This window comes from Phacochoerus africanus, chromosome 8, assembly GCF_016906955.1.
Source record: "Phacochoerus africanus isolate WHEZ1 chromosome 8, ROS_Pafr_v1, whole genome shotgun sequence".
In the NCBI taxonomy this organism is placed as follows: Eukaryota; Metazoa; Chordata; class Mammalia; order Artiodactyla; family Suidae; genus Phacochoerus; species Phacochoerus africanus.
Genome location: NC_062551.1, coordinates 45393894 through 45531321, shown reverse-complemented (window position 1 = coordinate 45531321; position 137428 = coordinate 45393894). Strand labels below are relative to the sequence as shown.

At 51.4% G+C, this 137428-nt stretch overlaps 9 protein-coding genes across 32 annotated transcripts; 5 read left to right on the top strand and 4 right to left on the bottom strand.

The window, feature by feature from the left end:
- Positions 1–16687: 16687 nt before the first annotated feature.
- TBCB (tubulin folding cofactor B) lies at positions 16688–27050 on the bottom strand. The gene is made up of 6 exons (XM_047790594.1): positions 26848–27050; positions 26338–26481; positions 23076–23172; positions 22307–22498; positions 17099–17171; positions 16688–16956 (listed from the first exon to the last, which is right to left on the bottom strand). The coding sequence occupies exons 1-6, from the start codon at positions 26959–26961 to the stop codon at positions 16842–16844; spliced, it is 735 nt and encodes a 244-aa protein (XP_047646550.1). The 5' UTR covers positions 26962–27050; the 3' UTR covers positions 16688–16841.
- A 183-nt stretch (positions 27051–27233) lies between these two features.
- On the top strand, positions 27234–30029 carry POLR2I (RNA polymerase II subunit I). Its single transcript, XM_047790595.1, has 7 exons — positions 27234–27685; positions 27764–27818; positions 28082–28155; positions 28244–28318; positions 28423–28474; positions 28693–28790; positions 29243–30029. Exons 1-6 carry the CDS (start codon positions 27627–27629, stop codon positions 28753–28755), a joined length of 378 nt encoding a protein of 125 aa, XP_047646551.1. The 5' UTR covers positions 27234–27626; the 3' UTR covers positions 28756–28790; positions 29243–30029.
- On the bottom strand, positions 28696–31396 carry OVOL3 (ovo like zinc finger 3). The gene is made up of 4 exons (XM_047790596.1): positions 30571–31396; positions 30431–30495; positions 29475–29676; positions 28696–29057 (listed from the first exon to the last, which is right to left on the bottom strand). The coding sequence occupies exons 1-4, from the start codon at positions 30662–30664 to the stop codon at positions 28849–28851; spliced, it is 570 nt and encodes a 189-aa protein (XP_047646552.1). The 5' UTR covers positions 30665–31396; the 3' UTR covers positions 28696–28848.
- Positions 31397–35610: 4214 nt separating this feature from the next.
- Positions 35611–89754, bottom strand: WDR62 (WD repeat domain 62). Of its 7 annotated transcripts, none has more exons than XM_047794030.1 (33): positions 89042–89745; positions 84998–85089; positions 83687–83749; positions 78308–78365; positions 77908–78078; positions 76957–77094; positions 76365–76547; positions 73772–73932; positions 71953–72142; positions 61711–61756; positions 60861–60931; positions 58646–58824; positions 55664–55755; positions 53613–53738; positions 50765–50832; positions 50569–50690; positions 49743–49818; positions 48881–48992; positions 48722–48785; positions 48046–48171; positions 46502–46635; positions 44411–44463; positions 41992–42210; positions 39974–40098; positions 39544–39647; positions 39101–39208; positions 38661–38795; positions 38251–38365; positions 37997–38138; positions 37865–37916; positions 36998–37681; positions 36050–36207; positions 35611–35954 (listed from the first exon to the last, which is right to left on the bottom strand). In XM_047794030.1, the coding sequence occupies exons 1-33, from the start codon at positions 89216–89218 to the stop codon at positions 35691–35693; spliced, it is 4608 nt and encodes a 1535-aa protein (XP_047649986.1). In that variant the 5' UTR covers positions 89219–89745; the 3' UTR covers positions 35611–35690. The 7 variants fall into 7 exon arrangements, 6 of the variants coding, with proteins under 6 accessions (XP_047649986.1, XP_047649985.1, XP_047649984.1 ...); XM_047794029.1 differs by lacking the exon at positions 61711–61756 and having other exon boundaries at positions 60861–60998; positions 89042–89469; positions 89557–89745; XM_047794028.1 differs by lacking the exon at positions 61711–61756 and having other exon boundaries at positions 60861–60998.
- Positions 89755–89808: 54 nt separating this feature from the next.
- On the top strand, positions 89809–101530 carry THAP8 (THAP domain containing 8). Of its 4 annotated transcripts, none has more exons than XM_047794039.1 (4): positions 89809–90029; positions 98462–98654; positions 98767–99242; positions 100792–101530. In XM_047794039.1, exons 2-4 carry the CDS (start codon positions 98508–98510, stop codon positions 100859–100861), a joined length of 693 nt encoding a protein of 230 aa, XP_047649995.1. In that variant the 5' UTR covers positions 89809–90029; positions 98462–98507; the 3' UTR covers positions 100862–101530. The 4 variants fall into 4 exon arrangements, with proteins under 4 accessions (XP_047649995.1, XP_047649993.1, XP_047649994.1 ...); XM_047794037.1 differs by having other exon boundaries at positions 89810–90043; XM_047794038.1 differs by having other exon boundaries at positions 89812–90043; positions 98767–99159.
- Positions 101531–101663: 133 nt separating this feature from the next.
- CLIP3 (CAP-Gly domain containing linker protein 3) lies at positions 101664–117586 on the top strand. 2 transcript variants are annotated; one of them, XM_047794035.1, is made up of 14 exons: positions 101664–103094; positions 103450–103629; positions 107800–107939; positions 108024–108117; positions 108319–108480; positions 108841–108959; positions 110142–110378; positions 112849–112984; positions 113134–113262; positions 114269–114412; positions 114480–114603; positions 114800–114864; positions 115445–115517; positions 116048–117586. In XM_047794035.1, the coding sequence occupies exons 1-14, from the start codon at positions 102875–102877 to the stop codon at positions 116100–116102; spliced, it is 1878 nt and encodes a 625-aa protein (XP_047649991.1). In that variant the 5' UTR covers positions 101664–102874; the 3' UTR covers positions 116103–117586. The 2 variants fall into 2 exon arrangements, with proteins under 2 accessions (XP_047649991.1, XP_047649992.1); XM_047794036.1 differs by having other exon boundaries at positions 103406–103629.
- Positions 117587–117988: 402 nt separating this feature from the next.
- On the top strand, positions 117989–123265 carry ALKBH6 (alkB homolog 6). 10 transcript variants are annotated; one of them, XM_047791697.1, is made up of 7 exons: positions 117989–118078; positions 118833–118915; positions 119231–119299; positions 120768–120828; positions 121213–121364; positions 121563–121679; positions 122828–123265. In XM_047791697.1, exons 2-7 carry the CDS (start codon positions 118862–118864, stop codon positions 123089–123091), a joined length of 717 nt encoding a protein of 238 aa, XP_047647653.1. In that variant the 5' UTR covers positions 117989–118078; positions 118833–118861; the 3' UTR covers positions 123092–123265. The 10 variants fall into 10 exon arrangements, with proteins under 10 accessions (XP_047647653.1, XP_047647651.1, XP_047647660.1 ...); XM_047791695.1 differs by having other exon boundaries at positions 121470–121679; XM_047791704.1 differs by lacking the exon at positions 122828–123265 and adding an exon at positions 122568–122722 and having other exon boundaries at positions 121470–121679.
- A 70-nt stretch (positions 123266–123335) lies between these two features.
- On the top strand, positions 123336–127944 carry SYNE4 (spectrin repeat containing nuclear envelope family member 4). 5 transcript variants are annotated; one of them, XM_047791691.1, is made up of 8 exons: positions 123336–123820; positions 124154–124280; positions 124998–125141; positions 125365–125544; positions 125631–125879; positions 126583–126660; positions 127585–127643; positions 127728–127944. In XM_047791691.1, the coding sequence occupies exons 1-8, from the start codon at positions 123693–123695 to the stop codon at positions 127903–127905; spliced, it is 1143 nt and encodes a 380-aa protein (XP_047647647.1). In that variant the 5' UTR covers positions 123336–123692; the 3' UTR covers positions 127906–127944. The 5 variants fall into 5 exon arrangements, with proteins under 5 accessions (XP_047647647.1, XP_047647646.1, XP_047647650.1 ...); XM_047791690.1 differs by having other exon boundaries at positions 125365–125559; XM_047791694.1 differs by having other exon boundaries at positions 125365–125559; positions 125631–125889; positions 126557–126660.
- A 5851-nt stretch (positions 127945–133795) lies between these two features.
- Positions 133796–134925, bottom strand: SDHAF1 (succinate dehydrogenase complex assembly factor 1). Its single transcript, XM_047792763.1, has one exon. It carries the CDS (start codon positions 134800–134802, stop codon positions 134452–134454), a length of 351 nt encoding a protein of 116 aa, XP_047648719.1. The 5' UTR covers positions 134803–134925; the 3' UTR covers positions 133796–134451.
- Between the last annotated feature and the right edge of the window lie 2503 nt (positions 134926–137428).

Genomic DNA, 137428 nt, shown 5'->3' with positions numbered 1-137428 from the left:
TGTACCTGTGGTGTTCCCTCCTCCTGGAGGCCACCTGGGTTCCTTAGGTGGTCATCTCTTGTTCATCCTTAGATAATACTGATAAAAAAATAACTGGGGAGTTCTTTTGTATGCATCAGATTGTCACCACAGCGGCCTGGGTCACTGCTGTGGTGTGGGTCCCATCCCTGACTCTGGAATTTCCACATGCTGCCAGCACAGCCAAAAAACAAAAACAAAACAAAGCAAAAAACTAACTGCCAAGCACCCTACTAAGTACCTTACATATATCGGCTCACATGTCCTCGTACCAGTCCTATGGGACGGATGCTATATGTTATCTCCATTTTACAAATAAGTAAACTGACTCTGGGTAAATTCCCTAGCCTGTACTCTTAAGCACTAACCTAATGCATTCTCTCTTCCGTAATACAATGAATATTAACAAGATCGCAACAGACAGGAGTTCCTGTCATGGCTCAGTGTTTAACGGACCCGACTAGTATCCATGAAGACTCTGGTTCAATCCCTGGTCTTGCTCAGTGGGTTAAGGATCTGGCGTTGCCATGAACTGTGGTGTGGGTCGCAGACACGGCTCTGATCCAGTGTTGCTGTGGCTGTGGGTGTAGGCTGGCAGCGACAGCTCCAATTTGACCCCTAGCCTGAGAACCCCATATGCTGTGAGTGTGGCCCTAAAAAGACCAAAAAAGAAAAAAAAAATCACAACACACAAAACTCCAGTCACAGCAATGCTTCCTGAAGGCTTGCCGGGGCTAATGCACAAGCCTTGTCTGTGAGGCAAGAACTAACAGGAGAGAAAATGGAAGCTCTGAAGGCAGGGTCACTTACCTGAGGTCACAGAAGGTGACAGGACCAGGTCTGAACCTGGACTTGGCTGATGCCAAAACTTCTGGTGATGACTAATCTGGATTCCCTTCTGACCACACCTCTTCCCCCCATCCTGCCCTGCCCACCCCCTCCAGAATGAGTAGCTTCCTTCTCTGCTTTCTCCAGGGCTCACTTGCTGCCAGGCCTTTACGTAGGCTGTGCCTTCTACCTGGAACATTCCTGCCTTTTTTGTCTGGTTTTGTAGCCAGTTGGACTTTAGACGTCAGCTCAGGAGTCACCTCTTCTAGGAAATCCACCTGAACCTGAGACTATGTGAGGCTTGCAGTTACGGGCTTGTAATTTACACTTTCTCATCACACTCACTGCCAACTACAGTCATATAGTCCTCTCCATCTGTCTCCCTGACCTCTTAACCCTGGCCAGATCCAAATATTCACACTTGGTCCCCCTTTCTAGCCTACTCATGCTACAGTGGATCTCCCCCACACATGGCTTCGATTCCTTATTTATTTATTTAGCTTTCTAGGGCCGCACCCACAGCATATGGAGGTTTCCAGGCTAGGGGTCTAATCAGAGCTGTAGCTGCCGGCCTCCACCACAGCAACGCTGGATCCCAGCTATGTCTGTGACCTACACCACAGCTCACAGCAACGCCGGATCCTTAACCCACTGAGTGAGGCCAGGGATCAAACCCGCAACCTCATGGTTCCTAGTCGGATTCACTTGGCTGCGTCACGACGAGAACGCCATTCATTTCCATCTTGAGACTATCAACACCCAAGTTTATATCTTCAGCCCAGATATTTCTATCTCTAGGCTCCTACGTTCTGCAACCTATTCACTAGCCTTAGAGATGTCTCAAACTTAACACATCTGAAGCAGAACTCCTGGAGTTTCCGTTGTGGCTCAGCGGGTTTAAGAATACAACATAGAAATTGACAGAATAGGAGTTCCTGTCGTGGTTCAGTGGTAACAAACCCAACTAGGATCCGTGAAGATGCAGGTTCGATCCCTGGCCTTGCTCAGTGGGCTTAATGATCCAGCATTGCCATAAGCTGTGGTATAGGTCATACACATGACTCAGATCTGGCGTTGCTATGGCTGTGGCGTAGGCTGGCAGCTATAACTCAGATTTGTCTCCTAGCCTGGGAACTTCCATATGCCCCAGGTGTGGCCCTAAAAAGAAAAGAAAAGTGCCAGAGTCAAGATTCAAACCCAGGAAGGCTGAATTTTTAGCTCATGCTCTTAATACTTAAAATTTGCTGCCTCGACAATGTTAATGTTATAATGCCACCAATTAATAAACTTCAAATAGTCGTAACTACCCTAGTTAATGCCTCCCGAGGGTTTGATGGGACCAGGCTGGAGTAACTGCATTACAGGCCTGTCTTGCAAGGCCTCTCACAACCCTCTGAGAAAGGAACTAACATGAAAGGAAGTGGAGGTTCAGTGAGGTGGAGTCCTTTGCCCAAGGGGATGGCAGAGCCAGGTATAAAATCCAGCACGGTTGATGCCAAATAGTTCTGTAATGATTAACCCAGTTTACTGTCCCTTCATTGCCCTCCCTTCACCGATGTATTAGTCAAGGTTTTCTAGAGAAAGAGAACCAACAGGATATATAGAGCGAAAGAGAAAAGGAAATGGCTCATACAATTATGGAGGCTGAGAAGTCACATTATCTGCTCTCTGCAAGCTGGAGGGACAGGAAAACCGGTAGTTTTGTTTGTTTGTTTTGTCTTTTGTCCTTTTAGGGCCAGTGGCATATAGAGGTTCCCAGGCTAGGGGTCTAATCGGACCTACAGCTGCCGGCCTACACCACAGGCACAGGAACACGGGATCCAAGCCGCGTCTGCGACCTATACCACAGCTCACAGCAAAGCTGGATCTTTAACCCATTGAGCGAGGCCAGGGATGGAACCTGCAACCTCATGGTTCCCAGTCGGATTCGTTAACCACTGAGCCACCACGGGAACTCCAGGAAAGCCAGTAGTTTAAGTCCAGGTACAAGTCTGAGTGCAAAAGACTGACGTTCCAGCTCAGTAGTCAGGCAGAAGGTGAATTATTCCTTCTGAAACTGAGCAGGACCCTGGGTGGTCTTCAAGGGGACAGACGTCCCCCCTCCCCCAGGTCCCTTGCCTCTTGTTTGTAGAAAAGCTCTAGCCGGAGTTCCCCTTGTGGCTCAGTGGTTAACAAATCTGACTGGGAACCATGAGGTTGCAGGTTCGATCCCTGGCTTGTTCAGTGGGTTAAAGATCCAGTGTTGCTGTGAGCAGCGTTGCTGTGGCTGTGGTGTAGGCTGGTGGCTACAGCTCCAATTAGACCCCTAGCCTGGGAACCTCCATATGCTGCAGGAGCGGCTCTAGAAAAAGCAAAAAAAGAAAAGAAAAGAAAAGAAAAGCTCTAGCCTCCCAGGCCTTTTTCTAGTTCCAAAGAGCAAAATTAATCAGAGAAGTGAGCAAATGCATAAACAAAGGGAAACAGTCAAGCAAGGTAAAATAATAATAGATTAGCCATAAAACAAAGTCAAGGACCTTTAGCTGCTCCTCAAGGGCTATAGATAACATCTTGAGTCGTATCTTTGAGTTGTTTTCCAGGTACTGAGCACCTTGCCAGGGAGCAGAAGCGACCTGCATGATGACCATGAACGTCAGACTGGCTGGAGACTGAGAACCGATAATGCTGACCCCGTGACCTCATGCGGTTACCTCACCCCCCACCATTCAGAGAACGGTGCACCAGCTGATCACTTACCCCGAAACCCTCTCCCTCACTTTGTGTTTAAAACATTTCTCTGATAGAGTTGGAGTCTTTTGTGCATAACCTGCCCATTCTCCTTGTTTGGCCCTGCAATGAACGCTGTGGCTGTACTTTCACTCACAACTTGGTGTCAATGGTTTGGCTTTGCTATGCTGGGGTAAGCGGATCAAAGTTTGGCTCAGCAACACTTACTCAATGTTTCTGTTCTATTCAGACCCTCAAAGGATTGGATGACGTCGTCTCCCACGTTTCTGACACTGGGGAGAACCATCTGCTTTGCTCGGTCTACCAATTCAGATGCTAATCTCATCCAGGCACACCCAGAAATAAAATCTAGCCAAAACAAGTATCTGGGCACTCTGTATCCTAGTCAAGTGGGCACATAAAATTTACTCAACAGGAGTTCCTGTTGTGGTTCAGTGGTAACGAACCTGACTAGCATCCATGAGGACGCAGGTTCAATCCCTGGCCTTGCTCAGTGGGTTAAGGATCCAGTGTTGCTGTGAGCTGTGGTGCAGATCACAGATATGGCTCAGATGGCATGTGGATGTGGCGTAGGGCAGTAGCTGAAGCTCCGATTCGACCTCCATATACTGTAGGTGTGGCCGTAAAAAAAAAAAAAGAAAGAAAAGTAAAAAAAGATTTGAGATCTACGTGGCTTCCTCTTGAAAATGAGTGGGCTTGTAATCACTTTGATCAATAGACAGCAGCAGAAGTTGTGGAACTCAAGCCATAGCACATTAGCTCAAACACAAAACCTGAAGCTAATGGACAAAACCTGAAGCTGTCGCTGGTGACAGGAACAGCTCTCTTCTCATAAAGCAGTAACCTGCCCTAGAAAGCGCTCCTTTTGTCAGTAAAGGGATGGTTTACTCAAGCAGACCCTTATCAGGAATGAGGAGAGTTTCAGACCCCTGGCTCATCGGTAAAACCACACCACCCTTTCCCCTACTCTTGGCTATAAAAAGAAACAGTCAACTTCATCGGGGTCGGCTCTCCCTGAGCATCAGGAAGCGGTCCTGCTGTGCCAGCAGCATTTCTTATCTCAATAATCTCATCTCTCTTCTCACTCCACTCTGTGTCCGGAAATTCTTCCTCCGACCCACGTTAGGACGCGACAGAAGTGATACTATCTGACTTCCAAGGCTGGGTCAGAAAAGGCCATGCAGGGAGTTCCCATCCTGACTCAGTGGAAACGAATCTGACTAGGATCCATGAGGATGCGGGTTTGATCCCTGGCCTCACTCAGTAGGTCAAGGATCTGGCATTGCCGTGAGCTGTGGTCGCAGATACGGCTCAGATCTGGCACTGCTGTGGCTGTGGGGTAGGCTGGCAGCTATAGCTCCGATTCGACCCCTAGCCTGGGAAACTTCATAAGCTGTGAGTGCAGCCCTAAAAAGCGAAAAAAAAAAAAAAAAGAAAAGAAAAAGAAAAAGGCCATGAAGCTTTTGCCTGGTTCTCCAAGAACATTTTGGAGAAAGCCAGACATCATGCAGAAAGTCCAACTACCCTGGGACAGCCATTATGGAAAGAGCATGTGAGGTGCTGTAGTCCCTGCTGAGCTCCCAGCCAAAAGCCAGGGTCATTGTCAGCCAGGAAGCTGAGTCACTTTGGACATCCAGCCTCAGAAAGCCTTGAGATGATTCCAGCCCCAGCCAACTTCTGACTCAAACACAGGAGAGGTCCTAAGCCAATGTCCCAGGTTCCTGATCTACACAAACAGGAAAACTACAGTGGCTGTTTTAACTTACGGAGGCTTAGGTAAAATTTATTGCAATTATTGGAGTTCCCTGGTGGTGCAGCAGGTTAAGGATCCAGCATTGTCACTGCTGTGCCTCAGGTTCAATCCCTGGCCCAAGAACTGCTGCCTGCTACAGGTGGGGCTAAAATAAAAACTTAGTGCAGTTATAACTGGGACACAAGTACATTAGGTAGACGTTGCTGTTAACAAATTAAAATTTATTTGTTCGTTTGTTTTTTAGGTGGCGCCTGCAGCATCTGGAAGTTCCCAGGCCAGAGGTCAAATCAGAGCTATAGCTGCCGGCCCACACCACAGCAACGCAGGATCTGAGCTTCATTTGTGACATACACCGCAGCTCATGGCAACACGGCTTAAGCCACTGAGCAAGGCCAGGGATTGAAATTGCATTCTCATGGATAGTAGTCAGGTTCTTAACCTGCTAAGTCACAATGGGACCTCCTAAAACCAAAATTTCATAGCTTAAAGCAATATTTATTATCTCACACTTTCTATGGATCAGGAACTCAGGAGTTCCTACTCCTGTCTAGCTCACAGCTCTGGTGGCAGGAAGCCACTCTTGGCAGGCCTTAGCTTCTCATCTATAGGAGTGTTTGAGTTTTGTCACATATGGACAGCAGGCTTTTCTCACAGCCAGTAATCCCAGAGAGAGAGCAGGACAAAGATACAATGCCCTTTTTTTATGGCCACACTCACGACATAGGAAGTTCCTAGGCTAGGGATTAAATCTGAACTGCAGCTGTGACCTACACCACTGCACTCAGCCAGGGATCCAACTTGCACCTCGACAGCAACCCAAGCTGCTGCAGTGGGATTCTTAACCCACTATGCCACAGAGAGAACTCGGATGCAATGCCTTTTATGAGCTGACCTTAGAAGTCCCACATCATTACTTCTGCCATTTCTGTTTGTTAGCAGGAAGGCACTAAGGCTCTTAAAAAAAGAGAGCCATCGGAGTTTCCGTCACGGCTCAGTGGTTAACGAATCCAACTAGGAACCATGAGGTTGCAGGTTCAATCCCTGGCCTTGCTCAGTGGGCTAAGGGTCTGGCGTTGCTGTGAGCTGTGGTGTAGGTCGCAGATGGGGCTTGGATCCCGAGTTGCTATGGTTGTGGCGTAGGTTGTCGGCTAGGGGTCTATACCGATTAGACCCCTAGCCTGGGAACCTCCATATGCCGCTGTGAGACCCTAAAAAAGACAAAAGGACAAAAAAAAAAAAAGAGAGAGAGAGAGGGGCATCAAAGAATTTGTGGACATATTTTATCTATTTATTTATTCTCTCTCTCTCTTTTTTTAAATTTCAGCCGCACCTGCAGCATATGGAAGGTCCCAGGCCAGGGAATGAATCAGAGCTGCAGGCCAACTCCACAGCCACCAGAGCACCAGATCCAAGCTGTATCTGCGACCAACACCACATCTTGTGGCAACACCAGATCCTTAATCCACTGAGTGAGGCCAGGGATGGAACTCATTTCCTCACGGAGACAGTGCTGGGTTCTTAACCCACTGAGCCACATTGGGAACTCCCTATTTATCCCTTTTTAATTTTTTGGGGGGGGGCTTTTGTCTTTTTAGGGCTGCACCTGTGGCATATGAAGGTTCCCAGGCTGAGGGTCAAATCAGAGCTGCAGCTGCCGACCTACGCCACAGCCACAGCAAGCAGATTCTTAACCCATTGAGCAAGACCAGGGATTGAACCCACGTCCTCATGTATACTAGTTGGGTTCACCAACAACTGAGCCACAGTGGGAACTCCTATTTAACCCTTTTTAAAACTGAAATATAGTTGAATGGGACATCTGAGTGGATAACAGGTGCTCCCGTGGCTGGGAAGGTCTGGTCTTAGCAGCTGTGTACTTTGTGGGTGCAGGCACATGGAGGCTGAGCTAGAGTCTGGGCTGCTTCCATAGCTCCCACAACTGTCCAGGTGCATCACTGCTGCGGTCCTGGTACCTGACTTCAGCGGATCTTAGCCAGCGGATCTTCACTGGTGGCTTTGTGAACACAGCACCAGAGGGGGCCCTGGGGCTGACAGCCTGATATCCCATAATGCAGGCAGGGCCGAAAACAGTGCCCACACAATGGGTGACAGGTGACATTACAGACAGCACTCTCTGGTGGCCAGCTCTGGTGGAGGAATACCCAGTGTGTCTCCTCTCCCCAAGAGGGCTCTAACCCCAAGCACCTCATGCCGCAGCTCAGAAACAGATCCAGGGGCTTCTACCCCAACAACTAAGGAGCAGACCCTGCTCCCCAGCAGGGCTAGGAAAAGAGCAAAGAGCAAAGAAGAGGCCCCACTCAACATCCAGTGCAGGCTTTGATCACCACACCAGTCACCACACCAGTCCTCTTATCAAGGGGATAACAGCAGCACACACTGAGGAAAGAGGCACCAGGCACTCACACTAAAAATAGCCCTCACACCAAAAATATTAAATACAAAAAAAAAAAAAAAAATGGAGTTTCTGTCTAGGAACCATGAGGTTGTGGGTTCAATCCCTGGCCTCAGTCAGTGAGTTAAGGATTTGGCATTGCCATGAGCTGTGAGGTAGGTCATAGGCGCGCTCAGAGCCTGCGATGCTGTGGCTGTGGTGTAGGCTGGTCGCTGTGGCTCCAATTTGACCCCTAGCCTGGGAACCTCCATATGCCATGGGTACAGCCCTAAAAAGACAAAAAAAAAAACAAAAAAAAAAACCTCCAAGACCACAGTAGGTGACAGAGACAATGCTGAAGACTCCACACAAAGACACAAAGACTACTAAAACTGCTAAGTGAATTCAGCAAGGTAGCAAGCTATAAAATTAACATACAAAAATTGGTTGCATTTCTTTCTTTACACTAACAATGAGATATCAGAAAGGGAATGTAATAAAAAAAACCCACAAAGCAATACCTTTTTTTTTTTTTTTTGGTCATTGCTTGGGCCGCTTCCGCGGCACATGGAGGTTCCCAGGCTAGAGATCGAATTGGAGCTGTAGCCGCCAGCCTACGCCAGAGCCACAGCAACGCAGGATCCGAACCGCATCTGCAACCTACACCACAGCTCACGGCAACACCAGATCCTTAACCCACTGAGCAAGGGCAGGGACCGAACCCACAACATCATGGTTCCTGGTCGGATTCATTAACCACTGAGCCATGACCAGGAACTCCAAAACAATACCTTTTAAAATCACATCCAAGAATACGCAGGAATAAACCTGACCAAGGAGGTGAAAGACTTCTATTCTGAGAGCAATAAAACATTAATAAAGGAAACTGAAAATGATTCAAAGAAACGGAAAGATATCCCATGAGCCTGAATTGGAAGAATTAATATCGTTAAAATGGCCATCATAGTAGTCAAAGAAATCTACAGATCTGATGCGCTCTCTATCAAATTATCCACGACATTTTTTTTTTGTCTTTTGTCTTTTTGTTGTTGTTGTTGTTGTTATTTCTTGGGCCGCTGCCGCGGCATATGGAGGTTCCCAGGCTAGGGGTTGAATCGGAGCTGTAGCCACCGGCCTACGCCAGAGCCACAGCAACGCAGGATCCGAGCCGTGTCTGCAACCTACACCACAGCTCACGGCAACGCCGGATCGTGAACACACTGAGCAAGGGCAGGGACCGAACCTGCAACCTCATGGTTCCTAGTCGGATTCGTTAACCACTGCACCATGACGGGAACTCCTCCATGACATTTTTTACAGAACTAGAACAAGTAATCCTAAAATTTATCTGGAACTACAAAAAACCCAGAATTGCCAAAGCAATCCTGAAGAAAAAGAACAAAGCAAGAGGAAAAATGGGACTTCAGACAACACTACAAAGTTACCATAATCAGTACAGCATAGTACTGGCACAAAAACATACGGATCAGTGGAACAGAAGCAAGAACCTGGAAATTAACTCACACATCTATAGTCAATTAATCTTTGACAAAAGAGGCAAGAATATACAATGGAAAAAAAGACTCTTCAGGAAGTGGCGCTGGGAAAGTTGGACAGCTGCATGTAAATCAATAAAGTTAGAACACTTCCTCACACCATACACAAAAATAAACTCAAAATGGCTTCAAGACTTAATATAAGACCTGACACCATAAGACTCTTAGAAGTGAACACAGGCAAAGCATTCTCTGATATAAATTGTACCAATGTTTTCTTAGGCCAGTCTTCCAAGGCAATAAAATAAAAGCAAGAATAAACAAATGGGACCTAATCAAACTTGCAAGCTTTTGCACAGCAAAGGAAGCCATAAATAAAAAAAAAGACAACCTTCGGACTGGGAGAAAATATTTTCAGGAGTTCCCGTCGTGGCTCAGTGGTTAACGAATCCGACTAGGAACCCTGAGTTTGCGGGTTTGATCCATGGCCTCGCTCAGTGGGTTTAAGGATCTGGTGTTGCTGTCAGCTGTGGTGTAGGTTGCAGACGTGGCTCGGATCCTGAGTTGCTGTGGCTCTGGCATAGGCTGGCTGCTATAGCTCCCACTAGACCCCTAGCCTGGGAACCTTCATATGCCATGGGTACGGCCTTAGAAAAAGACAAAAAAAAAAAAAATCCAAATGATGCTACTGACAAGGGCTTAATTTCCAAAATATGCAAACAACTTCTACAACTCAACAATAAAAAAACAAATAACTCAATTGAAAAATGGGCAGAAAACCTAAATATACATGTTTCTCAAAGGAAAATATCTTTTTTTTTTTTGGTCTTTTTGCTATTTCTTTGGGCCGCTCCCGAGGCACATGGAGGTTTCCCAGGCTAGGGGTCGAATCGGAGCTGTAGCCACTGGCCTACACCAGAGCCACAGCAACGCAGGATCCAAGCCGCGTCTGCAACCTACACCACAGCTCACGGCAATGCCAGATCCCAATGCAAGGGCAGGAACCAAACCCGCAACCTCATGGTTCCTAGTTGGATTCGTTAACCACTGCACCACGACGGTAACTCCAAAGGAAGACATCTAGAGGGCCAACAGACACATGAAAAGATGCTCAACATCATTAATTATTAGAGAAATGCAAATGAAGACTACTATGAGCTACCACCTCCGGTCAGGATGAACACCATTAAAAAGTCTACAAATAGGAGTTCCCTGGTGGTCTAGTGGTTAGGACTCAATGCCTTCATTGCTGTGATCCAGGTTCAATCCCTGGTCTGGAAACTAAGATCCCACATCAAACTGCTACACACCATGGGAAAAAAAAAAATTCAGAGTTCCCTTGTGGTGCAGTGGGTTAAGGATCCAGCGTGTTCACTGCAATGGGACAGGTCTCCACTGTGGCTCAGGTTTGATCCCTGGCCTTGGATCCAGCCCACTGGGCCCAAGTAGAGAAGTGAGCTTTGTGTTGTCACATATCCCAGTGTGGCAGAAGCCAGCAATCAGTATTGTCACAGGGAATGTTTGGACTTTTCAACAATGGGGATACCTGGAGTTTTCAAACAATAGGGATACCTGGGCATCCTTGAGAACTTCTCAGGGGGTCTTTGAAGTTAAAACCATTTTCCTAATAATACTAAGATTTTCCCCCTTTCCCACTCTTATTCTTTCATGAGTTTAAAGGGTTTTCCTGAAATTATATGCTAATATTCAATAGTTTGCATGCAGAAGCACATACGAGAATCCTTATCCCACTGAGCTATGAGGGAACTCCTCAAAACAGTTACTCTTTGTAAAAAAAAGTTTGTTAATATTGTTAACATGTAATAGTTTATTATTTTTTAAATGAATGTTTAATACTTTCAATTTCCAATGTGGTAAATCTCTACAGCTATAACCCTCATAAACAAAAACTCTTTGAGGTCCTCAATAATTTTTAAGAATGTGAACAGGTCCTGAGTCACAAAAGTTTGAGAGCCTCTGGTCTAAATGTCAGCTATCATTGCAGTACCTGTAAGCTGAGGTGAAGAGTTGCCTCTTGAGTTTAGCAACAAGGAAGGGCTTTAGCAATAAAAAGACGGTTTTGTTTGTGTGGAGTTAGAAGGAGAGGGTTGCAGGGAGGACAGTATAGACAACTCTTTCCTGAAGGGTGGCTGTGGTTTTTATATTGTATGGATCAGGCTGACAACACAATAATCCAACATTGGATCTTAACATCACAAAAAGACAACCAGATGGTACATGCCTCCTGATGGAAAAACCCAACACCACCCATAAAGTACATTTATCCTAAAATTGAACCTGGATCTGATCCAGTTTTTGGATCAACCAGTTTGTAGGATACATAGGGATAGAGAAATATATTAAAGGACAGCAAGGGGTACAACTAGCCAAATCAGATGGTTGGAAATCCTACAGGAAAATGGAGAAGAAAGGGAATTGTTGTAGAATAACAGACGTAGAGCGGTATCAGCCAAACGCTGTGCACGAACCCTATTTGGACTGATTAGAACATGACAACAGTAAAAAAACACGAAACAAACCGAGGACTTCTGAACACTGACCGTATATTAGATGATACTAAAGAATTACTGCAATTTTTGTTAGGTGTGATGAGGACCCCTTATCTTTTATTAGAGATACGTAAAAACAGAACCATTTCTGGATGACATGATACGTTGCCTGAAATATGATTTAAAACAAGGGGAGGGGGGAGAATAGGAGGAGAACCAGAAAAACCGAACATTAGCCACACGTTGAGAATTACTGAAGCTGGTTGATAAGAGGCGAAAAACGGCTATTTTTTTTTTCCCTTTAAAATGGGAGCCTTGACCCAGCTAAGAGTTGACCAGGAGCCCGAGAGAGTGGCCAGTTGAAATGCAGGAAAGCAGGAGGTAGGGAAGATGAGCTACCTGGCCTGTGGAAGGAAGCGAGATCATTGGGTTCTTTTACAGCCAAGTCAGCTCTAGCGCCCCCGACTCCAGGACACTGGTTCTCACTTTCTGATTAAGCCGTGACCCGTTCGCCCGGCCTCCCCGCGCCTGCGCACGCCTGTCCTCTGCGGGGGTAGCCAAACCCCTTGACCTCACAGTTCCCCCAGAGGCAGGCAGTTTAGACTTCCACTTTTATTTAGACTTGACCTAGGTGAGAATGAGGGTGTCGCATAGTTTCCTGGGAAATGTAGTTCGCGGGTCAAGCTGGGCGACTCCGTCCAACTCCAGCGAAACCACGCGTCTCACAAGGCACCGCGCGCGGCGCTCGGAGCGGTGCGCTGCTGCCCCCACGTGGCAGCCTAGTGTCCGGGGTAGTGGGAAGGCGAGGGGTCTGAGGCTGCAGGGACCTCGGAGACTAGTTCTGTCCTAGGAACCCCTTTCCTAGAGGGTGGCCCAGACTTAGGCCAGTAAAGATGGGAGGGGGAGGGGAAAACGGTGAAGACATTGTGGACCGGACCTGCTGTGAGGATTAAATGAAAGCAGCAACTGTTGACTGTACATAGGGTGTTTTTTCTTTGCCGTTTCTTGGGCCGCTCCCGAGGCATATGGAGTTTACCAGGCTAGGGGTCTAATCGGAGCTGTAGCTGCCGGCCTCCGCCAGAGCCACAGCAACGTGGGATCCGAGCCTCGTCTGCAACCTACACCACAGCTCACAGCAACGCCGGATCGGTAACCCACTGAGCAAGGGCAGGGATGGAACCCGCAACTTCCTGGTTCCTAGTCGGATTCGTTAACCACTGCGCCACGACAGGAACTCCTACATAGGGTGTTTTTATACCTACAATTAATACAGTGTTTCTTGTGTGCCTGGCTCTGAATTTAAGTGCTTTACATGTATTAGCTTACTAAATGCTCACAACAGTCATTTGGAGTAGGAACTACTTTTTTTTTCTTTTCTTTTTTTTCTTTTTGTTCTTTTTACAGTCACACCTGCAGCATATGAAATTTCCTGGGCCAGAAGTTAAATTGGAGCTACAGCTGCAGCTGCAGGCCTTCGCCACAGATCTTTAAACTACTGAGTGAGGCCAGGGATCAAACTCATCCTCATGGACATTATGTTGGCTTCTTAACCTGCTGAGCCACAATGGGAACTATAATCCAGGTAACTATTATTGGCCCCAATTAATAGAAATGAAGCTGAAACCCAGAGAGAAGGAATACTTGTTCAGTGCCCCAGCTAGTGAGTGGTAGAGATGGGGTTTGACCTAGGTTGTCTGCCTCCTCCTAAGGTTATACCACCTCTTAACCCATTGCATTATCCCAAGTTTGTAACCAGTACAGGAATGAAATCTAGTGGGCTGTTAGTGTGTTGTATTAGCAATTTAGCCTAGCTCTTGGACAAGGGTTGCATTCAGCCTGAATTTATGTTTAGCACTGGGATCTAGTTTCCGATCAGCATGAATCACCAAAGGGATGACTTCAGGCCTACAAAGCCCTGTCTACTTTTGTTCACTTAACTCCTAGTTACATCTCCTCCATCCCACCCCTTTCCTCACACCAGCACCACCTGGCAGATTGACTGGTCTTGTTCTCCCTTCCCGAACTGCCAGCAACCTTATTCATGATGAAATACCACAGTTAAGGGGCGGGGGGAATGTTTGGTAATCACCTGTTTGTCTGACTTCAACTCCCAAGGCAGTAGTGTGTTCAATTCATGAGTGTGTTCCCAGCATCAAGCTGGACATACAGTGGGGGTGGGGAGGGCTCAAAAAATGTGGCAAAAGAGCACTGGACATTCACTGTCTTCTGTCTGCACTGACCTGAGTGAGGAGTAAGGCGAGGCCGGTGGATGGTACAGGTCAGGCATGGGCAGTGGAGGACTGAGGGTGAGGGTGGGGGAAACAGGATTTAATGGGTCTGGTGGATCCCATAGCCCCTTCCTGCCACCTCCCCTGAGGTTATGGATCTGGCCAGTGCTGGAGCTGCCAAAATCCATGGCCCATTTTCATAGTCGTGGTTGGAAGGGGCTGCTCAACACAGGAGTATGTTCCAAAGCCCACTCTGCAACCAGGGTGGCTGCATGACTGACAGGTTCTCACCAACATGAGCTGAAGTGAAATGCACAGAACAGGTATGTCCCCCCATGGTCTTCTCCCATGTGCCAGCTGGAGGCAGGTAATTCTGAGCACTGGGAAATGATGGAGCCCTCATAGGGAGTCTGGGTGTGTGAATCATGGAGACTGCTGCCAAACGACCAGAATGTCTACACTGGACTGTGGGGGTGAGGAGGGTGGGGGCTATTTATCACAGCAGCTGGTATTACCTTAACACACTGATCACTGCCCTCTTCCTTTCTTAAGCACCAGGTCCTTCTGTAAAGTGAGTCTCCAACCCCTAATTGGGGTTGATAGTCACACAGCAAGTGTAGTTTTCCTAATTAGGAATTACAAGCATGGGGAGTTCCCTTCGTGGCGCAACGGTTAACGAATCCGACTAGGAACCATGAGGCTGCGGGTTTGATCCCTGGCCTCACTCAGTGGATTAAGGATCTGGTGTTGCCCTGAGCTGTGGTGTAGGTCGTAGACATGGCTCGGATCTAGTGTTGCTGTGGCTCTGGCATAGGCTGGTGGCTACAGCTCTGATTAGACCCCTAGCCTGGGAACCTGCATGTGCTGTGGGTGCAGCCCAAGAAGAGACAAAAAAAAAATTACAAGCATGATTCCCACTTCCACTGTCATAAAAAATGTAAATGTTTCCCCATGTTCTGATGGGGACAGCTTTTTCCATGCTGCCAGGTGGAAGGCACACCAGCTGTGTTTAGATCTTTTTTTTTTTTTTTTTTTGGCTTTTGTCCTTTTAGGGCCATACCTGTGGCACATAGAGGTTCCCAGGCTAGGGGTCTAATCGGAGCTGTAGCTGCCAGCCTACACCATGGCCACAGCAACACGGGATCCAAGCCACGTCTGTGACCTACACCACAGCTCACGGCAACGCTGGATCCTTAACCCACTGAGCAAGGCCAGGGATCGAACCGGCAACCTCATGGTTCCTAGTTGGGTTTGTTAACCACTGTTCATGACAGGAACTCCTATTTTTTATCTTTTTAGGGCCACACCTGCAGCATATGGAGGTTTGCAGGCTAGGGGTCGAATCAGAGCTATAGCCGCTGGCCTACACCACAGCCACACTAATGCTGGTTCTGAGCTGCATCTGCGACCTACGCCACAGCTCATGGGACTGCTGGATCCTTAACCCACTGATGGAGGTCAGGGATTGAATCTGCGTCCTCATGGATACTAGTCATATTTGTTTCTGCTGAGCCACAACAGGAACTCCTCCACAAATTTCTGTATCTTTTTTCCCCTATTTTTTGGCTGTCCCACAGCCTACGGAGTTCCCAAGCCAGGGATCAGATCTGAGCTGGAGTTGTAGCAACACCAGATCCTTTAACCCACTTGCTGGGCTGGGGATCAAACCTGTGTCCTAGTTTAGACACTGCGGATCCCACTGCCACAGTGGGAACTCCTGGGCCTGATCTTAAAGTGAGCCTCGGGTCCTCAATGCTGGTCCATTAGCAGAGCTAATTCTGCTGAACTTAAGACTGGTAGGTGCTGGTTGAGACTCTGGGGACACCCATCTAAAAAGCTCCTCACTCTAACAATTGCCTCACATGGAAGTGACCTTAGCCTTGAGGTCCTTTTATAAAGTAACCAGTTGCTTGGAGCTCCTGTTGTGGCTTAGTGGGTTAAGCACCTGACTAGTATCTATGAGGATGCGGGTTCAATCCCTGGCCTTGCTCAGTGGATTAAGGATCCAGTGTTGTTGCCATGAGCTTGGGCATAGGTCGCAGATGCAGCTCATAATGCTGGGAGGGGCCTCGTGCTATTTCTAAGGACCTGAGATTTCTTTCTTCTTTCAAATATTAGGTGAACAGATCCCCACCCAGAGGGACAGTAGTGGAACTACCTGTTGACCCCCAATGTCCCTTTCCCCAGCTTCTGTAGTACAGGAACTTCTGATATTTGTCAAGGAAATGGTGGCCCAGAATAAAAACTACATTTCCCAGCCCCCTCTGCCACTACAAGTGGCCACAAGACGGAATTCTGGCCAATGAAAGAGGAATAAGTTTAGTTATATATACATATTCCTTAAAAACAAAGGGGATCCCCTCTCTCTCTCCCCTCCCCCTGCACCTGGAGCTGATGAGGTGGGTATCATGAGGAAGAGGTGGGACAGGAGAGCAACATGACACATGGGGATGGAGCCCATCCTCTGACATGGAGGGGTCACCCTATCAGCTCTCGGTGATTACATGAGACTTCACATGAGTAAGAAATAAACTTCCATCTTGTTTAAGCCACTATTATTTTGGGCTTCTCTGTCATAAGAGCATAACATTACATGAACTAATAAAGACAAAGAAGACTCTCATGGGCCTCCAACTACCAGCCAAGGGATCAAACCTCCCCAGCCCAGCCTCCTGTTTCACTCCCACCAACCCAGCTGTCCCCAGCCCCTCCTATAATCCAGTCCTCCAAACACTTCCTAGGTTTTCAGCAAATTTAATACACGGGTCTCAAAAGTCAATGGCAAGGGTAAAGCGAAAAACATAAAAACAGGGTCAGAAGAGGGGGCTGTGGGCACACACAGGGAATAGCGAGGCGAGTTAGTTGGAGCAGGGGGATGCCCTTCCTTGGGTGTCACATCTCATCCAAACCGTAGTCCTCCTCGGGAAAGTCCCCCACTGTCACAACCGATGGTTTGACGAAGGCGCCGTACTTGGCCTGGCATTCAAAGTAGCGCTTCCCATTCACACTGCAGGGCATGATGGGGGAGGCAGCGTCACAGGGCGCCTACTCCAGATGCTGGTGTGGGCTGCTCCCCCCAGACTACATGCATGCACTTACACATAAACGCACACATACGCACACGCAGACACCTGAGTGGGCATCTTTACCTGCCATCATTCTTCCCTAGCGGCTCATCGTAGCGGACGCCGATCCAGTAGCCAGGCTTGAAATCTGTGAGTCCTGCCCAAGGGAGAAATCCCAGTGAAACCCTTTTTTTTGGTCTTTTTGTCTTTTACGGCCGCACCTGCAGCATATGGAGGTTCCCAGGCTAGGGGTCCAACGGGAGCTGTAGCCACTGGCCTACGCCACAGCCACAGCAACGCAGGACCTGAGCCTCGACCTACGCCACAGCTCAGGGCAACGCCGGATCCTTAACCCACTGAGCAAGGTCAGGGATCAAACCCGTCTGCACAGATGCTAGTTGGGTTTGCTAACCGCAGAGCCACGATGGGAACTCCTGGTCTCCCTGTTCTTACCCTATTCTCTTTTCACTCCACACTCCCAGCCAAAGGGGGTTGTGTACAAATCAAAGGAAAGAGCACCACGGCCTTGCCCCAAATTTCTCAAAGGCTGCCCATCTTACTCAGCATAAACTCCACACTGCTTACAGCCAAATGATTTCTGACAAGGGCACCAAGACAGTTCAATGAGGAAAGAAGAGTCTTTTCAAAAAACCATGCTGGGACAACTAGATATCCAGATGGAAGGAGATGAAACTGGACTCTTAGCTCACACCATATGGAAAAAATTGCTCAAAACAGGTCAAAGACCTAAATGTAAGATGTAACACTATAAAACTCTTAGAAGAAAATATAGGAACAGTGGTTTCCCGTTGTGGCTCAGTGGTTAATGAATCTGACTAGGAACCATGAGGTTGTGGGTTCGATTCCTGGCCTCGCTCAGTGGGTTAAGGATCCGGCATTGCCCTGAGCTGTGGTGCAGGTTGCAAATGTGGCTTGGATCTGATGTTGTTATGGCTCTGGCGTAGGCTGGCAGCCACAGCTCCGATTCGACCCCTAGCCTGGGAACCTCCATATGCCACAGGAAGTGGCCCTAGAAAAGGCAAAAAGACAAAAAAAAAAACCCAAAAAACAACAACAAAAAGAAAATACAGGAACAAATCTTGGTGACCTTGTATTAGGCATTGATTTCTTCCTTTTTAGGGCCACACCTATGGCATATGTAAGTCAAATTGGAGCTGCAGCAGCCAGCTTATGCCACAGCCACAGCAACGCCAGATCCCAGCTGCATCTGCTACCTATGCTGCAGCTTACAGCAATGCTAGATCCTCAACCACTGGGTGGGGCCAGGGATCAAACCTACGTCCTTATGAATACTAGTTGGGTTCTTTTTTTTTTTTTTGGTCTTTTTGTCTTTTTGCTATTTCTTGGACTGCTCCCGAGGCACATGGAGGTTCCCAGGCTAGGGGTCGAATCGGAGCTGTAGCCACCAGCCTACACCAGAGCCACAGCAACTTGGGATCCGAGCCGCGTCTGCAGCCTACACCACAGCTCACGGCAACGCCGGATCGTTAACCCACTGAGCAAGGGCAGGGATTGAACCTGCAACCTCATGGTTCCTAATCGGATTCGTTAACCACTGCGCCACGACGGGAACTCCACTAGTTGGGTTCTTTACCCACTGAGCCACCACAGGAACTCCTTGGCACTGGTTTCATAGATATAATACCAAGCACAGATGCAAGAAAAGAAAAAAACAGATAAATTGGATTTCAGGAAAATTAAAAATTTTTGTGCTTCAAAGGACACTATCAAGAAAGTAAAAAGATGAAACAATCCACAGAATGGGAGAAAATACTTGCAAATCATGTATTTGATAAAGAAGGTGTATCTAGGAATTTTCGTCATGGAGCAGTAGAAATGAATCTGACTAGGAATCATGTGGTTGCAGGTTCGATCCCTGGCCTCGCTCAGTGGGTTAAAGGATCTGGCGTTGCCATGAGCTGTGGTGTAGGTTGCAGACGCAGCTCAGATCCCACATTGCTGTGGCTGTGAGGTAGGCTGGCAGCTGCAGCTCCAATTGGACCCCTGGCCTGGGAACCTCCATATGCCATGGGTGTGGCCCTAAAAAGCAAAAAAAAAAAGATGTATCTAAAATATAGAAAGAACTCTCACAGCTTGTCATGGGCTGAAGTGCATCCCCCTAAATTCATATGTTGAAGCCCTAACCCCCAGTAGCTCTGAATGTAACTGAATTTGGAGACCGGCCTTTAAAGAGATAAGTTAAAATGAGGCCGTTAGGGTGGGACCTAGGATGACGGTCATTGTCATAAGTGGGAATCTGGACAGAGGCTCCAGGGATGTGCTTGCACACAGAGGAAGGGCCACGTGAGGACACACCGGGTGGCCGTCTGCAAGCCAAGGAGAGAGGCCTCAGAAAAAACAAACCTGCCGAGGCCTTGATCTTGGACTCCCATCCTCCAGAACTATGAGAAATAAATTTCAGCGAGTTCCCATCGTGGCTCAGCGGAAACGAATCTGAATAGGAATCATAAGGATGCAGGTTCGATCCCTGGCCTCACTCAGTGGGTTAAGGATCCGGCGTTGCCATGAGCTGTGGTGTAGGCTGCAGACAGGCTCAGATCATACTTTGCTGTGGCTGTGGTGTAGGCCAGCAGCTGTAGCTCTGATTCGACCCCTAGCCTGGGAACTTTTGTCTGCTGCGGGTGCGGCCCTAAAAAGAAAAAGAAAAAAAAATTTCAGTTGTCTAAGCTACCCCATATGTGGTAATCTGTTAGGGTAGCCCTAATACACAACAACAAAAAGACAAACTACTCAAATGAAAAATGGGCAAAAGGCCTAAAGAGCCCTTTCTCTAAAGAAGATATACAGATGGCCATTAAGCGCCTACAAAGAGGCTCAATATCATTAGCCATCCTAGAAATGCAAAGCCAAACCAGAATGCTCCGCCACTTCACACCCATTAGAATGGCGTTAATCAGGGAGATAGATAATAGTAAGTATTAAGGAGGATGTGGAGAAATTGGAACCGCACACATGGCTGGTGGGAATGTAAAACGGTGCAGCCACTGGTGGAAACAGTGTGGCAATTCCTCAAAAGGCTGGACACAGAGTTCCTGTGTGACTCAGCAATTTCATTCCTAGGTATAGAGAAATGGAAATACAAAATGCTTGTCCACACAAAACCTTACACAAGAGTATACAAAGCAGGAATTCCCGTAGTGGTGCAGCGGAAATGAATCGGACTAGGAACCATGAGGTTGTGGGTTCTATCCCTGGCCTCGCTCAGTGGGTTAAGGATCCAGCATTGCTGTGAGCTGTGGTGTAGGTGGCAGACGCGGCTCGGATCCAGTGTTGCTGTGGCTGTGGCGTAGGCCGGCAGCTACAGCTCTGATTCGACCCCTAGCCTGGGAACTCCATATGCCACGGGAGTGGCCCTAAAAAGACAAAAAAAAAAAAAAAAGATCATACAAAGCAGCAGTATTTGTGATCGCCAAAAAGTAGAAAGGACCCCAAAGTCCTTCAACTGATGGATGAATAAATAAAATGTGGTGTTGCATACAATGCAATACTGTTTAGTGATAAGGAGAAATGAAATATAGCTACATGCTACTACATGGATAGTCCTTGAAATTATGGTTCTAGTGAAAGAAGCCAGTCACGAAAAATCACATATTGTACGACTCCATTTACATGAAACTTCCAGAATAAGCCAGTCTATAAAGACAGAACATATGGAGTTCCTGTTGTGGCTCAGCGGTTAATGAACCCAACCAGCATCCATGAGGATGTGGGTTTGATCCCTGGCCTCACTCAGTGGGTTAAGGATCCGGCATTGCCATGAGCTGTGGTGTAGGTTGAAGAGGCAGCTTGGATCTGGTGTTGCTATGGCTGTGGTGTAGGCTGGTGGCTGCAGCTCCGATTCGACCCCTAGCCTGGGAACCTCCATATGCCACAGGTGCAACCCTAAAAAGACAAAAGACAAAAAAAAATAATAAAAAAATTAAAAAATAAAGACAGAACATCGGTTAGTGGCCAAGTGAGTGGACTGGGGAACTGAGGTCTCAGAAATGGGGATTAGCTGCTAATGGTTACAGGGTTTCTTTATGGGGTGATGAAATGTAAAACTGGCTGTGGTGATGACTGCATAATTCTGTGAACATACTAAATAAAAACTTCTGCGTCAGAGTTCCCTTGTAGTGCAGAGGGTTAAGGATCCAGTGTTGCCACAGCAGCAGCTCGGGCTGCTACTGAGACATAGGTTTGATCCCTGGCCTGGGAACTTCCACATGCTGTGGACATGGCCAAAAACAAAAACAAAAATCAATGAACAGCACTCTTCAAATGGGTGAATTTTATGGTATAAAAATTTTATCTCAATAAAGCTGTTATTAAAAAAACAAACCAAACACTGCTCTCTCCTGCCTCCAAGGCCCAGCACGGTCCAGCCTTGCCCTGACCTGGACCTCACTTCTTAGCTCTCCCCTCATTCACTCCCTGAGAGCCTTGCTGACTTCCTTTCTGTGCCTCAAAGGGGCCAAGCTAGTTTCTGCTTGAAGGATGAGGGTTTCTATGAGAAAATGGCCTTTACACTCACTACTCTCTCTGGCTGGAATGCTCTTCCCCTGGCCTTTTTTTTTTTTTTTGTCTTTTTAGGGCCACCCCTGGGCATATGGAGGTTCCCAGGCTAGGGGTCAAACTGGAGCTGGAGCTGCCGGCCTACACCACGGCCACAGCAACGCCAGATCCAAGCTGCCTCTTTGATCTACACCACAGCTCATGGCAGTGCCAGATCCTTAACCCACTGAGCGGGGTCAGGGACTGAACCCATATCTTCATGGATACTAGTCGGGTTTGTTTCACTGAGTCACAACGGGAACTTGGCCCCCAACCCCACCTTTTAACCTTCACTTACCCTTCAGATAGTCCTTCCCCCAGGAAGCCCTCCTGGTTTACGCTTCAGGTGTGGGGTAGGATGGTCTGGTACTTCCTCTCAGCTCACATGGCCCCGGAAGCTTCCCTCATCCCTGCCCCGATCACCTCAGCCTGTGCTTTCCTCATCGCAGCCCTAACAATACTGCCCGTTTCCCCCATCTTGGCTCTGCCCACCGTGCCCCAGGCTTTCACCTCGGTACTGACCACTCGGCCTCTACTTCCTCCATCCCAGCCTAAGTCACTCAGCCTCTGCTTCCCACTTCTCTGCTGCGCACACACTGGGCTGTCCTGGTCAGTCCCTGGGTCCATCTCCCCTACTGGACTGAGATCTCCTTGAGGGCTGGGTCCCCAGCACGGCTCACCTTCAGGCGGGGCACTAAGCCTCCGTGGGCCACGTACCTACATACATGACAGTGCCCCGGCGAGGGGGCTGCCCAGGCGCCCGCACCTCACAGCGGCTCCCCACGGGGATGGCACTGGCCTGGGCCTCCTCCTCGATGAGGCGCTGGGAGCTCTCAGCCTCTCGCTGCGCCCGCTCCTCTTCATTGTATCGGCCGAGCTTGTTGCGCTTCAGGAAGGAGCGGACTGAGTCTGTGGGTGGAGTGGGGTGGGGAGGGGGGTCAGACATGGTCTCCTGGGTCGGGGGGGCCTCGCCACAATCCAGAATGTAAAGGGAAGATGCGCACCTCCAGTCTTTCAGGTTACTCCTTCCCACGTCCCTTGGTGTCACACTTGCCTCCTGCCAGCCCCTGAAAGCCTTCTCCCCTCCCCCACAACACATTCCCGTCTGTCCCCACACACATATACCGACTGCCTCGCTGTCCAGTCTGCTCCACGTATTCTACCTGGCTCTGCCCCTTACACCACGCTCCCAATGTGACCCTGACCAGCCCCTCATGCCTGACCCCCTCACCCTAGACCTTCCTCTCACACCCCCTCCACTTTGCCATGGCCCTGCCTGCCTGCCCACAGTCCCTCACACCCTACGCTGGTCCACCCCAGAAGGCTCTCCCGTGACCCATCTGTCCCCAACCTCACCCCACTCCCTCATTCCCCCATGCCCACCTGTCCCCACCACCTACTTCCCCTCAATGCCCCCGTCTATCTCATCTGTCCCCACACACCCCCAACTCCCTCTGCCTCCCACTGGCCCCTGGGCACCCCGTACTTTGCCTCTGGTCGTAGGCTTCTTGTGAGATCTTGTACTTCTCCACCTTGGACATGTCCTCGTACTCCCCAAGGCGGGCACCGCTGTGGTCAATGACCTGCCGTGAGGGGAGGGGTCAGTGGGGATCAGGGCCTGGGCAGGGAGGCCTGGGACGCTGAGGGGGTGAGCGTGGCTGCGTCCTGGAGCCTTCCATGGATTCAAGTCTCTCGTGAATCAGAAAAATCACATTCCTCCACCATCACCTTCACCCCCGTCTTCTCCTCTCCCCAGAGCCCAGTGGAAGGGGTGACAGCAGGGGCCTTCGATGGCCGTTTCCCCTTCCACACTCCATCCAAGCCCTGGAGGCTGCATCTGCCTCCAGCAACCCCCATGTACTGGCATCACATCACTGATGGCCCCAGGACACGGAACTGAAGGACAGAGCCCGGGCCTTGCTTATGAGCCTCCTGGGCAGTGCATCTATCCCTTCTGGGCCTCTGGGACCCTCCTAAGCTGACCCCAACTTCTAGATCCTGAAGCATCTCTTCCGGTACTGCCCCCAACATTCATTTACTCTTGGCCTACTGAGCTCCTCCCAGGGGCCCAGCTGCGCCCAGTGCTGGGTACTAGGGACACGGTGCCGGAGTGGATCAAGCCCTTCTGCATGGAGAGCTCATTCTGCTGAGAGGTCGACCAGAAACAAATCTGCAGCGATGTGTGTTAATTGTAATTACTATTATTTTTTTGGGGGGGGCATAGGGAGTTCCTGGGCCAGAGATCAGATCCAACTTACCCCGCAGTTGTAGCAACACCCTATCTTTGACTCACTGAGCTGGGCTGGGGATTAAACCTGCGTCCCAGCTCCAGAGACGCCGCTGATCCCCTTTTGCCACAGTGGGGACTCTAGGGATGTGTACTGAACCCTACAGGATGACAAAGTTCTATGCAGAAAGATACCATGAAGAGGCTTCTGGAAGACGGGGTTGCCTGAGACAAGGCCTGAAGGAACAACAGGCACAAGCTCCCGGATGGAGAAATATCTTTAGCCCCTTTGAGGAATGGCAGGGCCCGCGTGGCAGAAGTGAGCCAGGGGGATGGCAGGGGAGACACAAGAGATCATTGGAGACTTTGGCTTTTTCCCAGAATGAGATGCTCAGCCAGAAGCCTCTGATCTGACTTGGGGGTTCATATGTTCCCTCAGCCAAGTGTAGGAGGGAGATGGAGGGGCACAGGGATGGGAGCAGAGAGACCAGAGATGAAGCTGGAGGCTGGGCCTGTGTGGGGGCGGAGGGGGAGAATAGTGTGGATTCTGCATAGATGTTCTAGGTGGAGCCCTTAGGGTCTGAGGACAGATCAGATTGGGGTGGGAGGGAGAGAGGTCAGGAACACCTGAGGTGTCTGGCATGAGCCACTGGACTAACATGGCAAAACAGAAACGGCCAAGGAGCACTCAGAATTTCTACTCTGTTAGGTATTTTTGTAAGTTTGAAGTTACTGGCATTCGCTATTGTGAGGAATTTGAGGGATATTTATATACAGAACAAATACAAATTCTCCAGAGGATCCACCTCTGAGAAACCCGCCTTGTGTGGCCTCAGAAGTCAGCGAGTGGCATGTCCATAGCTGAAACCATGCGTGTGGAACCCTCCCATTTGAAGATGCCACCGCCCAGCCTGACCCACCAGCACCCCTATGTCAACTGCCCAGGTCAGGCCAGAGGCAGTCATGGGCTCTTCACAATCCTGACCAATTCCTATCATGGTCCACAACCCACTGCCTCAACTGGACTCTAGAGACAACCTCCTCCTTGCTCTCCCCACCCCTCTGTCCTCCACAGTCTGTTCCCTACATGTAGTCAGTGGGAGTCTGTGAACTCTGAGTGAGACCAGGACCCGCCTGGCTCCGAGTCCTCCCTTGGCTCCCACTTCCTTCCACAATAGAGGAGGTCACTCTTCAGCCCCTAGACCCAATGTGCTCCCTCCCACCTCGGAGTGTTTGCACAGGCTGTGCCCTCCTCCTGGAGCATCCTTTCCCTTCCTTCAGTTAACCTTCCTATTCTTCAGGTCTCTGCTCAGGTAGCACTTCCTCCAGGAAGTCCTCCTGGATCTCTGATGGGTCAGGCTCCCCAGTAAGGGTGTCCAAGCTCTGTGATCGCTTCCTTCATGGCCCTCATCTCACTGACTCTTCACATCTGTTCCTGTGACTATTCAGCTAACATCTACCTCACACACTGGAGAGAGCTAAAACAGAGACATTCTCAGACTGGATTTACAGCCCTACCCCTGGTATAACACACATGCTCAGTAAACAGTTATGAATAAATGAAAGAGATAAACGAGAGGGAGGCAGTGTACTCTGGGTACACTGACTTCTGGAGCCAGTCCGACTGAGGTAAAAATTCTACCTAGAGTTTCTCCTCAGGAAAGTAACTTCCATCCTGAAGCTAAGTTTCAGGTTAAGCTAAGCTAAGAATTAATTATACCATTTTCCATGTCTTATTTACTGGATTCAATTCATCATTCAACAATGATTCACTGAGCATCCTTTCTGTACCAGGCACTGTTCCAGGTGCTGGAGGAAAATCCGCAGTATGGCACAGGGTGATTAGTGCAAAGGACAAAAACCAAATAAAGTGGGAAAGGAAAGGGAAGAGGTTTAAATTTTAAACTGAAACAACAAAGCTCTCACACTTGGAAGGTGACATTTAAGTAAAGACTGGAAGGAAGGAGTTAGCCATGTGGGCGCAGAAATAAGAACCGTTCGGGCACAGGGAACAGCACATGCAAAGTGCACCGGGGATGCTTGGATGTCTGAGGAGTTTTTGGGGGGAACACTGAGGACAGAGAGGATGATGTGAGCAGATGCATGCAGAGGTCCTGCTTCCAGCTTCTCCCAACATGTGAGCCTCATCACTCACTCTGACCCCCCTCACACTCTGTTCCCTCTGCCTGGCCTGCCCCTCCCACTCTCCTCTTAGGTTGCCCTTTCCTCATCCTTCAGGTCTCAGCTCAGGCATCCCTCCCTTCAGGAGGCCCCTTCTGATACCCCCAGGTGGAGTCAGGCACCTCTTCTGGCTGCCTCCAGTCCCCTGGGGTTTTCTCAGCCCAGTCCAGACCACTCTTGACTGCCAGTGTCTGGTGATGGGTCTGTCTCTCTCCCTGATGGACTGGGAGCTCCACGCGGTTAGGGCCTATTTTAGTTATCGCATATAGCAAACCACAGCAAGCATCTGTTGAATAAGTAAATGAACAGAAGGGAGGGATCCCAGGTAGGGAGGCCTCACATGGATGCGACAGCCGTCATCAACAGGGTATGAGCCCAGCAGGGCATCCTCCTGATCCAGCTTGACATAGAACTTGTCGTCAGGTCCATACAGTTCCAATTCCATGCAAGAAGCAGGGCTGCCCACAACCAGCTGTAGTTTATCCTGTGGGAGGACAGATGGGGAGGCGGAGAAGAGGTGGAAGGTTGTCAGGGGCCCTGTCCTCTATCCTGAGGCTCTGCCCTTTGTGTCCATAACCAACACTCCTTCCCACCATATAGAAATACTCACATGGTATTATCCCTGGTTACCCCTGGCCCCACCTTCTCAGGCCCTGCTCCTGAAACCTGTGACTTTCCCAGGCCCCGCGACCATCCTCTGAAAACTCAGGTTCCCTATGAACCCGCCCCGCTGAGGTTCATTCCCCAGCCTCTGCAACCTCGGTTTATCTCGGGCTTCCTCCCGGCACTGGGGAAGACCCTCCAGGTCTTCTTGGCCCCGCCCCTCAAAGCCCCGCCCCCAAGGCCACACCTTGAACTCTGCTACAGTGAGGCTGCGACTATACCGCTTCTGGGAGCGGAAGCTGTTGAGAGAGCTGCTGATGAAAACGGTCACCGTGGGCGCCGACAACCCCGTCACCTCCATCTCGCCGCGCCCTGAGGGGGCCCGCAGCCCGTTCAGCCTCCCCACACACGCTCCGCAGTCGCCGCCGCTTCTGGGATATCATTCCCTCCCCCTGCTCTGCGACCTGGCCAATCCACGCTCTCCCGCCAGGAGGGTCGGCCAATCGCCGCATCTCTTCGCCGCCGCCAGGAGGAGGATTCTCCCTAGTCTTGGGCCCAGCCAATCCTGAAAGGCCTTCCACCCGGTACAGTTCTTCCAATAGGGGCACGGGAGACGGCCCGGCGGACGAAGGCCGAAGCCAGGAGGAAGGACTGGCAAGAGCTACTCCAGTCTGCGACGGGTAAACTCGCGCATGTGCATTGGCCTTCGGTCGGCAGAAAGCCATGGCTTCTTTATGCGTAGAGCTTTGGCTTATGTGACGCACTGTATTTCTGGCTCTCGTACCACACTATTCTGTAAACTGGGAAGCGAAGCCCAGATGTTGGAAGCAATTATTCTAGGATATCAAGAGCTTGAAGCAAGTAATTAATCAAACCTCAGGGCAGAGAACCGAGCGTAAAGCCACTGGGAGCCAGTACTCGAGCGCAGCTCCGCCCCTCTTTTGGCGAAGCTACGAGGTCTGACCCTTCCCGCCACCTGTCGCGCAGCGGGGCAAGCGCGGAAGGCTGGGCGGGCAGCGCGCCGCTATGGAACCGGACGGGACCTACGAGCCAGGCTTCGTGGGTATTCGATTCTGCCAGGAATGGTGAGACACGGCCAGCACGTGTTGGAGGGGAGCAAGTAATGGTCCCAAGACTGACCTTTAACCGCCCCCCCCCCACAGCAACAACATGCTTTACCCCAAGGAAGACAAGGAGAACCGCATTCTGCTCTACGCGGTGAGCGCGAGCCTATCCACCCGTTCCTAACGGGGTCCCGCCCTGCTCCCTGTACAGCCCCCCCGTGGGGTCTGGTCTAGTTCCCGAACTACCCCCCGAGTGAACCCGACTCTTGTCCTGCCCATCCCCGAGGTGATCCTCGATTACACCCCATGATCCCAACCTCGAGATTCCATCCCCTCCGAGGAAGACCCTGCCCTCCTTTCCAGTCCCATCGGGGATCTCTCCGTGACCCCCTTCCCGCCACACTCTCCCTCCCGCAGTGCCGGAATTGTGATTACCAGCAGGAGGCTGACAACAGCTGCATCTACGTCAACAAAATCACACACGAAGTGGAGTGAGTGGCAGGACGGGAGCTCGGGGACGGGGTTGTTGGCTCGGGAGGCTTGGTCTAAGCATAGTTATTCTCTTTTCTCTAACATCAGCGAACTAACCCAGATCATCGCTGACGTGTCCCAGGACCCCACGTTGCCGCGGACTGAAGACCACCCATGCCAAAAGTGAGCATGCAGCCGGTATCGGGGAGGGAGGGTGGCTCGTGCTCACTGGGCAAAGGGAAGAGGGAAGGGTATGGCAGGCTCCGAGTGGCAGACTGTCCCCTCAGGTGCGGCCACAAGGAGGCGGTGTTCTTCCAGTCACACAGTGCCCGGGCCGAGGTGAGTGGCGCCAGAACAAGACTTTCAGGGTGACCTGGACCTGGGCCTTCCTGGGGTGGTGACACTAATACTGGGGGGACCCTGCCCTTCCTGGCATCCTGAACTGGACCTTTAGCTGTAGGAAAAGCCCCTGGTCTGTTCTTCTGAAGTGAGGCTCTTCTGGATGGAGTTTCCGTGTTGTGCCCTCCCAGACCCTAACCGTCCATCCTTTCCGCCAGGACGCCATGCGCTTGTACTACGTGTGCACGGCCCCACACTGCGGCCACCGCTGGACCGAGTGAACCACCCTCCCCTCGTGTAATAAATGCTGTGTTCTGTGCGTGCATTTCCTGTGTTTATTTGCCTCTCGTGGGTTGGATGTGGGGTGCGCAGCCTCAAGCCGTGCGATGCAGGGCACGGTGCTGCGCATAGGCCTCGGGCCTCGAGCTGGTGAAGCCGCAGTCCTCGCACACATGCAGCTTCTCACGGCGCTCGCGGTAAGCGTAGCTGGCTGGCTGCCCGTGCACCTTGGCAAGATGCGCTTCCAGGGAGCAGCGCTGGGTAAATGCTTTCCCGCAAGCTCCGCAGCGGAATGGCCGGATCCCTGCGCAGATGGGCAGGAGGGAGAGAGGACAGATAGGGGAAGACCTCGGAACCCTCTGCTTTCTGTAAGCATTCCCGAATTCCTACTTCCAGTTCACCAGCCACCTGCTGCCTCTGCCCAGCGCAAATGTGGGCCAGACACCTGTGTCCCCACCCCCCTCACGGGGTGTTTTCCTTCCTCTGCAGGAGGACGGAGGCTTCCCTTGCACCCTTCAGTCTGCGACCTGAATCCCGTCATCAATACCTGTTTTCACTCCATATCCCTCAGTAGCCCCCACCCCTCCCTTGTGGCTGGGAGCTGAAGTGGACCTGGTGGCTGAGTCCCCACCCAACAAACACAAGCACAGCTGGAAACTCCACATTCCATGCACCTCCCTTCATTTTGTCCCTTTTCTTCCCAAACCCTGCCACGGCTCACCAGTGTGAGTCCTCATGTGGCGCTTGAGGTCGAAGGCGTCGTGAAAGCCCTTGCCACAACAGCGGCACACGTGGCGGCGTGCAGGGCTGTGGCACTTGAGGTGCCGGGTCAGCATTCGCTGCAAAGGGAAGGCCTTGGGGCAGAGTGGGCATCCAAGTGTCCCAGGGCCCCTAGGAGCGGCAGTCAGAGTGCCCTGAGAGGGCTGCGGGAGGGACATGGGAGTTAGGACCCTGGCTCCTGCTCTGGAGCAAATGGAGCAGCTGGAGAACCAAGGAGGTCTGGGAAGGCCAGAGACTGCACTAGTGCGTGCAAATGCCACACCCTCCCTCCAAGGCCTTCCCTGACCACCCCACCCCATCGCCCTCACCTTGCTTTATGTTTCTCCATAGCTCATGCCGCCTTCCACGGTGATATATATTTGCTTCTAATTTTGTTATCTATACCAGAAGCCCCACCAGATTATAAGCTTCAAGAAGGAATGAGTTTTTGTCTTACTCCTCAACACTTACTGCCTAGAACAGCCCTGGCTCCCAATAAAAACTGAAATAATCTCCAGCACGTTCACATTTCCTTCTTCCAGTGCGTACCCCGCTGAGTCTCGCTTCTGAGAGGCCCAACCTCTTCCCCCAACCCCCATCCTGCTCCTGTCACCCTGTCTGATCCTCTGACATAAAGCAAATCACTACCCACATATTGGCTTGAGTCCCGTTCTGTCCCACAGAGCAGAGAATCCCTTGGGGCAGGGGCTGTGGCTGCCTGCCCTGGAAAAATGGTGCTTGGGATGCAGCCTAAAGTGAGCCCACTACTGAGAAAGGCAAGGCATTCCGGCAGAGAGGACAATGCAGGCAGAGGTCCTGAGGCCAGAGGATGGGAGTAAGGGGCGGTTAGATTCTCTTGAGGCTGGAGCAGGCAGGGGTAAAATGGAGCAGGGTCTTGTGGGCCAGCTGCAGACTCACCGCTGCCCAAGAGTCCCCAAGGCCAGAAGACTGGTGTGCCGGTTGCCCTCCCAGGCTGCTGCGGTCTGAGGAGAGAAGCCAGATGGTGAGACTTTGTGTCTCCCTTGCCCCTCACCTCCAGGCCCAGTTGAGGGGCCCACCTGGGACATAGGTGTCTCCCCGGAGCTGGTCAGGCAGGTGGCCCCAGTCGGGTGGCTGTGGACGTCGACTCCTGACCAGGAAGGCACGGGGCATCACCTCTGGGAGTAGCAAGATGGCTCCACACACGGCTGCTTCCTCCACCTGCTGTCAGACCTCAGGCCCAGGATGACTATCCCAGGTGGGGAAGGGAGGGGGAACCACGGAGGAGCCTCATTCTCTCCATGCAAATTCCGTGACAGGCCCAGGGAGCAGACTTAGCTGGCTCCTGTTACCTCTACCTTGGGCCCTGCCATTCCCCCCACTTCTCTGCCAGGATCCCAGGGACATTCTCCAACCTCTAGGGAAGATAAATGCGAGGGGCCCCCGGGAGGTCAAGCAAGGGCAAGACTGGAGCCTAGATGGCTCTTGGGGGTGGGGAGAGGGGAAACAGAGACCCCAGTGGGGCTGAGTGTCTTTCTTCCCCCAGTACCAGCAGGGCCAAGGACCTAAGGGTCTGTTTGCCAAGCAAATCAGTCACCACCGGACATTCAGCAGCCTGCTTGGTTATTCAAATTGCAGCAGCTGTCTGAGGGAGCAGGGGAGGGGTGACTGTGATTGCTTGCTCCAGAGGGTCCAATTGGTAAGATCAAAGTGAGGGTCCAGGCTGTGCATCTTCATGTAGGAAGCTCCAGCTCTCTGATCCTGAGAGACCCAGAGCTGACATTCAGCCAAGAGCACTGTTTAAGTGTTGGGGGCCTTAAAATACTGATTTGTTGAAGTACCCTTGTGGTGCGGCGGGTTAATGATTTGGTGTCACTGCAGTGGCTCAGGTCACTGCTGTGGCATGGGTTTGATCCCTGGCCTGCGAACTTTCACATGCTGTGGGTGCGGCACCCTCCCCAGAAAAAAACAAAAACGAAAACAAACCTAACAAAATACCCTGGTTTGTGAATCAAGTTAGTAACTGCCTGGGTTAGCAGTCCTCCACTCTCCCACAGCCCAAGAACTAAAAGGGGTCCCCTGACAGCCAGGACGCTTACCCAGCACTCTGGCCAGGCTGCAGTCTAGATTGGTCATTGGCCGTTTAGCCAGGGGTTCAGGATTCTCAATATTCCCCACGCAGTTACTTTCTCTCATTGACTCGCCCAACAGTTCTGAGCTCCAACCATTTGACCATTCAGCTCAGCACTGAAAAGGAAGATATAATTCAGTGCATGGGGTAGACACACCACAACAGCCCGAATGACTGGGGCTATGACAGGAAGCACAAGCAGAGTAACTCAGGCTTCAGTGGGAAAAAGCCAGGGGGCTCAGGGTACCCAGAAGCTCCTGATTCAGTCTAAGGGTTCATGGATGACTTCTTAGGTGTGATCCCTGAAGGAAGAGGTTCCTGGTAAACAGAGGAAGTCTATACAAAGGCTGGGTGGTGAAAGATGCGGTATTTATTCATTTCTTCACATTTCCTGAAAGTCAGTCTTGCTAATGCCGTTTGGGTGGCAAGGCGGGCAGCACTGAGAGTCTGCTGGCCCAGGGCTTTGTCACTTTCTCTCTGCAGGACCTGGGGCAGCAAGTCATGTCTTCTTGAGCCTGTTTCTTTATCTGGAAACTGGACTAATGAGTCTTCCTACTACTGGTTTGTGCTGAAAATCCAAGTAGATCTCAGGGGGAGAATGCTAGAAAGTCCTGAAGGCTGGGGTGGCTAGGCAAGCACCTGAGTTTCAATCAGCCCATGTGAAGCGTCTCATCTCCCAGTTATCGGACTGGTGTGCCTGGCCCAGGTCTGGCGGCCCAGTCTCCAGGACCTGTCTGATGTGGCGTGCAAGGGCCAGGTGCACTGAAGGAGCCACTTTCTCTCAGGTGCCCAGTTCTCCATGCCCAACACTGTGTCTCTTGGGACAACTGGTTTCCTCCTGAGTTGTTGCTGAACACCCATCGGGGAAGACCTCTGGGGCTAGGTATCTCTACTTGCTCCCCAGGTCCCCTTTCTATCCTATCCCTGGGAGGCTGACCTGGATGGGCACCATCATCTGGCACCCGTGCCCTCTGGCTTCCAATAGGGTTAGGGTAATGGGGAGCCCCATGAAAGATGGGGGAGGGGTTCTTCCAACTCCCTCCCTGTGGGGTTTCTGGGAACACAGCTCCGTCGGGGCAGCCTGTGCAGGATGAGCTCTTCTGGGTTCCACTTTGCTCCCTGTGCCCTGTGGCCGGAGGGAGGTGGCACCAGTCCAGGGTACTGTACTGGCCTGAGGTTTCCCTACTCCTTGCCCATTCCTTTGCAACTGATCCCTTTGCTAAACTCTTTGAAATATGGCACACAAACATGCTGCCTCTTCCTGCTAAGCCACTGGCTAATACACATCTATCAGTGGTTTCTTAACCAGTTCATTTGTCCAAGGGAAGTCTGGTTCTTCCAGGGCTGAGGAGATTGGGGCTAGAAGATGGAGAGTGACAGACACACTGGATCCTGTACCAGCCCATCCTTCTTTTGTGCTGAGAACCCAATTTTGTTCTAACAGCAACTTACCCAGGACAAGAGAGATGGCTGGTCCAACTGAATTAAGGCCATCTCCTTTTGTTTGCCTGACACTGCTCTGAAAGGGGAGGCACTAGAAAGGCTTTGCACTTTTTCTGCACTATGCTGGTAGCCACCTACTTTGTGCCTTTGCTCCTGTTTTGGTGAGGGGCGTACTGTTGGGAGCTACGGCAGCCACGTTGCCATTGTGAGGGCCTAAGCTGGAGAGTGAGACTCAGAGGGTAAAACAGAACAATAGAATCACGAATAAATGTCCCTGGTAATTCCCATCATGGCTCAGTGGTTAAGGAATACGACTGGGAACCATGAGGTTTCAGGTTCGATCCCTGGCCTTGCTCAGTGGGTTAAGGACCTGGCGTTGCCATGAGCTGTGGTGTAGGTCACAGACACAGCTGGGATCACGAGTTGCTGTGGCTGTGGTGGAGGCCAGCAGCTGTAGCTCCTATTAGATCCCTAGCCTGGGAACCTCCATATGCCACAGGAGTGGCCTCAGAAAAGGCAAAAAGACAAAAAAAAAAAAAAAAGAAAAAGACAAAAAAAAAAATAAATGTCCCTGTAGCTTGGGGCCCCTTAAGTCAGGCATTTGCTGCCTGGAGTTGAAGACTTAACTGTGATACAGGGTGGGACAAGGGATAAATCCATGAGGGAACAGGCTCAAGGTGGTACTCTGGACGTCCTGGGGCCTGACACCAAACCCCACCTCAGCCTTAGGCACCCATGGCTGAGCTAGGCAGGGGCAGGGTGAGGGGATCTCCAGTTCACAGGGGTGGCCCGTGGGCCCTGGGCAAGGAGCCTCCTGGCAGAAGTGGCACCTATGAGTCCTGGACCGCCTGGGCTCCCTGAGGCAGAGGAGGGGACCTTGGGAAATAAACAATCCCAGGCATCTTCCCAAACACCATGATCAGGGGTTTTACTTAGGGGGAAAATTTGTATTGTGAATGTGTCTTGGATTTAAACGTGATGAAGCAGGTGTTTTTTATCACGGCTCAGTGGAAACAAATCTGACTAGAACTCATAAGGACGAAGGTTGGATCCTTGGCCTCACTCAGTGGGTCAGTGTTGCTGTGAGCTGTGGTGTAGGTCGCAGATGTGGTTCGGATCTGGCATCGCTGTGGCTGTGGTGTAGGCTGGTGGCTACTGCTCCGATTCGACCCCTAGCCTGGGAACCTCCATATGCCGCAGATGCGGCCCTAAAAAGACGAAAATAAAATAGATGAAGCCACAAGGCCTTGCTCAGTGGGACCCCTTCTTCCTCCCCTCTCCCTAAGCTCGCTCCATTTCAGCCTCCTAGTTTCATTGCTGCTCCTCGCGTGTCTGTCTGAGTTTGCCATGGGGCCTCCACACTGGTTATTCTTTCCGCCGGATACTTTCTACAAGGCCTGTGCCCTCCATCAAGCCTCAGCTCCAATGTCACCTCACAAAGGCCTTCTCTGACCTTCGACCAGCACAGGCAATTCCCTCCTAATACCTACACTTAGTTACTTTAATTCCTGTCATGTTTCCTTCTCTAGAAGACAAATGCCACGAGGCCAGCTGCTTTGCTTGTCCTGTTCCTCATCCCACCCTTCATGTGTGACCGTGACAGGCACCTGGGGGCTGGCAGGTCTTTCAGCACCTGCGCGATTGGTTCAGTGTTTACAGGGGCAACAGAGGACCATGTCCTCATGCTGAAGGGTCTGGCTCTACCACCAGGCAAGCCTGGCTTTGAGGCTCAGCTCTGTGGGACCCTATGTTTCTGGTGGGCCATGATCACCAACAGAGCAGGGAGACACTCCCAGGCAAGCAGGGGTTCAGGCCAGGCAGACCAGTGGTACGACTGTGCTTGAGGAGAGGGCCCTGCTCCTGCTGGCTTCCTTTTTACAGGCTTGGGACAGTGAAGACTTTCGTGGTCACAAGAGGGGCCTTCTTAGCAGACATGCCACGTGGCTAGATGCCTGCTGCCTGGGGAAGCTGGTACCGGTGCTGGGAGCTCACGGGATGCTGAAGCTGGTCACAGTCCTCTGGCTGGGGAAGGAATCACGGGTCTCAGCTGTTGGGTGGCCTGGGCATGCTGCCTGCATGGTCCAGTGGGTAAGCCTGTTTGTCCTTCCTCAATTTCCCCTGCTGCAAATGGCAACAGAAGTCTGGAGCTTGTAGGACCCAGCATGCGCCGGGCCCAGGGACCGTGAGCCAGTGCTGTGGCCATGGGTGGCCAGGGTCTGGCACGTGGTGATTACAGTGGCTCCAGTGGATTCTTGGGCATCAGTAGAGGGCAAGGAAGAAGGCTGGCCCCTCCCTAGGGTGCAGGCAGGCACCGGGGCGAGAACCACATGTGATTTCACAACAGCTCAGTGGGCTGGGGACAGGCGACATGGGAGCCAGGCGCTGGGTCATTGTTACTGCCGTTCCCAAGGTCCTGTGTTCCCCATAACAGAGTCCTGGGACAGCGCCTGGCCCTGGGGCACCTGGGAGTTCCCCCTCTACCTTCTTTCCCTGCAGCCACCTGCAGGGGCTTTGTGGATGCGCCAGGACAGGCACCAGGAACCACTCCCCCAAGCTGTCAGTTTATTTGCTTAAAATACCTATTTCTTCTGAAGCACAGGGCTGGGGTGGAGGGGCTGCCAACCCTCAGTCCCGCTTTGCCTTCCTCCGCACAGCCTGCACCAGCAGCTCTGAGTAGTGTTCCAGCAGGGCATGCAAATCTGGGCTGGCCAAGGGGCACAAAGTAGGTGGGGAAGGGGGACCTGGGCTGGGCAGGGCCTGGGCTGGGGCCCCTTCAGTCCCCACCAGCCAGTCGTTGGCCTCTAGTTGGCTGTGGATCCAAAGGAAAGTGGAGGCCAGCTCAGTCTGTGCCTGCTGCTGCTCGGCGCTCACCTCGTCCCTGGAGACCATCTGCAAGGGGGGCCCAGCTTGTTAGGTGCCACCCAGGTCAGGCAAGGCCAGGGAGCCCCTGCAGCCCTTTCCCCTGATCCTGAGGCTTGGCTTACCATGTGGTACAGGTCTAAGGCCTCTTGGAAGGCAGTCTGCAGCCTGTGCACAATGCTCCCCACATTGCTTAGCTCAAGGGGACCTGGGGGCGGGACCCTGGCTGGCACCCTGGGTTGCCCGCAGTGTCCAGGGCAGCGATGGACCGGACTGAGAGCATCTGTGGGTGGAGGGGAGAAAATGAGAAAGATGCCTCTAAAGAGGCCAAGGTCCCAACTGTTGTCTCTCTGCCTGGAACACTCAGTCCCCAAGGCTCCCCTCTTACCCCTCCTGCAGGTCTCTGCTCAAATGCCACCTTCTCCCTGAAGCTTTTCTCATCATCTTGTTTAAAACTGACCACTTCACACACCTGTCTCTCCCTAAACACTTTCTTTCTCTTATTTCTCTCCTTAGCACACATCATATCATAATATAGTTAACGCTTTCCGTACAGATTTAGTCTGGGTATCTCCCCCAGGTGAGACGTCAATCCTCTGTATTTTCTTTTTTCTCTTTTTTTTTTATGGTCGCACCTGTGGCATATGGAAGTTCCCAGGCTAGGGGTCTAATCGGTGCTACAGCTGCCAGCCTACGCCACAGCCACAGCAATGCCAGATCTGAGCCGCATCTGCGACCTATGCCACAGCTCATGCCAATGGCAGATCCTTGACCCACTGAGCGGGGCCAGGGATCGAACCTGCATCCTCATGGATACTAGTTGGGTTCATTTCCACCAAGCCACAGGAAGAACTCCCAACCTCTGTACTCTTGTTTACCACCAAGTTCCATGTCCCCAGGGCCTAGAACAAAGCCCAACACTTATGAGGTGCTCACCAAATATTTATAGAAATGAATGAATGAATGAACAGCACAGTGCCTGTGGTCAGGTCAAGGGCCTGCCTTTGAGGCTAAGCAGCTGTTACATGGGATGAGCTTAAGGGACAATCCCCTGTGCCAAGGGTGGTACTCACCAGGAGCAGACTCCAGGAGGGAGGTGATGTTGCCAGGGACCCCGGGCCTGGCCTCTGGAAGCGGGGGGCTGTTGGGGTGGGCAGGGATATTGAGGGGTTCAGGGGCCAGAAACCTTGGGAGAAAGGTGGAGTTATGGAGACTTGAGGCGCTCACATTCACAGGGCTGGGGGCCGAGAAGCTGGCCGTTGTGACCATGACATTGGGCTGGATGGCCACAGGTTCCTGGGACCAGACACACATGGCAGAAGGTTCTAGCTGGGGTGGGGGCAGTAAGAGCCTGTCACAGATACTCGAGAGGGTGAGTTTCAGGCTGGCACGGGCCTCATGGTTGCCCCGGGAGGGCAGGGCAGGTTCTTGGCCCTCACTGTCAGAGCTGGGTGTCACTGTGGTGGTGATGGCTCGGAGCTCCTGGCCCAGGGAGGACAGCTCCCCCAAGGACGAGGGCCTGCAGGGAGGCCTGGCCAGCTCAGCCAGGACAGGGCCTTTACTGTCCTCAAGGGAAATGCTGTGTGACATCTTGGCCCGGGAACCGGCAGTGGCCTCCACATAGGAGGAGGTAGCAGGGGTGTGGACACCCTGAGCCAGGCCTGGAGTGGGTAGGGCTGTGGGCGTCGGAGGCGTCTTATCTGTGGGTGGCACCGAGGAGGAGGAGACACAGGGCGCCAGGCCTGTGAGGCAGGGGGCTGTGAAGGAAGCAGACGGCTTACTCTCACGCCCAGCTGCAGAGCTGATGGACAGGGCCCCCCACCCAGGATGGCTGAAGAGTCTGAGTGGACTCTGTCCATCCCCACCATGGCTCAGCTGGGCACCCAACACCCTGTGCTGAGAAACCCAGGGCTGTTCATCTGGGGAGGCGGACAACTCACTCAGTGGGGACCAGGCTTCGAGGGGCTCCTCAGCCTTGCCCGCAGAGAGGACCTGTAAGTACAGCCTTGAGGTGAGGACCAGGCCTCCAGGCTGCCAGCCCTACGTCACAGGGAGGCGGCCTCAGCACTCACATTGGTCCTGCCTGGGGAGGTATAGCCGGTTCCCGCTCTCAGGGGCTCTGCTCTGGGCTGGCTGCCCACAAGGTCCGTGAGTTTGACCTCTGGGGACTTCACGGGGTGTCGGGGCAGCCGGGTAGGGAAGGTGTGGGTGAACCTGCAGGTAGGAAAATGGGTGGTTGCCCTGGGGGTGCCTGTGGGGACCCGGCCCTGCATGTGGGGAGATGCAAAGCTGGAGGGTGGGGGGGCTCCAGTTCACCAGCTCCCACCTGGAGGGCTTCTGGAAGCGTGAGAGGAACTGTGCTGAGATGCTCAGCCGGGGATTGAAGAAGTCATCCTTGGCCTCAGAGGCCTTCAGGTCTCTCAGGGATCCGTGGAAGAGCTCTAGGGCAAGACGCCGAGGGAATCCTCAGAATCCCACCACCATCCAGCCCTGGGCCCAGAAAGACCCACAGACCAGCAGACAGATCCTCAGAAACCACCATCAACAGGCAATACACACACCTCAGATGCAAATGGAACAGACAGAGGAAACCAGGCAGCTCAGTCTCTAGGTAAACCTTACGCCCTCCCACCACCCTGGCCAGCCCCGCCAGGGAGAGCCCTACCCCAAGACACCCCCGCTGGGCCCAGCCCCGGATGGCCCACCCAGGCAGGGTCGGAGCGGGGCAGGGCCTACCCTCAGCGGGGGCATCAGTAAGCGTCTCGAAGTGGTGGCGGAGGAACTTCTCCTGCTCAGGGGTCTGGGGCAGGGAGCCGTTGGAGAGGCCTGGCACCTCGGGCCGGGCCAATTCTTCCGTGGCACCTGGGCATCCTGGGGCGAGGTGGGGGTGGGGGGGTGGGCAGGGGCGTGCCGTCAACACCATGAGTCATGGCAAACGCTCTGACAAAGCCACCAGGCCGCTTCGCAATGGAGACAGCGGCCTCGCCCATCACACACCCTACTGCCACCCGGCAGAGAAGGACGGCCAATGGCTCTGTCTTGGAAGGGAGGAAGTTGGGGCTCAGGGCCCAGGGGCAGGGCTGACCTGAGTCTGCCGGTGGTTACAAACCATGACCGGCCGGCCCCCAGCCAGGCCCATGTCCTCACTCTCTTCCCCGCGTCTGGCTCCCGCTTACCTGGTGCCGGGGGCACCGCCACGTCAAACGGAAGGTCTGGGTCTGGCCGTGGAGGGGAGTGGACGGCGGTGAAGCTGCACTCTAAGTCGGCCTCTGACTCCCCTGAGTCTGCAGGAGGTGGGGTGGGGCTGGTCAGGAACCCAAAGCGGGGCGCCGATTGGCTGGAGCAGGTACGGGCCTCCAGTTCTGAGGGCTTCAGTCCCCTCATCTGGAGAAGGGAGTGATAATACCTGCCCCCCTATTTTTATGGCCCAGCAAGGCTACACTTCCAGGAAGGTGTAGAGCTGGCTCCCACTGGTGGCCAGTTGGGCTCCAAAAGCCTTGGGTGACAGCAGGGACCATGTCTGTCTCTGTGACAGACTCTGAGCTTCAGGAAGACTGAGTCATGGTCACCATCAGTGCTCAGAAAGGGGCCATAGGGTCTCTGCCGGGCATTCACTCACCCTCAGGGGGGTTCAGGTCCTTGGAGCTGATGGAAGGAACCCGGAGGTAGAAGTCATCTTGCTGGTCCCCAGGCGCCCCCTCTCCCTCCTCAGCGCAGGGCTTGCTGCAGTGCCAGTGGGGGAGGTGGTGAGGAAAGGATAACATACTAGTTAGTAAACTGCTGCCTCCGCCCAGAACCCCTAGGCAGCTGCACCTGCTCCTACCCGAAATACGGCCTCGCCTCCTCCTGCCTTCTCCAAAGGCTCCCTCCCTCTCCTCCTGGAACCAGGTTAACAGGCTGCAGCAGAGGCCATCCTGGCCTCACCCCTCCGCCTCCCTGCCAGGGGCTCACTGGGAGAGCAGAGAGCAGTTCTTCTAGGGTGGGCCCACCCTACTGGCTGAAGCTTCCTCTCTCCAACAAGGGCTCCCCTCAATGCAAAGGACACCCACCTGTCTGTCCTTGTGATTGTCACCTCTGACTCCAGGGAGCAGAGGAGCTCACTGACCTCAGAAGACTCCCTCTGTGGGGGCGTTAAGGAAGGATGCCCACAGCCATCCTCTTGGGGACTCTCTGACTGTGGGTGAAGAGGGCACAGTCATCAGAGGCGGCTGTGACAACCAGCGAGAAGCTGCTAGGTGTTCCACCAACACCAACAGCGACAGTGGCTTGGACCCCGGCCATCACGAGCTCACTCTGTGCTGCCCCCACATTATCATCGGCCCATTTGCAGATAAGAAACAGGTACGGCTCCAACCCTTAAGTGTATTCACATGAAGTTCAAGAACAGGCAAACCAACCCATGGTGAGAGAGCTGAGAGTGTGGTCTGCCTCATTGGGGTTACTGACTGGAAGGGGTATAGGGGGGTCTTCGGAGAAGTAGAAAAGGCTTCATGCTTTGACTTGGGTGGTGTACACAGGTAACGATTCATCAAACTGTATACTTATGATTTGTGTGTACCTAACGAACCGTATGTATATGATGCCACATAAGAAAACCTATATAATAAGGAGTTCCCGTCGTGGCGCAGTGGTTAATGAATCCGACTAGGAACCATGAGGCTGCGGGTTCGGTCCCTGCCCTTGCTCAGTGGGTTAACGATCCGGCATTGCCGTGAGCTGTGGTGTAGGTTGCAGACTCGGCTCGGATCCCGCGTTGCTGTGGCTCTGGCGTAGGCCAGTGGCTACAGCTCCGATTCGACCCCTAGCCTGGGAACCTCCATATGCCGCAGGAGCGGCCCAAAGAAATAGCAAAAAGACCAAAAAAAAAAAGAAAAGAAAAGAAAACCTATATAAGAAAAGAATAGAATAAGAGCCAAACTCGTGTCAGCACCTCTAAAGGGCCCAGACCCTGTCTTTAGCACTGGATTCCTGTAAAAGCCCTCTGAGAGTTTTTTTAAATGACTGCTTTTTGTTTTGGTTTGTTTGGGGTTTTTGACCACACTGTGGTCAGGAATCAAAGTCACACCACTGCAGCAACCCGAGCCTCTGCAGTGACAACACTGGACCCTTAACCCTCTGTGCCCCAAAGGAACTCCCATGACCCTTTTTATTTTATTATTATTTGTCTTCTGTCTTTTTAGGGCCGCATATGGAGGTTCCTAAGCTAGGGATTGAATTGGAGCTACAGCTGTTGGCCTATACCACAGCCACAGCAACGCAGGATCCAAGCCACGTCTGCGACCTACACCACAGCTCGTGACAATGCCGGACCCATAACCCACTGAGCAAGGCCAGGGATCAAACCCGCAACCTCACGGTTCCTAGTCAGCTTAATTTCTGCTGTGCCATGAGGGGAACTCCCCCCATGACTCCCTTTTATTTTCTGGCTGCACCTGCGGCATATGGAAGTTCCTGGGCCAGGGACTGAATCCGAGCCACAGTGGTGACCAATGACATAGCTGTAGCAATGCTGTATGCTTAACCCACTGCACTGAGCTGGGGATAGAATCCTCAACTCTGCAATGACCCAAGTGACGGCAGTCGGATTCTTAACCCATTGTGCTACAGCAGAAACTCCCCAATAGCCATTTTTTGAAATGATCTGTATTTGAAATCTGAAATTTTTCTGGGTCATTTTTTTTTTTCCCAAATGATCATATTTTTGAAAACAAAAGCCCGTAACGGCATGCCTTGCTGCAAGTTACAGAGCCAGGAAGGGGTAAGGACCAGGGCTCCACCTGCTCAAATGCCCCCGACTCAGGCCTAGACCTGCACCACCCCCACCCCCACCAGCCCAAGCTCTTAATTCCCAAGTGACCGCCTCCCTGATTCCTGGTCTCTGGGAAGTTTCACTGTATATCAGTCCAGGGGCTCACTCTCCTGCCCTCCACCATCTCACGTAACCTCTCTCACCCCTGGAGGGGGGCAGTCAGCCTTATTTTCAAAACGAGAGAGCCAAGACCCCAGGTCCTGGGCAGGCAGTCGTGGTGCAGGGGCTGCAGGCTGGGCTGGGGCAGGCAGTCTGTACCTGGCTCAGCAGGCCCGCCAGTTTCTGCGACTCCACCGCATCCAGAATGGAATCCTCCAGGCTCTCGGGCTTCATGGGGGTAAAGTAGCAATCCAGGTCCCGGGCGTCCAGGATGGTCTTGAGAGGCTCCTGGTCAGCCCGCTCCGCCCAGCGGCCGTGTGGCTGGTAGCTGCGCTTGGCATGGAAGGCTGAGCCGTCTGCCACATCGTCGTCTCCGAGCTGCGGGGGACAGGGGACAGTCAGGCAGCTAGCAGAGCGCTCACCAACTCCAATGGGGCCTAGGGACACTGCATGGACCCTCATCCAGCCTCTTGGCTTTAGATGCCTCTCAGAAACAACTTCCAGATACAAGGATCGACCTCCAGGCTGCACTTTGCCCTTAAACTCCAGAAGTGCACACACAACTGCTCTACATAGCCCCGTGGATGCTGAGGGACCTTTCAGAGGGAACAAGCTGAAGACAACGATTGCCCTTTCCTGCAAACCTACTCCTCCCAAAGCCTTCCCTGACCTAGTGAGTCTTTCCGGCTGCTCCAGTCCCAAACTTGAGGCCCTCTGTCATTCCTTATCCTGTCCCCCATGCTCCACACTGTATTTTTTCTGCTCTGCCATCCAAACACTTGCAAGATATGACTCCTCCCCTCCCATGGCCCCCACCACTGCCTCTTACCAAGACTTGTTTGAGAAACAGCAGAGGTTGGGTGCTTGAGAACTCAGGCTCTGGAGCCAGCCTTCTAGCTAATTCCTAGCTCTGTGACCTTGGATGAGGTACTTAACCTCTCTGGGCCTCAGTTCCCTATCTGTGAATAAGAGCGGATATGAAAAGGCCATGTATGGATGAGGATTAAATAATATATATAAAGGACTCAATAGAGCCAGAGTAAGCCACAGTGTAAGCCAACACTTAAGTGTCTGTGAGCATTTGTTGGATATAATTCCAAATGTAGTATGCACTGATAAGAAGTTTGGGGGCCCAAGAGAGTACAGCCAGATGCCCTGACCTGGCCTGCAGGGCAGGGGATGATGGCAGGGAGGGCTTCCCTGAGGAGCTGACATTTAGGCTTTGATTTGAGGGCTGACATTGTTCCTGAAATGAACCCTTCAACCTGGGGTTTAGGAACCTGCTGCCAACCTCCAACCCACCAGCTCCTAGCCTGCCCCTCCCTCAAGTCAGCGACCACTCATTCAGCCCTAACTTAATCCTAGTCCCTCACTTCCCCTCACACCCAACAGTTTGGCTCCACCTTCCAAAGCCATCTAGAATCCAACCACTTCTCTCCCCTTATCCAGCCTCCAACCTCTCTTTCCTGGATTGTCACAGCAGTCCCCTCCCTGGTTCCCCTCTTGCCCTCAGGGTCGGTTTCCCACAGGTGGCCACACCTGAGTTAGAACGTGGCCTTGCTCAGCTCAGAGCCCTCCTTCCCGTCCACCTGCTCAGCGCCACAGGGGGAAGCTAGGTGGAGAAGGACCCGAGAGTGTCGAGGGAACGCATCAAGCCCACACGGTCCCTCACGGCCAGCCCGCTGCCTCTCGGAACCCTTCCCCTGCTCCTCTGCCCTCATTCGCCCGAACCCAGGCACCTGGGCCTCCCCGCACTTCCTTGAACTTGCTAAGCACCATCCATCCTGTCCCCCAGCCTGCGCCCCTGCAGACTGGTCTTCTTTCCCAGGATCTGCATTTCTCACTTGCTTCAGTCCGGCTCGAATATGATCTTCCCAGTGAAGCCTTTTCTTTTTACCCTAAAACGGTCACTCTCCCTTCCCTAGCACTTGTTTTCCTTCTCAGCTTTCTTTTTTCCATAGCACTGATTATCGGTTTCCAAAATACTTAATACTCTGCAATTTACCCAATTTACCCCCCCCCTTTTTTTTTAAGGGCCACACCTGCAGGATACGGAGGTTCCCAGGCTAGGGGTCGAATGGGAGCTGTAGCTGCCAGCCTACGCCACAGCCACAGCAACGCCAGATCTGAGCCGCATCTGTGACCTACACCACAGCTCACAGCAATGCCGGATCCCTAACTCACTGAGTGAGGCCAGGGATGGAACCCATGTCCTCATGGATACTAATCAGGTTCGTTACCGCTGAACCACAAAGGGAACTTCTACAATTTACCTGTTTGATGTGGATATTGTCCATCTCCCACACCAGAAAAAGAGCCTGGGAAGGCAGAGATTTCCTCTGCCTTGCTGACTGCAGTGTCTAAGAGCCAGAGCAAAGCCAGTATGGGGCTAATGCTCAGTACATATGTGTTGCATGAATGAAGGACTGTCTGTGCTGAGATTGGAAGGATGATAGGGGTTCTCCAGGGAAAGGAAAGATGCAGACGGGGAAAAGGGCTCCCAAAAGAACAAGGAGCACAGGGGAGGGCACCCCTCCTTTGCCAGCCCCTAGGAGTCCCACTCTCTGGGCAGACTCACCAGCCGCTTTGCCCAGAGTGGCAGCTTGCCGTTGGTCAACAGGCACCGAGGATCTGGAGAGATGCATAAAATCCATGAAAAGAGAATAAACAACCCAAAAGACAATGGGCAACATAAACAGGCAGTCCTCCAAAGAGACAATACAGGAAACAACAAACATCCAAAGCCAGTTAAGCTCACGAATTGTCAAGGAAACACAACTGTAAGCAATAGAATATGCTTTACCCACAAGACTGACCAAAAGTAAAATGCTTCAAACTATGGGATGTTTGAAATGGCAAAGTGTGTGGGGGGGGACAGAGGGCTTAACACTGACTGCTAGATAGGGAGTAACTGGATTTGGAAGGCCCCCAGGGTCTCTTTTAAAATAGAAAGTGTCCTGGCTGACCCCAGGACCAGTACAGCCCATCTTCATGTGCCTCTGTCCTGGAGAAACACCCCACACATGGCCAAGGAGGAGGCTTCATTCACCACGTTGTCACGGTAGGAAACACCCAAATGCCCACCCGGAGTACAAAACACCCTACTCCACTGCTGGTTAAAAGAGGGAGGCCTCTGCTTTGTTTCCACCATCCAACAGGTCAAAAAGATAGTTCTGAGAGGAAAAAGATACCGAAAGATATGCAGTACAATACAGTTTGTGGACATAAATAATTCCTATGGATATGCAATACGTATATTCATGTTCAGGAAAAAGCCTATTAGAATTCACACCAAACTCATACAAGTGGCCCCCTTGGTGAGGATGTTTAGACACGAGGGTGGTGACAAAGCAAATGGGCTTACTCTGTTCCCAGTCTCACACTGCTGTTACCAATCAGCCATCCCGTCGGCCCCCGTCTGTTCCCTCCTTGTGGGTGAGTCCACCACCCTCACTGAGAGCACCCAGTGCCAGTCACTGCTTCCAGCCTCCCTCACAACTGAGTAATCAGGGCCAATGGGACCTGCGAGAAGCCTGCAGGGGCTTCTAGGGAAGAGTCTCCTCTCTAAAGGAGATTCCAGGAGGGAGTGCCTCTGATGCCTGCAACTTCTTGCACCCATGATGCAACCAGCCTTCTTGCACCCCATGAGGGCCTAAGCCAAGGCGATACGCAGAGGGGCAGAAATGTATTATTGAGGGCCTGACCTCTCATAAAGCCGCTGAGCTAGGACTCTTCCTTCTGCCTGAACAAGAGAACCTGTTCTGTCTTCTGATTAACATCACCCTGTTTTTGGAGTTCCTGTCATGGCGCAGTGGTTAACGAATCCCACCAGGAACCAAGAGGTTGCAGGTTCAATCCCTGGCCTTGCTCAGTGGGTTAAGGATCCAGCGTTGCTGTGAGCTGTGGTGTAGGTCGCAGATGTGGCTCGGATCCCAGGTTGCTATGGCTCTGGTGTAGGCTGGCGCCTACAGCTCCGATTCGACCCCTAGCCTGGGAACCTCCATATGCCGCAGGAAGTGGCCCTAGAAAAGGCAAAAAGACAAAAAAAAAAAAACAGAATAAAACAAAACAAAAAAAAACATCATCCTGTTTTCCCCCTGGGACAGCTCCTTACATCCACCCCAGGCCTTTGGTCAGGTGGTTCAAGTGGAGCTGACTAAAGCCTCTGCCCTTAGGGAAGACCCTATGACTCAGGCCTGGCCCATCAGTGCCTGGCTCAGAAATGGGCACGTGACTCATAGCAGGAATGTGAGTCATGAACGTAGGACTTTGCTTGAGCTATTGGGAAAGAGGTGCTCTCCTCTCTACAGAGAGTTAAAACCTTGAGCTACTGGGGGATACTCTGCCCTTGTACAGGGAGAGTCTGCCTGAGAGCAAAGTCAACATAGAGAAAAGCAGAGCCAGAGGTGGAAAAATATCTATTTCTCAACATCACCTGACTACCTGGATCCAGCTATGCCTGAACCAATACTTCCAAATTTTCATTTACAAGAACCAATAAATTCTCTTTCCAGCTTAAGTCCATGAGAGTCTAGTTGCTATCACACTGAGAGTCCTGACTGATGGGAGTATCGAGCTTCAAGATGTGTCAGGCTTCAAAACAAATCGCAGGCCAAAACCCAGCAATGATCCCTCCACTGAGAGTTCAAAATAGGGCCCCTTTCCCAACCTGAATCCAAGCTCTCTTTGGATGGTGTCTTCAGCAACTCTTCAGGTTCACACTCTTCCTCCAGCTCATCCTCTGTCTGTTCTCCAGGGCTTAGAGAGCAGATCTCGCTGGGCATGGATGTGCACGTTTCTTGCCTGAAGCCAGCAATGAGGACAACAGGGAGGGAAATATAGGTAAATGGGGTGGGAGAGGGGACCTGCCTTGAGCTGGGCCCCGAGCTACGGTCCATATGAATATACTCTTAGCTTTTGATCAAGATGGTACTGGGAGGGCTCCCCTGCCACCCCCGCCCCCGCTAGAAACATACTGCAAAATAAAATGAGATGTAACAAAGCCTGGGCCAAAAAAATAAGACAAACTCTTCAAGGGTCACAGCAATGGAATGGAAAGCAACGCAGACAGCGGGCCATGAGTCCTGAGTTGCTGGGTTCTGCTGTGGAGAGCAGGGTTAGCAATGAGATTTCAGCTCTAAGAGCCAAAGAACTGCTCACTCCCTTGGTGCCTTGATCTGCATTCCCTCCGAGACTACAGACCAGGAGGCCCATGTCAGGCCTGGTCTCCTCAGGGAGGCAACGGCAAAGCCTCAGGACAGAAAGGAGTTCCCTTGCGGACTAAGGATCCGGTGTTGCAGCAGCTCAGGTGACTGCTGTGGCGTGGGTTCCATCTCTGGCCGGGGAACTTTCTCATGCTGCAGCCCACCCCCCTCCGCCCCGCCAAAAAAAGAGAGAGAGAAAGAGAGGCAAGCACGGCTCTAGAGGCAGGAGAGAGGAAAATTCAAAACCTCCCACTCAAACTGAGACCTCCAAACCCAAATCAGAACAGGAATTCACTCCAAATAATATTGGTCTTGAAACATAAAGACTTAAGAAATACTGGAGTTCCCGTTGTGGCGCAGTGGAAACAAATCTGACAGGAACCATAAGGTTTCGGGTTCGATCCCCGGCCTTGCTCAATGGGTTAAGGATCCAGCGTTGCTGAGAGCTGTGGTGTAGGTCACAGATGCGGCTTGGATCCCATGTTGCTGTGGCTGTGGCGTAGGCTGGCGGCTATGGCTCAGGCTGGCGGCTATGGCTCGGATTGGACCCCTAGGCTGGGAATCTCCATATGCTGCGGGTGTGGCCCTAGTGAGACAAAAAGACAAAAAAAAAAAAAGTTCAAGAAACTCAAAGACATAACTGAAGAAATAACTTTCAAGATTAAGAAGACATCCTGGCTCCACTGGACCCTTTCTTGACCTCTTCCCTCCCCACCTGGGCTAAGGTGGGGGTCTCCTCTGGTCCCCACAGACCCTGGGGCTTCCCCACCAGAGTGCTCTGGGGATCTCCAAGCACTTTTGCTTTCCCACTTCAAACCCTTCTCATATGTAATACTGTAACTCTGTATTCAAATTCCATCTCCCCATTAGGCCTCGCATGCACAAAGGGCCCAGCTCAGGGCTGTCTGAGCCACAGCTGTGTCCTGCCTCACTCCTCATGGGGTCCAAGGCAGGAAGACATTCCTCCGGTGAATGGACCCACAGGGGATGGACAGGTGGCTGCCAGGACCTGGGGTCGCTGCTCCACTTCCCGTCCTTCGTGTTCTGCTGCGGCTGCTCCCGTTGGTCGATCTCCAGTAAGTGCTGCTTCATGCAGTTGGTGATCTCCGGGCCCAGGTGCCAGATGAACACGCAGCTGCAGAGGCCAAGGAGAGACGTGGAAGAGGGAGGAACAGGAAATGTGAAACCATCTGACCCTGAGGCCACCTGGGTCACCACAGCCAGGACCCTATTCCTCAGTCCCTGCCCCCCATCAGCATAGTGCAGGGGCTCGGGTCCAAGTCAGGTCTCCACCTGAAGACCCAAGGAAGGGGCTGTGACGAAGGACCGTAGTAAATCAAAGAGTGACAACAAAAGGAACTTCCTCGTGCTAAAAAGGGTACCAACCATGTGCTAAGGAACTTATATATGTCATCTCGTTTGACTCTCACCATACAATTTTCGAGGCAGAGGGGAGTGGCCTCTCTTACAGAGGCTCAGAGAGGGGAAATTATCTGCTCAGGGTCACAAGTAAGTGGCAGATCTGGGATCTCAACTCAGGGCTGGTGCACTGTCCAGGGAGTAGGCTGGAACGCTCAGAGGGCCCTCTGCACAGGCAGGCTCTGGGCAAGGTGGCCCGGGTCTGAGCCCTTGATAGGGAGGGCCCACCACTCCCAGGAGGAGGCCAGAGGCCAGGCCTTTCCCACCTGTCTCCAGAAACTGTGATCAAGTGACGACAATCGTAGGTGAACTTCATGCCCGTGATGATTTCTGCAAGCAGAGCAGAGAGGCTGCGCTGGCCCTCTGAGCCAGAAGGCTGTGTGGCGACAAGTGGGGAGGTGTCCCAAGCAGGGAGGCACACCCACCTGAATGGCCAAACATCTTGGCAACGCACTCGCCTGAGTAAAAGTCAATCACGGAGATGCTTTTGTCAGAGCAGCTTGTGGCCAGGAAGGTGCCTGAAGGGTCCACATGGACCTGCCAAGAAGAGGATCCATGTGACCCCTGGGTGGTCTCCTCCTTCCCAGGGGCCTGGGAAGCAACATTAGGGCCCCACTCACTGGCCCTCTCTGCTGGGCACCTGGTACATGGACTCGTCCCAGGTAACCTTCACCACACACACCTCCCCCTCCACAGGCGAAACGACCAGCCACGGCAATGGTACTAATGGCAGCCAGGCCCCGTGCTGAGCACTGTACGTGTGTGAACCTATTTCCTCCACAGAACTCTCTGATAGAGGTTTCTTTGCATTTTACAGACGATGAAACAGGTTGAGAATAGATGATATTTGCCCAAGGTCACAGGCAGCCTGAGGCAGAGCTGTTAAGAGGGTCTGACCCTGAAGCCTAAACTCTCCTCGTCCAGAGGCCCCCAAGAAGGCTCCCACCTCGTCCTGGATTACACACGCAGGGAGCAAGGCTGGAGAGGGACCCCAGGCCTCTCGGATTCTTCCCACACCCCGCTCTACTGACACTCAAGATGGAAACCACTTAAATGGCTCCGCTTGGGGCAGGGTTCAGTAAATAAAGGTAGAGCAATCAGGGCCAGCTCCCCGCATCCTTGGTCAGCCCGGCCTGAGTGGATACTGGCCAGGGTGTGATCCACGGATCAGGTGCCAAGGAGGACACAAGTCTTAGGCGGCCTAGCAGGGGAGAAGACGGGGGGGAGGGGGGGGCCCTTGTGTGTGGCTGTGTGTGCGGCTTTCACCCGGGAGCCCCAGTTCCTCACCTTCAACAGGGACCCTTCGTCTCCCTGGGAGCCCTTGTAACACTTCTTCTGCTTCCCGTTCACGGTGTTGTAGACTCTAGGAAGGTGGGGGGCATAAGTGACTAACCTGGCCCTGCCCACTCACCCTCTCCTGTCCTCTGGATCCAGCCTTACCTGCTCCCTCCTTTCCCCTGGAAGTCCCCATTCCTCCTATCCCCCATCTAATGTCTGGGCTGAAACCCCATGCCAGGGAATGTGACCTCATCCCAGGCTGGGTCACAGAGGCTATGTACTGGGTGTCCCTTGAGTTCATGTCTGTCTCCCCGCCCATAGCAAGCTGAGGGCCTGGCATCCAGTTCGAATGAGCAAATGAAGGCGGTGGAGAAGCTCTCTGCACATGCTCATTCCTCCCCATCCTCCCGGGCTAAGCTCAGCTATCCCTTCCAACAGGCCCTTCCCACAAGCTCCTGTCGTCCCAGCTCTGGTCACTCTGTGCTGTCACAGTCTGGGGAGGTTCTCTCTCTTCCACTCCACATGACTTTCCCACTGTCCCTTCTAGACAGCTGCTCAGGGAACAAGGGTGAGTGAATGAGTCTACGAGCCACATCAGCACCTCTCAGTCACCCCACACAGGCTCCTGAGAGCCAGGGGAACCCTCTGCTGACCTGGGTGAGCCCAGCTCCTAAGAAACACCCACACGGTCCCTCCACCCCACCCTGCTTCAGGGACCAGATAAGCAGGAGGAAAGCAAGCAGCCCATGAGAAGACAGGCCCAACTAGGCCCCTACAGGCCCCGCTCAGAAACCAGCCCAGGCCAAGCCAACTCAGAAGCCAGGACTGCCCTCACCTGACGTTGCGGTCCTGGCAGGCCACGGCCACGTACTTCTGGGTAATGTCAATGTCCATGTCATACAGGGTGGTCTTCTCTGCCACGTGGTGGGTACGGACGAAGTGCAGTCCATCCGAGGCCTGGCAGGGCAGGCAGGGCCTTCAGAGGACACCCCTGACAAGCCCCCTACCCCAAGGAGGCCACCCCATGCTACCTGCTGGGCACTGCGGAAGTAGATGCTCTTGTCGGCGCCACAGCTGATCATCTGGATGTCTCTGCTGCCTGGAGGAAGGAGCAGTGTACTAGGCAGGGCTGGGCCACCGCTGGGCTGCAGATCCTAGCTAGGGAACCTACTGCAAGGGAACTCTGCTGGGGGTCAGAGGGGGCTTCGTGGAAGAGGTGAGGTGAGGTGGGTGCAGGGGTTCGTGGAAGAGGTGCGGTGAGTGGTAGAGCCGTGTGTGTAGGGGGGGACACAGGGAGCAGTGGGCTGCAGGCCTCTGCAGAGCAAGAGCAGGTAGGGAAGCAGAGGCCAGGACGCAGCAGGGGCACTATGTTTCATGTGGGATTTGGAGAGGTGACTCGGGTTGCAGCATGGAGGTGGGACTGAACAGAAGAGAGGAGACAGGCAGACCTCTGGGAGGCTCACACTATCAAGAACAATCAGAATATCCACACATTCCTCGGGCCAGGGCCTGCACCGCCTGCGCCTCCCCTTCCTGTCATCAGCCACTGCGTCGCACAAATGGGAACCCAGGGGCTCAGAGTCACACAGTCCTTGTCCCAGGGTGCAGCGTCAGGACCGGGCCAGGGCTGAACCCAGGCAAACTCTGGTTAAACACTGCTCTGTAGCCAGGCTTCCTCTCTGAGCCTCAGCTTCCAGGCTGTTTAACGAGCCTCCTTCACCGTGGAGTGGTGTCAAGCTCTAGGGACAATGGTTGCCACCTGGTAAGCACTACTGGCATGGCGTTGCTTTTATCCTTCTTTCTTTATAAAATAACAATAATCACAGCACAAATACCTCAGAGAGTTGTAGTGAGAATGAAAAGACAGAACACACTGCTCCTTCATGACAGGACTTTTGAGAGCGTCTGGGCCTGACATGCAAGTTAAGGTGTTGCTCAGGCAGGAGTCAGCAGATCACGGAAGGGGGTGTGTGTTGGGGGCTGGAGGGAGGGGGACTGGGACCCAGGAGGGACCCAGAGAGGGCCTGCAAGTCACTGGTAATGTTTTGCTTCTTTACCCAGGGTGGTGAGTCCAAGTATTTAGCAATACTTGGACCAGGACCAATCAGAACAGCTGCTGGCTGTAAACAATGCGTGTCTGGTCTGGTTCAAACCTACCGGCTATGACCCTTGATGTGGACACTCACTGAAGGAGTCTGTGAACTAGTAACATGTTTTCTGTTCACTTTTTTGGATGTGTATTTCACTGACTCATTTTTTTAGCTAGGTAGCTCCAGACAGTTTCTGACTGGCTGGAGCCCAGTTTCTATGAACTATCAACGTTTTGAGGACAAGGCCCAGGCGGGCCAGCCCAGTCAGAGCAGGGTTCACAAGAGTTTGGTTTAGGATGCGCCTCCTCAGCCTGGCTGGGACTTTACCGGAGGCCCACACCTTCTGAAGGTGGCCTCAAGGACTGACTCTTGGGCCACCCTCTTGGGCAGTCATCATCTCTCCAGGATCTAGACCATTCTTTAAAGGTGAGGTCACTGCTGGCCAAACTTCCAGGTTTACTGAACAATTCTAACTACCCTGTGGAAAGAATGGTCTTTTAAGGATGTCTGAGAAGTCTGAGCAGATCAGCTTTTGTTAGATCCTCACTAAGACATTGCAAATATTGTTGACCCGTTTTTGCCCAGCTCCTGACCTCCTTTGTTAGACAGAGGCAGGGCAGGAAGCGAGAAAACCAAGGGACATTAGTACATTCTTAGCCACAAGATTATGTGAAGGAAACTCTTCATGGTTGAGAACTTGGAGTACACAGATGTATTCTCTCCATGAATGGAATCTTTTTTTTTTTTTTTTTTGGTTTTTAAGGCCGCACTTGCAGCACATGGAGGTTCCCAGGCTAGGGGTCTAATCGAAGCTACAGCTGCCAGCCTACACCACAGCCACAGCCACACCAGATCCAAGCAGCGTCATCGACCCACACCACAGCTCATGGCAACACTGGATCCTTAACCCACTGAGCGAGGCCAAGGGTCAAACCTGCAACCTCATGGTTCCTAGTCAGATTCGTTTCTGCTGCGCCTCGACGGGAACTCCGGATTCTTCTTGAATACAGTTTTGAATATGTTCCTAGGTTCTAATCAGTTAAACCCCCATGAGGCCTACACGCTCTTCTCTTGGAATTCCTCATGGCCAGGGATCTCCACACTCAATCTTTCCAGTCTTGGAGGGATCCCTTCAATTGCTGGGTTGAGCACAGGCTTTGAAGGACAGCCTTATACAAAATACCAGGCCTGTACCTACTGGCTGTGTCCCTGGCTGTAAAGGGGATAAGGAGGTGGGTAACTGCTGGGATGGGCAAAGACCATCACCCAGCACAGAATTTGCCTCCAGCCATGGCTGCTGTCACCCATTTTTCTACCAAAGTCACCAGCACCCATCCCACCCTGGATTGGCACCCTGATTGCCTTCTGGGGACCAGTTCTCATCTAATGCCAGTCCTCCTGGATGCAGATGGAGGCAGGTGGGGGCTGGGGGCACATGAATCAGACCTGGCCCAAGAGAACACCCCTAAGCTCTGGCACCGATAACTATTCTGGAAAGGACAGGCGCCTCAAGCCAGCACAAGGGAAGCTGGCTCCCAATTTCTGCCAAAACTGACAGCACAAGGGAAAATCTCTTTCCAGTGACATAGCGACCACCAGGATCCTGTCCACCAGAGAAAGGACAGATGACAGAGGGAGAGTCCTAATAATTAAGAAAAAGAAAAAATCAACCTTTGGATCCAGTTGTGCTTGAATCCAGAGCTTGTTTAAGCTAAAGGGGGCTTTGTTGCTATGTGCAGCCAAAGGAGCCCATCTAATGAGGTGCATGACGCAGGAGGAAGGGGCTCACCAGTAAACTTGACGGCCGTGATGGAGGAGGAGTGGTCATCCAGGGTCTGCTCCAGGCTGTAGTTCTTCTCCACGTTCAGCACATGGATCAGTCGGTCTCGACTGGCCGAGGCCAGCAAGGTCAGCCCTGTGGGTGGAGAGTGTGGCGCTGGACTCCTCGGAGGCTGCTTGATGCCTCAGCCTCCCAAGGAACAGCGTGACCGAGCTCTCCTGGCCTTGAAGAAGGGGTCTTTGGTTTCATAACTGCTGCCCACTGGCTCCAAACCCAGGGAGGGGTCACTACCACACCCTGGGCAGTCCTTCCTCAGCACTCCAAACTTGCGCATTTGACATCTTTCGCCACTGGTTCCTGCAGGATGAATCTTGATCGATACCCGGAGGTTCCTCCGCTTGTGACCACACCAGACATTCCAGCAGAGCCCAGCACCCCTTCCTACAAGTCCAGCTACTTGGTCTGCCAAACGAAGCCGTGACAACTTCTCAGCCTCCCCCAACACCGCCCCCTCACAGTCTGAGATCTGGCTACAGAAGCCTCATCAAGAACCCAGTGGCCACTGGCTGCTACTGGACCTTCATGCTGGTCCCGCAGACAGTGCCTCCCCTGGGCACCTGCTATATCTGAGGCCTAACACATGGACTGAGGAGCGCTCCACAGAGGAGTCCTGAATGAAAAGAAATTTAAAAGTAAATTTTGTGGGGCAGAGGATGTGTGCAGGGGAAGGAAGGAGGAGACAAGAGCCTGCGAAAGATCGTTAACCCAGCACGACATAACTCCACCTACGTCATATTCCTGCAGGAAATCTGGCAACAGAATCAAATCACGAGGAAAATAAGACAAACCGAAATGGAAGACAATTCTATTAAATGACTGGTCTATATTCTGCAGAAAGCCAATTCATAAAGACAAATTAAATAAGGCTGTGGAAATAGTCCAGAACAAAGGTGGCAACAGAGCCAGGACAACTAAAGTGTGAACCTGGACTGGAAAACCAAAGCTGCTCAAAGGAAACATTGGGACAACTGGCAAAATGTGAATGAGACCCACAGGACAGAGGACAGCACAGTATCTAAAGGCAATGTCCACATTTGATAAGTGCACCGTGGTCATGCAAATGCGTGTCCTCCTTGCTAGGAAATGTTCACAGAAGCACTGAAGGGGGAAAGGGTGGCACGCTTGCAACTTACTCTCGAATAGTTTAGCAAAAGAAAAACAAAATGTGGAGTTCCCATCATGGCGCAGCAGAAATGAATCCGACTAGGAACCATGAGGTTGTGGGTTCAATCCCTGGCCTCGCTCAGTGGGTTAAGGATCCGGCATTGCCGTGAACTGTGGTGTAGGTTGCAGATGCGGCTCGGATCTGGCATTGCTGTGGCTGTGGTGTAGGCCGGAGGCTACAGCTCCAATTAGACTTCTAGCCTGGGAACCTCCATATGCCACTGAGGGTGCGGCCTTAAAAAGAGAAAAGACAGGAAAAAAAAAAAGAAAAACAAAATGAACATATGTGCTATTGTTGTACTGTGTGTGTGTGTGTGTGTGTGTGTGTGTACATACACACATGCAGAAACAGAGAAATGGACAGAGGGCAAGCAGATAAAATCATATATACAGTCACAAGCTCAGACAGGATTTCGAAAAACAAACAAACAAACAAACAAACAAAAAAAACTTGGGGAATCTGGGTGAGGAGGATACGGCTATTTATCATAATATTCTACAATTTTTCTGCAGGCACCAAACTTTTTCAGAATAATATGCTTGATTGTTGATCTATTTTCTCTAGCAGACATGAGCTCATTCATACACTGACTCATCCAATGCTCACCTCTTTAGCCTGAGCACTGCTCAGGGTTCTAGGGACCAGGATAAGCAAGTTGAGTCCTGCCTGCTAATGTCTTGCTTTCTGAAGTCCCAGCTACCCTGTTCCCAGGGTCCAGCCCTGGGAGCCCTTATTAAACAGAGGACTCCCAGCTGTCATTCACAGATACCAACTACCCTTCTCTGTGGCTCTGCCAGGCAGGCCGCTCCCAGCTCCAACCCTGCCATGGACTCACCTGTCTCAGGCTTGGAGTACTCCAGGCACAGCACCTCAGCATCATGGGCCTCCACCCTGACCAGCTCGTCCATGAAGTGCAGCTCGTGGATCCTGGGAGACACATACTGCCTGCTGTACCCCGAAGGAAGCCGCCACCCCTCAATTCCAGGTGCTCTGCCACTACTAGAAAAGGTCAGAGCAGCCAGAAAGGCGACATGGAGACTAGCCTACCCTGCCCAGCTTGTCTAGAGATGCCCAACCATCCTCCTTCTCTTTCTACCCGCCATCTCAAGGAAGCAGCACCAAGCCTGGGGGCACCTCAGTGGGCATCTGCCCCTGTGGTTCCACAGGTGAGATCTAGGATGATCCTCTGGGGGAATGAGGCTTAGGGAAGGGCTCTATCAGAAGTGATTCCTGGGGGTCAGGAAGGAGTCAGAGGTTATATTCCAGGATAGGATCTATGGAAGGGAACATTTGATTCCAATTTCTTCTTCTTCTTTTTTTAATCAATATATATCGCTTTCTTTCTTTTTCTTTTTCTTTTTTAGGGTTGCACCTGTGGCATATGGAGGTTCCCAGACTAGGTGTGGAATCAAAGAGCTGTAGCAACACAAGATCCAAGCTGCATCTGCGACCTACGCTGAAGCTTACAGCAATGCCAGATCCTTAACCCACTGAGCAAGGCCAGAGACTGAACCCACATCCTCATGGATACTAGTTGGGTTATTAACCCTCTGAGCCACCATGGGAACTCTTCTTTTTAACCTTTTTTTTGGCCACATGCCCATGGCATACGTAAATTCTTGGGTCAGGGATCGAACCTGCACCATAGTAGTGATCTGAGCCATAGCAGTGACAACATCAGATCCTTAACCTGCTAGGCCACCAGGGAACTCCAAATTTCTCATCATCATCATCATCATCATCATTTTTTTGGCAGTACCCACAGCATATGAGAGTTTCCAGACCAAGGATCAAATCTGAGCTGCAGTTGTGACCTATGCCACAGTGTCACGGCTGCAGCAACACTGGATCCTTAACTCACTGTGCCTAGCTGGAAATTGAACCCATAGTGCCATAAAGACAATGTTGGATTCCTAATCTGCTGCACCACAGTGGGAACTCCCAAATTTCTCATTCTTTTTTTTTCTTTTTCTTTTTAGGGCCGGATATGGAAAAAGTTCCCAGGCTAGGGGTTGAATTGGAGCTGCAGCTGCCAGCCACAGCCACAGCTACAGCAATGCAGGATCTGAGCCGCATCTGCAACCTACACCACAACTCATGGCAACACCGGATCCTTAACCCACTGATCAAGGCCAGGGATCAAACCCACATCCTCATGGATACTAGTCAGATTTGTTTCTGCTGCACCACAACAGGAACTTCCCCAATTTCTCTTTCCTTTCCTTTTTCCTTCCCTTCCCTTCCCCTTTGCCTTCCTTCCTTCCTTCCTTCGCTAGGGGTCGAATCGGAGCTGCAGCCGCTGGCCTACACCAGATCCTTAACCCACTGAACAAGGGCAAGGACCAAACCCGCAACCTCATGGTTCCTAGTCGGATTCGTTAACCACTGCGCCATCACGGGAACTCCCCAATTTCTCATTCTTAAAGCATCTCATATTCAGACTTTCCTCACATTCTTTTTTCTCCCCCATTTTTGGCGGCCTCTTGGCATATGACGTTCCCAGGCCAGGGATCAGATCCAGTCTCAACCTAAACTGGCAGCAATGCCAGATCTTTAACTCACTGTACCAGCAGAGGGATCGAATCCACCTCCCAGCATTCCTAAGACGCTCTTGAACATGTTGTGCCACAGTGGGAACTCCTTTCCTCACATTCTTGCCAAACAACATCAGAATACAGGTCATCCAAGGTTGAAATAAGAAACAGTAGTTCCTGTCATGGTGCACCGGAAATGAATCCAACTAGCAACCATGAGGTTGCAGGTCTGATCCCTGGCCTCACTCAGTGGGTTAAGGATCTATTGTTGCCGTGAGCTGTGGTGTAGGTTGCATGTGCGGCTCAGATCCTGCCTTGCTGTGGCTGTGGTGTAGGCCAGTAACTATAGCTCCGATTAGACCCCTGGCCTGGGAACCTCCATATGCTGCGGGTGAGGCTCTAAAAAGCAAACAAAACAAAACAAAAAAACCAGTCATCCCAGCTCCTCCACTCTCCACCTGTGTGATCCTGGTCCAGCCACTCGGCCTCTCTCGCCTTAGCTAACCCATCTGAGAGTGGCACTAACAATAGCACTTACATCAGAGAGTCAGTGACGGGATGAAATCAGTCCAGATACGCGGTACTGGAGGAGCCCACTGTGCCCATGAGAGCTCTCATTACCGTTTTCCTCATTCAGAGGCAAGTGCTGTCAAGGGGAGCAGCCCCCTGACACGGGTGGTTTGCCTTATGCAGGGATTGACATCAAAACAGCTGCCACCATTTAACATACCACAAGTCGTCACAGAAAAAATCTGCACTCTGTCCCTCTTGGACGAGGCTGTATGACCACTTGGAGCCTGTCTTGCTGGTGCTGCGTGGTGCCCCTTTATGAGGCACACACTCTCCTGTGCCCCGGAACCCAGGCGGTCACGCAAGTCATTTGTCCCCTTACACCCGATCCCTGTGATAGGGCTCATGTTCCGTCAGCACTTATTGGGCCTGTCATATCTTGAAACCCTCCGCAGTGTGGTAAACGGCCTGAGCTCTCAAATGTCCCATCCTCTTGGCCCCTCTCCCCGGGCCACCAGGAACCCTGAGCTCCAGCTGGCATCTTCTCTGATGGTTCAGCAGTGCTCCTACTATGTGGCTGAGAAGGTGTCACCCTGCCCTAGAGTCATGCTGGAAGCTTATGTTCCCAGGGGTTGCTGCCTACCAGACAGCTACTCACCCCCTCAATCCCAATGGGGAGCTGGAGGTGCCAAGGCCAGAATTCCTCCCCACTGTTCCTAGAACCCAAGCCCAAGCTGGGAGGTGTTCACTACACACCACCAGGGCCCACTTGCCTCAGATTTCCACTTCGGTCTCCTGAAGCCAAGTGCTGGCCATCAGGACTGACCTGCATGACTCGCACCCCAGCTTTCATGTCCACAGCCATCCCATTCTCACTCCCTCGGTCTGGAAAGTGTGACATGTCCTGCAGGTGCTGGATGTCACTCTCCACGTACACGACCTTCAGCAGGGTCTGCAGGAAGGAAAGGGTGAGGTCAGTGCTATGAAAGCCCCGAAGCACCTCTGCAATTCTGTCTCCTGAGAGCCAGTCTCCTATTCTTCAACTGGAGTAACAAAATGCCAATTCTGACCTAGAAGCTTCACCATTCAGAATAAAAAACTGTTTCCCAGCCTCCCTTCCATCTGGATAAAGCTGTGAATAAATTCTGGTCAATGAAATGTAAAGCAAGTAAAAATTTTTCTGCTTCCCTCCCACTGCCCTGCTGCCTGGAACTTGGATGTGATGACCAGAACTCCAGCAGCCATCCTGGAGCATAAGGACAAGGGCCATTTCTTCAAAATGGCAGAGTTGAGGGCTGGATTCCTCGAAGGGCTTCCTACAGCCACCAAAACAGCCTGGACCGGTTACCTCTAGACTATTTTTGTTTGTTTGTTTGTTTTTAGGGCTACACCCAAGGCATATGGAAGTTCTTAGGCTAGGGGTCAAATCAGAGCTACAGCTGCCAGCCTACGCCAGAGCCACAGCAACGAGGGATCCAAGCCGTGTCTGTGACCTACACCACAGCTCACGGCAACGCCAGATTCTTAACCCACTGAGCAAGGCCAGGGATGGAACCCATGTCCTCATGGATACTAGTCGGATTCATTTCTGCTGCACCACAGGTGGAACTCCACCTCTAGACTATTTTTATGATTAGGAAAAATCCACCTTTTACCTCTTGCTCTGGGTTTTTCTATCATATGCAGACCAACAGAACATGTACATCACAGGTGCAAAAGAGAAGATGGCAGCACAGGCTGGTGAGGGGAGCAGTAAAGAAGAACTTCTACACACACCGTGTGCCCTAGGGGTCTTTTTCATTCCAGCTACACTGACCTCTTTGAGGTTTTCCAACACACCAAGCTCTTTTCAACCTCAAGGCCTTTGTCCCTTGGTGTAAAACACTCTCCCCTCCCCTCTTCACTCCTCCCAGCCTCCATATCTCAGTTCAGTTATCTCTCCCTCCAGGAGGCTGCCCCTAACGCCACAGATGAAAGCAGATGGCTGTTAACATATCCTAGTCACACCTTACAACCTCTCTCATGGTGTTTATTATGCTTGTGATTATAGCATAGTTTGTGCAATTATTGGCTCACTGCCTGTCTCCCCAGACTAGACTGTAGATGCCACAGGAGCAGGGAAGGATCTGTCTTAGTCACTGATGTGTCCCCAGCCAAGCAGCACAGCACCTAGCACTGACCTTACCGAGGATCTGCAGAACAATGAAGGCATGATTCAGATCTCGGCTGCTCAGAGAAGCTCCCTCACTGACCTAGCAATGCCAACCATTCCTTCTGCAAAGGTTTTCCCAGCAGCCTTTCATCACGGCTCTCTTTAGGCCCCTGTCAGCACCCTACCCCAGACCTCACTGTGTGGCAGCTAGTTTGGCCCATCAGGTGCTCTCCCAGGGAGTTCTAACCAAGACAGGGGGAGCAATTTCATCTTTGTTAAGTATGTGCAGTTGCCTGGCATGGCTGTGTCCACACACAGCTGGAGAGCAGGAGCTGACTGGTAAAGAAAAGCAGAGAGGGAAGACAATGGCGCCTGGAAAGAAAGAGGGAGAGAGGAGTTCCCGTCGTGGCTCAGTGGTTAACGAATCCAACTAGGAACCATGAGGTTGCGGGGGTTCGATCCCTGCCCTTGCTCAGTGGGTTAACGATCCGGCGTTGCCGTGAGCTGTGGTGTAGGTTGCAGATGCGGCTCAGATCCCGCATTGCTGTGGCTCTGGAGTAGGCCGGTGGCTACAGCTCCGATTCGACCCCTAGCCTGGGAACCTCCATATGCCGCGGGAGCCACTCAAGCAAACGCAAAAAGACAGGGGGGGAAAAAAAAAAAAGAAAGAGGGAGAGAGAAAGAGAGGAGACAGAGAGTGACTTGCCTTCATTCCTGATTCCTGCCCCTAGTGAAGCCTAACACCAGGCTTCCCTAAAGCCCCCACCTGTCCGAGTACCCCAGCTTCAAGGAGGCCTTTGTCCTCCTAAAGCATGGTTCACCATGGAGTCACTCACGTCACTGAAGATGTTCTTCTGCCAGTGAGAGTCGGGGTTGCTGTCCAGGTTCCAGAAGCGGATGGTATTGTCTGAGGAACAAGTCAGAAAAGATCCTGATGGCAGACAAGCTCTCTGATCTTCAAACTCAGGATATACCTACGGTCCCCAGAGAACAAGGCAAAGGGCGATTCAACATAATCACTTCAACGATGGCACTACGATATACTATTGCATTTTGGTGAAAAAAAGTATAAACTGCCTTAGTATAATGCCTTACAAGAAAAAAAATGACACGAAATAATATATTACCCAGGCCTCATCTTCAGCCCAGGCTATAAAACATCCCCACAAAACAATTCCTAAGGAAAACGGGCAGCTCAGTCAAAAATCACCATGCACAAAAGGAAGCAAGGTACCATGAGCAAGCAGCAGCAGAAACAACAGAGTCTAGCTTCAAATACTGGAATTATCCGACAGAATATAAAATAACTATGTTTAATATATTTGAAGAAATAACAGCACTTTGAGCCAATCAGAAACTATAAAAGAATAACCAAGCAGAACTGGAAAAGAACAAAATTGAACTACTTCTAGAAATGAAAAATAAAGCGTATTAAAAACAAAAGATTTGACACAGCTGAAAATTAAGTGAACTGCAAGACAGAACTAAAGACATCATTCAGAATGCAGCTCAGAGAGACAGAGAGAACGTATAAAGCAGGTATTCACTAGGAAGCACTAATGGCCAAATTTAGTAGCAGTTGAACTTGGGGATGGGAGTTATCAAGCCATGGCGGAGGACATGGGCTTGGCAGAAAGGCCTGAAGGGGCTGGAGCAGTCAAGGCCCTGTGAACTCTCAAAACTAACCTGCCGGACTTCCTGCAGAACAAAGGCTCATAGTAAGGAGAAACTCCTGGGAATGGAAACAAAGCTGATCAGGATAGAGACAAGAGACAGAAAGGAAAGAGGAGGTACAGATAAAATTGGACGTAACACAAAAATAGGAATATAACAAGGAAGTTTCAGAAAGCAAGCTGCCTTTTTTTTTTTTTGGTCACACCTGGGCATATGCAGGTTCCTGGGCCAGGGATAGAATCTGAACCACAGCTGCGACCTGTGCCACAGCTGTGGCAACACCAGATCCTTAACCCACTGTGCTGAGCCAGGGATCAAACCTGTGCCTCTGCATTGACCTGAGCAGCTGCAGTTGGGTCCTTAACCCACTGTGCCACAGCAGGAACTCCTGCCATTTTTTTGGGGGGATGTCTATTTAGGGCCATAGCCCTGGCATATGTAGGCTACGAGTCTAATCAGAGCTGTAGCCATTGGCCTACACCACAGTCACAGCAACACCAGATTCGAGCCGTGTCTATGACCTATACCACAGCTCACAGCAATGCCGGATCCTTAACCCACTGAGCCAGGACAGGGATCAAACCTGCATCCTCATGGATACTAGTCAGATTCATTTCCACTAAGCCACAATGAGCGCTCCTGCCATATTTTTTAAATAAACAAACAAAAAATCATAGAAGACAGAGTTCTTTCTTGGGAAGTTAGCTGCCCTGAACCACACCAACTTCTAAAAATTCAGAAAAACCAGTAACACAAAAAATGAACAACAAAAAAGCGATCAAGGCCAAGCCCCAGAGTTACTCATTAAAATAAAAGAAAAAAAAAAAAAAACGGAAAAGAAAAAAAGCACACTGGAACACATCAAAATTATAATTTCTATTTTAAAATCAGCTAAAAGACATTAACAAAGTGATTTAAGACATGAAAAGCAACTTAAATCATAATTAGAAAAACCCAAGAGTTCCTCTGTGGCTCAGCAGGTTAAAGACCTGGTGTCGTCACTACTGTGGCTCAGATTGTTACTGTGGCACCAGTTTGATCCCTGGCCTAGGAACTTCCATATGTTGCAAGTGTGGCCAAAAAGAAAAAAAAATTAGGAAAACCCAGAGATTAGATGACAGAATTCAAAGTTAAAAATAAATGAAGAAATCATTCAGAAATAAAGGCCAAATTAAGAACCCAAGACTAAATAAACACAAAAGATAAGGCATTAATGCATAAAACTGGGGGGGAAGGGCACACCTGGAGCAGGCAGAAGTTTCTGGGTCAGGAATCAACTTGAGCCACAGCAGTGACAATGCCATATCCTTAATCACTAGGCCACCAAGGAACTTCTTAAGGAGGAAATTATTAAAAATCAAAAAGAAATGATGAAAGAGCTAATAGGATTGGAGGAAAAGTGGCAAATATTGAAGCTAGGCAGAGAAGTTCCAAGTTTCTATACAGATGATAGAAATCCCTGAAGAAAAGCAAATCAAGGGAACAGGAAAAAAAAATACTAAAATCTGTAATTCAAGAATATATATACTATAGGAGTTCCCGTTGTGGCTCAGTGGTTAACGAATCCGACTAGGAACCATGAGGTTGCGGACTCGATCCTTGGCCTTGCTCAGTGGGTTGAGGATCTGGCGTTGCTGTGAGCTGTGGTGTAGGTTGAAGAAAAGGCTCAGATCCCACGTTGCTGTGGCTCTGGCATAGGCCGGTGGCTACAGCTCCGATTCGACTCCTAGCCTGGGACCCTCCATATGCTGTGGGAGCGGCCCAAGAAATGGCAAAAAGACAAAAAAAAAAAAAGAAAGAAAGAAAGAAAAGAAAAGAAAAGAATATATATACTATAAATGGAGTTCCTGTCATGGCTCAGTGGTAATGAACCTGACTGGTATCCATGAGGATGTGGGTTCGATCCCTGGCCTTGTTCAGGGAGTTAAGGATCTGGCGTTGCCGTGAGCTGTGGTGGAGGTTGCAGATGTGGCTCGGATCTCACATTGCTGTAGCTGTGGTGTAGGCCAGCAGCTAAAGCTCCGATTTGACCCCTAGTTTGGGAACTTCCATATGCCACAGGTACAGCCCTAAAAAGAAAAAAAAAAAAAAAGAATATATATACTATACAAACCAATATGAAGACAAAATTTCAGCAACATTACTAAGCTTAAAAAGAAAAAAGTCAGAGTTCCCATCGTGGCTCAGTGGAAACAAATCTGACTAGCATCCTTGAGGATGTGGGTTTTCCATCCCTGGCCTCGCTCAGTGGGTCAAGGATCCAGCATTGCTGTGGCTGTGGCTGTGGCTGGCGGCTACAGCTCTGATTCTACTCCTAGCTGGGAACTTCCATATGCTGCAAGTGAGGCCCTAAGAAGACAAAAAAAAAAAAAAAAAATGTCCTTTGGGCTTCTAGGCAAAAACTGCAAGTCACTTAAAAGGAAAAGAAAGATACCAGACATTTCAATAACCATTAAGAAAAAGGAGTAACATATTTAATATAGACAAGGAAAGAAAATGTGAGCTAAGCACTTTCTATCCAGCAAAAGTTGACTTTCAAATAAAAAGGGTACTTAACAACATTCAACCCAGGAAATACCGTTCTCAGTTATCAACAGGACAGTACTGTGATCAACATGCAAAAACTCAGGAAATAATGATCCCATGACCTATTCTTGAAAAATTTCCTAAAGAGTAAGCATTAGATAACAACTAGAGGAGTGCCCATTGTGGCTCAGTGAGTTGAGAACCCAAAACAGTATCCAGGAGGATGCAGTTCAATCCCTGGCCTCCCTCAGTGGGTTAGGATCTGGCATTGCTATGGCTGTGGTGTAGGTTGCAGGTGCAGCTCTGATTCCAACCCCTAGTCCAGGAACTGCCATATGCCACAGGTGCAGCCGTGAAAAGAAAAAAAAAGATAAGAACTAGAGAGATGCCAACATGAGGATTAAATATATAGTTACTTGTAAAATTAAGAATAAAAACAAAGGAAAGTCAAGTCACATCAATGAAAATAAAACAGCATAGGGAACTCCAAAAAGCTGTCTATGCAAAGTTTTTTTTTAGGGCCATACCCATGGCACATGGAAGTTCCCAGGCTAAGGTCTAATTGGAGCTACAGCCGCCAGCCTATGCCTCAGCCACAGCAACGTGAGCTCTGAGCCATGTCTGTAACCTACACACAGCTCACAGCAACGCCAGATCTTTAACCCACTGAGCGAGGCCAGGGATCAAACCCTCGTCCTCATGGATATTAGTTGGGTCCAATACTGCTGAGTCAGGATGGGAACTCCATGTCAATGAAAACAGGCTGGCATAAACTATCAAAATCAACTTTTTCAGAACTCTGGAATCTCACTTACATCAAACAAAGGAGGGCTTAATGAAGAAAAAAGTTGCTGAGTTTTGACAACCAAGGACACGGCTATCAAATCACTAGCTGACTTGTGATGGAACATGATGGAGGATAACATGAGAAAAAGAATACACACACACACATATCTATAACTGGGTCATTTTGCTGTACAGCAAACATTGACGGAATATTGTAAATCAACTATAATAAAAATTTTTTAAAAATTACTAGCTGAACACTAAGATAATGGAATAGAGACTTCTGTGACCATACATGAAAAAGAATACAATCTTCAAAAGCACAGTTCCGAAAAGTCATTAAACAATTACAACACACAACAACAAACCTTGGGGAGAAGTAGAATTTGATTTCCAGAGTTACACATTTTTTAAAAAAAATGTTATTTATTTACTCATGTATTTTTTCCAAATGCACCCAAGGTTGAATCTGAGCCAGAGCTGGGACCTACACCACCAGCTGCAGCATGCCAGTTCCTTAACCCACTGCACTGGGCTGGGGAGCAAACCTGCACCTTTGCAGTTACCTGAGCCACTGCAGTAATATCCTTAAACCTACAGCACAAGAGCAGAAACTACTAAATCAACTGTTTTTTTTTTTCTTCCTCCCAGGTCTTTTTGTCTTTTTAGGGCTGTACCTGTGGCATATGGAGGTTCCCAGGCTAGGGGTCGAATCGGAGCTGTAGCCGCTGGCCTACGCCACAGCCACAGCAATGCCAGATCTGAGCCGCATTTATGACCTACACCACAGCTCATGGCAACGCTGGATCCTTAACCCAATGAGCAAGGCCAGGGATCGAACCCGCAACCTCATGGTTCCTAGTTGGATTTGTTTCTGCTGCGCCACAATGGGAACTCCAAAATCAACTGTTTTAAATATGATAAAAAAGATCAAAGAAATTGTGGACAAAGAACTAAAGGAAACCAAGAGAATAATGTCTCACCAAATAGGGACTATAAATAAAGAGACAAATTATAAAATGGAACCAAAAAGAAACCTGGAGCTGAAGAGTAGAATAACTAAAATAAAACATTCATTAGCGTTCAAAAGCAAATTTGACAGGCAAAAGAAAAGAATCAGTGAAGCTGAAAATAGGTCAACTGAAATTACTTAGTCTAAGGATCCAAAAGAAAAAAAGTATAAAGGAAAATGAATACAGCCCAAGGGACCTATGGAATAGCCTAGAGAATACCAACATAGACATTATAGAAGTACTAGAAAGAAAGGACAGAGGGAAAAGAGCAGAAAAATATTTGAAAAAATAACAGCCAAAAACTTCTCAAATTTGATAAAAGACATAAATCAACACATTTAAAAAACTTAAAAAATTTTGAGTAGGATAAACAAACTAAAAGAGATGTACACTGGGAGTTACCATCGTGGCTCAGTAGTTAACAAACCCAACTAGCATCCATGAGGATGTGGGTTCGATCCCTGGCCTTGCTCATTGGGTTAAGGACCCTGCATTGCCGTGGCTGTGGTGTAGGCCCGCAGCTGCAGCTCCAATTCGACCCCTAGTCTGGGAACTTCTATATGATGTGGGTGTGGCCCCAAAAAGACAGAAAAAAAGAAAGAAAAGAGATCCACATCAAGACACACTGCAAATCACTGAAAGCCAAAGCCAAAAGAGTACCTTAAAAGCAACAAGAGACAAGCAATTTATGTCATACAAAGGATCCACAATAAAGTTAACAGTTGATTTCTCATCAGAAATCATGGAAACCCAGAAGGCAGGAGGACAACACATTTAAGTACGATAAAGAAAAAAAGAATTTTATATCAAGCAAAAGAATCCTTCAAAATGGAAAAATTGGGTGTTCTCTTGTGGTGCAGCAGGTTAAGGATCTGATGTTGTCACTACAGCAGCTTGTGTTGAGGCTATGGCATGGGTTCAATCCCTGGCCTAGAACGGGCACAGTCATAGAAAAAAAAACAGAAAACTTGGAAGAACTCACATGTAACAAAAGTTGAGGGAATTTGTGCCCAGTAGACCTGCCCTATGAGAAATGCTAAGAGAGTCCTTTCGGGTTAAGTCAGTCAAAGGACATTAGACACTAACCTATATATGAAGAAATAATGAACACTGGTAAAGGTAGCTATATAAATAAATAAAAAAGCCAGTATTATCATATTTTGGGTTTGTAACTCCTTTTTCTTTTCCTATATGGTTTAAAAGACAAAGGCAAAGACAATAATTAAACATCAGTGTTAATGAGAATACAGTGTATAAAGATATAATTTGTGACAATAACAACATGGGGGGGGGACAGAACTATATAAGGGGCAGAATGTTTATATACTATTGAAGCTAAGTTGGTATTACTTCAAACTAATTTGTTAAAAATTTAGATGAGGAGTTCCCTAGTGGCCTAGTGGTTAAGAAGTTGGCATCACTGCCGTGGCTTGGATTCAATGCCTGGCCCAGAAATTCCTGCACACTGCGGGCACAGCCAAAAAAAAAAAAAAAAAAGTCACCTGTAATCCTCCAGTAAGAAAATAACTTTAAAATATACAGAAGAGGAAATGAGAAGGAAATCAAAATGAGACATTACCAAAAAAAAAAAAAAAATCAATTACATGGAGTTCCTGACATGGTGCAGTGGGTTAAGAATCTGACTGTAGCGGCTGGGGCTCCTGTGGAGGTGCAGGTTGGAAGCCCAGTGCAGTGGGTTAATGGATCTGGTGTTCAACACCTGGCCCAGGAACTTCCATACGCTGCAGGTCTGGCCATAAAGAACATAATAAAATAAAGAAGATCTCAAATCAATTAACTTCTCACCTGAAGGAACTAGAAAACAAAGAGCAAACTAAACCAAAAGCTAGCAGAAGGAAGGAAATAATAAAAAGTATAACAGAGATAAACAGTCTTTTCTGAAGAAATGGAAAAGTTGATCCTAAAATTTATAAAGAATTGAAAGGGATCCCCATATAGCCAAATCAAATTACTACGAAGCTAGAGTAATTGAAACAATGTGGTACTGGCGTAAAGATAGACATGTATGAATAAAATAAAACTGTAATTAAACCCATACACCCATGGTCAGTTGATTTTCAACAAGGATGCCAAGATCACCCAATGGGGTAATAGTCTGCTCAACCAGTGCTGCTGGAACCATCTATCCATGAGCAAAACAATGAAGTTAGACCCTTACTTTCACACCATATACAAAAATTAGAGGATAAATACCTAAGTGGAAAAGCTAAAATTATAAAACTTTTAGAAGAAAACATAAGGGTAAGTCTTTGTGACCATGAACGTGGTGATTTGGGGGGGGGGGGTGTTTTGATTGCACCAGTGGCATGTGGATGTTTCCAGGCCAGGGATCGAAGCCACACCACAGCAGTGACCCAAGCCGCTGCAGTGACAACACCAGACTTAACAAGCTGTGCCACAAGGGAACTCCTGGAAATGGTTTTTTAGGTATGACACCAAAGGCACAAGGAACAAAGCAAAAAACAGAGAAATTAGACTTCATTACATTAAAAACCTGTGTTCCTCAAAGGTCACCATCAAGAAAGACATAAAGAACAGGAGAAAATATTTACAAACCATATATTTACAAAAAATATTTACAAACCATATCAAACTAGTATTCAGAACATAAAAGAACTCTTACAACTCAAAAGCAAAAAGACAAATAACTAAGAAATGGGCAAGGAGGTGTTCCCCTCGTAGCTCAGCAGAAACGAATCTGACTAGTATCCATGCAGACACAGGTTGGATCCCTGGCCTTGATCAATGGGTTAAGGATCCAGCGTTGCTGTGAGCTGTGGTGTAGATTGCAGAAGCGGCTCAGATCTGACATGCTGTGGCTGTGGCGTAGGCCAGTGGCTACAGCTCCAATTCGACCCCTAGCCTGGGAACCTCCATATGCTGTGGGTGCAGCCCTGAAAAACAAACAAACAAACAAAAGAAATGGCAAAAGTTTTACACAGACATTTCTCCAAAGAGGATACAAATGACCAACAAGCACATGAAAAGAGGCTCAAAATCATTCATCAATAGGGAAATACAAGTCAAAATCGCAATATCGTACCGTCCTGCAAATACTAAGATAGCTATAACTTTTAAAAAAACCAAAGAGAAAAATAACCAGTGTTGTCAAGGATGCAGAGAAACTGGAATTTTCATACATTGCTGATGGGAACGTAAAATGGGGCAGCTACCACGGAAAAGCCTGGTAGTGGTTTCTCGAAAAGTTAAACATAGAATTACCACATGACCCAGTAATTCCACTCCTGGGTATACATCCAAAAGAAATGAAAACAGATGTTCAAACAAAGCTTGTACATGAATGTTCACAACAGCACTATTCACAATAGTCACAAGTTTATTTTGGCTATTATGAATAGGAAATAAACCAAAAGGAAATAATTGAAATGTCCATCAACTGATGAATCATAACAAAATGTATTATCCATACAATGGAATAGTATCATTCAAACTTAAAAAAGAGCAAAGTACTCAAACATGCTACAACAGAGATGCATCTTGAAAACACGTTAAATGAAGGAAGCCTGACACAGGATCCACAAGTCTGTGATTCCATCTATACGAAATATTCCAAACAGGCAAACCCATAGCAACAGAAAAGATATTAGCTGTTGCTATGGGTTGGGGACAGCTAATGGGGACAGTGGGAATGGAGAGTGACTGCTTAAAAGGTACAGAATTTCCTTTTGGGGTGATGAAAAAATTCTAGAACCAGATAGTGATGGTTGCACCAACACTGTGAATGTACTAAAGGACACTGAATTGTACATTTAAAATGACATAAATGATAAATTTTATGTGTATTTTACCATAATATGTATGTACACTTATACGCCCCTCAAATAAATGGGGTCAAAAAGGAGAGAATATAGTATATAATGGCTATATGATCAGATCATATACAGTAGAATTATTTTAAAAATTGGGGAAAAATGGAGAACACATATGGACAAAAGTTGCTTTAACTGTTTTCAGAATTGAATTATTCTTGGACTGCTGTATTATAACATCAGAACAAGGAAATGATTAACTGGGGATATTCTAATTCCATCATCCCCTTTGTCTTTGAGAACTAGGATTCTGGAAGGCCTAATCCAATAGCTATGAGATCCCCAGCACCCAGACTGTGATTTTGAAATAAAAATTCAAACTGAAAAAACAAAACAAAACAAAAAACCAGGACCTCTTGAAGAAATGGCTGATTCCAGGTCTGGGCCAGGAAATGTACAAGATGAGGCCAGAACACCTCATCATCCCAGAGAGCAAGGCAGCCGTCAAAGACCACTGGGGTCATGTCCAAAGGACCCAGGAGCCAACCTGAAGAGGCTTCCACTGGTTCAAGATGGGACAATTTGAGCTCCAATAATGTTCATAATTGCAATGGATTAAGATATAGCCAATATATTAAATATATGAATTTATAATGATAATAAATAAAAACAACTAGTTACCTTTAGAGGACAGGGAACCAATTCATTATCTTGAAAACTGGTAATTAAAGGGAAAGAATCAAGCACTTATCCTGCCTTTCCTATAGGAAGTGTACCACTGGGTGACCAAATGGTAGATGAGGGGAAGTTTCTCTTCATATAAGAAGTCCAACTAATAAAAAGAAATGATAGAATTAGAATATCACCATATTGCAACCCCTGATGAATAAACGGATCTAGGCACTGAGTGTCAACAGCTGCTAACAATATCAATAAACTACATTTCTTTTGTGTGGTTTCCTAAATCTTCATTTTATTTTTTAAAAATAGGAAGGCTAGAGAAAGACAGGACATTGGAGTAACAGAAAAAGACAACATGGGGAAGAGGCAATTCTTAAATCCACATTGGCCGAGAACTTTCCAGAACTGATAAAAAGATCTATCCACAGATCCTTTTGTTGAGAATACATATATATACATATAAATAACAGGCAGATGCCAAGAAAATGAACTGGAAAAAAAAAAAACGCACATAATAAACTGGTAACAAAAGTGAGGGTGAAAGAGAGAAGATTAGGTGGGGGAGGTGATCAAAACAGACTAGACTTATCTAATATTTCACCTTTTTTTCAGGGAGAATATGTTTATGTATAATTTTTTAAAGTTAAAAAACAGTCTTGTTAAGTGAGAAAAGTGCCGGCAACAGAAATGGCAGATCCACAAAGGCAGATGTATTCAAGCAAAGGGCAGACTAATGCCAATTCAAAAGGATACAGTTATTTCTCATAATCCTGAACTGGGCCACTGAAAACAGCTTCTCTAGGACAAACATTCCAAGTGACAAGAAATTTTCAGAAAATTTTTTTTCTGTAAAGTAGAATACCAATACAATTCTCCCTCTACCAGTTGCCTTATCTGCAAGAAGTACTTAGAACCGCTTTAGAGAATGAAAAATCCCCACAGATTCATTCTCAGAAAATAAAGACTTTTTCAACACTTAAAATGAACTACACAAATGACCTTGACAGAAAGCTCCCTGAAGTCCACGTGTTCCTGCTGTGGGACCTTTGCTCTTGCTGTACCCCCTGTTGGGGACATGCCCCACTCCCCGCTTTCTGCAGGTCTCCACTGCAATGTCATGTCCTCAGAGAGGCTTTCTGTGGCCACTCTCCCTTCTGGAATATCCCCCTTGACCCCTTTCCCCCAGGTGGCTTTGGGTTTCTTCACAGTTATTGCACTTGGCATGTTCTATACTGACATGCTTACAGATCTACTCTGCCACCCAGTTACACGCTCCAGGAGTGCAGGACCTGTGTCAGCTTCCTGCCCAGCTGCATCCCCAGTACCTAGAACAGACCCTGGCACATAGTAAGGGGCCATGAGTATCTTTGGCAGGTATGGCTGAATGGGTTCCCTAAACTCTGCAGAAGATTCCAGATGAAGCTGAGCCAGGGTGGGGGAGGGAGGAAGGGGCTCACCTCCACGTTCCAGACGTAGGAGCTGTGGAAGAGCTCCGACCACATCTTGCCTATTTTGTTGATGTCTTTGACATCCCAGATGTAGATGCTGTGGTCCTTATACACGCAGGAGAGCCACTGGTGGTTGGGGTCGAAGGTCAGAGCCACTGTATCCGGGTAGACAGCTTCCGCCTTCCTACGGAAGAGGAAGCTAACAGGGCCGCATGAGTCATCAATCACCATCGATGCTACTGTGAGGAGTGACAGCTGCCTCTGGTGACACTTGAGCTGCCTCCTGTCTGGAAATGCCATTTCTTATATTTGTGGTGACACATCTCTCCTGCTCCAACTCCACTTCTCCCTCCTCTATCTTCTTCCTCTGCTTTGCTTTGCTTCTAAAACAGAGATTATAAACCAGAAGCCTCTGTCTGGCTTCCAAGAGGGTCTGAATTTTTGACTCCTGTTAACATTTCTTTCCCTTCACTTCACCTGGCCCAAGTGCCATCCTCTCTCTCTGAGTATAAAAGGATGATGGGCATGAAGCTCAGGCCTTCCCTCTTGGCCTCACCAACACATGATCAAAATTCCCTGTGCATGGAGTTCCCGTCGTGGCTCAGTGGTTAATGAACCTAACTAGCATTCATGAGGATGCGGGTTTGATCCCTGGTCTCACTCAGTGGGTTAAGGATCTGGTGTTGCTGTGAAGTGTGGTGCAGGTCACAGATGCGGCTTAGAGCCTGGGTTGCCGTGGCTGTGGCGTAGGCTGGCGGCTACAGATCTGATTGGACCCTTAGCCTGGGAACCTCCATATGCTGCAGGTGCAGCCCTAAAAAGACAAAAAAAAAAAAAAAAAATTCCCTGTGCAAGGGGCTGGGGAGCCTTCCCCTAGCTTGAGGTCTTCCTACCAAGGCTATGGTTTACTGAGCACTTACTGTGTGCCAGGCTGAGAGCTTTAGCCCCACGGAATTCCCATGAGAGGTGGTACTACACTGTACAGATGGGGAAAGTGAAGCACTGGTTGATACACTGCGCTACCTGAGGCCACATGGCACACAGCAGAAGGTGGCAGAGCTGGGCACCCTGGCCACTCCCACACATCACCGTCTGTGGGCTGCTTACCCACCTTCTCTTCCCTTTGTGATATCCAGTCACCCCTTCCATGCCCTCTCTTAGAAAAGGCACACCCAGGAGGTAGTGTCCAGCAGTCTATGAAGAGGCAGCCCCAGGCACCCTGTACCCCCAGGTTAGGTAGCCCCCTGCCCTAGAACAGACTTAGAACAAAGGGGGAGGTCCACCAGAGCTCAGCCCTTCCACTGGCTCTCATGCCACCAGAGGCATCTACTACACAAGGCCTGACCGTGTAACACCGGTGCCTGAAGCCCTAGAGGCTGCCTACTGACCTCAGCCTCCTGCTTGTCTCCTTCCATCCTCCACAGCACACTGGGCTCCAGCCACTCAGCCCCTCGCTGTTCCCATGACACGCTGAGCCCAGTGTGCTGTCCCCCTAAAGCCTTTACGCCAGTTGTCAGGACCCAGCCGGCTTCTTCTGGCCAGAGAGGGCCCCATGGCCACCCAGTCAACATAGCCCCATCCCTCAGATGCTCTCCTTCTTGAGTCCCTGCTTTATTTCAGCAAAGCATCTATGACTGTCCGAAATGCTATTGTTTAGCATTAAGCACCCTCATTAGATTTCACTTGAAGAGATTCTGCTGCCTCGTTAAGAGCCTGTATCCTGCTTCCAGCTCCAGGCTAGCCAATCGGTCAGTGGTCCTGGAAGCCTGGATGGATGCCACGGATGGCTCTCTGGGTAGACCCCTCTCCCTCCCCCACTGGGTAGTACCTGGGCTCCAGCCCCTGGGCCACATCCACCCCGAGGTAGTGTGGCTTGGGCAGATTGGCGAGGTAGTGCAGGCTGTGGGCTTGGAAGATGCGGACTATCCCATCTGTGCAGCCACAGAAAATGAGCTCCTGGCTGACACAGAGGCAGGAAGACAAGGAGACCTGTGGGCACAAAGGGGACCCAAGTGGATTTGGTGCTTTGTGTGGCCTGGTTCAGGGACAGGGGGGCGGGCAGAACAGCCTTGGGCCTCCAGAGAAGCCTTATAGTTTTGGGGTCTAAAAAGCCCATTTTTTGCAAATTTTAAGATTTTGGGTGGGTGGGGTCTTTTTGTTTGTTTGTTTCTTTGTCTTTTTAGGGCTGCATCCATGGCTTATGGAGGTTCCCAGGCTAGGGGTCTAATCGGAGCTTCAGCTACAGGGCTTACACCACAGCCAAAGTCACAGCCACGCCAGATCCAAGCTGCGTCTGCGACCTGCACCACCACTTGCGGCAGTGCCGGATCTCAAACTCAATGAGTGAGGCCAGGGATCAAACCTGTGTCCTCATAGAAACTAGTCCGATTCGTTTTGGTTGAGACACCATGGGAACTCCGCAAACTTTACGATTTTTGAAATCAGGATGTAGTGCACAGTCACTAGTGAATGGAAGGTGGCAGCAAGATAGAGCTGTCAATACTACAGAGGAATTCAGCTGTGTGTGGAAAATATCATCTCAGTTGACTATGACTACAAAGAGGTCACTTGCAGTAATACTGCTGAATTTTAGGCTTAAATTATATCCCCTATTGCTTATAAATAACTTCATAGAGATTATACTTCAAAGCAGTATAATAAATAAGGGAGTTCTCTTGTGGTGTAGTGGGTTAAGGGTTGGGCATTGTCACTGCAGCAGCTCAGGTTGCTGCTGTGGCATGGGTTTGATCCTTGGCCTGGGAACTTGAACATGCTGGGGGGGGGGGGCAGGAAAAAACAGAAAGGCAATATAGAAAAGTTATTATACATAGAAAGAACTATCTATCCTACCAGGGCATGCAGCTAGAAGGAGCAGAGTGCCAGACATCTAGATACAACTTAGAGGAGTTTTTCCAAAAATAAAGGGACTTAGTTTACATCATTTAAGACAACAGCTCAGGGGCTAAACATCTATCTATCCAAAATTTCTCACTTGCTTAGAAGTTGCATGAGTTCTGAAGTTTCTGTGGCCCACTGGGTTAAGAATCCAGCACTGCAACAGCTGTGGCACAGGTCTCAACTGCAGCATAGGTTCAATCCCCGGCCTGGGAACTTCCACATGCCTTGAGTGCAGCCAAAAAAGGCTGCACGAGAGGATTCAAATGAGAAAAAGAAATGATGTTCAACCAATTAGGAAAGACAGATAAAACCCAGAATTCTTCCCCACACCTGATGCCATGCCATTAACCCCAAAGCTGAGCTCTGGAGGGGCATGACAAAAGCAGATATAGAACAAGGGGGTAAACTGTGAAGTTCCTGCTAGGAGTCAGACAGGCATCCAGTCCTGGGTTGGGAGACAGCCTGGACTCAAACCTTGCAGATCCTGGAGTTCCCGCCATGGTTCAGTGGTTAACGAACCCGACTAGTATCCATGAGGACATGGGTTTGATCCCTGGCCTTGTTCAGTGGGTAAAGGATCCAGCATTGCCATGACCTCTGGTGTAGGATGCAGACTGCTCAGATCCCATGTTGCTGTGAGCTGTGGTGTAGGCCAGCAGCTATAGCTCTGATTCAACCCCTAGACTAGGAACCTCCATATACTGTGGTGCAGCCCTAAAAAGATAAAAGTTAAAAAAAAAAAAAAAACCGGAGTTCCCGTCGTGGCGCAGTGGTTAACGAATCCGACTAGGAACCATGAGGTTTCGGGTTCGATCCCTGGCCTTGCTCAGTGGGTTAACGATCTGGCGTTGCCGTGAGCTGTGGTGTAGGTCACAGACATGGCTCGGATCCTGTATTGCTGTGGCTCTGGCATAGGCCAGTGGCTGCAGCTCCGATTGGACCCCTGGCCTGGGAACCTCCATATGCCACTGGAGTGCCCAAGAAATGGCAAAAAGACAAAAAACAAAAACAAAAAAAACCCCACAAATCTTCAGATCCTGAAGAAAAGTAGCTCTACAGTTTATTGACTTATCTTTTAGTTTAAAAGCCTTATGTATTTTGTATAGTATTTGACTATAAAAATAATATAAAAATTATTAAATCAATGATACCTTAGATTGGAAAAAAAAAAAAAAGTGGTCCTCCCACCAGCCAAGAGTGTCCAGTGAAGAAAAGAAATGTGAACTGGATCAAACAGTGACAGGAAAGCACTTGTTACCGTGATGTGGTACCAGGCACTGTGCTAAGTGCCATATGTGTATTATCTCAAGTGACTGCCATCAACTCTGTGAGGTGGGCGGCATTGTTCCGTCTTACAGATGGGAAAACTAAGGCTCAGAGAGGGAAAGTCACACGAGCAGAGCAAGAAGCCAGACCCATGCAGGTCACTGCATGGTGACCAACTGCCATGCAGGGCACTGCTGAGTGTCCCTGGAGTCACACGTCATGGCAAGTGCTGATGGCAGAGAGGGAGGCTGTGGTACCTTCAGGTTGATCCACTTCTCCAGCACCCTCTTCTCGTTGAACTGGCAGAGGAGGCCCGAGTAGGACACACAGAAGGTACTGCCTGCCATTTGGCCCCGGCCACACGCCACACCACAGAAGACGTTGTCATGCAGCTCACCCAGGATGCCTGAGCGCCCCACGAGGGGCACCGTGCCCATCACCTGGGGGCAAAGCAGGGCCCAGTGAGACACCATCCCATGGCCTAGCCCCCAGCAAGGTCCTAACGGGCTTCTCACGACCAGTGGATATAACACAGCCCAAGAGAAGGCTAAGGAACTCCTCCCAATGGAGGAGGGAAAGACAAACAGAACACACACTTCTGGACAGAGGCTGGAGGCAGCAGGCCAGGAACAGGGTCTGATGCCAGGGACCGGCAGGGGAGAAGAGGGTGCCCAGCAGGGCCTGCCAGTCAGCCAGCACCTGGAGAGCAGGCCCAGAAGAAGGCAGACCCCTGAAAAGCCACCCAGCCTCTGAGACCAATGCCCCCGAATCTCAGGCACAAATGGGAGCCCCTACAGCTCCTGACAGGTCTCCCTGGGCCCAGCTGAGATGGCGGGGACAGAAACTCACCTTAGCTTCGGTGGATACTTCCAAGAACCAGAACCTCACATGCCGGTTCCCGACAGTGACAAAATAGCTGCTGTCCTCTGAGAAGGAGAGCGCGATGACCCTGCAGGATACCTTGTTGGATGCCACCACGATGTCTTTCTGGAAGGATCAGTGCAGAGGAGTTCGCATCAGACGGTTTGAGCTTTGCCCTCAGCTGTGCGTCTCCCCGCGCCCCCCTGCTCGAGTCTGCTTTCCTCGGGCCTCCTCTGTGGGGAACCCTACATGAGGCCCACTTATCAGTCCCAACACGGAGGAGACTGCGGCTTGGAAAGGTTCCCACATGACAGTAAGTTCCAGAGCTCTCCTCAAGAGTCCACACAGAGTGTTGAGGACAGCCACAGCTGGGAAGTAAGGACAACACAACCCACGCCGCCAGTGACCTGGACACTGCCAAGCCCTTCACAGGAGAAGGCTGGGAATCCCTGCTACAGTCCTACCAGGGAGGTGCTTCACCCCGACCCTATCATGTTCAGAGGGGATAGTCACACGCTCAAGGTGACAGAGCAGGTTAAGAACAGAGCCAGGACGTGGTACCCACTTCTGCCATCTCCATGTCTTCCAAAGCCTTCCAGCATATCAATTCTGAGTTCTCACCCCTCAGTGAAGCAGAGACTATGATACCCTTTTCACAGAGGAGGAATCAGACTCAGAGAGATTAGGTCACTTGCTCAAGGTCACAGCTGGTCAATATAAAAAGAATTACACATTCTACCAGTTGAGAGCTTGTCAGCTCAGTCAGTGGCCTACAGTAAGTGCCTAGAATAGGGATCGGCATGTAGCAGGTGCTCAATAAATACCTGGTAGCTAAACGGGCCTTTTACCAGGTTGTCTCAGCGTGCTCTCTCTGTGCCCGAGGCGCAGGTGCTCGGCGGCTAGCTGCCCACCCCTCCCCCGCCCCCGGCCAGCTCTTACCTTCCAGTCCCAGACGTTGAGCACCATGTCGTGCTGGTAGCCCATGGACACAATGTGCTTCATGTTGGGGGAGAAGGCCACGCAGGCCACGCCGTACTTGTGGCCCAGCATCTCCGCCACCTGATTCTTCTCTTCGACGTCCCAGATGCGCACAGCCGGCCTGTGCCCATTCTGGGGAAGATGGGGCCATTTATTGCGGCTGGGTTCTGCACCAGGCAGGCCTTGAGGGGCTATCAGGGCTGAAGCTGGCAGTGCCCCAGGGTGTGCCCAAAAGCCACCTCCCCCATCTTTTCCAGCCAAGGAAGGACCTATTCCAGGGACTCCTCAGGCCTGCTGGGGGCAGAAGGAATGCCCCCGCCCCAAGTCCCTTCCCACCCACTCAATCTTGATGGTGACTCACCTCCCCCGTCACTATGTACTTCCCATCAGGGGAGAAGGCCAGAGCACTCAGAGACTTCCTGGGGACAAGCAAAGGGGGTGGCCACTGGATCCACCGACGGCGGGCAGCCAGACGCCAGCCTGGCAGTGCTCATAGCACTCCGCCCACTCCTCGCTCCCAAGCCTGGAACTGGCCAGGGGAGGTGAGCGCCAGTAGCTCCCACAGAGCCAATGCTTTGGGGAGAAGGGGGCAGTGGCACAGGGAAATGGGGTTTTGTAAAGACACAGGCTCCTTCTCCCTAAAACCCCAAACCCTGATGGGGTAGATGCTGTATGGAGACCCCCCTCCCCCTCCCTCAGCAGGGCTGGGCTCCCTAAGATCGCACCCACCACCCTGTAACCTTGAGACAGTCAGATGCAGGAAATGGTGCCGACCTGGCCTAACCATGGAGGTGGTGCTGATGTGAGGACCTCACGGCTAAACACTGAAGGTGTCGTGGCAAACCCTGAACCTCAGCACGTTTCTCTCCCAGCCAGCGCGCACCGGCCCGGAATGACCCGGCTTGTTTGCATGTCTTGTGGCAGTGAGGGCACTGTTCCCACACTATGCTGTTTTTGTTTTTTCTCTCCCCTCTCTCTTCTAGTCTTGCTTTTAACTCTGTCCCTTCACCGTCTAGTCATTTTCCCCCTCATATGAGTAACTGGTGTGCAGATAACAAAGTAAATGCCCTGAAGTGAGTCACTGACAATCTCACAGAACATTTAACACCATCAACTTAACCCTCTATCACTCCTTAAAGTAGCAGTCAAGGAAAAGGAGCCAACGTACAGCACAGGGAACTGTACTCAATTATCCTGTAAAAACCTCTAACAGAAAAGAATCTGAAAAAGATTGATGTGTATGTTCTATAGATCTCTATCTCCACACAGCTCTATCTTCATATGTCCATATCTGAATCACTCTGCCGTACACCTGAAACTAACACAACATTGTAAATCTACTATACTTCAATTTAAAAAAAAGAAAAAAGAGGAGTTCCCTAGTGGTCTAGTGGTTATGACTTGGTGCTTTCACTGCTGTGGCCCAGGTTCAATCCCTGGTCTGGGAACTAAGATCTCACATCGAGCTGCTATACTGTGCGGCCGGGGTAAAGAAAGAAAGAAAGAAAAAGAAGAAAGTAGCAGACAAGGTGTGCTGCCTATCCAATATGCACTCGTCCTCCCTCCTCACCAACAGAAGCCCAGTTTTAACTGGGGTGGCAATGTCCCCAGGTGGAGTACATTTCCTCGCCTCCTCCGCAGCTGCAGAGGCTCAGTTGCAGGATGTAGTCTGGCCAGTCGAGAGGTAGGCTGAAGTGCTGTGTAGGACTCCCAGGAAAGCGTCCCAAAGGGAAATCTCTGCCCTCCTCCCCACTCGCTCCCCTCTGAAACAAGGACATGACAACCAGAATTCCATCCTGGGCCATGAAGGGACCTTAAGAACAGAAGCCTCCCAATAAGCAAGGTGAACAGAAAGATAGAAGGAGTGGAGTTCCTGGCGTGGTGCAGTGGTTAACGAATCCAACTAGGAACCATGAGGTTGCGGGTTCGGTCCCTGCCCTTGCTCAGTGGGTTGACGATCCGGCGTTGCCGTGAGCTGTGGTGTAGGTTGCAGACGCGGCTCGGATCCCGTGTTGCTGTTGCTGTGGCTCTGACGTAGGCCGGTGGCTACAGCTCCGATTCGACCCCTAGCCTGGGAACCTCCATATGCCGCGGGAGCGGCCCAATAGCAACAACAACAACAACAACAACAACAAAAGACAAAAAAATAAAAAAATAAAAAAATAAAAAATAAAAAGAAGGAGTGAGGTGCCTGATGCTGGCAGACACCAGCCCCTAAGTGCCTGCTTCCAGACTTCACGCCCAGGAAGAGCAGGCCTTTGTGTTTGAAGCCATGCCTGTTGGGAGATGTCTGTGGTGTGCGGCTGCTCCTAGCCCGACTACTGCATGCCTGACCCTCTGCCAAATCCACCTGAGCATCACCACACAGGTCACTGAGCATGCCCTGTGAAGTCAGGACCCTCATTAGCCAGTTCTGAGATAAGGAGACTCAACACAAGGACATCCTGCCAAGATTACTCAACCAGACAGGGCACATGAGAATTCCCTGGGGAGGATTTGAAAAATGTCAAAGCTATCGTGTTAAGACTAGTGAATGAAACTTTGGTAAGAAAGAGGATAATATCTGCCTCGTTTCAGAGAAGCTCCTCACCAGAGACTCACTAATCCCAAAGGGGAAAGAGCAGCTTGGGGTGGAGAAGCCTGGCTGACACCACCCTCATGAGGGGCTCAAGGTGGTCATCGCCAGTCATGGACAAGACCAACATCACACACCTCCTGACCGAACGCACTGCGCAGGATCAGAAATTCCTCCCGCAGTGTTCGTGCAGAACCTGAGTCTCACCACGAGGACAGAGCAAACAAACCCCAAAACTGAGATGTTCTACAAAACCCCCGGCCTGCAGTCCTCAAGGGTGTTAAAGTCATGAAAGTCAAGAAAAGATGGAGCCGGAGTTCCCACTGTGGCTCAGTAGGTTAGGAATTCAACTAGGGAGTTCCCATGGTGGTGCAGAGGAAATGAATCTGACTAGGAACCATGAGATAGCTGGTTCGATCCCTGGCCTTGCTCAGTGGGTGGAGGATCTGGCGTTGCCATGAGCTATGGTGTAGGTCGCAGGCGCAGCTCAGATCCCTCGTTGCTGTGGCTGTGGCGTAGGCCAGCAGTTGTAGCTCCGATTCAACCCTTAGCCTGGGAAATTTTAGATGCCATGGGTGCGGCCCTAAAAAAGAAAATATGGGAGTTCCCTTTGTGGGGCAGTGGTTAACGAATCCAACTAGGAACCATGAGGTTGCAGGTTCGATCCCTGGCCTTGCTCAGTGGGTTAAGGATTCGGCATTGCCGTGAGCTGTGGCGTAGGTTGCAGACGTGGCTCGGATCCCTCATTGCTGTGGTTCTGGCATAGGCCGGTGGCTACAGCTCCAATTAGACCTAGTCTGGGAACCTCTATATGCCGCAGGAATGGCCCTAGAAAAGGCAAAAAGAAAAAAAGAAAAAAGAAAAAAGAAAAGATGGAGGAGGGGAGTTCCCTGGTGATGTAGTGGTTAGGACTCAGCGCTTTCACCACTTTGGCCTGGGTTCAATCCCTTGTCTGGGAACTAAGTGCATCAAGGCACTGCAGGCCACAGCCAAATATAAATTAATTAATTAAATGAAATAAAAAGATGAAGGAAACTGCTTTAGACTGAAGGATACTGAAGAGACAACTCACAGCAATGCATGATTCCGGGCAGAATCTTTTTTACTGTAAAGGACATTCTTGGAACAAATGGTAAAGCCTGAATGAGGAGTAAATGGTGGTGATGTGCCAATTTTAATTTCCTGATTTTGCTAATGCATTTTGGCTTTGAAAGATTTTGGGGGGGGGGGCAGTAAATTCACACTCAAGTATTTAGAGGTTCAGGAGCATCAGGTTTCAACTACCCTCACAGTTCAGAAAAAAATGACTACATCCATAGACAGAGAATGATAAAGCAAATGTGCTAAAATGTTAGCATTTGGGAAATATAGGTGAAAGGTGTGGTGGTGCTCTCAGTACTATTCTTACAGGTCTGAAATTACTTCAACATAAGTTTAAAAATTGCCCATGGTGATTAGGCCTTACTCCAGACTAAGTGATTCAGCTTCCTCTGGGAGTGAGGCCCAGGGATCAGGTGACTCTGAAATGCAGCCAGAATGAAAACCTCCACTCTAGCCACACCACCTCCTGAGACAGAGCCACCAGTGATCGAGAGCGGATACTTCTCTCTCTCTCTGCTATCTGCTTCAGATCAAGGCCACCTACCCCACTGCCTACAGGAATCGGAGGCAACAGGGCGGATTACAGAAGGGTTGAAGGGGGGCTCTGATAAATGCTACTAAGCTCCAGACCATCCCTGCAATGGGGGAATGGGGGCTCTAGAGACCTGAATCTCTCATCTGGATTTTTGTGGAGAAAACTCTTAAATGTTGTCCGCTAAGTTTGATACTTAAGAATTCTGTCAGCCAAGTCTGGGGCCTCTCATTTGTGATTACTGCCAAGAAGTGTTTCATCTGAGACACAGAGTGAATAAATGCTTAAGCCAGAATTGGAACCCACCTCTCCCCTCGCCATAAGTGACAGAACCCACAGTCAGAGCCAAGGGTCCCAGAAGCTCCTTCCAAGAGGGAATCTGTATCTGCCAAACCATACCTAGGGACCTTGCTTTAGGAACCGTAAGGGAAAAAGAAAATCCACATCTTCTCTGTCTAGCTAGAGTGCAGATGGAGAGCCAGGCTGAAGGAGCTAAGCTTGAGCTATCTGTGCAGTATTTGTGGAATAAAAAGTTGTAGTGGGCCGCCTCCCAAGGTCACAACCCAGTTGGGACCAAAGACCCAGGAGGACACAGTGATCAGTCAGCCCAAGGAAGACCCTGGGCACCAACTTGGGTCTGCTCAGGTCCAGGGGCCTTCCCCAATGAACTGGCAGCAGGAGGGATCTTTCTAAAACCCCAAACACTTTCATTCAGCAAACAGTAAGTGCCATCAACATGCTAGACACTGATCTAAGGTACAGGGACACACACAGAAATTAACTACGAGACATTCCCTGCCCTCAGAGAGCTCACACTGTGGAAAGAGACAGTAAATATCATCACTGAAGAAATTATTAGACAGCATATCAAAAAGGATCACATTTTGCGGGGGCGGGGGGGGGGAATAAAGCAGGAAAGGGAGACACAGCGCTGGAGGGCTAGGCTGGGTGAGGCACGGTCTTAGCCTATGAACGCCCTCTAGTGGCTCGTCTTTGCAATCAGCATGGCAGCCAACCTGGCCCCAAGGCCCGGGACCATGGCTTCTGCTGGTTCCAGCCTCACTCCCCTTCGCCCACAGAACCCTGACTGCTCCACAAACAACCTGAGATTCTTAAGCACTGCAGGGCCTTTGCTCTTATTCTTCCTTCTGCCTGGAAAGCTCTCCCCACACCTTCACATGGTCACCCCTTGACTTTCTTCAGCTCTCAGCCTTAGGGAGGCTCTGAGATGGCTTCCCCTTCACTCTCCACCTGTGAACTTGCCCTAACACATGCCCATCATTTCCTCCACAGCGACAGTCCTGGTCGGCTAGTAATCTGCCACCTAGCTTAGTCTGTCTCCCGGCAAGAGCAGACTCACTGCTGTGTTCCCATCACCCAGAAGAGTACCTAGCACTATGGACCTTGTCACTGAACCACTGGGTGAGTGGGTGGGGTGGAGTCACTCACAAGCGCTTCCAGGCAATGTGGGGAAGGAAGGATGTGCCAGGACCCTGGTCACACCCCTACAGCATGCCCAGGCCCCAGCTTACCTGGCAGTATTCAAAATGTGCTGCTGCTTGTTCTCCTTAGGGTTCAAAATCACCACCACACAACTGGGGAGAAAAAGAAAAATATGCTCAAAATGAGGAGAGTATTGGGTCCAGGAATGATTCTATTCTCAACACAAGAGCCCGCATATAAACAAGGCTCTTTCCAAACAGATACTTCTCTCTTTGGTCTCCTCCTCCTCCTCCAGGCATCTATGCTGAGAACTCTAGGGTGCTTAACATCACGATTAATATATCCTTAAACAGAAGCCAACACTTCCTCTGTCAGGCTCTGGGCTAATAAAGATATACTGTGTACAATTTCTTAAAATCCTCACAAATGCCAGGTGAAGTCAGGAATCTTAGTCCCATTTCACAGATGATGAAACTGAAGCCCAGGAGTTCCCATCGTGGCACAGTGGTTACCAAATCTGACTAGGAACCATGAGGTTGCAGGTTCGATCCCTGGCTTTGCTTGGTGGGTTAAGGATCCAGCGTTGCCGTGAGCTGTGGTGAAGGTCACAGACGTGGTCGGATCCCGAGTTGCTGTGGCTCTGGTGAAGACCAGTGGCTACAGCTCCAATTAGACCCCTAGCCTGGGAACCTCCATATGCCTCGGGAAGCGGCCCTAGAAAAGACAAAAAGACAAAAAACAAAAAACTGAAGCCCAGAGAGGGAGGTCCTTTGCCCAGGGCTCCCTAGCAGGTCAGGGACAGAGTGGGGCTATGACTCCACACCTGTCAGATTCAAGAGACCACCCTTGTCCTCTATTCTGGCTGCTTCCCAAAGACTCAATAACAGATACCGGTTGTCAGGAATTTCTATGGCCCTGCCCTACCCTACAGGGGTGAGGGTCCCTCTGGTACCTAGAAGAGTGCCAGGCTAGACCAGTATTTATAGAACAAACAGGTGCAGATGCCCTTCAGTTCTCTCAACTAACTACCCAAGAGAAGGGTAGCACTAGTTCTATTTAATAGACGCAGAGGCTCAGAGAGAAACGTACATGGTGGAGCTGGGACATGAACCCAGACTGCCTGACATCAACCATGGCTTGGATCTTAACCACCTGTCTTTGGCAGAATCTCTGCCCCCTCCCACCTGCAGTCACAATAAGGCTTTTTCATGGCACTCACACATGCCAGGTACCGTTCTAGACACAGAGGGGCCGTGGAACCCTTCCTAAGCCCTCAGAAGGAGGCGGCATTATCTGCAATCTACAGCTGGAAGAGCTGAGGCCCAGGGAGGCTCACCAAAGACTTCAGGCTCTGAATTCAGGATCAGAGATTAGAGGCCGAGGCCCACCCACTCACTCACCCTGCTAGGTAGGCCACGTGGCCTGTGCCGGGGTCACAGGTTAGGCCACTGCTGTTCTGGGCTGTGATGCCAAGTACCTTCTCAAGGGATACCTGCAGGGAAAAGGCCGAAATCTGAAGCACCTGCCCCAGCAGGCCCCACATGGCACAGCCACCTCCCACCCTGTTACTTCCACCACCTGCCTGGAGCTCCTAGAGGCATCTACCAGTGGCTAATGCTTGTTCTCCTCAATGCTGCTTTGACAAATATACTGCTGGGTGGAGGACACAGAAGGATGAGGAAGGTAGACAAAAAAAAGCCCCTGTCCTCTCAGAGCTCACATTCTGGTGGTGACGGGATGGCGGACACAGAAAATGAACAGAACAAATAGGTAAAATAGATGTCAGGTAGGAGTGAAAAATTAAGCAGGGAAGGAGATCAAGAGGACAGAGGAAGTAGAGAAAGCCTCACTGAGGATGTGAGTAAGTCTTCAAGTATTTATACGGATGAAAGACTTGAGAGCCTGAAACAATCCAAGGAAGAAGGCACTATCATCACACCTATTTTACAGATGAGGATGCTGAGGCACAAGGTACCACACCTGCTGAGTGGCAAGGTTGGGTAATACAAAGCCAGGCAGTCTCTGGATTCAAAGCCAGCACTTTGTGCAGGGAAGACACAGCAGTGAGCAAAAGTGGGTACCGTCCATTCCACCACTAAATTCAGTCTAGAGGTTCAACGAGTAAAGAAAAAAGTGAATGATGACATTTAAAAATTTAAAACTCTCTAAGCAAAGTAAGCCAAATGAGCCAGTCCCCATCATGCTTGATTAAACAACTTAGACTAGGGACTAGTAGAACGGTGGTATTTTCATATTTTGAAGAGACTAATTTCTAAACATTATAAAGTAAAACATTCTCTGGAGTTCCCGTGGTGGCGCAGTGGTTAATGAATCTGACTAGGAACCATGAGGCTGCGGGTTCGGTCCCTGCCCTTGCTCAGTGGGTTAACGATCCAGCGTTGCCGTGAGCTGTGGTGTAGGTCACAGACGCGGCTCGGATCCTGCGCTGCTGTGGCTCTGGCGTAGGCCAGTGGCTATAGCTCCGATTGGACCCCTAGCCTGGGAATCTCCATATGCCGCAGGAGCGGCCCAAGAAAAGGCAAAAAGACAAAACAACAACAACAACAACAACAACAACAAAATTCTCAAGTGAGATGTTGGCCTCAGAAATGAGAGGCTGAGTCCTCGTTGTGGCACAGCAGAAGCGAATCCAACTAGGAACCATGAGGTTTTGGGTTTGATCCCTGGCCTCGCTCAGTGGGTTAAGGATCCAGCGTTGCCGTGAACTGTGGTGTAGGTCGCAGATGCGGCTTAGATCTGCTGTTGCTGTGGCTATGGTGTAGGCGGGCAGCTGCAGCTCCGATTCGACCCCTAGCCTGGGAACCTCCCTATGCCACAGGTGCGGCCCTAAAAAAACAAAAGACACACACACACACACACAGAAATGAAAGACAAATATAGGATAGTAATAACAAATATTTTTTGAGCATTTAACCAGGAGCCAGGCATGTCTGAATACCTGCAACTGTATTCACTTATTTAAGGCTCACAATAATCCTGTGATATGGTCCTTATCATCATCTTCATCATCTCCACCTTATGGATAAAGAAAAAGAGGCCCTGAGAGGTAATCTATCTGGAAAGAGCAGTGCCAGGACTAACCCATACAACCAGGGAGTGGCACTCACATTGTTTTTTATCTGTTAATCAGCACTACTGGGCATTAGCATGGCTAGTCTTTTTTTTTTTTTTTTTGGCCACACCTGTGGCATATGAAAGTCCTCAGGCCAGGGATCGAACTTGCACCACAACACAATCCAAGCCACTGCCGTGACAATGTGGAATCCTTAACCCGCTTCGTAGCTAGAAGATTTTTGCAAGCTGGTTGGACTCAACATCACAAACAAGAAAAATAAATGACACCAATCACCCAAAATTCACAGTCATAAAAGTAGTAACTAACACCAACCCGGTACTTGCAACGTGCCATGTGTTTTTTTTTTAAGTACTTAAGATACATGAGCTTATTTAATCCTCATAAATACCCTATAGGAACATTTATATTATTATTCCCATTTTACAGATGAGGAAACAGAGGCACAGAAAAATTCAGGAAAGAAAGAGGAGTTCCCGTCGTGGCTCAGCGGTTAAGGAACCCAGCCAGCATCCATGAGGACATGGGTTCGATCCCTGGTCTTGAGCAGTGTGTTAAGGATCCGGCATTCCCATGAGCTGTGGTGTAGGTCACAGACTCAGCTTGGATCCTGGGTTGCTGCGGCTGTGATAAAGGCCAGCAGCTACAACTCCGACTGGACCCCTAGCCTTAGAATCTCCATAAGCTGTGGCGTTAAGGTTAAAGCCTAGGCAGTCTGGGTCCAAAGGCAGTGCTCTGAACCACCTAGCTATCCTGCCTTTCTGAAACTACTATTGTGATTCCTCTCTTTATACACTTTAGAGCTCACAAGGCACTTTCAGGAACATACAAGGTAAGAGTTATGAAGTACAGGGTGGTGGGATTAAGGTGGATACCTGCTTTAGGCTGGGGTTCAACAAGGCATCTCAGGGTAGGAATATTCAGGCTGAGACTCAAGGGACAGGAGCCAGCCAGGTAGGCTGCAGCAAAAAGCCCAGAGAGAGGACTCACCAAATACCAACGCTAGGAGGCGGAAAAGAGTTTGGAGCCTCAGGAAAACAGTAGGCAGGCCAGTGTGACTGAACCTCCGTGAGAAGGAGGACAGAAAAATGTGGCCAAAGAGGGGGGCAGGGGCCACTTGCCCAGAGCCTTGCAGCCAGGAGTGGGTGACAGAATTAGAGTGTAGCAGGAAGCCCTGTGGCAGGAACAAGGCCCACAAGCAGCTACCATGTATCGACCCTTTATCTGGACTTTGTGCCAAGTAGGTCATATGCGCAATTACAGTTCATCTCCCTGAAACATCATGGTTACTGTTATCTCCATTTTACAAAAACAGATTTTGCAACTCAAAGAGTTGGAGAACAATTTTTTTTAATTTCTTGTTTCTTTCTTTCTTTCTTTTTTTTTTTTTGTCTTTTTGCTATTTCTTTGGGCCACTCCCGTGGCATATGGAGGTTCCCAGGCTAGGGGTCGAATCGGAGCTGTAGCCACTGGCCACAGCAACGCGGGATCCGAGCCGCGTCTGCAACCTACACCACAGCTCACGGCAACGCCGGATTGTTAACCCACTGAGCAAGGCCAGGGACCGAACCCGCAGCCTCATGGTTCCTAGTCGGATTCGTTAACCACTGCGCCACGACGGGAACTCCAATTTTTTAAAATTTCTGCTGTGCTACTGGAATTTCTTCTACCTACTCTAAAATTTTGCTTCTGTGTTTCAGGATTTAGGGAGCTGTTCTATACCGCAGTCCTCCTCAGCCCGCCCTGGAAGTGACGCCGTATCGCCATCTGTCCCTCAGATTTTACAAATATTACTCACATCGTCTCCATAATTTAGGGTGGCAACATGGATTAAGAATCCAATCTTGGTAAGGAAGAAAGAAAGAAAGCAGGCAGGAGGTTAGGGAAGGCAGGGTGGAGCTGAGGGAGAGCTGAAACAGGTAGGATTTGAGACTGAACCCTGGTAGACTCCCTAAAGATCTAGTGCAGGGTGAGGTCAAAAGTCGAAGGGCCCAGACAGGCGTCTAAAGGTGACTGAAGGGATAAGCAGGAGGAAGACAGGACTAGGAGGTGATTAGCAAAATTGAAATGCGCTCCAAGGGATAGGGCCTGGGAAGAACTCCGGGAATTTCTCCAAGGACTAAGGGTGGGACCAGGGGTTGAGAGGTGGGACTAGGAATAACAGGCAGAAGGGGGAAGGGACAGTGGGAGGAGCCCTGGATGAGGGGGCGGGACTTAGGGGACAAGGCGGGCCAGAGAGCTGCTAGGGGATACCAGTTGGGGTCTGGTGGGCGGGGCCAAAGACCTAAGGCAGGGCCAAGGGAGACCCGGGGAACTGAAACTGGGATGTACAGGGCCAGCAGCTCCTCACCCGGTTCTGCACCGCGTCCTCTGGCGCCGCTGTGAGTCGCGTCCGCCGCCGTAGGCAGAGCGGTGGAGCAGGGGGCGGGGACGACTGGGCCCTCCGCGCCGGAACTCCCGCCATGATGGTTGGCAGCTTCTCGACTGCATCGTTCCGCACGTAGCCTCCGGTCCCCAAGGCCGCCATCGTCGCGCCAGGGCCGGGCGACCGTTACACGCTCAACTGCCGCCGCCGCCGCCGCCGCCGCCGCCGCAACCCATTCGAATAGCGAACCTCCGCGGGAAAGCCGGCGCTGCAGCCAATTGGACACGGCAAACCGTCCTCTGGCCAATCTCAGGGCTGCCGGGCGGAGCTTTTGACCAATGATAGCTAGGAGGCGGAGCGGAGGGTCTGATATGGAGTAGCCACGGTTTGTCAGCTGGATGCTTGAGCTGGCGCTGTGGAATATTTTAACCCTATCTGTGTTTTCATCATTCACAAAATACACAGGCTTTAACCTTTACGAGGCTACTACCAATCCTCACCTCGTTTTTTGCTGCCCTCCACCAGGGCGGCTATCCGCGCAGTGGCAGTCGCCCGGATGTAAGCGTAGGGCGGAGCCGACAGAGACTGAAGAGCAGATTCAGAAACGCCGTGTCGCCACCTGTCCCTCAACAAATAAAGTCCGGGTGACTAAAAGCTGGCTTTGCGCAGACGTATTCTTTTCCCCATTTGCCACGTGACGAGGGCGTAGCTAGCTAAGAGGCTGGGCGCGTAGTACGCAGGCGCTCCCCTTTCCCCCACCACAACCCCCCGGCACGTGACCAGGCCCCAAGGGCCATCACGTGAGACAGGCGGAGAGCTGGCGGGCGGGGTAGGGTTCGGCGGCGCCTGGCGAGGACCAAAGTGCGTCTGCAGACCAGGCAAAACCCAATTGAGTTGGACAGCCATGCCCAGGTACTGCCGGGCTCCGAACTGCTCCAACACTGCGGGCCGATTGGGCGCAGACCACCGCCCGGTGAGCTTCTACAAGTGAGCGCAAGCGAGGGGCGGGGCTTAAGGGAGGCGGGGCCCTGTGGGGGCGGTGCCGACGATAAATGCTGCAGTGTGGGGCACCTGGTCCAGCTTGCTGGCGTTTAAAAGCAGGGTTACCGGGCTCAAGAGACCTTATTCCCAGAGTTTCACTGGTAGTAAATACTACACATGCAAAGGTGCAGATGTGTGAACCAAGGGTAGATGATTAACTGCAGGTGGTGAACCGGACGAGCAGAAGAATGGGAGGGCTGTTTGTAGAGAGAAGTGAGATTGGTCCAGACTCAGTAAAAGGCTACAACTGCCCACTCGCCCTATCCCCGAATTTGAGGCGTCTCAAACTCAGAACGGCCAAAACCTACGGCATTATTTTGTATCTCTTAAGTCTCCCATTTCCTTTCCTGTCTTTCAGGCTAGAAACCCTTAGAATCATCCTTATTTCTTCACTTTTCTCACACTTGAGAAAATAAAAATTAGGTTAAACTGTAAAAAAAAAAAAAAAAAAAAGGAAAAAAACCCTTGCCTTCTCTTTAATTTGGTTGGAATAACACACAGAAAAAGCCAGCTGAATTAATAGGAAAAAATACTTCTTTTTTTTTTTGTCTTTTTGTCATTTCTTGGGCCATTCCCACAGCATATGGAGGTTCCCAGGCTAGGGGTCGAACCGGAGCTGTAGCCACCGGCCTACGCCAGAGCCACAGCAACGCGGGATCCCAGCCGCATCTGCGACCTACACCCCAGCTCACGGTAACGCCAGATCCTTGACCCACTGAGCAAGGCAAGGGATCAAACCCGCAACTTCATGGTTCCTAGTCGGATTCGTTAACCACTGCTCCACGACGGGAACTCCCTAGGAAAAAATACTATATTTTTCTCAGGGACGTGCTGCGAGTGTAAAGTAACAAAACTCTCCTTCTTAAGTGACTACTACTTTCTTTTTTCTTTATTTTATTTTATTTTTTGGCCACACCTGCAGCATGCAGAATTTCCCAGGCCAGTGGTTGAACCCGTGCCACAGTAGTGGCCCCAGCCCCTGGAGTGACAACACTGGATACTTAACCACCTGTGCTACAATGGAACTCTTGACTACTGCTTTCTTACTAGGAAGCTTTGTTCTTTAAAATCATAGGCTATCACAAATTTTGCTGTTTGAAATTACATCAGTAAGAAAAAAAAATCTTACTAAAGGCCTGGAGAAAAAATCGCTTTGACACAGAGAAGCAGCCTTGATTTATAGTCCAGGTGCAGAGCTTCAGGTAAGGAGTTTCTGGATACAGTATTCCACATATATCCAAACTTTATTTCTTCCTAAGGGACAGACTTTGGGCCCACTTTGCAATGCAGGTCTGATGTTGATCCCCTTACACACAGTTCTATTTTGCTTTGAGTCTATCCAAATGCTATTTCACTTAGATTTCACTTGAACTCCACCCATCCCCCCAACCACAAATAATAATTCTTTTCCGCTTTGATGAAACTCCCCACAGTACCTCCCTCTGGTGTGCAGTTTCCTTATTGCCACGGTAAGTAATCCTGACTTGCTTAGACTACAGGTCTTTCCCTGGGGGCCTTAGTCTAAGTGGGCCAGGAAACATTCCTTTTTCTTTCTTTTTTTCTTTTTTTTTAGGGCCATACCCACAGCATATGGAAGTTCCCAGGCTAGGGATTGAATCAGAGCTACAGCTGCCAGCATACACCGCAGCCACACCAGATCCAAGCCATGTCTGTGCCCTACACCACAGCCACAGCAATGCAGGATCCAAGCTGCATCTGCAACTTACACCACAGCTCATGACAATGCCAGATCCTTAACCCACTGAGTGGGGCCAGGGATCGAACCTGTGTCCTCATGGATACTAGCTGGGTTTATTACCACTGAGCCACGAGAACTCCCAGGACACATTCCTTATCCAGTCCATCAGTAAATCCTGTTGACTCTCCCTTTAAAGTCTCTCCAGAATTGACCACTTCTGACCCTCTTCTTTGTCCCCATCATGGTATTGGCCACTGTCATCTCTCAACTGCACTATTTTAGTAGCCTCTCCATTTGTCAGCCTGCTCCACAGACTGTTTTCCACATGCAGTCCCAGGGAACCTGTCAACCCCTGAGTCAGATCAGGGCTTGGATCCCTCCCCTGGTTCCCATCGGACTCTGTAAAAGACAAGAAACACAGCTGGCACAGGCAGAAAACAGGCCTACAAAGCCCTGCAGGAACTGGATCCCCACTCTCTGTATGACCTCATCTCCTCCTTCCTGCCCCTTACTCACTCCACTCCAGTGTCACTGGCCTATTAGATGTTCTTCTAGCACACCAGATGCATTGTTGCCCCAGGGCCTTTGCCTGTGCCATTACCTCCCTCCCCCTGAAAAATTCTTCCCTTTATGACCACCTCTCTAACAGTGAGGATGAAAATGATAACCCTCTCCCAGTTCATGCACATTCTTCCTGTTTGCCTCCTGCTTTATTTTTCCCTTTAACCCTTACCACTGTCTGGCACACCACATATTCGATAGTTTCACTTTGTGTCTCCTCTACTAGAATGTCAACTCCATGAAGGCAGGGATTTTTGTCTCTTATTCCTTGTTGTGTCCCCAGTGCCTAGAACAGTACCTGGCACAGAGTGGGTGCTCAGTGAATATTTGTTGCATGAATTTAGTGGATGCATTTTAGATGGGACCCTCAGGAAACCTAGCACTCTGTGCCCCAGCAGTCCCTTGCGGGACCCTGGTTGAGGGTAGGAGGTGTGCAGAGACGTCTTTGTACCAGAATAAGTATGTCCAGACTTGCTTTTCAAAAATATATCACTCTGACACTGTTTATTAGTTTAGCAACTCTGAGTGTCTCCTGGAGTAAGTAAGCCCCTGCTGGACACAGAGGACCCTGACAGAGCAGGGGTCAGTCATTGAAGAATTGAGTTCACGACTTGATTCTTTTCTTCAGCACCACTGCCCCCAGTCTAGTCCATTAACCCATCCTTTGACTCTACCCTCCAGCACATCCCCATCCTGCAACAGTCCCAGCAAAACCCCTAATACCTTGGCAGTACAGTTATGGATGCAAATGGCAGAATCCTGTTAGAAAATAAGGAGAGATGATGGAGTTCCCGTTGTGTCTCAGCGGGGTGAGAACCCGACGTAGTATCTGTGAGGATACATGTTTGATCCCTGGCCTTGCTCAGTGGGTTAAGGATCCAATGTTGCCATGAGCTGTGGTGGAGGTCACAGACTTAGCTCAGATCCAGCATTGCTGTGGCTGTGGTGTAGACTGGCAGCTGCAGCTCCGATTCGACCCCTAGCCTGGGAACTTCCACATGCCTCAGGGGTACAGAGGTTGGCTGCCCAGCACTGGTGTGGCAACACCACAGTCACCAGGGTTGAGGGTCCCATCTTTCATAAGTCATCCTTTGGCTGCCAAGTGTCCCAGCCATCATGCCATAGTATTCTTGGTAGGGAGTTGCCATAGTATTCAACTCTAAATGGAGCCCGTTCCCTTAAAGGAGTCTTCCCGGAAACCCCACCCAATGGTGAGTTCTTCATTAACTGCAGAGGAGGCTGGGAAGTGTGGTCTTTTAGCTGGGCATTTAGCCACCCTGAAGACATTTTGAGTTATGTTAATGAGGAAGAAAAGAACTTCTAGCAATACTCTAGATAGGCTGGCCAATGAGACTAAGGTATTTTATTTTTTAAAAAAAGGAGAGAAGGAGTTCCCGTCGTGGCGCAGTGGTTAACGAATCCGACTAGGAACCATGAGGTTGCGGGTTCGGTCCCTGCCCTTGCTCAGTGGGTTAACGATCCGGCGTTGCCGTGAGCTGTGGTGTAGGTCACAGACGCGGCTCGGATCCCGCGTTGCTGTGGCTCTGGCGTAGGCCGGTGGCTGCAGCTCCGATTCAACCCCTGGCCTGGGAACCTCCATATGCCAGCGGGAGCGGCCCAAGAAATAGCAACAACAACAACAACAACAAAAAGACAAAAGACAAAAAAAAAAAAAAAAGGAGAGAAGATAGTTCCCGTCATGGTACAGTGGAAACGATTCCGACTAAGAACTGGGTTGAGGTTGTGGGTTTGATCCCTGGCCTCCCTCAGTGGGTTAAGCATCCGGCATTGCCGTGAGCTGTGGTGTAGGTTGTAGACACAGTTCAGATCTGGTGTTGCTGTGGCTCTGTCGTAGGCCGGCAGCAACAGCTCTGATTAGACCCTAGCCTGGGAACCTCCACATGCCACAGGTGCAGCCCTATAAAGACCAAAAAAAAAAAAAGTGTTCCTGCTGTGGGTTAAGAATAACAGTCCAACTGCAGCAGCATAGCTCACTACAGAGGTATGGGTTTGGTTCCCAGCCAGGTGCAGTGGGTTAAAGATTCCGGCGTTGCCAAAGTTGTGACTCAGGTTCAACCCCTGACCCAGGAACTTCAAAATGTCATGGGTGTGGCTGTAAAATAAAAAAAGGAGGACACTGGTTGGCCACTGAAGGTAGATTTTTTAGAGGAGCACAGTTCCCATTATAACTGTTGCCATCCAAGAGTTGCTGCTGTGACACAACAGGATCAGTAGCATCTCTGCGGCACCAGCATGCAGGTTCGATTCCCAGCCCAGCACAGTGGGTTAAAAGAATCTGGTGTTGCCACAGCTGCAGCGTAGGTCACAACTGAGGCCCTGATATGATCTGTGACTCCGTATATCACAGCCAAAACAGACCAAAAAACAAACAAACAAAAAAACACAAAAAAACCCAAAACCCTAAAAATATTCCCAACCAGAGAAACAAAAGCAAATTGGAGTTCCCTGGTGGCTCAGTAGATTAAGGATCTGGTGTTGTCACTGCTGTGGCTTGGGTTCAATCCCTGACCTGAGAACTTCCACATGCCATGGGTGCAACCAAAGAGAGAGAATAAAATCAAGACCAAGTTAGCAAGAGATTTTTTTTAATGATACTACTTTCCTCCTTTTCTCCTTCAACCCCTTCATATTTAAGGTACCATCCCAGATACCTCACACAACATCATATGTATTCTGGCCAATATTCACCGGCTAGAACTTAGATACATGGCCCCACGTACTGCAAAGGAACCTGGGAAATAGTTTAGCAGGGCACATTATGGCCTCAAAGTTGGAGTTTTTCATAAGGCAGAAGAAAGGAGTGGCTATGTTGGAACCAGTTGGCAGTCTCTGCCCAGGAGAGGGTGGGAAGTGCGGCTATAAGGGGTTTCATGTGCCTGAAGCTGACAAGAGCATTTGGATCTTAGACTGAGGCTGAAGGAACTGCCGCAGCCAGAATTCCTGGCTCTGTGCCTGGGCTTCTGCTCTTCGGATACCGTGGCTCTTCTTTGAGTCAGCCCTTCTGTCCACATTCACCAGCTGGCCCCCACTTCCCTCTCTGTCTGCCTTTTGCCTGAGAAATCTTGCTTTCCCCCCAACAAACCAACCTTCCTCATCCCATCCACCTCCTCCCCACTATGGCCTCTTTAATTTCCTATGTGTATTTCCCAGTGTGAATGCAGATACAAGCAAATCTGAATACATGTTATTTCCTCCCTCTATTTATTCATTTCCTGTGGCTGCCATTACAAACTTGGTGCCTTAAAAGAGTAGGGATTATTCTCTCACAATCCAGATCGGTTTTACTGGGCCAAAATCAAGGCGTCAGCAGGGCTGCATTCCCTGGGAGGCTCTTGGAGACAATCTCTTCCTTGCATCTTCCAGTTTCCGGTGTTTGCAGGCATCCCTTGGCTTGTGGCCACATCACTCAGTCTCTGCCTCTGGTCACGTTGCCTTCTCCTCTTTTGTCTGTGGTAATATATTCTTCTGCTTCCCTCTTATAAGAATACTTGTGGGGTTCCTGTTGTGGCTCAGTGGAAACGAATCCGACTAGTATCCATGAGGATGTGGGTTTCATCCCTGGCCTTGGTCAGTGGGTTGGCGATCCAGCATTTCCGTGAACTGTGGTTTAAGTCACAGATGCGGCTCAGATCCTGCGTGGCTGTGGCTGTGGCTGTGGCCAGCAGCTATAGCTGCAGCCATAGTTCCCACTCCCTCCAAAAGAGATCCAGGTCCTAAGGCCTAGTACCTATGAATATTACACTTCATGGCCAAAGATGTGAGGGTCTTGAGATGGGGAAATCCTAGATTATCCCGGCTGGCCCTAAATGCAATCACAAGTTTTTTGGGTTTTTGTTTGTTTGTTTTGCTTTTTAGGGCCACACCCTTAGCATATGGAGGGTCCCAGGCCGGGGGTCCAATTGGATCTATAGTCGCCAGCTCATGCCACAGCCACAGCCACACGGGATCTGAGCTATATCTGTGATCTACACCACAGCTCATGGCAACACCGGATCCTTAACCCACTGGGCGAGACCGAGGATCGAACTTGAAACCTCAAGGATACTAGTCGGGTTTGTTAACCACAGATCCAATGATGGGAACTCCAAAACTGAGTTGTTTAAATGAATCTTTATGTATCATCATTCAATTATACCAGGCCATGAACATTTTGCTAATGGCTTTCATCCACCTTCCTCCCACATACTTTTTTTTTTGTCTTTTATCTTTTTTTTTTTTGTCTTTTCCTATTTCTTGGGCCGCTCCAGCGGCATATGGGGATTCCCGGGCTAGGGGTCGAATCGGAGCTGTAGCCACTGGCCACAGCAACGCGGGATCCAAGCTGCGTCTGCAACCTACACCACAGCTCACGGCAATGCCGGATCCCCAACCCACTGAGCAAGGGCAGGGACCGAACCTGCAACCTCATGGTTCCTAGTCGGATTCGTTAACCACTGCGCCACGACGGGAACTCCTGTCTTTTATCTTTTTAGGGCCGCACCCACAGCATATGGAAGTTCCCAGGCTAGGGGTCTAATCCAAGCTACAGCTGCTGGCCTACACCAGAGCCACAGCAACTCCAGATCTGAGCTGCATCTGTGACCTACACCACAGCTCATAGCTATGGATCCTTAACCCACTGAGTGAGGCCAGGGATCGAACCCAAAACTTCATGGTTCCTAGTCAGATTCGTTTCCACTGCACCACAACAGGAACTCCCCAACTCCCACATACATTTTTAATTCAGTATTTTAAAGTAAATTCCAGACATTTAAGTCTTTTATTCATGAATATTTCAGAATGCTTTTCCAACAGATAACTTTTTTTTTTTTTCCTTTTTAGGATGCACCTGCAGCATATGGAGCTTCCCAGGCTAGGGGTCGGAGCTGCAGCTGCTGGCCTACACCATAGCTCATGGCAATACCAGATCCTTAACCCACTGATCAAGGCCAGGGATCGAATCTGCGTCATCATGGATGCTGGTCAGATTCGTTAACTGCTGGGCCACGATGGGAACTCCAAAGATAACAATTAAAAAAAAATTTTTTTTTTTAATTTAATGGCCACACCTGAGGCTAATGGAATTTCCTGGGCCAGGAATTGAAACCGAGCTATAGCTGTGACCTACCCACAGGGGCAATGCTGGATCCTTTTTTTTTTTTTTTGTCTTTTTGCCTTTTTTTCTAGGGCCGCTCCGGTGGCATATGGAGGTTCCCAGGCTAGGGGTCCAGTCGGAGCTGTTGCCACCGGCAAACACCAGAGCCACAGCTATGAGGGATCCAAGCCGAGTCTTTGAGCTACACCACAGCTCATGGCAACACAGGATCCTTAACCCAGTGAGCAAGGCCAAGAATTGAACCCACAACCTCATGGTTCCTAGTCGGATTCGTTAACCACTACACCACAATGGGAACTCCAATGCTGGATCCTTTGACCCATTGCACTGGGCTAGGAATAGAACCCACACCTCCACAGTGACCCCGGCACTGCTGTCAGATTCTTAACCCACTGAGCCACAGCAGGAACTCCCCAACAGATTGTTATTTTAGATGCTTAAACCAATATAATCATCACACCTAGCAAAATTAATTTCTTATAGTTATATGATACTCAGTTCATGTTCAGTTGCTCACAACTGTCTTAAAACATCTTTACAGAATGATTTGTTGCAGATCAAGTCCACATCTGCCTTTGGGTTGATGTTTCTTAAATCGCTTTTAATCTATATTCCCATCCCTACCCCCATTAATTTGGGATCACCCACATACTAGATTTGTCCAGTTTTTGTAAACTGCTCCCTTAGATCCACAGGGAGAACAGATTTTGGGGGGTGGGAGAGTGGTAGAGAGTGGTAGTGGGCAGGGAGACCAGGAAGGAGATTGTGGCAAAAACCCAGCCAGGGAAGGCTGGAGGCTGAATGGGAGGGGCGGAGAGGTGGGCCGATGCCGCAAAATTAGACGTGGGTGGGAGGTAGAGAGCCTGGTTGGGAGGCAGGGCCTGATCCAGGGGAGGCAGAGGTTTGGAGCCCAGAGACCTCTGGGTGTACGAATCCTCAGGGAGGGGTGGGCTTAGACCTGATACTGCTGACCCCGCCCCCCTGGCAGGTTCCCACTGAAGGACGGCCCCAGGCTGCAGGCCTGGCTGAGGCACATGGGCCTTGAGCACTGGGTGCCCAGCTGCCACCAGCACCTGTGCAGCGAGCACTTCGCCCCCTCCTGCTTCCAGTGGCGCTGGGGGGTGCGCTACCTGCGGCCAGATGCTGTGCCCTCCATCTTCTCCCCGGCGACGTTCACCGAGGTGAGCTCAGTGAGGTCCCACTGCTGGAGTCTCGCCCCTAACCCTCCACTCCTGAGAAAATCTCCCTGGGAGCCCCGCCCTGATGTCCTCTACCCCCCACCTTGTCTTCCAGAGGCAAGAGAATTGCGGAAGCACCGAGAAACCAGTCATGCCTCCGCCTCCGCCGGAGGCCACGTCCCTGTTCCCTGGCTCAGCTGGCCCGGCCCCGGGCCCCGTCCGCCTGGTGGTGCTGGGGCCAGCATCCGGAGGCCCCGAGGCCCCAGCCACCGTGATCCTGACTCCCCTGCCCCTTCCGCCGGTTCCCGCGGGGCCGCGCCCTGGAGTCTCGGCCCAGCACCGCAGGGCTGGGCTGCACGCGGCGCTGGGAGCGCTGCAGCGGCGGGTGCGGAGGCTCCAGCGTCGCCACGAGCGGCACCAGGGGCGGCTGCGGGCTCTGGAACAGCTGGCGCAGCAGCTGTGCGCGGAGAGCCTGCTGGCACGGGCGCGCCAGGGCCTGCTGCGCGCGGTGAGTGCCCCGCCCGGCCCGTGTTTAAACATCAGAACGTTTCATCCACGTTTCCAAATTTCTGGCTTGAAAAAATCAATCTGGTATGTCAAGCAACTATTGATCGGAGCTGAGTAGTGGCCGCTCCATTTATTAATAATAATATTTAAGAAGCCCTTACTGTCTGCTAGACACAGAGTTAATAACTCATGGAAAATCACTGTGACCTTGTTATTGACCCTGCTCTTCTCCCCATTTTCCATGGGAAAAAACTGAAGCACAGAGTGGTCTGGTAACTTGGCCCAAGTCTGGCAGCGGGTCCATGGCAGGGCCACGGTGTCTGGCCAGAGAGGAGGCCTGTGCTCTCCTGTTGGAGAGCTCCCTGCCTGGCCCCTAGAGAGCTTTGCAAGTCTATACTAGAGTCTCCCAGGCACTGTCTAAGGCCCTATTTTACTGCTGAGTATTTTCCAGGGTTGGAGACGGAAGGGATCATGTTGTAAAAACTCAAAATTTGACCAGGTCTTTCTCCTGCTTAAAACCCCAAGGTCAAGCTTGAGGTCCCAGGGCTCTTGTTTTGCTCGGAAGAGGGAGGTGGGAGGGGGTTTCAGAAAGCCCCTGAGGTGCCTCTGTAACTAGGATGTATCAACCTGACAGCCTGGTTGGACCTGGCCTGCAGATATTATTCTTTTGGCTTCCATAATGCTTTAAAATATTTTCTGGTCCTTGTTGAAGGCTCAGCAGATCTAGCAGCCCTGGGTTCATATCCCCAAAGAGTAGCAGTCAGCTGGAGCTGCAGTGGCTGTCCCTGCAGGCTTTCGGTTTGAGATTGTAGCCTGAACCTTGCTGGGGCACAGGAGGGATGTACGGTGGGGTGGGGCAAGGAGAGAATTCAAATTGGGGAGTTCCTGTTGTGGCTCAGCAATAACAAACCTGACTAGTATCCATGAAGATGAGGGTTTGATCCCTGGCCTTGCTCAGTGGGTTAAGGATCCAGCGTTGCCATGAGCTGCAGTGTAGGTTGCAGACACAGCTTGGATCCCAAGTTGATATAGCTGTGGTGTAGACCAGAAGCTGCAGCTCCAATTCCATCCCTAGCCTGGGAACTTCCATGTGCCAAGAGCGTGGCCCTAAAAAGCAGGGGCGGTGGGGGGGGATTCAAACTTGGGCCTGGGGCTCTCCATGCACTCTGCCATGGCCCCTGGCTGACAGTGTCTCTCTCTGCTTCCCCTGCCCCATCCCATCCTCAATCTCTTCCTCTCTCTCCCCCACATCCATCTTTGTCTTTCTGCCATCTTGTCTGTCTCCCCACTTCTCTGCGTCTCTCTTCATCTGCATCTTTCTCTATCGCCCGTATCCATGTCCCTGTCACTCTGCCCCTGAATTTCTCCCACCTGCATGTCTCTCTCTGTGTTTTTCTTCCCCCGCATCTCTCTCCCTGTTTCTCTCTACCTCTTTGTTCTCTCCCGAATGTCTCTCTGGTCCTCGCATCTCTCTCCTCATGCCTCCCTCTGCCCATTTCTCTCTCTGTGTTTCTGGGCACCCCCCTCCCACCTCCCCCTCTCCCACTTTTTCCTTTCCTCCTCCCTCCTGCTCCCCCCTTCACTCCCCTGTGTCCTCTGTCTTTACACTACTCCTTTGCCGGGGACGGCCTAGCTCCCTGGACCCCAGGATTCCCAAGCCTTCACCATCATCTGTGGAGGGGCTGACATTGCTGTGGTCCTAGCCCAAGGTCCTGCACCTCCCACGCTGGATGCCAAGCTTGAACTCCTGGACTCTCAGACTCCCAGTGCATAAGGACCAGGACAGATAATGTCACAGGATAGATGACAGAAGACAGAGAAGAGAGAGGCATCACACATGGGCTTGGCCCAGCCCCAGCACCCATGCCTGGGGCAAAGCAGTGTCTCCTTCAGTGCCTGGCTCCCGCTACCTCCTCCTAGGGACCCCTTGAACCTTCGGGCTGATCCGGGCCCAAGATCCCTGTCAGCAGTGATTACCCTGGGTGTCAGGTCCCTGCCAACTCCACCTGGAATCTTTGCAGTCAGTAAAACACCCTCAGGAGTTTCCCATTGGCTCAGCAGGTTAAGGATGTGGCATTGTCACTGCTGTGGCTCAGGTCACTGCTGTGGTGCACATTTGATTCCTAGCCAAGGAACTTCCACATGCCCCTGTCAAGGCCAAAACAACAACAACCCATCAGAGCAGAACAAGGGTTGTTTGGAGAGAGTTACATCTGGTTCTGAAGAGCCCCTTGCACCTTTTGCCAGGCCTAGTACCAAGCTGGGAATACAGGAGTGAACACAGCTGACCGAAGTCCTGTCCTTATGGTGCTCACACCCTGCTTGAGTAGATGAACTAGTAAACTAATAAACAAGATAATTTCAGATGGCGATAAGTGCTATAAAAACTGAATGAAAATGAACGGGCTGGGCAGTGGGGAGGCTTCTCGAAGGAGACAATGTTTGAGCAGAGACCTGGATGATGAGAAGGAGCTGGCCTGGAAGCATGTGGGCCAGCTGTTGCAGAGAGAACAGTCCCTACACATGCCCCAGGACACAAGTGTAAGCTGGAAGAGGGCAGTGTCGCCATGGCAAACCCTGAAGCAGGGCAAAGAGGAAATGTGTGTGTGAGGAGAGTGGGCTTGGGATGCCATTTTATATAGGGCAGAAATGTTCTCATTGAAAAGGCACCAAGAAATGAAAGCCTAAAAGAGGGGAAAATGGGAACCAGGCAGGTTTCTGGGGGAAGAGGATTCTAGGCAAAAGGGACAGCCAGTGCAAATGTCCTGGGGTGAGTAGAAACAAAGAGGCCAGTGGGGTTAGAGTGGGCTGAGCGAGAGGAGGTGAGATTGGAGAGAGACAGGAAAGTTCACGTAGGGATTTGTGGGCTGTGGTTGAGAACACTGGCTTTTACCTGGAGCAGGGTGTAGCAAGCAGATGCTTCCAGGAAGGTCCTAATGTGATAGGCATATGGGCGGTGGGGAGGACAGGGAAGAGGTTGCTGTCATAGTCCAGGTGGAAGAGGATGAAGGATGGACCAGGACGGGGGCCTGGAGTTGGGCATGAGGGATGAAATTCTGGAAATGTTTTGAATGTAGCGCAGGCCACAGCCAGCCAGGTGTGACAGCCAAACCAGGGTACTGGAGCCAGGAAGGCCTGAGCCCTGAGATAGCTCCTGGAGGCCTTTCTTGGGGAGGGGTCCATTGGCAGATGTATCCCCTCAACACTGCTAAAGCCATGTAGCATGGTGATTAAAAGCCCAGACTCTACTGCCAGGCCACCTAAATTCAAGTCAGCTCCATCACCTACTTGCTGTGTGCCCTTGGGCAAGTGGCCTAACCTTTCTGGGCACGGTAAGTGCTCTGGGAGCACTACGGGATCAAGCTGATGATAATGATTATAGGAGTCTCTACAAAATCATGCCTCTAAGACATCCCTTGTCTAGGAAGAGCATGGAGAAGAGGTCAAGTCTGATATGTCTGAGAGAAGAACACCCATCACTACCACACACCTAGCTCCTGTCCTAACTGGTCTGGTTTGGACGCCTGCGGAAAGGCGCCATCACAGCGGGATAGGCAAAGGAGAACTGTGCGCGTTTTCCCATCCCTCTCTCTACCCTGGCCCTGCTTCATCTCTCTCCTTCCATCTCCATCTCTCACATCCTTCTCCGTAGCCATTTCTTCTCCCCATCCTGGGTGTCTATACCCTTCCCACCGCTGCCTCCAGCCTTTTTATCAATGCAAACAGCCTCTCAGCGTCTCCGCCCCCGCGCCTCGGTTGAGGGTGACACAGCGCATGCGCCGTCGGCGCCCCTCCCTCTCCACCCCCATCCCCAGTCGGCGTCTGGGCCTCGTCCCCTTCTCTGTCTCCTTCGCCCCATCACTTCCCCCGACACTGACACCCCGTTGCGCCAGTTTCCCCGGTTTAAGCTTTGGTCTCCAGCCGCATCCACCCGAGGTAAGCGGGGTAGAGGGGAGGCCTGCGGAGAAGGGGAGGGGCAAAGCATCCTGCATCCCGAGATAAACAAACCCGGGGAGGGGGCGGCCTAGACTGAGGGGCCTGACTGGAGAAGAATGGGGGACTAGGCCTGCGGGAAGTGCTAGGCGCTGGACCCACAAACCAGGGTCCTCTGCTGAGTGACTGGCACCCCTATGACTGCTCAAAATCCAGAGCTAGGGGCGTGGGAGCCACTTGGAGCCTTGGGAGCGTCTGGGGGCTCAGATTCCGGAGATTGTTGAGCACAGGCTCTAGCTGACCTCTGCCCCCAGGATTTGCCTGAAGGCCACCCCCAACTCTTCATCTGCCCCCTGAGGGTCACCAAGGACCATGACTAAGACAGATCCAGCCCCAATGGCCCCACCGCTCAGGGCGGAGGAAGAAGAAGAGGAGGAAGAAGATGAGCCTGTCCAGGAGCCCCCCAGCCCCACCCAGGAGCGCCGGCAAAAGCCTGTTGTGCACCCCTCGGCACCTGCCCCCCTCCCCAAGGACTACGGTAACCACCCTCCCCACCCTGCAATATGACCCGGAGCCTTGGATGGCCAGGGGGGTTTGGCTGAACTGTGCTGGTGGAGATGGTGGGAGGATTCTGGAGGATTTGTAGGTGGTCTGGAGGAGTCATGGCCCTTGGATCCCCCCCCCCCCCCCCCCCCCCCCCCCCCCCCCCGCCTTTATTCATTCATTCATCCATCAGTTGGAGAATGGAATTAGGATAGTCCTCATCTTTGATTCATGACACATCATTCAATTATTTTGTCATTCAACAAACATTTTTTGAAAGCCTTGCTATGGACCTGGGAGCTGGGGGCACAGCATGGAGCAAGACAGATCCAGTCTTTGCCTGAGAGATGTCACAGGCCTCACTCATGACCCCACAAATAAGTAAAAATATCAGTATATAAACATGATGAGACTTGTGTCTGCCAAGAACAGGGTTCTGCAAGAGCTTTTTACGATGGTTTCCCTGAGGATATAACATCCTAGGGACACCCAAGGATGAATTGAGGGTTAACAAAGGAAAGAGTCAGGGGAACGGGGGGGAAGGGGATCCCAGGAGATGTAACTACAGGAGTAAAAAGACTCTGAGGTGGGAAGATGTGGAGCTGAGAGGGTGGCATCTTGGAGAAACTGAAAATGTCTACTCATTCACCAAGCAATGTTTATTCATCACTACTTCTCTGTGATGAGCCTTGTGCTGGGAGATGGAGATTTAACGGTGAGCAATCCAGGCATGATCCCGGCTCTCAGGAGAGAAGGCAAGACTAAGCAAGGAAGAGATTTATCAAGCAGCCAGGTCAGACTGGAGTGAATGCAATGAAAGAAAGAAAAGATGGAGGGAGATATAATAGAAATTGCCTTGGGGGCAGCACCTTGAGACAGAGAGGTCAGGGTGGGTTTTCTGAGAAGGTAGCGTTTGAGCTGAGATTCAGGGCGTGAGAAGGAATCAGCCATAGGAGAACTAGCGAGAGTTCCAGGCTGTAAGCAGCAAGTGCAAAAGCCCTGAGGCAGGACTGAGCTTGAAACAGAAAGAAAATCGTGGTACTGCAGTGAGCGAGTGATGGGAGTTGAGATGAGAGGTTGGCAGTGCTAGATCTGGAAGGGCTTTAAGGTGACTGTGAGGACTTTGGATATATTTTTAAGTGTGAGGTGGGGAAGAGCAGTTGTGGTGGGAGGGGCTGGTATTTGAAAGCAGAGGACTGGCGGGTGGAATTTATATTTTTAGAAGTCCCCTCTGGGAGTTCCCATTGTGGCTCAGTGGAAATGAACCCGACTAGTATCCATTAGGATGAGGGTTCAATCCCTGGCCTTGTTCAGTGGGTTAAGGATCTGGCGTTACCATGAGCTGCCGGGCAGTTTGCAGACATGGCTTGGATCCGGCATTGCTGTGGCTGTAGCATAGGCTGGCAGCTGTAGCTCCAATTCAACCCCTAGACTGGGAACTTCCATGTGCCACAGGTGTGGCCCTAAAAAAAAAATTAATAAATAATAAAACTCCCTCTAGCTACTGGATATAGAGGGTGGAGCACAGCCAAAACTGGATATAGGAGGAAGCTCTTAGAAGATGTTGGCCAGGAATCTCCAGCAGCTGTGAGTTCAGAAACTAGCTTCCAGTTCAGAGGGTAGGCATCCCCAGGTTAGGGCAGGAGGGTTGGCACCCGTGGACATGTCACCCACTAGAGGTGGATCAGAGAGGCTACACGTTGTCCTCAGTCTGATAGAAAAATAAGAATGTTATCTGGGTGTCCAGAAAAGTCTGTGTCCCCCGCCCCACCGCTCCCAGGTATCCTGCTTGTAGGACAAGGAGGGTTTGCTTGCAGAATGTGAGGGAATCTGAAAATGTCACCTAGGACAGAGAGAGGGCTAAGGTGGATGCCAGGAAAAACTCACATTATTTGTTTGTGAAATTTCTGCATTAATTCAGCTGAGACTGACTGAGCTTGCTTGGCAGGTGCTGTGCCAGCCTTAGGAATAAGGGTGTGAACAAAGCAGCACGGATACAAGCCAGTGAGGGGGACAAGTGAGAAAGGGAGCAAAAGAGGAAGAAGAGGGAAGAAGAAAAAGAGGGGGAAAGAGGGAGGGAGGCATCAACAAGTCATGTTAAGTAGTGTTATATTAAGAAATAAAAAAAGGGCGAGGAGTTCCTGTCCTGGCTCAGTGGTAACAAAACCGACTAGTATCCATGAGGATGCAGGTTTTCCATCCCTGGCCTCGCTCAGTGGGTTAAGGAGCCAGCGTTGCCTTGAGCTGTGGTGTAGGTCGCAGACATGGCTTGGATCCTGTGTTGCTGTGGCTGTGGTATAGGCCGGCAGCTGCCGCTCCAATTTGACCCCTAGCCTGGGAACCTCCATATGCCGCAGGTGTGGCCTTAAAGAGACAAAACAAAACAAAAAAAAAGGGAAGAAAGAAAAAAGGGCAAGAGATGGAAACGGGTAGAGGTGTTGATTTAGCCAAGTGGTCTGGGGAGGCCTCTCTGAAGCCTTAAGATCTGAGGGAAAGCTGGTCCAGGCAAGAAAGAAAGGCCCAGCAAGCACAAAGCCCCAGAGACAGGAATTTGCCTGGGGAATTGGAAGAACAGAAGGAGGCCAGTGGCTGGAGGGGAATGAGGGGAGAGGAGAGGGCAGAGAACAGACAAGGCCAGTTTGTGCGGGGCCTGCGGGCCCTGGCTGAGGACTTTGGCCTGTACTCTGAGTGTGATGGGAGCCAGGGCAGGGTTCTCAGCCAGAGAGGGCTGTGCTGTGACTGGCATTTTGAAAGGAGTACACGAGGCTGGTTCCTGGAGACACATTCTGTGCCATCCTTCCCCGGGCTCTGTATCATCTGGTTATTCATTTGCTTATCCATTCAGCACACACTGAATTCCTGTCCTGTGCCAGGCCCTGTGCTGGGTGCCCACATTACTACAGAGAGCAACACTCAGCAGAGTCTAAAGGGAGGAGTTTCTGTTGTGGCTCAGTGGGCTAATAACCTGACACATTGTCAGTGAGAATGCAGGTTCAATCCCCAGCCCCCCTTAGTGGGTTAAGGATCTGGCGTTGCTGCAAGCTGCAGTCTAGGTCCCAGATGGGCTTGGATCTGGCATTGTTGTGGCTGTGGTGTAGACCGGCAACCTCAGCTTTGATTTCACCCATAGCCTGGGAACCTGTGTATGCCACAGGGGTGGCTGTAAAAATAAATAAATAAAAATTTTAAAAATAGGAGTTCCCATTGTGCCTCAGCAGTAACGAACCCAACTAATATTCACCCCACGAATATTCATGAGGATGCAGGTTTGATCCCTGGCCCCCGCTCAGTGGGTTAAGGATCTGGCATTGCCATGAGTTGTGGGTAGGTCACAAATGAGGCTCGGATCTTGTGTTGCTGTGGCTGTGGCGCAGGCAGCTGCAGCTCTGATTCAGCCCCTTGCCTAGGAACTTCCATATGCTGCAGGTGTGGCCCAAAAAAACAAAAATAAATTGATTAAATAAAGGGGGGAGATGGAAGTTCCTCTGAGCACTGCCTGGCTGCCCATAGATACATTTTATGTGGATTGCACAGTTGAAAAATTGGAGAGATTTTTCTTAAACACCATGATGCCTGGCTTTTAAATTTTCTTTACTCTGGAGATTTGGCCAAACTGTGCCCCTACTCTAACAGGGTGGCAGTGGCCTAGAGCAGTAGCTGCACCCTTGGGCATGCAAACCCCTTATCACACTCTTATTTCTGGGGTAGAGTTGGTTGCTGTCTGGGAATTGCCTGATCTTCCAATTTTTCTTTTATCTTTTTTTTTTTCCCTAGGGCCTCACCCATGGCATACGGAGGTTCCCAAGCTAGGGGTTGAATCACAGCTACAGCCACCAGCCTATACCACAGCTCACAGCAACGCCGAATCCTTAACCCACTGAGCGAGGCCATGGATCAAACCCACAACCTCATGGTTCCTAGTTGGATTCGTTTCTGCTGCACCACGACGGAAACGCCGTATCTTCCAATTTTTCAAAACATGCTGGGCATCCAAATCTTTATGTGAAATTTCCTGATTTTGAGACCTCATGCTGGCCACACAGAAAATGCCTGTGGCCCATGAGCCACTAGTTGGAGACCCTGCTTAGAAGGTCTTAAAGACAAAGGATGAAAGGAAGGGGGGGTCTGTTTGTCTGGAATGACCATGGATTTCTCACCACCCCAGCCTTCACCTTCTTCGACCCCAACGACCCTGCCTGCCAGGAGATTCTGTTTGACCCACAGACCACCATCCCGGAGCTGTTTGCCATTGTGCGCCAGTGGGTACCACAGGTCCAGCACAAGATCGATGTCATTGGCAATGAGGTAAGAAGGCTGGGGAAGCAAGGGAGGAAAGGACAGGTCCCTCACGTGTTTGGGTAACCCCTCCTCGGTCCCCTCCACTCCCAGATTCTGCGGCGAGGCTGCCATGTGAATGATCGCGATGGGCTGACCGACATGACACTGCTCCATTATGCGTGCAAGGCTGGGGCCCACGGAGTTGGTGAGGGCCCAACCCCCCAACCATGAGCCCCCAAACCTAGGCTCCTATACCTGACACCCTCAGAACCCCAGCCCTCAGACCCTCATCCTGAACCCACAGCCTGAGATCCCAGAGTGCAGTCCCTGTGGCCCAGAGTCTTCCCGGTCCCCTGGGCCCACGTTCCAGAAGAGGGGACCCAAACTGACCTAGGCTGTCGCACAGGGGACCCCGCGGCAGCTGTGCGCCTCTCGCAGCAGCTGCTGGCACTGGGTGCCGATGTGACCCTGCGCAGCCGCTGGACCAACATGAACGCGCTTCACTACGCGGCCTATTTCGATGTGCCCGACCTTGTGCGCGTGCTGCTGAAGGGCGCACGGCCTCGAGGTGAGGGAGAGGAGCTGGGCTGGGAGGGGGGCAGGAAGCAGAAGGCAGTGCTCAGGGGTTGGGGGAGGAGACCCAGAGTGAGAAAGGTGGGGAAGGCGAGTGATGGGGCTTGGCCTGGGAGGTGAGACCGGGAGGCTGGAGGCAGGAGATGCGGGAGACGGGGCTCAGTGGCATGGCCAGAGCTGGTTGGGCAGGGGGTGGCAGAGGAAGGGCAAGCTCTGCGCCAGAGGCTGCGGGAGGCACTGGGGCCTTTGGGTTCAGAGATGGATGAAGAGATGGACTTTGGGAGGCTGGAAGGTAGCGGGAGGGCTGGGATGCCAAGGGCTTTCACCTGGAACCCTTCTCTCCCTGGCTTCCCAGTGGTGAACTCCACGTGCAGTGACTTCAACCACGGCTCAGCCCTGCACATCGCGGCCTCCAACCTGTGCCTGGGCGCTGCCAAGTGTCTGCTGGAGCACGGTGCCAACCCAGCACTTCGGGTACTGCCACCCTGGCCCAGCCTCTCATCTTCCTTCTCCTTCCTCCCCTCAGCTGCCTTCCCAACCAGCAGGCCTCTGCAGAGGATGGGGTGGGACAGGGCCAGGGCCAGGACCACTTAAATTTCTTGAAGTCGTTAAAATATTGCAAAAAATCAGAGTTCCTGTCATGGCTCAGTGGTTAACAAATCCAACTAGGAACCATGAGGTTGCCAGTTTGATCCCTGGCCTCGCTCACTGGGTTAAGGATCCAGTGTTGCCATGAGCTGCGGTGTAGGTCGCAGACTTGGCTCAGCTCCCGTGTTGCTGTGGCTGTGGTGTAGGCTGGCGGCTGCAGCTCCGATTTGACCCCTAGCCTGGGAACCTCCATATGCCGTGGGTGCAGCCCTAAAAAGATTAAAAAAAAAATTATTGCAAAAAAGTATCTATACCTTCAACAAAGGAAGTAATAGCTGATGTTTACCTAGTGTTCATGATACGTCAAATGGGCTCTAGTTTGAGCTCTATTTTACAGTGTGGAAACTGAGGCGGAAGGAATAAGTGATTTGTCCAGGAAGGAACCTTCCACCAAGGAATATTTTCTCATATTCTGGCTGACCCTGTGGCTGTGTGTACACAGCATTTTGAGATCATGGAGTTGGGTTGAGACCCTTGGTGAATGAAAGGGTTATGCCCCCATAAGCTCTCAATGTGATCTTTGACCCTGACCCATCCATTTCCAGGTCCTGTCCCCAGCAGCAGTCACTCTACAGCATCCCAGACACAGATGTCTTGGGGGGACATGGCCTCTACTCATTCCCCGTTGGCCCAGTTGAACCCTTGACCCAGGACTTGAGGAGCCCATTTTCAGTATTTGCCTTTCAAGTGGTCCAATTCCAGGCTTGGGGTCTGGGTCCTGAGGGCCTGACCCACCCACTGAAGTGTGACCTTCATTCCCCATTGGCTCCACCCCTAGTCCCACCCTCAATTACTTGACCTTCCCAGCCAAGGTCTCTGGGTGGACTTCCCTGGGGACCCTGATACCTTAACGCCCTGCCCCTTCCTATTTCCATGTTGGCTCAGGTATGACCTAGCCCTACCTCTTCTTCACCTTAACCCCAGGGTCTCTAGGGGTATGGGGCTCAGTGGGGGTGCAGCCTATGCCGCTGAGTCTTCAGCCCCCCGTCTCTTCCTGTTGGTCCCCAGAACCGAAAGGGACAGGTGCCAGCGGAGGTGGTCCCAGACCCCATGGACATGTCCCTGGACAAGGCAGAGGCGGCGCTGGTGGCCAAGGAGCTGAGGACGCTACTGGAGGAGGCTGTGCCGCTCTCCTGTGCCCTCCCCAAGGTCACACTACCCAACTATGACAACGTCCCAGGCAATCTCATGCTCAGCGCCCTGGGCCTGCGCCTGGGAGACCGTGTGCTGCTGGATGGCCAGAAGGTTAGGGACTAAAGCGGGGAGGGGAGGCGGGACTCAGCCCTCATCCCACCCTCCTGGGATCCCACCCTCCAGATCATTCACATGTATTTGTTTCATCTCACAGTTGTTCTCTGAGTGCCTCCTTTGTGCCCTGCCCTAGGCTGAGCTCTCAGTCCTAGGGGGAAGACAGATCCATCACCTGCCAGTGACAGCCCAGAGCAGTCCTGGGTGTCATGAGAAAGCACAAACAGAGTGATTGGCCCCATTTGGGTCCCCCCTGGGCTCTGGGGTCCCCATCCAGGGACCACCTGTGCTCCCAGAATGTTCAGTACTTTGGGAAAAAAGTACAGGTCAGAGCGATCAGGGGTGTGATGGGAATGCACCCACTTGAAGATGTGGAAAAGTGAGCCAGGAGGAGAAAAGGAGACGGGGCTCTCAGGGAGGGGAGCAGATATAAAGGCCCAGAGGACAGAGAGACGCTTCATCATCCAGGCATTCCGAGTTTGATTCATTTACCTGGTGTCCCTCAGGCTCCATGCTGGACCCAGCTTGTCCTTGGAGATAAAGGGCTGTCTCAGTCCCAATGCTGCTCTCGTAGAACTCCATTTCTATTGAAGACAAGACAGTCAATAAATTAAACCCATAGCTAAGGTAATTTCTGGTAGCAACAAGGGCTATTAAAACCATGAAATGCTTGGATTTAATAAATCATCACCAGCTGAGGGCAGAGCTGGTTTTAGCTAGATCTGCTGAGACGGGAAGGAGCTCACCTCACAAAAATACGGAGACAGGAAACAGCAGGTACGAAGAGGTAGTGGGATGAGAGGAGTTATCTAGGGAGGGTGAAGTGAGAGGTTTGCAGGGGCTGGATCACAGCAGACCTGCAGGCTACTGGAATGCATTTAATTTTGTTTCTTTGCACAGTGAGAAGCCATAAAAGTCAGTTTGTTTCCTAGTCAAGCGTTTTGCATGCATCAGCCCCATCTGGAAAGCTTCTCTATATGATCTAATCAAGTCCATGTGCCAGTTTTGAAAGCAGGATCTAAGAAGCTCAAAGCAGTGAAACCCTTTACAATACAGAAGACTGTAAGAAGCTCAGAGAGGTGAAACCCTTTGTCAGAAGATCCTAATAACAACCTCTGTCCATGGGGAAGCAGCATAGCACCTTGTATGAGCTCAGGCTCACGGATTTGTTCAGGCAAATCTCAGCTTTCCCACTTAAACAGCTGTGGGGCCCATGAGTTCACCTCTCTGGGCATCAGTTTCTTCATCTGTAAAATGGAGCTAATAGTACTGACTTCAGGGGGTTGTATGAGATTTAAGTTAGGTGAGACGTGTAAGGCCTTTACAGCAGGGCTTGGCACATACCACATGTTCTTTGTGTGCCAAGCACTGTTCTGATCCCCACACCAGTTCTCTGAAGTAGACACTCATGGAGTTCCCATCGTGGCTCAGTGGTTAATGAACCTGACTAATATCCATGAGGATACGGGTTCGACCCCTGGCCTTGTTCAGTGGGTTAAAGATCTGGCATTGCCGTGGGCTGTGGTGTAGGTCACAGACACGGCTTGCATTTGACCTTGCTGTGGCTGTGGTGTACTAGCCTGAGAACCTCCCTAGGCCGCAGGTGTGTCCCTAAAAAGACCAAAAAAAAAAAAAAAAAGTAGACACTATTATTTAGCCCATTTTATAGATGAGGACCTGAGCCTTAGAAAGATGAGGGTACCTTACACGGTGATAATAACCACATTCAGTGCGGCTAAGCACTTCACATGTATCAAAACCGTTTCAGGGTTCCCTTGTGGCACAACAGGTTAAGGATCTGGCATTGTCACTGCAGCAGCTTGGGTTGCTGCCGTGGCTCAGGTTCGATCCCTGGACTGGGAATTTCCCCATGCTGTGAGTTTGGGGAAAAAAAAATTTCAACCAGACACCTGGCCTCAGAAGTGAGTGGATTGCGATCCCCATTTTCCAGATGAAACTGAGGCCAGTATGGTCTCTTCACCAAAGTTAAAGGATAATAATAAGCAATACTTGCTGATCCCTTACTCAGCACCAGGCCCTGTTCTGACGGCTTTAATGTCTCTATAGCTTTCATGTCCAGTAGACCTTTTTGTGTGAAACGTTCTGGGTCCTTGTAGCCCAGTGAAGTAGACACTTGAAATGTGGCTAGTGCCATTGGAGAGAGGATATTTTAATTTACTGTTAGCTAATTTAGTCATAGGTGGCCGGTGGCAACGGATGACATCAGACAGGGCAGCTCTGTCACAATCCTCTCAGGTGGATGCGATTTCTGTTCCCATTGCGCAGATGAGGGCATTGAGGCGCAGTTCAGTGAACGCGTCATTCAGAATGCCAGCGAATGGTGATGTCCAAGCTGAGATCTGAGCCCGGGGCTCCCTTCCCCACCCCACCCTGCTGCCTGTGTGCCTGCGACCTTATCACAGCCTCCCAAGACTCACCCAAGCCGTATCCTCCTTTGTTTCCTCAGACGGGCACGCTGCGGTTCTGCGGGACCACAGAGTTCGCCAGCGGCCAGTGGGTGGGCGTGGAGCTGGATGAACCTGAGGGCAAGAATGATGGCAGTGTTGGGGGTGTCCGGTACTTCATCTGTCCTCCAAAGCAGGGTCAGTCCCACCTGGGGCTAGAGGACGGTGCTGGGGTCCACTCAGTAGTTCTGCTGCTGCTGACTGAGTGATGGGGTTTGGGGGGGGATGGCAGGGCAGAGGCCAGAGGCTTGGACAGCTCCCATCCCAGGCTCTGTCTGTCCCCCCAGGTCTCTTTGCCTCCGTGTCCAAGATCTCCAAGGCAGTGGATGCACCCCCCTCATCTGTCACCTCCACACCTCGGACTCCCCGGATGGACTTCTCTCGTGTCACTGGCAAAGGCCGCAGGGAACACAAAGGTCAGAGAGGAGAGCCAGTCTTGAGGCTATTTCGTGGGGAGCCCAGCTTCTCTGATGCAGATTCTCCTCGGGCCCAAACTCCCATTTTAGAGGATGATCTGGGAGTTTCTGATTTCTGTGATGCAGTTTCTCCTTTGTCTCAGTACTGGCCCTACCCAGATCTTGAAAGGACCTGGATGTTCCCTGCCCCCATGACATAGTTTCTCCTCAGACCCAAAGGTTTTCTCCCAGTTTTAGGGAAGAATCTGTGGGGTTCCTGGCTTTAGTGACATTTTTGGCCATGCCCATGGCATGTGGAAGTTCCCCGGCCAGGGTTCGAACCTGTACCACAGCAGGGACCCCAGCCACTGCAGTGACCACACCAGATCCTTAACCCACTGTGTCATAAGGGAACTCCTTTAGTGACTTGGTTTACCTTCAGACCCAACTCCCTGCTTCATTTCAAAAGGACAGTTTCTGGGTCCCTGACTTCTGAGACTCAGTTTTTCCTTTAGCCCAAATAGCCTGAACTTTGAGAAGGAGTTTTGGGGTTCTCTAAGTTCCTGGCTCAGTTTTCCCTCAGGCTTAGAGCCCCCACCCCCAGTTCTCTGGCAGCTGAGGTTGTTTCTTTTCAAACCCCACTGCCTTCCCATTTTGGGGAACGCTCAGCAGTTCGTCCCATTTGAGCCAGAGCAGTTTCTGTTTGTTGTTGTTTGGTCTTTTTCGGGCCACACCTATGGCATATGGAGGTTCCCAGGCTAGGGGTCTAAGTGGAGCTGCAGCTGCCACCCTACACCATAGCCACGCCAGATTCAAGCCACTGCTTGCAGCAACACAGGATCCTTAACCCACTGAGTGAGCCCAGGGGTTGAACCCTCATCCTCGTGGATACTAGTCAGGTTCTTAGCCCTCTGAGCCACAATGGGAACTCCTGAGCCAGAGCAGTTTCTCCCTGTGGCTTTCTGAGTGACACTGGATCCTTAGGGCTGGCATCTGGAGGCCTCATCCTTGTCCCCTCCACTCCCAGGCAAGAAGAAGCCCACGTCATCCCCATCTGCAGGCAGCCTGCAGCAGCGCGAAGGAGCCAAGGCTGAGGTTGGAGACCAAGTCCTCGTCGCAGGCCAGAAGCAAGGGATTGTGCGCTTCTACGGGAAGACAGACTTTGCCCCAGGTGAGGACAGCTATCTGGGCTGGGAGGCAGGCAGGGCTGCCAGGCATCCTGACACCCTCTGTTGCAGGCTACTGGTATGGCATTGAGCTAGACCAGCCCACTGGCAAGCACGATGGCTCCATCTTCGGTGTCCGGTACTTCACCTGCCCCCCGAAGCATGGAGTCTTTGCACCAGCATCTCGAATTCAGAGGTGAGCCCAAACACTGATCCCTACCCAGAACCCTGATCCCCACCTCAGATCTCCTCCTCTTGGACCAGGAGGACAGTGTGGATGCCCACCCCCACACCCCAGCTCTTTCTCGTAGGCCCCCTGGGGCTCAGCTCCTGGTCAGCCCCTGCCTGGCCTCTTATGGCTCTGACTCCTCCCACTCCCTGTGTCTCCCCAGGATTGGTGGATCCACTGACCCCCCTGGGGACAATGTTGGAGCCAAAAAAGTACATCAAGTGACAAGTGAGTTGGGGCTGGGTGTGGGAAGGAGTGTGCGTTTGGGAATCGGAGATGACGGAATCACCAGTGTATAATCCAGGGACATGAGGTCCAGGAAAATGATGAGACAGGATATCAAGAGAGCTGGATTCTCTGGGGTTGGGGATATTAATGACAAGACTCTGAGCAGGCACTGGGGACATGGGTCAGTTTTTTTTTTTTTTTTGTCTTTTAGGGCCACACCCGCAGCATATGGAGGTTCCCAAGCCAGCAGTCGAATCAGCGCTGCAGCTGCCAGCCTACACCAAGCCCAGCAACGCAGGATCCGAGCCACATCTGTGACCTACACCACAGCTCATGGTGATGCCGGATCCTTAACCCACTGAGTGAGACCAGGGATCGAACCTGCGTCCTCATGGATGCTAGTCAGATTTGTTTCTGCTGAGCCATGACGGGAACTCCAGGACATAGAGAGTATTAGATGGCTATTGGGAATATAGGATCTTGGAGATGGATGAATATCAATGACAGGGAGTCTAGGTGGGTATTAAGGACAAAAGCGGGTTTGTCATCCCCTCATATGAGACCTTGCCCTTCCCTTCAGTGACGCAGCCCAAACGCAACTTCACAACAGTACGGACCCCAAAGGACATCGCATCAGAGAACTCTATCTCCAGGTGCGTAGCATCCTGGGGCCCCAGTCCTATGGGATATTCAGGGAGAGGCATCCACCAGGCCATTGGACACAGGGGTCTGGAGTTCTGGTTGGGACTAGAGATAGAGGTTAGGAAAACTTATGACTAGTTAGCTTACCCAGAAATAGTCTGGGTTTTTTTGGGGGTGGGTGGGGTTGGCCACACCTGTAGCATGTGGAAGTTTCTGGGCCAGGGATTGAACCTGCACCACAGCAGTGACCCTAGCTGCTGCAGTGACAATGCCGGATCCTTCACCTTCTGCACCACAGAGGTACTCCCAGAAAAGGTCCTTGGGGAGACCCCACACTGCATTCTGGTAACTTCAACTTTGAAGGGGCAGGTGAAGGAGACAGAACACCCTTTGCCCCACAGGAACCCGAGAGTGCACAGCTCAAGAGGTAGAGGCAGAATCCAGAAAGACCCAATCCCAGGCACTTGGGGAAGAGCTGGGTGGGGATGGATCCAGGTCCTTCTGCGCCCTGCGCTGGGGGTGACACAGTTTTCCTCCCCAGGTTGCTCTTCTGCTGCTGGTTTCCCTGGATGCTGAGGGCGGAGATGCAGTCTTAGAGGCACTGGACATCCGATGACGAGACACAGAGGCCCCTCTAGCGTCTCCTGACACAGGGAGCCCCTGAGTTACCCTGAGATAGAGATTCCCAGTAACACATCCAGAATAGAGACCCCCGTTAGCCAGCCCTCGATCACTGAGGCCCCATTATTAACAGATGTCCCCCATTGATAACCCCCCAAGTACAGACCCTGTGTTACCCAGAAAGAGATTCCCTGAGTGTAGCCCCTTCAGGCTAGTCCTCATCCTCAATCTCTCAGAGCAGACCCCCAATAACAGATTTCCACATCACCCCAAATGACAGTGACTTTCTCTACATAATGCTCCACACCAGAACATTCCTGAGTCACTCGTCACTGGATCAGAACCCTTCCCTGCTAACAAAGACCCCTCCCATCAAGTCCCCTTGAAAGAAACACCTCCGGAGCAACAGAGTAACAGCCGTACACTTAATATCAGTACCCTCAAGATGTTGGGACCCCCCCGATCACCCCAACAATCCTTACACTGCAATCAGAGACTCCCTCCATTAACAAAAACCCGCTCTTATCCCTCAAGAAGAGACCCACATTACCCAGCCCACTCTCACCCCCCAATTTACAGACACCAAAACAGTCCTGGAAGTGCTAATTACAGGACCCCCAAGTCTTCCTATCCTCTGCACCCTCAAGAAACCCCCAGTGCCTTGTATGAAGCCCACCCCATGCGGCCCACAGCACCTGTGCTGGCCAGACTCCCAGAAAATTCTCTATTTTTAAAGTAATTATTTCCCCCTTTGGGGGACCCCAAAATTTGGAGGCCCCATTCTGGGACTCTGAGGATCCCAAACCCCAGAGTACATGTCCCAAACTCCCCTGTGCCCCCAAGTCCTACAACCCCTAGGAGACCCCAAAGCCCTAACTCACAGGACCCCCAAATCATGGATCCTGCAAATCCCCAGGGAATCCCAAATTTAAAAGTCCAATCCCAAGCTCCCAGGAAACCCCAATCACGGAGGTGCTTGCGCCTGGAATGGAGGAGACTGTAGTTCAGGATATGCATCCTGGGCTCCCAGGGCACCTCAGGCCCTATTCATAGGCACCAGGAGACCCCCAAAGAAATTCCCATTCCTGGAAACCAGAGAACTTTCAATGCCCTGAGTCTGGGGACCTCAGAACACCTAAATTCCAAGAGCCCCAGCCCCAAAGGAACCCCAAGTCCTCAAGAATGAAGGGTGCCAGGGCCTTGAGGGGATCCCAAATCCTGGAACCCCCATTTCAATCTACATTAAGGTCACAGGTCCAAAACACCAAGTATTTGTTACTGGCCCGGAAGGACCTCACAGCATTCTGGCCAGACCAACAGCCGGACGGAGACCCTGAAGGCCCAGGGGGTCCAGGGCAGACCCGGGGCCCTGAACACCAAGGACAGCTCACGACTGCCCCTTCACTGCATGTCCCCACCGCATGACCCCTAACCCCTTCAATAAAGACGTTTCTATGGCTCTTTGTGTCGGGTCGGTGTTTAGGTAATTAGGGCCCTGCCTCTGTCCGCTTGCTACGGGAGGATGGCAGAGGAAGTCCATCCCTCAATCTCGCCGGTGTTGGCTTAGATATAGGATGCTCTAGCCTGTGGGAAATCCTTTAACTGGTCACCTTTCCCCTTGCGGCCGCCGCGCTTGCGCCTCGGGTCTGGGCTCTCTGCGCAGTGTGGACAGGCTCGGCTCTGGAGCTCTGATTGGTCCGTACCAGACGAAGACGGGTCTCTGAAGGGTCCCCAGTGGCTCAGAGACCAGGAGGCACAGCCTATCACCGAGCAAGGCTGAAGGGGCGGGGTAATGCTGTATGAGAGCGCCTATTGGGTGGAAGGCAGAGCCCCAGAGCCTTTGAGAATTCCCATTGGTCTGAGGACTCCTGCGTTAGGGATGTGGGGCGGAAGTGGCAGAGAAGGGAATGGGGGTGTTGAATTTGGATTTTGGAGGGGACGCTGGTGGACGGTCAGTTTGCTGGGGTGGCCGAGGGTGGAGATGGGGATCCGAGAGGGCTGAGAATAGGGATCCGGGGAAGCTCAGACAGGAATCCGAGAAAGCTCAGAGTGTGGGGTTCTGGAAACAGAAACGGGGCATCGAAGGGATTAGGGGAGGGAAGATGAGAGAGAAGACAGGTTCGGGGTCAGAGGTCCAAGGGTGCTTCAGTGAAGGGGCCCTCAGGAGCAGATCTGAGGGCAGTCTCCAGTGGGAGAATCGAAGAAGATTAAAAATGGCTGTGTCTGAGGAGGCTTAGGCTGGGGCACCGGGCTGCTCAGAATGGGCGGTCTGAAAGGGCTGGAATCTGAAAGGGCTGGTGGCGGGAGGAGGGTCCTTGAGACGGGCTCAGGGTTGCAGGTCTGAAGTTTTTAGGATGAGGTCTCAAATCCAAGTGTTTAAAGGGGCTCGGGAGATATGGGTGGAGCTCTTGAGAAAGGCTCCCAGTGGAGTCAGAGGTTGTTCTCTGAGAGGCTAAATATGTGTAGTTTGGTGGGCCCCTGGTGGATGGGTTTGGGGAGAGTGTTCTGGGTGCTCACTGTGTCTGGGCAGGGAGTCTAGGGTTCCACTGGGCGCCTTTGAGATACTGAGGACTTAGGTTTTAGAAACCAGTTGTTTCACTAGAAGGCTAAGGTAAGGCCCTGGCCCCCGTGATGAGAACAGAAAGCTGGATCATAGCCTGAGGGTGGAGGCTTTGTGATTTCAGTGTGTTCTCCTCCCCCCACAGGACTGACTTCGTACAAGGAGTTGGTGTCGATGGAGGATCAGGACGCCAGGGTCCCAGCCCTGGAACCATACAGGGTGGAGCAGGTTGTCAGGACTGGGGATGCAGAGGGTGAAGGTTGGGTCTAGAGGGTGGGAGATAGAGTGGGGGTAGGCAGGCTGACTCCTGGGTTTGTGGGCTAGGACTGCCCCCTCCCTACAAATTCATTCTTACCCTAAGGACCCAGCCCCATCTTCACTCCTACCTCCCCATCCTCCAAATAGGCACTGGTCCCTCAACTTAAGGCCCTGGCCTGTCTAGGGAACATCCTGGAGGGGCTCCAGAGGAGGGGCTGCTCATGGATGCTAGCATCTCTGTGTGGGTTGAAGGGCCACACCTTCAGAGGGATCTCTTTATCCTAGGCGCCACCTGTAATCTACTATGTCCCTGACTTCATCTCCAAGGAAGAGGAGGAGTATTTGCTTCGACAGGTGACCCCAACACCCTTCTGGTCTGTTTTTCCCCTCTTCCCTCACCAAACCCCAGCTCTCTTGTGAGAGCCTAAAAGGTCACAGTGAAGATCCTGGCAGGAGGAAGAGTGCCACTTAGCACCCATCCCTCACCTCCCTCTTCCTTCTCAGCCCCTGAAAGTGCTTTTCCCAGGAGACTTAGGGGAAACCAAACTGATTCTTAGAAAGGAAGTGGTTGTTATGGCGCTTAGACTCCCTGTGCTGAGACAGCCCAATCCTTCCACCTTAGAGGAAAGGAAGTTATAAACCTAGGCTGAGATAGCCCAGTTCAGGCCCCTGAGATCTGGGGACTGAAGAATTTACAGTGTTGAGGTATCTGTGCTGAGATAGCCCAGGCCTCAGAGTGTTACAGAGGAAATGCTTCTCTGTGCTGACAGTTCAGTACAGACCCAGAGTCTTGGGAACCAAGCACAGATCACCTGGGTTGAGATAGCCCAATCTGTATTCGGGGAAAGAAGAATTTACAAAGCTCAGTCTTTATACTGGGATGGCCCTTTGCAGCCTCTGAACCTCACAGAAGACAGATCTTCCTGTGCTCTCCCAACTAGTTTTGTCTAGTTTGAGTCCCAGGAATGAGCTAGCTACAGAACTCAGACTCTCACGCTGAGACAGCCCATTCCAGCCCTGTAACCATGGAGGGAATAAAGAGATTAGCAAGTAGAGAATAGATTTCTTAGACTTCTTGGAGACAGCCCATTCTCAATCCTTGGAACCTTTTTTTTTTTTTTTTGCTTTTAAGGGCTGCTCCTGCGGCATATGGAGTTTCCCAGGCTAGGGGTCTAATCTGAGCTACAGCTGCCGGCCTATGCCTCAGCCACAGCAACGTGGGATCCAAGCCGCTGTCTGCTGCCTATACCACAGGTCACAGCAACACCAGACCCGTAACCCACTGAGTGAGGTCAGGGATTGAACCCGCAACCACATGGATGCTAGTCGGATTCATTTTTGCTGTGCCATGATGGGAACTCCTAGACCCTTGGAATCTTGGCAGTGGAAAATTTTCAAAGTATTTTCTTTGCTATTACAAAGAGCCCAGCTTAGCATTCTTTCCCCCAGGTGATAGGAACTAGGAGATTCCAGAACTCCAGACTGGATTCCACTGCTCAGCCCAGGCAACAGGAAATTGAGTGCAAACTGTTTGCCGGGATGAAGGAGCCCAAGCTGGCCCAGAGCTCTGAGTAGATTCAGACCCCGATTGTGCAGCCCTGCCTGGTTCCTTTTCTCAATCCTGGGCAACACAGGTGGGCTTCAAAGCTAGTGGCCTCCATAGGGCAAAGGGCAAACCACAAAATCCTGGGAACATTATCCCAGAGAATGATCCCACAGACACTGAGATGACCCATTAACACCCAGGTAAAAATCTGTTGGCCTGGGTGGGAGAGTTCGAGGGTGATCCTGGAAAAGAACTGACCCCCTTCCCACCTCCCAGGTCTTCAATGCCCCAAAGCCAAAGTGGACCCAGCTTTCCGGGAGGAAGTTACAGAACTGGGGTAAGTGTCCCTGGCTGTGGGCATGGGTGATTTAGGGATGTGGGCTGGGTTAGGCAGCTTAGGTTGGATAGTCTCAGGACATTTGGTGGGGTGGTCAGGGGTAGGGGGTGGGGAGGTCCTGGTCCTGGGGAGTTATTGGTAGGGATGGGGTCCCTAAGGCTTCAAGGGGTCCCAAGGGCCAGGAGGATTCTGAGGGGTTAGGGATTTCCTGATGAGTTGGGGGGTATTTCCAGGGGTTTAGAGAAGTCAGGAAAACTCTGAAGGGTAGAGTGGTGATCTTCAAAGAGTTAGGGGTCCCGGAGGAGGTCAGAGTGCTACCAACCAGTAGGATATCCATCATGGGGGGCTCCTTGGTTGGGTGCCCTCAGCCTCCCCCTCCCCCAGGTGGGCTCCCCCATCCCCGGGGGATGGTTCCTGAGCGGCTGCCACCGTGGCTCCAGCGCTATGTGGACAAAGTGTCTGACCTCAGCCTTTTTGGGGGTCTCCCAGCCAACCACGTCCTTGTGAACCAGTATCTGCCTGGGGAGGGCATCATGGTAACCACACTCTCACCCCGTCCCCTAGACCTTGGATCCACCATGGGGCAGGGCATCATGTTGACCCACGTCCACTCTCATTAAGCAGCCACATACCCCAACCAGGCATTCGCCTCCCAGCTGGGGAGCCCCCCTTTTGCCCCAGAGGGTGGGGGGTGTGGACTCCTGCCCTGTCCAGCCCTGGTGCCCACTCCCCAGCCCCACGAGGACGGGCCACTCTACTACCCGACCGTCAGCACCATCAGCTTGGGCTCCCACACCATGCTGGACCTCTACGAGCCTCGGCAGCCAGAGGATGATGACCCTACAGAGCAGGTGGGCCCCAAGACAACGCCCCAGCCACTGTGGGCGCTCCAACACCTCATATCCTCCAATCCCACCAGCCTGCCAGGTACCCCTGATAGCCTTCCAGACATCTTCGTCTGTCCCCTCATGGAGGGCACCCCCATCCTCCCTGATGCCTGACCCCTCTGCTAGCAGGGTGCCCTAGAAACCATGATGTCTGCAGGCACACCATTACCCCCACCTGCTGAACAAATACCCTGACATCCTGCAGATCCCCACCTCACACATTCATAGTGCTCCAATACCTCATACAGGGCTCCCCACTTCTCCAGCAGACACTGAGCTCTTCAGATACCTCAATACCATCCACCCATGGGTGTCTCTGACATCCTCCTAGACACCATGACCCTCGATGGCCATTGCACAGGCACCCCAACGCTGACTTCCTCCCTCCCACTCTGGTAATGTGATTTGCCATGCAGGACACCCCCAGATTCTTCTTGGCACCTCAGCCATGACTCACTGCTCAAGGATCCTCAGATAGCCTGCCTCCCCTCTGTGAAGGATGCCCGTGACAACAGTTTCCCTAACCTCTGTCTTTGATGCCTTTCTGTTCACTCCCCTGGACACCCTGACCCCAGCTGCTCCTTAGGGCTTTCCTTTTTAATCCTACATGCTTTGGGATACACTGACACCCCCTCCTACTTTGCCGGGGTCCTCAAGCATCCAGAGATCTGCACAAGGGCCCAGAGCACTCCTGCTTATCTCTTCCTCACTTCCTGGCTTCCGGCCAAGTCCTCTACCCAGTTCCACCCGAGTTTCCTGGGACCGCTGGACCCCTAGCCTCAGCCCCAGCCCCTTGCAGATCCCAGCTGCGGTTCTCATAACCTGCAGACTCTTAGACGCCCCCATCTGCAGCCTAGGACCTGCCCCCTCCCGGAGGACTGCTGACACCCGCACCCACACACACCCTCTCCACTTCACTGCAAGCCTGGCTTTGGCCCCCGCCGGACTTGCACTCCAAAGCCCCGATCCCTGGGAGCACACCTGCCCCGCAGGCTTTGTTGTACCTGGGACTCGCTGACCCTTGCCCCCTGAACTGCCGCCCTCTCGCTCACCCTCACCCTCACCCCACCCCCGACTTCTGGGGACCCTCTAACCTTCAACCCGCCCCGCAGCCCCGGCCCCCGCCCCGGCCGGCCACCTCGCTGCTGCTTGAACCCCGCAGCCTGCTGGTGCTCCGTGGCACCGCCTACACGCGCTTCCTCCATGGCATAGCAGCCGCCCGCATAGACGCTCTGGACGCCGTCTCCCTGCCGCCCAACGCAGCCGCCTGCCCCTCGGCGCAGCCCGGAGCGCGCCTGGTCCGCGGCACCCGCATCTCGCTGACCATCCGCCGCGTGCCCCGCGTGCTGCGCGCTAGCCTCCTGCTCAGCAAGTGACTCCAGGCCCTCGGACCCGCTCAGATTCCTGAGCTCTCGCCTGCTCTGGACAACTACCGCCCTGTGACCTTGGAACCCTGGGGCAGAAGCGGCTCCCGCGGGTTATTTTCCTTGTAACTGTGTGGGAACCACAGGAAAAGGCCCCATTCCAAATAAACAACTACAAAATCTTCACTTTGGCTTTGGATATTTGGGGGCGGGGAGCCAGGTGATGGGATTCCTAAGGGGCGCTGCATCTGGGACCTTTGAAGGCGCGGGCCCTGGATGGGTCACAGAGTGGAGAAGAATCCAGGGCTCTTGGGAGGGCGGGGTTATATCTGGATACCCCTTCCGGGCGTGGGGTGAGCTTGGGAGGTTCAGCTACTGGTCCACTAGGGAGGAAGGAGTTAAGTGGTGCTGCTGTCACCTGAGCTGGGCATCAAATTACCTGGGTCCAGTGTTCCACCTGGAAGGAGGTGGCGCTGAGCCTGCTGCCCCTGGGCTTCTGGCTGCCTCTGCCTGGCTGAGTCCTGCTGAGGAGGTCTAAGCGGATACCCCCCCCCCCCGCTAGAAAAAGGGCTCCTACTGGGGATCCTGACTCTCTGTCCCTAGCCTCCCAAATATGGCCTTGCCCCCACCCCTGGACCCTAGACCCACCTCAGAGCCCTTCAGCCACGCCCCTGGAGCCCCTAGGGAACTGGATGCTGCTGGATACGCCATCTGCCCGGCGTCTGGAAAGGAGAGAATAAGGTAGGGGCTGGGGCATTTGAAACCATGGTCCCAAAAGGGTGGGGCAGTGAAAGGGGGCCCTTTGAGGGTAGGAGAATTTTTTTTTTTTCTTCTTTTTGGCCGCACCCGTGGAAGTTCCTGGTCCAGGGATCGAATATGCGCCACAGCAGTGGCCCAAGCTGTTGTGGTGACAATGCCGGATCCCTAACCTGCTGCACCACAGGAGAACTCCGAGGGTAGGAGGTGTTGTGGCTATGATCACCTGGGGCCCTGGGAGAGGTAGCTGAGGACAGGGGTAGGGTAGGGTGGATAATGGAGACTTAGGCTCACCTGTCAATGTCCCCTACCTCTCAGGTTGGAACAGGCCCAGAAGCTGGGGCAGGACCCCTTGGACCCTCCCGAGCCCTTCCAGGGTGGCCTGAGGGGCACTGAGCCAACGCCCGCTTCTCATGAGGACTCAGCTGGGGCCAAATGCCGTGAGGTGAGCTGAGGTGTCCTGGGCCCCTGTGCGCCTCTACCTCCTGTCTGTCTCCCAGAATCTGGCCCCCACACCGGAGATAGGTGATGATTCTGAAAAAGTGCTGGGCATCTGTGTGGGGAGGGGTGCATGATCCTTTAAACCGATTGTTATAAAAGTATTTTGATATTTTACCAAAAAAGTACTTTGATATTTTATCATTGGCCTTGGTGTAGCCCCATTCCTGTGGGGTATCCAGTTCCATCACCCACCCCCTCTGGACTCCCAGGCCCCACATGTATAAGTTTCTAGGAGCCTTGAAAACCTGGATTTTTTTTTCTTTTTATGGCCCCACATATGGCATATGGGGCCAGGGGTTGAATCAGAGCTGTAGCTGCCGGCCTATGCCACAGCCACAGCAACACCAGATCCGAGCCACATTTGCAGCTTGTGGCAATGCCAGATCCTTAACCCACTGCGCCAGGCCGGGGATCAAACACCATGTCAGGTCCCTAACCTGCTGAACCACAATAGGAACATCTGAAAACCTGGAGAATTTGTACATGAGGTTCTCCCACTGGGAAGTTTCTTTAGGTGGGAGGAGCCCTGGTGCAGACCCAGAGGTGGGCTCTGCTGCAGAGAAGCATCCCGAAGGCAGGGGCCTGCAGAAGGGTGCAGTGGGAGTGGGGGTAAGGTCTTGGTTGGCTCACTGGCCCTGACTCAGCCCCCTGTGTTCCCCAGCGCCCCATCTCTGGCTGGGAGGTGTTGGAGGCTGAGCAGGACAGCCTGCATCTTTGCCTTCTGGGGCTGGGCCTCCTGCTGCAGGACCTGGAGCGAGGCCTGGCACCCTGGGCATCAACCCGGAGAGGGATGGTCCAGCTGCAGGTGGGCAGTGGGAAGCCAAGATGTGGGAGGGTGGGCGGGCCCTCAGGAGTGGTTACCAGCTTCCTGGGGTGGGAAATGGGTTTATTCCATGTTCCAGGTATCTAGATGGGAAAGGAGGCCGTTCTAACTCCAGGTCCCAAGTCTCTGGTGCCCCGGTGTGTGTGTGTGGAGGCAGGCGCTAGGGTAGGGTGGGATGGTGGTGATTTCCATCCATGTGTCCCAGACCCTCCAGGCAGACCTACGTGGGACAGCTGAGCATCTGGATGCACTGCTGGTGTTCGGTGAGAGGCTGGTGCAGCGGAGTGAGCCTCAGGCCCAGGCCTCCCTGGAGCAGGTCCTGAGGGCCTTCAGAGCCCACCGAGACAGCATCTTCCGGCAGCTGTGGCGGCTGCAAGCCCAGCTGGTCAGCTACAGCCTGGTATGGCCCACCCTGGCAGTCCCTGGCACAGGTGCCAATCCCAACCCTCATGACCTCTGTCCTCTGACCAGGTATATGAGGAGGCCAGCACAATGGAGCAGGACTTGGAGGTCGAGGGGGACTCAGACGGGCCAGGACCTGGTGGGGTCTGGGGGCCCTGGGCACCCAGTAGCCTCCCCACTCCCGCAGAGTTGGAGTGGGACCCAGCGGGGGACGTTGGGGGCCTCGGGCCTTTGGGACGAAGGACGGCCTGGACACCAGGGGCTCCCTGTGAGCTGTGTGGCCACAGGGGCCCCCAGGGCAGGGGACAGTGGCTTGAGGTGAGAGCAGGTGGAGGCTGTGTGTCTTCCAGTGGGGTCCTTCTCTTTCAAGGAGGTCTCTGTGGCTGTCTCTCCCTCTGCCTCTCTTAGCCTCCGGCTCTTCCTCTGTCTCGTCTTGGTTTCCCTCTGTTGTATCTGCATTTCCTCACTTCCTCCCACTCTCCCCCATTCACCCCACCACAGCCACGCTAGCCTCCTGGCTCTTCAAATATTCCAAATACTCGCCCATCTCAAAGCCCCCAGATGCATGCCCTTCATTCCAGCCTCTCCTAAATGCCGCCTCTTTGGAGAGGCCTGCCCTGGCCTCCAAACGTCTTCCCTCCTTACCCTCCTACTTTATGTCCTAATAGCACTTATCACCACTTGTCATCATACATTTGTTTAATAACTTATGGGGTCTCTCTCTCCTGCTGGAATATAAACTCCGTGGACATCAGAACTTGGCTTGTTTCCATGCCATGTCCCCAGCTCCTAGAGCAGTGCTGGCCATGTAACAGACCCTCATTAAATATTTGTGGAATGAATGAATAAATAATGTCTCTCTTCCTTTCTTTGGCTCTGTTCCTCTTGATCTCAGAGATCTCTTTCCCCAGGAAGAGAGAGAGTCTTCATCTCTATGACACCCCGGATCTGGGCCATTCCCCAACTTTGTGTCTCTTTGTCAATGATTATCCAAGGACCACACCCCTCTCTCCCCCGACAGGACATGCTCAGGTCAGGCCTCAGCCACCGGAAACACTTTGCAGGTCACCGAAGACGCTCCTTGCTCCAGAAGTCTCGGGTAAGCTTGTCCTCAGCCAGATGCACTGTTTAGGTTTTTTTTTTTTTTTGCTTTTTAGGGCCACACCCGTGGCATATGGAAATTCTCAGGCTAGAGGTTGAATCAGAGCTGCAGCTGCCAGCCTATCCCACGGCCAGAGCCACGCCAGATCCGAGCCACATCTGCAACCTATACCATGGCTCACAGCAACACCAGATCTCCAACCCACTGAGTGAGCCCGGAGATCCTCATGGATACTAGTTGGATTCGTTTCTGCTGCACCACAATGGGAACTCCCCACTTAGGAATCTTGTTGACCAGTGACAGCAACCCAAACCAAGTTGAATTACACTAGAAAAGGGGATGCTATTTTTTTCATGGAACTGAAAAGTCCAGGTGCTGTGGAATTCAAGACCTCAGATGCTGTCAGGGCTCAGTCCCTCCCTCTCTCAGGCTCTACTTCTCCAAGGTAGATTTCTTCTCAACCCCAGCACTCACTTCCCATGGGCTTACCCACCCCTGGAAGAGACTGCCACTGACCTACTGGCAACCTACCCACAGCAAAATCCGAGGGCTGACTTGTGTTTCCCCAACTTGGGTTACGGTACCCCCTGAACCAGCCACCGAGGCCAAGCTGATGGAGGGCTCTGATTGGCCAGATCTGGGTCACATGCCTCATCAGGGACGTAGAGTTGTGAGGTCTGGAGAGTGTGTAGGTATGACACCCCACACCTCAAGCTGAGCCACTGTGACTGGAAAAAGGGGGATTGGATGAGGGCAGGCACAGACAGACATCCACTGCACTTGGAGATATGGGGTTTTGGGGGTGGCGGGCAGCTAGGAAAGGAGAAATAAGCCCACCTCTGTTGGTCAATAGTAGTAAGGGGAAGACCACATTAAATGGCACTTTTACCCATTCTGCTGCTGGATGCTATCTGCCCTTAGGACAAGATGAGACAAGCATCTCCCGATCTTCAGGATGTGCTATTGGAAGTAGACCCTGGGTGAGATGCCTGGGAGATGGGCTGGGGGGCAGGGCTCATGGTGGCGCCCTGCCCCTACATTTAACACTGCATTTCCCTCCACAGAGCCTCTGCTCCTACCTCCAGGCGGCCCCTGACCTTCCTCCTTCTCCTCCTCCTCCTTCTCCTGGTGGGTGCCACCTTGCTTCTGCCCACATCAGAGGGCTCCTGCTGCTCTCCTGCACGACTGGCCAGGACACCTTACTTGGTGCTCAGCTATGTCAATGGGCCTCCCCCAATCTGAGTATACGCCCTAGACATGCAATAAATGGTCACTGCCGAAGGATGTGTCTTAGTCTGTGTGGGCTGCTGTAACAAAATAACATAGACCGGGTGGCGTGTAAACAATAGGAACTGGGAGTTCCCATCGTGGCGCAGTGGTTAACGAATCCGACTAGGAACCATGAGGTTGCAGGTTCGGTCCCTGCCCTTGCTCAGTGGGTTAACGATCCGGCGTTGCCGTGAGCTGTGGTGTAGGTTGCAGATGCGGCTCGGATCCCGCGTTGCTGTGGCTCTGGCGTAGGCCAGTGGCTACAGCTCCGATTGAATCCCTAGCCTGGGAACCTCCATATGCCGCGGGAGCGGCCCAAGAAATAGCAAAAAGACAAAAAACAAAACAAAACAAAACAAAAACAAAACAAAAAAACCCCCAAAACAATAGGAACTGATCTCTCACCGTTCTGGAGGCTGAAAAGTCCAAGATCAAGGTGCTGGGAGATTCAGTGTCTGATAAGGACCTACTTCCTGGTTCATGACGGCTGTCTTCTTACTGTCCTCACACGGAAGGAGAAGCAGGGAAATGACGTCTTTTTATAAGGGCACTGATCCTGTTCATGAGGGCTCCCCCCCCATGACTTAATCACCCCCAAAGGCCCCAACCTCCTAATACTATCACTTTGGAGGTTAGGATTTCAATGTGTGAATTTTGAGGAGACACAGACATTCTGTCAAAAGGAGGATGTGTAGGCTCTTGGGTGCTGGAGTACTGAGAATCGTGGAGCCCTGGTACATCTGGACAGCCCCCTCCACAGATCCCTTTGCCTTGAGCACAGGACTCAGGACTGAATCAGCTCATCTTGGCTTGGGTTCCCTCAGACCCTGAGACAAAGATTTAAGCACAGGCAGTTCATTAGGGAGGTGATCCTGGGCAGGGTGATAGGGCAATGGGAAGTGAGCCCAGGAAGGGAGTTAACGAGCTGGTCGCTGCTCTGGGCACCTGGGGTGCCACCCGCAGTCTCCCCAGAGATTGTGGAACCACACAAAGTTGTTCCCCCCAAGACGAAGAAGTTGTGGCATATATGTACCAGTTCCCATCTCTCATTGGTTAAGGACTTTTCCTGGAGATGTTAACCCCCCTAGCACTTCCAGCATCTCCTGTAAAAGACCCTCAGGTGCTTGCCACAGGAAGTTGGGGGGTTGCGATGCACAGGAGGGGTGCAGGTGATGGGGGCAGATTGCCTACGGCACCTGCTATAGCCCCTGAACTGCAGTCATCCAAGTGCTCTGTTCATTCTACCCAGTGGGGTCCTGGGCTGGGCCATCACTGGCCCAGGACTGTGAAAGCCCTTCTCCTGGGCCTTGACAACACCAAGCTGAACTGACAGGGCTCAGTCCTGGAAACTGGTCCCCAGCTTCAGGTGTCTAAGCTCGTCTTCTCCCCGGAGTTTAAGCTAACAGGACAAGAGGTGGAGCAGATCAGACTCAGAACAGAGGCAGGAGCCCTGGGCAGGGCTCCTGGATGTGCACTTAAGACAGATCCCTTCTTTGTCACAACCACGCAATGTGTCCCCACTTAACAGAACAGGAAACTGAGGCTCTAGAGGAGAAGCCACCAACCTGAAGCCCACTGTCCAACCGATTTAAAAACAAACAGGATTTTCCTGAGTAACTGGAAAGTTCAGGACAGCAAGCACAGGTGGATCCAGGGGCTCAGGTCTTTCCTATTTTGGCCTCCTTATCCCAGGGGTGGCCAAGTGCCCCTCAAAACCGCCTACATCTCACCAATGTGGCAATAGGAGAGTACTCTTCCCTTGCTGTTCCAACCAAAATCCCAAAGCTACCTCCTCTGGCTAGTGTCCCATGCCTCACTGAGGGCTGCAGCCAGCCTTGCTTGCTGAAAATGGGATGGCTGGAGGAGTGGTTCTCCAAAAAGAAAATCAGGGCGCTGTTACCAGATGGGGAATGGACACTGGAGGGTGGGTGGGAAGCAGAGGATTCTGGGAATAACTCCAGGTTCAGGAAGCAGTCAGGACGCACACCTGGGTCTGTCCTGTTTCAAATGCCAGGTCAGGTGTCTGTCCCCAACTGAGGAGGAGGCATGGTCACCCTCGGGTCACCAGCATATAAGATGGGCAGAGTTTTAGCCATATTGACCCAACCTACCAGGTAATGGAGCACATCCATGCCACTTGTTCATTCATTCATTTAATGCTGACCGTTTGCTGTGAACCAGATCCTGGTCAAAGAGTAGGGCTGTGACTGTGAACAAGGCAGGCTGAAACACTGGTCTCTGTGGGGCTGACTTCCTAGTGGGGCAAAGCAACAGGAAGTAAAAGAAGCAGGTAAAATATGTAATAGGGCCAAGGGCAGTCAGTGCCAAGGAGAAAACTACAGTGAGCAAAGGCAAAGCAGAAGGGGGCACAATTAGGGTGGTTGAGGAAGGAACTAAGGTGACAATTACATCATTATGCTATAATTATCTCATTGCCAAACTGCAGTGAGGATGCAAGCCACGGGACTCCTACAGAGGTGCTGACCAGTAAAAATATGAGCCACAAATTTATTTTTACCTTTCCTAGCTATCCCAGGAAAACCACACAAACAGGTGAAATTAATTTTATTAGTTTAACTTATACTCTAACCCAATATATCCACCACTGCAGCAGTTAAAGTGCCAAGTCCTAACCACTAGACCACCAGGGAACTCCCTCAAGGCTAGTCTTTTTTTTTTTTCTTTTTCTTTTTCTTTTTAAGGCTGCATCTGTGGCATATGGAAGTTTCCAGGCTAGGGGTCAAAACAGAGCTGCAGCTGCCGGCCGACGACAATGCTGGATCCTTAAGCCACTGAGCGAGGCCAGGAATTGAACCTGCATCCTCATGGATACTAGCTGGGTTTGTAACCCGCTAAGCCACAATGGGAACTCCTCAAGGTTACTCTTATATAACCAGAGTACAGTTACCAAAATCGGGAAATTTAATAACTAAATCCAATTATTTATTTATTTATTTATTTATTTTGTCTTTTTGCTATTTCTTTGGGCTGCTCCTGAGGCATATGGAGGTTCCCAGGCTAGGGGTCCAATCGGAGCTGTAGCCACCGGCCTATGCCAGAGCCACAGCAACACGGGATCTGAGCCGAGTCTGCAACCTACACCACAGCTCACGGCAACGCCGGATCGTTAACCCACTGAGCAAGGGCAGGGACCGAACCTGCAACCTCATGGTTCCTAGTCGGATTCGTTAACCACTGTGCCACGACCGGAACTCCCACTAAATTCAATTATTAACCCACAATCTGTATTCCAAGTTATTCTCAGTCCCTTAAGTCCTTTATAGCAATTTTCTCAGATCAGGAGATTCTTTAACAGAAGAGGGTCAAGGGGTTGAGATGCACTCACTCTGTGCCTAAGAAGAGTGTAACACATGGCAACACAGACACACTACCAACTGGGAGCTTTATCAGCAGCATACTCCAAGCCAAGGACATGAGTGAAGCGGCCTATTTTATTTTTGTCTTTTTGCTATTTCTTGGGCTGCTCCTGCAGCATATGGAGATTCCCAGGCTAGGGGTCGAATCAGAGCTGTAGCTTCCAGCCTATGCCAGAGCCGCAGCAGCGCAGGATCCGAGCCGCGTCTGCGACCTACGCCACAGCTCACGGCAACGCCGGATCGTTAACCCACTGAGCAAGGCCAGGGATCGAACCTGCAACCTCATGGTTCCTAGTCGGATTCGTTAACCACTGAGACATGATGGGAACTCCCCCCTTTTTTTTTTTTTTTTAAGTGGCTTATTTTTGATGTGATTCCAGGAGGCAGGTGTTAGGGAGGGAGACAGGGCAGGGGAAAGTCAGAAAAGGGAATCATGGAGCACCCCCCGAACGCCCTCAGTGCAGAACAGCAGAGATCGGGGGTTCAGAGGAGGAAGCTAGCAGCCTCTTGGAAACCCTCTTCTGCAGCTACAAGTGAACTCAAGTCAGCAGGAGGGCTATGGGGTTAGGAGAGCATCACCTGCCGTCAGGTGTATTTAGTTCACTATAGCATCATAACAACCACATGAGGGAAGCACCATTAGTGCCTATTTTGCCGATAAGGGTGTAGAGGCACAAAGAAGTTAAATCACTTGCCTAGGATCATGGAATCAATGTTTTGGAGGCAGGATTCAAACCCAGGCATTTCAGTTTCAAGGTCCACACTTTTTTTTTTTTTTTGTCTTTTTGCTATTTCTAGGGCCACTCCCGTGTGGCATATGGAGGTTCCCAGGCTAGGGGTCCAATCGGAGCTGTAGCCACCGGCCTACGCCAGATCCGACGCGGGATCCGAGCCGCATCTGCAACCTACACCACAGCTCACGGCAACGCCGGATCGTTAACCCACTGAGCAAGGGCAGGGACCGAACCCGCAACCTCATGGTTCCTAGTCAGATTCGTTAACCACTGCGCCACGACGGGAACTCCAAGGTCCACAGTCTTAATCATGGCTCCCTCACCTACAACCTCCCCCCCTCAAATCAGGCAAATCCTCCCCCATCCTCTCTTCCAGGCAAACCCCATTCATCTGTGATACCCACAAGACAGTCTCCTTTTCCTGACCAGGACACCGCGCCCCAGTGGAAACTCGATCATTGTCTGCAGCCGTGCCAGAAGCTCCCATCCTGGTGCTTAGTAGGGCTCAAGATCTCGCAGCCAGGAGTGGGCAAGAGGAAGAGAGAGGAGATTCGGGGGGAGATGTAATGGGGACTGGCTGGGTAGGACACAACTTCATTAGCCACCTTCAAGACTGGCTTTTACTCTGAAACGGAGCCAGGCCAGGATGAACAGCATCACCTTGGTGAAAAAGACTGAGGCTGAGCAAGATGAACATGGCCATGGAGGTTCGAGACAAGGCAACCAACCAGAGACAAAGCTGAAGTAGAAGTCCCTTGCACAAACCGCACAGCCTGTGCTCTGGGGCACTCCAGGCCCCTTCTCCCTCTCTAGGCCTTCACCCACTAGCCGTCCTGCTCAGAAGCCTACCCTACCTTCTGGCAAACACCTTAGAATTCTTCAAATTTCAACTTCATTTAATAACTATTTGGGTACCCGCCTCCCGCACTGGGATTGGGATAGCAACTTTCTCTTGTGTTCATCCTCCCTTTGGTTTGAGGTCTGGGCTTTTTTCCTAAGGCTTTCTTCCTTTAAACTGCAGTCAACCACTTTCCGCTTTTTTTTTTTTTTTTTGGTCTTTCATCTTTTTAGGGCTGCACCCGCGGCATATGGAGGTTCTAATCAAAGCTATAACTGCTGGCCTACGCCAGAGCCAAGCCTCATCTGCGACCAACACCACAGCTCATGGTAACGCTGAATCCTTAACCCACTGAGCGACGCCAGGGATCAAACCTGCAACCTCATGGTTCCCAGTCGTATTCGTTTCCACTGCACCACGACGGGAACTCCCACTTTCCATTTATTTAACTGACCTGAGTGCAAATACCGCTGAGGGCTGCAAAATGAAGTACCCCAGAGAATGTGGGGACATGCGAGGAGCTATGCCTGTGGCTTGTGGACTATCTCTCCTTCCCCACCCCTGGGCCTTGCTAGCAAAACCCCAGCTTGTAGCTGATACTGGATTCCTCAGCCAGGTTTAAGGGCCCCACTACTGCCTCAGGGATTACCAACCTCGTCTCCTCTGCTCCACCATCTCCTCTCCCACCTCACTGCTTTCCAATGAAGAAGTCAAGTGGGGCTTCTCTGCGGTCAAACCAGGGTGGGTCTGCTCCATGAATCTGCCCAGGGGTGAGAACTATGCTACTCTAACCAATCTACCACTCCAGAGAGCTTAGAGGAGAAGAAACAGCTCCCCACACACATCCTCTCCCCATAGGTCAGGGCTTGGTGTGTGTAGGGGGGACCTCTTCAAAAACCCAAACACATTAAATCTTTAAGATCATCAACAGGGAAGTAAGCACATCCCCCATTTTATTCCCTTTGTCCAGTGGCCCTGAGCAAGGAAAGGAGCAAGAGTTGGGGGTCCCCTCAGAACCATGACGTAGAGGTCTCGACGGGGGTCTTTAGTTGATTAACTGGGGTGAAAGACCCCTAGCTCCTTCTCTCTACTGGTCCCAGTCTGTAACAACGGGGGAAAGATTTTTCTTAAGGAGGATTCCAGGCTTCTCACCGTCCACCAGGACATCTTCCCAAACTCCTCAGCAAAAAGTCTGCTCTTCTAAGAGTTAAATCCAGGAGAGAGTCTCCTTGAGGAACCAGGAGTGATATGTTCTCAGGCGTCAAGAGAAGGCGTCTCGGTCTTTTTCCGTCCAACAGCGGGGAGTCCGGCTCCCCAGGCCTTGGGATAAGTAGCTCTCAGCCAGACAGTCCAGTCAGCGGGCGACCCAGGCCGCCCCGAGCCGTGAGCAGGCAAGGTCAGGCATCTCTCGCCATCTGACCCGTTGCCAGGAGGGCTCTGCAACTCCCCCAATTTGTCGATCCAGTCTCTCAAGCCCTTTCACTTTCCATCAAGCGGGTTTCCTGGGCCTCCCAGGCAGTCAGGCGGGCCCCCCAGTTCCCCTGAGCCATCGAGCGAGCCCTTTAGCCGGTCACCGTTCACTGGACGGGGTACCCGGTGCCCCCATGCTGTCCAGCGGTCTCTTCGGACCTTCACCAGGCGGGGTCCCTGGGGCCTCGGCGCCGCAGGACTCCTCGGTCGGGTCACGCGTACGCACGAAGGCGCCCATGGCCGTGGCATGGCCTGAGCGCAGCAGCTGGAGCTGCCGCCGCCCGCGGCGGTACAAGTACTCGATACGCAGTACGTCAGAGCGTGGCAGGCAGGCGTGCTGCCGGAACTCGGCCCGCACGCGCGCCTCGGCCCCCGGCTTCCCACGCCCGGCGCGCAGCAGTTCGCGGTACAGGCTCAGAACTTGCCTCTGGAGCCGGCTGTGTCGGCTCATGGTAGCAGCTGGGTCCAGGGCGTACGCCGCGAAACCCCACCAAGTGGCGCCTCAGCGCACTCGGGAGACGCGGCGGAGCTCGGCAAAGAGCACTTCCGGCGCCCGCCTCCTGCTTTACGGCGCCGTCGCGCCCCATTGGCTGTCGTAGCTGTTAGGTCACAATGCTGTGAGTAAGGGGCGGAGCTGCTGACCCCAAGGTAGAATCATGTCCTTGAAGGGACGGTAGTTCTGAGGGCCCAGAGCAGGAGCGCAGTAGGCGCTCAGACTTTTAGGTTTGGGGTCAGAAGGGAGCAGGGGATCCTGACTTACTCTTGGGTCCTGCGAGAGGAGAGATCTGGAGGTCGGGACTCGTGTGTCCCCCCAGGGCGCGAAGGGGCACTGGGAGAGAGAAGACAGGCACAGGCATAGTTTAGTCCGCATTTATTAAAGCAATCTCGGGAAGCTCCGGGCATTCCCACCCCTATAGCGGGTGTACGACGAGGACCCCAACCCTGGGAACGCGCAGAGGCTCGGGGTCACCCGATGAAGTGTTGGGTCACAGCTGGCGGGACAAGCCTCGCGATGCTGTGGGAAGACGAGCGTAGGGAGATGATATAGGTTGCAAGCCTCCAAAGGTGGGGCTGGGAGTTGGGCTGCTAGCGCCCTCTGCCGATGCGAGTCGGTTCCCGGGGTAGGAGAGGGAGGGGCCTCCCCAGCTATTATAGCCCAGAGTCCAGCCTGCCTGAAACCCGTCGAATAGGCTGCCCTCCCCGCAATTCCGTTGTACGCCCCACAGGCTACCTGGAGGCGTCCTGGTAGCTCTGGGAGGCCTGCAAGGGGGCCCTACCAGCACCCTGAACGTGGAAGACTACTGGACAATAACCAGAGTCCTATGCCCAGCGTGCGACCACCTCCTGCACACCTGCTACTCGAACTGCACAGCACGAGGCGTGGGTTCCGCCAGAAGGGAGGCGGGTCGGGGGCGGGAATGAGGGCCGGAGTCCAGGAGTAGCACAAGGGAAGATCTGAAACCCACTGTGAATCCCTCTGGTGTCACTATCAGAAATACATACCCAGGTCTTTGCTAGAGGAATAAGGCTGGGATTTGCTTATCAAATCCTCCAGCACAAACAAAAAGAGTGGGAGGAGACGATGGAAGCAAGCATGGCAAAATATTTGTAACTGTAATGGGGTTTCATAACACTAGTCTCTCTTTTGTGATGCTTGGAATTTTCCATAATAAACACTTTCTTAGGAAAGCTTTAGAGAAAAAAAAAAAAAAGAGCCTCTGGAACCTATCACATCTCTCTCACCTGTGTCTTCATAATCTAATATCCGTTTACCGAGCACATATTCAAGGCCAGGCACTGTTCCAAGTGCTTTAATATTTCATTTATAAGATTATGTATGACAGTATTGTTAATAAAATATGCAATATGATGCAATTGATATTTTAATATACTGTCACCTAATTTGTTTTATGTAATATATTTATTTGAAAATAGTGAATATTTAAAATAGTTTATTAAACATTTAATTTTTTTTTTGTCTTTTTAGGACTGCACCCGTGGCATATGGAGGTTCCCAGGCTAGGGGTCAAATCGGAGCTGTAGCCGCTGGCCTACGCCACAGCAATGCCAGATCCGAGCCACATCTCTGACCTATACCACAGCTCACAGCTACACCCAATACTTAACCCACTGAGTGAGGCCAGGGATCAAACCCACAACTTCATGCTTCCTAGGCAGATTAGTTTCTGCTGCACCACCATGAGAACTCTGAGGTGATGCTGTTTCTCATCACGGGATTTCAGGTTTGTTTTCCCCTTCCGTATAACTACTGTCCATTTTGCTTGCCCAGATCCCAATTCTCCTGCTGCTCTCCTGCTTCCAAGTTCCTTGAGGAGCCATGCATCCTCCACCCTGGCATCTCTCCCTGCTGGATTTGTACTTCAGGGAGGTAGGGGAGACTCTGTGCCCTCCCACCCAGGCCTGGAGACCTCTCTTACAGGGATGTAACATCCGTTGTGGCAGCAGCCACAGTGGTCCTGGGACACAGGGTCACCCTCCCAGCCCTCATGGCGTCAGGTAGAAAAGAGGGCAAGGCTGAGAGGCAGGACACAGCCCCCATGATTGGTCCATGCACAGATGCTATAGTGGTTTCGGGTAGGCAAGTCAGGGCTGCAGATGGATGGCTTAGGACTCCGGTTTCCCTTTCCAAGCCCATGGCCTCCTGCCCCTCATCAGGCTCGCTTCCCATTGATGTTTCCCAACCTCACCACCTTTGCAATTCCAGTTCCCTGTCCCTTGGATGTCCCTCCGACACACTCTCCCAGCCAATTCCATCTACGTCAGGTCTTCTCCAATCCCCATCAGGAGAGGGGTTCTTCATCAGCCCACAACCCACCCTGGATGCACCCCAGAGCACTCACTCCAGGTTTGGCTGCTTCTTTAAACCTTGTCCTAACTCTTCTCCCACCCTCTTTGCCTGACCCCGTCCACCCAGGCCTGAACTCCCTTGGTCCTCCCGAGTCCGTCTCCTGCTGGCCCAAATGTGAGCTTTTCCCAGCTTCACTGTATCTCTGAGGCAGGAGGTAGATGACCCCCTGGGCTGAGAACAGCTGGGACTTGTTAGGCTGAGTAAATTG

Coding starts and splice junctions, on each gene's coding strand:
- TBCB (XM_047790594.1), bottom strand. CDS start 26,961: ATGGAGGTGACGGGGTTGTCGGCGCCCACGGTGACCGTTTTCATCAGC. Junction 22,499..23,075: donor AGCCTACGACCAGAGGCAAA/GTACGGGGTGCC, acceptor CTCCACCCACAG/ACTCAGTCCGCTCCTTCCTG. Junction 16,957..17,098: donor CTAGGGAAGAATGATGGCAG/GTAAAGATGCCC, acceptor CATGCCCTGCAG/TGTGAATGGGAAGCGCTACT.
- POLR2I (XM_047790595.1), top strand. CDS start 27,627: ATGGAACCGGACGGGACCTACGAGCCAGGCTTCGTGGGTATTCGATTC. Junction 27,686..27,763: donor ATTCGATTCTGCCAGGAATG/GTGAGACACGGC, acceptor CCCCCCCCACAG/CAACAACATGCTTTACCCCA. Junction 28,156..28,243: donor AAAATCACACACGAAGTGGA/GTGAGTGGCAGG, acceptor CTCTAACATCAG/CGAACTAACCCAGATCATCG.
- OVOL3 (XM_047790596.1), bottom strand. CDS start 30,664: ATGCCCCGTGCCTTCCTGGTCAGGAGTCGACGTCCACAGCCACCCGAC. Junction 30,496..30,570: donor GGGAGACACCTATGTCCCAG/GTGGGCCCCTCA, acceptor TTCTCTCCTCAG/ACCGCAGCAGCCTGGGAGGG. Junction 29,058..29,474: donor CCACATGAGGACTCACACTG/GTGAGCCGTGGC, acceptor CCATCTGCGCAG/GGATCCGGCCATTCCGCTGC.
- WDR62 (XM_047794028.1), bottom strand. CDS start 89,218: ATGGCGGCCTTGGGGACCGGAGGCTACGTGCGGAACGATGCAGTCGAG. Junction 77,095..77,907: donor TCAACGTCTGGGACTGGAAG/GTAAGAGCTGGC, acceptor TGATCCTTCCAG/AAAGACATCGTGGTGGCATC. Junction 48,172..48,721: donor ATCACAGTTTCTGGAGACAG/GTGGGAAAGGCC, acceptor TGGCCTCTGCAG/CTGCGTGTTCATCTGGCACC.
- THAP8 (XM_047794037.1), top strand. CDS start 89,961: ATGCCCAGGTACTGCCGGGCTCCGAACTGCTCCAACACTGCGGGCCGA. Junction 90,044..98,461: donor CGCCCGGTGAGCTTCTACAA/GTGAGCGCAAGC, acceptor CCCCCCTGGCAG/GTTCCCACTGAAGGACGGCC. Junction 98,655..98,766: donor CCCCGGCGACGTTCACCGAG/GTGAGCTCAGTG, acceptor CTTGTCTTCCAG/AGGCAAGAGAATTGCGGAAG.
- CLIP3 (XM_047794035.1), top strand. CDS start 102,875: ATGCAAACAGCCTCTCAGCGTCTCCGCCCCCGCGCCTCGGTTGAGGGT. Junction 108,118..108,318: donor GGCTGGGGCCCACGGAGTTG/GTGAGGGCCCAA, acceptor GCTGTCGCACAG/GGGACCCCGCGGCAGCTGTG. Junction 114,604..114,799: donor CCAGCATCTCGAATTCAGAG/GTGAGCCCAAAC, acceptor GTGTCTCCCCAG/GATTGGTGGATCCACTGACC.
- ALKBH6 (XM_047791695.1), top strand. CDS start 118,862: ATGGAGGATCAGGACGCCAGGGTCCCAGCCCTGGAACCATACAGGGTG. Junction 118,916..119,230: donor AACCATACAGGGTGGAGCAG/GTTGTCAGGACT, acceptor TCTTTATCCTAG/GCGCCACCTGTAATCTACTA. Junction 119,300..120,767: donor AGGAGTATTTGCTTCGACAG/GTGACCCCAACA, acceptor CCCACCTCCCAG/GTCTTCAATGCCCCAAAGCC.
- SYNE4 (XM_047791694.1), top strand. CDS start 123,693: ATGGCCTTGCCCCCACCCCTGGACCCTAGACCCACCTCAGAGCCCTTC. Junction 125,142..125,364: donor GAGGGATGGTCCAGCTGCAG/GTGGGCAGTGGG, acceptor CATGTGTCCCAG/ACCCTCCAGGCAGACCTACG. Junction 125,890..126,556: donor GTGGCTTGAGGTGAGAGCAG/GTGGAGGCTGTG, acceptor TGATTATCCAAG/GACCACACCCCTCTCTCCCC.
- SDHAF1 (XM_047792763.1), bottom strand. CDS start 134,802: ATGAGCCGACACAGCCGGCTCCAGAGGCAAGTTCTGAGCCTGTACCGC.